At 39.5% G+C, this 144,179-nt stretch overlaps 5 long non-coding RNA genes across 6 annotated transcripts; 4 read left to right on the forward strand and 1 right to left on the reverse strand.

Annotated features, from left to right (window-relative positions):
• The first annotated feature begins 380 nt into the window (after nucleotides 1-380).
• On the forward strand, nucleotides 381-3,259 carry LOC116708496 (uncharacterized). The gene is made up of 2 exons (XR_004336695.1): nucleotides 381-2,636; nucleotides 2,846-3,259. It is a non-coding gene; the product is annotated as an uncharacterized LOC116708496 (long non-coding RNA).
• Nucleotides 3,260-6,896: 3,637 nt separating this feature from the next.
• Nucleotides 6,897-16,971, forward strand: LOC116708495 (uncharacterized). Its single transcript, XR_004336694.1, has 2 exons — nucleotides 6,897-12,202; nucleotides 13,094-16,971. It is a non-coding gene; the product is annotated as an uncharacterized LOC116708495 (long non-coding RNA).
• Nucleotides 16,972-22,679: 5,708 nt separating this feature from the next.
• On the forward strand, nucleotides 22,680-35,301 carry LOC116708583 (uncharacterized). Its single transcript, XR_004336717.1, has 2 exons — nucleotides 22,680-23,835; nucleotides 31,474-35,301. It is a non-coding gene; the product is annotated as an uncharacterized LOC116708583 (long non-coding RNA).
• Nucleotides 35,302-64,196: 28,895 nt separating this feature from the next.
• LOC116709360 (uncharacterized) lies at nucleotides 64,197-66,255 on the forward strand. The gene is made up of 2 exons (XR_004336854.1): nucleotides 64,197-64,469; nucleotides 65,667-66,255. It is a non-coding gene; the product is annotated as an uncharacterized LOC116709360 (long non-coding RNA).
• A 6,734-nt stretch (nucleotides 66,256-72,989) lies between these two features.
• On the reverse strand, nucleotides 72,990-115,905 carry LOC116708421 (uncharacterized). 2 transcript variants are annotated; one of them, XR_004336684.1, is made up of 4 exons: nucleotides 115,594-115,903; nucleotides 115,382-115,500; nucleotides 76,999-77,179; nucleotides 72,990-76,526 (listed from the first exon to the last, which is right to left on the reverse strand). It is a non-coding gene; the product is annotated as an uncharacterized LOC116708421 (long non-coding RNA). The 2 variants fall into 2 exon arrangements; XR_004336683.1 differs by lacking the exons at nucleotides 72,990-76,526; nucleotides 76,999-77,179 and having other exon boundaries at nucleotides 114,876-115,500; nucleotides 115,594-115,905.
• Nucleotides 115,906-144,179: the final 28,274 nt, after the last annotated feature.

A 144,179-nucleotide genomic window follows, 5' to 3' on the forward strand; every position in this document is an offset into this window, starting at 1 on the left:
TAGCGAGTCCGAGCAATTTACACTACAATTATGTAGTTAAGGACCTTGGCCATGTGGAGAACAGCACTGGGTTTGTTTGTTATACTGGAAACTGAAAATAAATATTTTATTTTCTGTATAAATCTATTAAATAAATAGATTTATAGAGATAAATTTATTTATCTCTATAAATAGAGATACATTTATCTCTATTTATAGAAATAAATGTATCTATTTATCTATTAAATCTATTTAAAATAAATAGATTTTAAATAGATAAAATCTATTTATTCATTAAATAAATAGATTTATACAGCTATTTTATGTATATATTTAGTATTCCCACACTAAATTTAATTTCTTATATCTTCACTTCATTCCATTGGTGGAATTAACAACATGTCGTTGTTAGTTGGTTGAAGCCTGGAAGATTTTGATCAACTGTTTATTTGCTGTGGAACGTGTTTGAGATAATTTTGGAGATTTGAAATATATGGATAAAATGTAGCAATAGCAGTCTGAAAAGTAATTGATGCAAACATTTTACATGTTTTTTGTCTGTTTTCCAAATCCCAGTTATATTTCTGTTATTTGTTCTGACTATTTCAGGTTACCAGCCATTATTCTATTTAGCTCGCAAAACAGCAAGACTGTAAGGAAATTAGAATGTGAAGACTGGTTAGTTTTTATATTTAACAGCCTTCAATTTTCCAATCCAATTTACATTTTTGGATTGTTTCACAAGGTATATTCAGCCTCATAGAGATGATTTACCTCCTAACAGAAAAAAAATATTCTGAGTTACAAATGTCTGAGTTAAATCAAACATTCCTTTAATGCCTTCTAGTCAAGTTGAAACTCAGGGATACTTTTTAGACAATGTTGTTCTTTTTTTGTAGTTTTTTCTTTTTTTTTTTTTTACATTTTCCATTCATTCTGCAGCTCAGAGTGAATAATCTGACACCTTGTTTGCATCAGTGTGAAAGTTCAAGTTACTGTGGTCTAGAGGAGCATGTTAGTTCTCTCAGCAAAATATTATTTTAACAATTGATGTACATTAAATGTAAGTCTTTGCCATACAAAAGTAATCCTCCATTGCAATAGGCTTTGTCAGGAAAAGAGCCCATGATGTAAACACCCAGTTCAAGTTCAGCATGATTAGCTCCAATCCAAGACCCTCACTGAGTAAACTTCTGGTTAAGAGTTCATGTAGATCCTATTCCAAACCTCAAATACTCTTCTGTCTAAATTTGTGACAGAGGATCACTGATGTTCCACAACTATTTAACACCAGATTTGTTGTTGTTTTTACACTCTCACCCAAGTCATATCCTCTATCAGCCCTTTAGGCCCCTTCAGCTCCAGCCTCAGTCCCAGTATCAGCTCCAACACAGGCCACAGCTGCTTTGTATTTGCCCCTCTTTTCTCCTCCGAGCCGAGTTGTTTCAGTTCTGCTGCCAGGGTCATAATTAACATTTCAGCTTGTGATGGAAAAGGCCTGCGAGCCCTCCCTCCGTCCCTTGCTCCGGAATGAGGAAACTCCAACAGTATTCACATGGTTCTAAGAGGGGGTGTTAAACATCTGATTAACACTTTCCCTCCCAGATTTTCCATTTAAACTTTTAATGAGGGGATGCATGTGCAGATGTTTGTGTTTGTAGTCGATCCATATGCTCCTGTTAACCTTTCATCCTTCTCAGTAGTTCAGACAGACTCTCTTAAATAAAAGAAAAACAGACTAATGAAACATCCAACTACGTGAACAGAATCAGACTTCACTTCCATATGAACTGCTGATGGTTTAAATGAATCCAGAGCTGCGTTTTGCTCTCGTTTCGCTCTCAGATTACTGTCAGCGATGCCGTTGCCAGAACCTGTCACAGAGTTTGTCTTCACGCTAATTTGCAATTGTGGATATTATATTTCGACACAGCAATGATGGATGGTGGCGAGCCAAACATTGCAAGTATGAGCTGACTGCTGCCTCAGCTAAAAAGGAAAATTGCATAAATTTTTAAGGTGTTCCTGCAATGTGTTGTGCTACGTACATAAAAGCATTGATGATTACTGCTCGTAAAGAGAAGAATTTGTGTCAAGTACAGTGGAAGGGTTACATTAGCAGATATAACAAATAGGAGTGGCTAAAGCAGGAATATATATATGTATATATAAAAATTTGCCTTTTCATGTTTGCACAGTTCCTACAAGTTCTGCACCTGAATTTATCATGAAGGATGAAATGTGCAGTATGCACATGCTTAAAATGAACTTTTTAAAGTTAATTACAGTTCAAGTTTTTTATATGCAAATACGCCCAAATTATATCATATGATGTATTTTATTTTAAGACACATTCATTGTCACAATCTGTCTTTTGCAATATCAAACTCCTGAAAAACGATTAGAAATTAACATTAATTTAACAGGGAATTAAGGTTGAGCTTCCTAATGTAGACTAATGAGAGTGATGCATTAATTTTACCAGGTCACCCAGTGCTGCCAGAGCCATACTTGCCTTAATTGCATTTTTCTCTTCCGAGGTGATGAAAGAAGCACTGGAGTCAACGGTCAAGCGAACAGCAGAAGAAACAGAGAAAACAGAGCCTTCCTGCAGCTGACACACCAGTATTAAGAAATAATTGAAAATGCAAATGAAGGTGTGAATGAAACATTAGTGCACTAATTAACTTGGACTTTATGTTTGGTAATCAGAACAGGGATTTCTGGAAACTTGTTAATGACAATGTTATCTGGTCAGTTTTGTCTTTTCTTTTGTAAAGAAAAGAGGAACCTATTGTCTCACAGATTCGTCATCTTTCCTTCACCTCATATTTTCTCTGACTCAGTTTTTTTTTTCCGCTGGCAGATGAGGAGTCACCGGCACTGCTCATCTTCCCCCGGCTGGCTTACCTGGAAGGTGGCATGTAAGGTTAATTGGGAAACGAAGTTGAGAGAGTAATTAATGCATTTGTCAGCAGTGTCTTTCTCTGAGCCTGTAGCCGTCACGCAGCAGTCAGGCCGATTCTTCTCGGCCTGTCTCGCCAGGCTGTTCTGGTGCTGCTGGTGAGATGCTGCTCTGATACAGCGAGCGAGTCTCAGATGCACAGCAAGGCCATTGTTTTCAGGAGAGTGGGAGGATGGCAAAGTCAGTCAACTTCACATTAAACAAAGACAAAAGATTCAGGAACCTTCCAAATAAGTATGTAATTATTATTCAAATGTATAACAGTTCTAGAGCAAAGCATGACTAAAAAAAAAAAAAAATTCTTGTGCTTTTGGATCAAAAACAGCATTTTAAAAAATTACCATTAATTTAACAGGGAACTAAGGTTGAGAGTAAAAATATTCTCAACTGGCGAAAAGCGGTGGACACATCAAAGGTATCACAAAATGGGTTTCCTGATTCAACAACACATGTACATGACACCTTTTGTGTTTTTGAGACACTGATTTTGCTGATATTATTGCTGAGATTTGTTGAATTTCTTTGATTATAATGTAGCTGGTTACTTTATTTAACCCTTAACTGTCACCCCCAAAACAACCACATGTAAATCAATGGGTCCATGAAGACATTTAATGGGTTAAAAGAAATAATTACATGTTTCACATGGTGTAGTGAAAAGTTGAAGCAGCAAAGTAACCAAAGTTGCAGATCATGGGAATTCAGTACTTCCCAATACTTCTCAGGGTTTGCATTCTTACAAGAAGTGTGCAGTTTTAATGAAGTTGGATTTGAGATCCTGCAGTGTTTGTGCAAAGTTTTTTTTTGTTTGTTTTTTTTTTTTGAGTAAAGCAAGGTATGCTGTTTGTTGGAGCTTATTAAGAAGTGGATTAATTTATTTTTGCTAATGTATTAAGGTTACAGATCTAAATTTATATAAATAATATATCTATTGTAACTTGTTTATTTATTTGTTTTGTTTAGACCCTCCTTATCAGGTGACCTCCTGCTGTGATTAGGAAGCGGAAGCAGCTGCTGCAGGGCATCTGATTGTTTGGTTAAGGAGCGAGGGGTGAAATAGTTTTTCCACTTGTTACGGCTACTCTTGGATTTTAACAAAAATCAAAAGGTGCCAGAGTAGTTTCTAGGAGGAGGGTTTTCCGACTCATCCAAAACAAAGCACTCGCGGAAAGTTTTCTGGTGGCAAACGGTGACTTTCTCAATGTACAAAAATAACAGAAACACTCTCCGAGTTGACTTTCCAAAAAATGTAAAATTAAACTTTTTTTGGTGCGTCAACTCGGAGAGTGTTTCTGTTATTTTTGTACATTGAGAAAGTCACCGTTTGCCACCAGAAAACTTTCCGCGAGTGCTTTGTTTTGGATGAGTCGGAAAACCCTCCTCCTAGAAACTACTCTGGCACCTTTTGATTTTTGATTTTTGTTAAAATCCAAGAGTAGCCGTAACACTGTTGGTTGTGAAGGAAAAACTTGCACACGAATTCCCTCATGGTTGTACAGATCCTTCCTCAAACTATTCAATAAACCTCTTCATGTCAACTACATATTGAAACCAAAGAAAATTCCTGAACAAAGATTTTATTGGGATGTTGACTCTTTTCAATTTGTCATTTTAGCTTATAACTATTTTGGTCATCAGACCAAAGAACTTTGGCATATTCTAGTTGAGCCTTGACATGAGTTTTCGTCAACAGTGATGTTCTCGTTGTCACTCTCCCATAAAGCTTTGACCAGTGAAGAACCTGGACAGCAATTGTTGAATGAAGAGACTCTCCCTCTCAGCTGCTTAAGCTTCTAACTCTTTCAGTGTAGTCTGGTGGCCTCTCTCACTGGTCTCCTGGCCTGATCTCGGCAGATTTACCGGGGCGATGGGGATTCAGGCGGTAGAAGTTCGTCTTGTAGCGAAGCATGGATTGCTGGTTTGAACCTTTGCTTTGTTTGTCTCATTCATTTTGTCCTTGGGCAACATACTTCAACCACTATCTGTGCATGAATGCTTGTGTGAATGGGTGAAAAACTGAATGAATGAATAGTATGAAGTGGAAGTACAGCCCAATTACCTTCTTCACATGTGCCATATACGTTCATTCCTTGGTGATGGATTTAACTGAACTCAGAAGGATATTCAGGGTCTTATAGATTTGTTTTTTTTTAAAAAATGGGCAAATATTTTTAATTTTAAACAAGCATAAAAAAATGACATGATAAAATTCAAACATAATCAGACGTCTTATTACATCATCTTAGCTATAGTGAGTCTAATTCATGGTGGATTACAGTAATGTTTTAGTAAATTTGTTGCTCTATACCTGATAGCATATCTTGAGAAAAATCTTTAAAAAGGTCAGGAAGTAACAGAAATGAACTGAATTAGGTTGTATAAATGTTGTATTATAGAATATGTGCACAATGTTCACAGAACTGTATCATTCTGTCTCCAGATTCCTGGTTGATCACCTTCATCTGACATTTTTAGAAATATGACAGGTGATAGATAACATTGAATACATGTATGCAATAGTAAATGGGACGCATTTCTTATACTTTACATAATGTCTCAGGGGAAAATGAAGAACAGAAATGATGATTGCAGGATCTACTGTCACTTAGTTTAAAAAAAAATAAAAACAACTGTGTAGTTAGTTCAAGGAAGTAAAAGTTATCATGACATAGATATCCAAACAAAAACTGCTTCAGTATGTCTGCTGTCCCATTTTTTTTTTTTTTTTTGCTGTGTTAATCCATGCGATGAAAGGGACCTCCCGTGTTTGCCGGCTGCAGCTGATCGAGGATTCCTAATTCACCAAGTCCCACTTGGAGCAGATTAATTATAAATGAATGATATGGAGCGAACCCTCACGGCCTGAGGGAGATGCTCCCTATCCTTCCTTCCTTCTTTCCTTCCTTCCTCTTCCTTGAAATATATATGCGGCTTAACTCTGTTATTAATAACATATTTATAAATGGATTATTGATTTTTTTAAATGTACAGACGTTTATCTCTAAACAGAGAATTCAGTTCTAGAGTTGATTAGGCCGTCTTATCAGAATTTTTAACTAATGTGTTGAAAAGCTTTAATTTCTGGGCGTGTATGTCATTGTGACAGAAAATGCAAGAAAAGTCAAAAGTGTGAGGAATAGAGTATAAGTAAACATGTTGTCTGAAACAGATGAATAAAAAGAATTTGTTTGCAATATTAAGCTACTTTAAAATATAAAGAGGAATTATTTGCCTTTTCAGTGAGTGTGTTACACATTTGAAGAAGAATCAGTAATTTATTTATATTTTAAAGACTTTTTTTATGGAAAGACAAGTAACCACCTCGATAAGAAAATATTCATTCAGGGCAAGCAAATATCAAGTTTATTGTTCATTTAACATAAAGTCACTGTTAATCAATTTAAATAAATGAAAATGAAATTATATATAATCTGAGTACAAATAAAAAATAATTCAGGAAAATAACTAATACATTAACTAACGTGATCCAAATCTGACATTTGACAAACACTCAATACTACAGTATTTATCAAGGTGTCTCTCAGAAGACTAAAGGAAAGTATATCATGGTTTTGTTCTAAATTTTAGTGTGTGCTACAGTCTAAAAAGGAAATGCTCATGCTGGAACTTTGCTTTTAGATGCCTTGAGTAAATTAATTGTTCTTTTTTCCCCACAAATGTTACATTTAGATGTTAAAGAGTCCTGTAATTTCTTAAAAATCTCCCAGATCTTTTACTTTGTCCATAATAAGTAACTTATAACTGACATTTTTGTATTGAACCCTGCAACTTTAGTAACGATGAATAAATCCATTCAACAAGAAGTTTACATTTCAAAATGATTAAAAGAAACTATTCTATTTTACGGTTTTAAATGTTCTAAACAAACAAAATAAAATCTAACTTTTAACATTAGTAAAATTTTTAATCAATATCATCTAGACTTTCACATACTTTATGTCTGCATACAATGGCTTCCTAAAAATTGAAGTCAATTCCTTTTTTGCTCACAGTCTTGGGCAATAAAGCTAAATCAGATTCTGATATGTTTCTATACAAGCAAAACAAAAAAAAAAAAGCTTTCGCATTGATTTGAAAAACCGGTAAAACAGAAATGTGGGTTTGTTTAAATTTAAAGCCCAATGAAGCCAGTAAATAGCTATATGGAATAAAAAGAGTTCTTATAGAGGAAGGTTGAAGGTGGATTCCAGATTGAGGCTCTGATTGTAACTTGAAAAAAACATGTACGATCCCAAATCCCAAAGGTTGTTTTTTTTACTCATGCTGCATGTTTCCTGCTCTGCGGTGTCTCCTGGAGAGATGTTTCTAATCTCAATGTGGCTTCCTGATTAAATAAAGATTAAATTTAACCTTTTTTTTACAGTTCCACAGTGACTCACTAAGGAGGAACTGGTCAAAGGCAAACTGAGGACAGAAGTAATCAGATCAAACCATCACTAATCAAGTCCAAACCAACAGCTGAAAAAGTTTTTTTTAATTCTGGAAACATTTTGTGCGTACTCACACATCACTGAGAATTGTTGTTTAGGTATAAACCTGGATGTTTCAGTGCTTCCTTCCAATTTAACACAACATTGTAATATCACAGTAAATGGGAATTTTAAACACCAGCTGCACAGTCATTCACACACCGGAACGACTGTTTAAGGGATGTGATGACATCTATATTATCCGGGAACCACATTTAAATTTATTGGACTGATTTAAACAAGGAAACAAAGGCAGTCAATTGCTCTTTTTCTTCACCGAGTATTTTCATTACAGTCACTCACTGCTGACAAAGCACTCAAACGCCTCTACGAGCCGAGAGTACAGGAATCCACCTACACAGATCAACATCTTCATTTAATCCAAAATAAGGCAGTGGTCTGCAGAGCTGTGCGAAAATTAAAACAGGTTAATCAACATTTTGACCTTAAATGTTGCCTGGATCAATGTACATAGTCATTTGGATGATCTTTAGTCATGCAGGTCCTGTCACACCGTTACTTGTTTTACCATGTATTCAACCACACCCAGTAGGGGCCTACAAAACCTTGTTTTGGGAAAAGTTACTTGACGTCTTTGACACTATGTTACCATGATGTGGATCAATTTGCATAGTCTGTGTATATTGGAATGAAGGATATACAATTAATAGTGCTCTAAGAAAAACACCCAGGACAGGCTGGAATTCTGCAGTAAGAGACATTGGACAATGGAACCAATCCATCTTTATTTACAGAGATTGATCATGTCTAATGATCAGTGTCAGACAGAAAAACCCAACAAAAAACTAACAAAGACTATAATTTAATTATATTAAGATGATAAATAATGATGGAGAGCATTAAATTAATCACCTATGTGAAGAAGAAACACATGTAGAAAGATATTTTCTTTTATGAATAATCCTTCTCATTGATTGTGTGGCACCCAGAAATAAAAATGTGTCCGATTTTATGAGTTGTGTTCTGTCATCAATGACAAAACCCAAGTGTGGGGTTTCTTCCACCCAATTCGGTCTAAAAATACAGCCAAAAGTGAGATCAGTGTCAGAGTAATTTCCTCTAACAATCGAGCAACAATTTGATGATGATCTGTGAATTTTTCCGCCTGACAGTGCACAGTGACTAAATGGCTAAGTGACTAAATCAGAACACTAAAAGGAACAAATGCTCAGTGAACCCTATGGGTCTTATCTCCTCAGAGACCCTGTGGTCAGTTCTTAAATGACAGCAGACGTTTAAACAAACAGTTTACTTTCGGTGTTTACGTCATGAAAGTATTAGAGAATTTTCAGGTAGAAAATAAAATGACTTAGTTTCCAAGCTTCTGCAGCAGAGTGTCAGCCTTTGGGGATTTTCTGCCTCTAAATGTGCGTTGCATATTTACATGCCAGTGTTTGTTGTCTTTGGCATGTGTATCAGTGTAGAAATGTTTGGGGTGACATGACTCTGTCACTTCTGTCACTTGTGACAGACGTGTGCAGCAGCAAACATACTTCTCACTCGGTGTTGTAAATCCATTCCTGCCGTCACACTGTGGGGGAACCGACTGTATTTTAGGAAGAAAAATGTTGATTATGTTGCATACATTAGGATTTTCTTGTTAAGTGAGCAGTAGTCACAGTTAAGGCTGATGTTGGTGATGGAAAAAAAATGGCTGTTAAGTCAGTGTAAAGTTCTTTAAAGTGATGGAAATTTAACTGAATTTATCTGGTCCTTGTGTGTTCGGAGACTCAGAGCAGCTCTTAGCTCATTAATGTAAACACTCTACTAAGCACAGGTTCTGCAGAGCTGCACCGCTGACTCCACCAAATCCACCGGGACACCGACCGACATCTCTGCCTTGTTACGCAGCTCTTTATCCTCCTCTGTCTCTCCTCCTCTTCATGTGTCCCCTCAGGCTTTGCCTCCCCTCAGGCTTCACCTCCTCCATCATCACTTTTGCCCCTTTTCCCCCCCTTCCTCATCCTCCACCTCTCACCATCTCCGTCATCTTTTTTTTTTTTTTAATTCTTCAACATCTGCCAACACTTTCTCGGCTGCACACGAGTGAGCCCTCAGAAGTTTACACTGCGGCGCTAAATAATAACCACCATATGCCATTTAGTCTTTACAACCATCGAACTTTCATCCAGAGTGATTTAAAGCCAACAGGCCTGCTGTTGAGAGCATTTCATTGTGCCATATAGTTCATGAGTTTAATGAGCTGTATTAGGAATTGTCTGTCAGGATTGAATTCACATGTTGGAGTTGTTATGTTCAGAAATGGAAATAAGTCCATTCAATCCCCCTTTCTGAGGTCAAAGAAAAATGGATAAAATAACTACATAAACAAGGTTCATTAATGTAACCCCACACATTCAAAGTTCAGTGCAGTTTCTTGGTAGATTTGTGTTTTTTTGTTAATAAGCTAATGATTTTACTTCATCAGGATTGGGTGACTCAGTGCTTTGATTCTCTCTGAAGCCGTTAAGTAGCGTTTTTGCTTCAGGTCAACTTCTGTTTTTCTCCAAAAACCCAGTGTTGCTTTCATGAGGTGTTTTAAAGTGTGTTATCAAATTTCTTAGTATAATGCTTTCAAAAGACAGGTTACTTTTTTAGTTTATCATTTTTTGCGGCAAGGTGTTAATCCTAATCTTTCTACTCTCTTTTAGCCTTTTTTTGTCCTCGACTCTCAATGGATTCCCATTAAAAGTAGCAATGTACTATCATTAGTCTAACAGGTCCTGTACCTCATTTAACGGCACTAAATCCAACTAACTACTGCATTTTTGACATTTTGAGCACATGACTCACAGATTTCATAGTACATGTTAGTATATAGTATGAAGTGCTGCTAATTGTGACTAATCCACTCAAAGTATGGTGTTTTATCAAGTCAAGAGCACACCATAGCACTTCACACTACATTCAGTTACTCACCCCCGCCCCCGCACGCTTTCACACACTGATGGTGGTAAGCTACTACATTGTAGCCACAGCTACCCTGAGGCAGCCATCCACCGGGTCTTCTGGGGCCTCATGCATAAAAGAATGCGCAGTTTTCACGCCAAATCACACCGAATCTGATGTAGTCCGTGACTGCATCACGGACTACATCAGATTCTGTGAGGACACTGTCATGCCAGCCCGGACCGTGCGCTGCTTCTCCAACAACAAACCCTGGATTACCAGTGACCTGAAGGCACTTCTAAACAAAAAGAAGATGGCTTTCAGGTCTGGAGATAAGGAGGAGCAGAGGAGAGTCCAGTGTGAACTCAGAGAGTCACTGAGGACATGCAAGGACAACTACAGGAGGAAGCTTGAGTCCAAACTCGAGCAGAACAGTGTGAAAGATGTGTGGAAAGGATTGAAGCAAATCGCTGGGTTGAAGGGGAAGGACACACAGACATCTGGGAGCCTGGATAGAGCAAACCAGTTTAACCAGTTTTTCAACAGGTTTAGCTCACCTACTGCTACTCCCCTACCACCATCATCCCCCCACACATCCACACTGCCCCAAGTTGTTCAAACCACCTACCGACATTCTCCTGCACACCACCTCTCCTTCCTCCTCTCCTATTTAGGTGAGTTTTGGCGCTTTGTAGTTTGATATTGTCCACAGAAAAAGTTTGCGTGGCTGCCACACATTTTCACGCCAGCGAAAAAGTGTGCGTATATTTACTCAAACTTTGACGCAAAGTTAATTTTTATACATGCCGACTTGTGCATAAAATATGGCGCCGCACATTTTTTGTGCGCACGCTTTATGCATGAGACCCCTGATCACCACAAGCAGAACAGGCAGAGGATATACAGTATCTTATCCAAGGACACAATGATAGGGAAGGATGAAGATAGGGCTCAAATCGACAACCTACTGGTCACGGAACCAGTAGGTTGTGGTAGCATCAACTATCTTTGGTGATACCATTAAAAATTCATATGTGGCCCTCAGAGTGAAACTTTACTTGCATTTTGTATGGCTATACAAAAAACAAAAAAGTGAACTGTTTGAAGTTATGCAGTTACAAAAATATTTTTTATGCAGCTAATATAAAGTCACAACGCCATTAAAATAAAATGACTAAATTATCTTAAGTGTGAGTTCAATGTTTATCTGAAGCTTTGTAGCAGCACTGGTCTTAAATAACTGAGGAACACATTTCCAAGAGCCAAACTGAAATAGGAATCATTGAAATGTATCTCGATGTGGCAGAAATCTTTTTAGAAACGATGACAAAGTAAACAAAAATTATTTCCATTTTATAAGTGGAGTGTCGCATGTCAAATTGTTTTTCATCAATGAAAGATAGACATTTTTAGGTTTGAAATTGTCCTATTCATTCATGGAATACCAGTAAAAACAAGACCCATAGGAGAGTCCAGAGAGTTTCTAAGTTTCTGGTCTTCTGTTTGTTTGTTGTGGAGGACTATAAGCCGATCAAAGGAAGGTGGGTGTAGGCTGTAGTCGCTGGTTCTTGACAGCAAGTGATCGTCTCAGCTTTGCTCTAAAGAAAGCAAGGGCTTTAATTTATTCCCTCTCAACTCACGCTCTCTGTGTCGGCCTGAGTGTTGTGGAAAGTGCTCAGATCATATGTAAAGCTGTTTTATGCTAATGTGTGTCTGTGAGTGTGTACGCACGTTGTTATAGACTTGTCACACCAGCGTACACAAACTGCATCAGAGCCTCTCCACCTGGCTGACACCTTGTGTTGCTGCTGCTTCTTTTCCTTCCACCGATCCAGACAAGGTTTAGGACAAATGGAAGGTAAGAGGAAAATTAACCTCCTGTTGGTGACTTAGATAAATGAAGATGTTTGTAAAGTCAAGAGACTGAGAAACTAAAGCTATATGTTCAGACACAGTGATTCTGGTTTTGCTCTCCATGAAACCAGATTAAAACTGGTCTATGCATGTTTGAGCTGTAAAAATGTGATTGGACACTTTTGATATATAGCAGAGTCTTGTATTTTCATAAAGTCAGGTTCTCTCTTTTTAATGAACTTTAAAACAAATTTCTATGGTTCATTGCCTTTATGCTTGCTCCATATCACTGTGTCTTTGCTTTCTTCCATTGTTAGTCTTTTTCCCTCTTCTCCCACACATGGACTTAGTATCATTGCACCTTGTTTCAGTTTACTCCTTCAGTATATGTCTTGGTCTCTTTTCATCTTGATGCACTCTCCATATTATCCAGGATCAAGTCTTTTGTTTTTCTGCCATCATTTTTTTCAAACTCATTTACCACCTCCACCCACTTCGCTAATTTAATTTTGATTGCAGCTAGTTTTAACTTCCCCCTGTCTATCTCTGAAAATATGTTTTCATATCCTTCATTTTATGACTCCTCATGACCAACATACAGCTGAATCACTTCAGCGTCTTTTCTTTCCTTCCACCCTTCCTATACCTTTTCATTTCCTTTCTTTTCTTTTCTGTTCTTTTCTTTTCCTTCTTTCTAACTTGAAATTGTTCCTGAAGAACAATTTCAAGTTCCATCACAACTCTGGCACAAAAGATTACAGCACTACAATCAAACAAGAGACCAAGATAGTTGAACTTCTCTATTGGAACAAATATTTACCCTAAACCTCATAGGAGCATTATTTTTTTAGTAGAGAGGAAGAGCTGATTCTCCTTCCTGTCTCTTATGTTGTAGACCTCTTCATAGCACTCTGAATATCATGACCCAAAAATGCCAACCAGAGTACATCATCACCATGAGCAAAGACAAGACCCCAAGGTTTCCAGACCAGACATCAGTGTCCACCATAAACAGTGTCCAAGACAAGATGCAACTCTGGTATACACAATGGTTTCAACCATGTTCCATTAAAGATAAGATTTTTCAGAAACACTCATATAAGAGCCTGTGATACTTTTTACAGAGTGACAAATTAATCATCTCTATACATTTTATGAAAGGAAACTATAGAGTTTTTGCTTTAAGTGTGTCAACTGCTAGTTATGTGCTTCAACACTAAGTATGGCAAAGTTTGGACCTATTACCATAGGAAACTCAACAGCTTCCTGAATCCTAACCCAGTTAAGCTAAATAAAAAAAAATGCCACAGAGAGCATTTTCTGAAAGTGCCAGCTTTCTTCACAAGCCAAATCACAAATGTGTGTTTTGATTCACTTGGAGATGGCTGAAGTGACCAGGCGTCTGGCGGCTGTGAGGTAGTGTTAAACACCATGTGAGGGAAACATCAAGGCCTTTAGCACTCCGTCTGTTGACCACTTGGCCAAAAAAATGCATCTTTTTGCACTCTGTCTTTCTCACACCTCTCGGCAATGTGATACAATCGTTTTATTTATTTTTTTTTTTTTGGAACTGATCCTTTTATTAAACTACATAGAGGATTTGGAATATTGCAAAATACACCATTAAAAAATTATTCATATAGGACTAAGTATCTCCAGAGCTCTCTTAAGCAAAGTATACAGAGCCTGAGAAGTTTTCCCAAGCTCATTTTCACAGTTTGCCAAATCAACAAAAGTGGTTGGAAGGAGAATTCCTGATTTGCAGCATTTATTTGAAGAAGCTTTGTGAATGGTGGGCAGATGGAGAACTCGCCGCGATTGCCATTACAAAACATTTAGAGGCCAGCTCGCCAAGTTAGCGCCTGGTCTCAGACATTTGTTTACTGAGGAATGGTCCGATGTAACTGTACTTTTTCCTCAATGCATCTTGGCACCACTTTGCTTTGGAAAATCCTGATTTACACTCAACACACTGGTCCTTTTGTGCCCTGGTTTTTACACTTTTTTGTCCAATCCAAGGGCTTTTCACAGGAATGCTGAGCTGTTTTACTTTAGTTGTCTCTTATCTTTCCCTTTGAATTTAATTTCCAGTTTAAGGAGGTTAAGGCATAGAATATTTTACAACAAACGATAAAATCAGGGTCTGCCAATTGTTCTGAGAGACATGCAACTCATTCCTAATGATCACTGAGTAATTTTTCTTGCTCTTTCTGACCTCCCACTAATCAGACAATTTATTTTGACTGAATTTGAGCTTATTTTGATTCACCAGCGCTAAAATATTTTACGAAATATGTAGAATAAAATATATTCTATAATTGGTTGGATTTAATTTTAAAGAGAAAATCTTAATGATGACTCTTGCACTGCTTTTCAAATATGTTATGATCCAGTCATATCCAGTCATATTTTGGTTAAGTAAATCATGGTGAGTGTGGCAGGTTTTTCACTCCCTCTAAAATGGAAGTGAGAAATGTGGGTATAATGCAAAACATAAAGTGTTGGCATCATAAAGATGTCTGTTGATGTCTAACTTTTAAAAAAAATAAAAGTTCTAATTCATCCATTGTGCCTACCAAACCTGATTCTTTGTTAGGTTAGTTTAAGTTTGGATGGGAAATGTAATCTAAATTGTCAATTTAAATTGTAAACTTGGATTCCTACTTGCATTCAGTAGGAAGAATATATTTCAGTGTTGAAATCCAGGTTCCAACTTTTCATCCGCAAAGAATTATTGGCTCTTTAATTTACACAACTTTCAGTGCATCTTTTGAAAAGGCAATTGAACCTCAAATTATCTACAAAGACCTGCAAAATAGGAGAAAAAAAAATCTAAAAAACGTTATCAGGTAACCGTTTTCAATATCTAGGAACATTATAAGAGTTATTTTCATACCAACTTAAAAGAAACTCATAGGAAATAATGCCTTAATCATATCAGTAATGTTTTAGAGAAAATATCTGTCTTTCATTTTCAATTTAAATTTGGTGATTGTGTGCAGTCCATCTTTCATGTTTTTTCTGAACCAGGAATCCTGACCAGACTCCAGCTCCCCAGTACTGGAACTGGATGATGTGCCAATTATGCCTGAGGTGTGTGCAGGGTTTTGGTCTCAGAGGTCCATGCACCACATCCTGCCGGGCTTCATGCATCATTGTGAGAGGTTGGCCATCGGGTGATGAAGCATCCATTCAGCCCTTCCTGGGGCCTTCCTTTGGCCCCTCCCTTCTTCCTAGTGACATGCTCACACAGTTGGACATGAGAGATTGTCGCAGAAGCTGCAGGGTGCTGGAGAAACACTCCACTTTAATGCATTTGTGAAATACACAAACACTCTGAGAACAAGTCAAAGCAAAGCATAAAAGGTCTTTGTGTCTATCCTGCTTACTTTGTCTGTCTTTTTAGGTCACTCACCCAACAAAAATCGGTATTCGGGGCTTGCATGCTTTCTTATTCTATCTGATGTTAAATGTGATAAAACAAAACAAGAATTTTACTAATAGAGGAAGAAAATGCTTAATGACATACATCTTTTTGGAGTCTATGACACCTCCATCTTTCTGTCCTACATCCTAGGCTCCACCTCCACAGCATCCTCAAATGATGGTCAGGAGGGGTGGGGTGAGGGTGGCTGACATTTTGTCATCTGCTGAATGCTGAGGTCCCATTGGGGGGCTAATGAGTGCCATCATTTTTTAGTAATCAATAAATCATGCCTTATTGATTTCTTCTTCCTCTCTCTCCCTCTCTGAGCCAGCTTCTGTTCTCTGAATGCCAGAGAACAGGAAGGGGAGAGGGGTGGAGCAGTGGAGGGGCAAACAGGTGGGAATAAGGGATGGAGCTGAGAAGAGGGGGGGATTAGTTGGATGAAAGAGATGGATGGAGAGATTAATAGAGACAGGATAAGGGACACAAGGTTGGAAAAGAAAGTACACAGTGGTAGTTACATTGCCGTTGACCTATAATGATTGATTTTTGCCCTTTGATTTAAAGAACCATAATAAAAAATTAGCTGCACATAGGACCCATTGGTTGACTATAAGATCTGTTTCCCTACATAATAGCTTATTTCTCAAATTGTCCTGGATATTACTTTATCCAACCAGAACATTGGATTAGTTTGACTAAAGTTTTCACTAAAACTCAAATTAGGGCTCACAGACGTTAACAGATCATTGTCCCACACACTTTATGCTGCTGTCACACAATTTGTAGATTTTTGCATGCTCTCAGTGACACACAAAACCTTTGGCACTGTGATTGGACTGTGTCTAGAAGCAGTTGATAGCACTAGAGCATACCCATGCATGCCAAACATTTTATATTTTATTCGTAAAATTGTTAAAATAGTGTATAACTTCCCTTCACTTTCACCATTGTGACGGCCCTGCTGTGCGGTCCTGTGTGTGTGCTATGTGGCCGGTAGATTGTTTGTCAATTAAGGTCCTCAATTGTGGGAGGTGCTTCTGATTACGTGGCCACCTGGGTTACATATAAGGAGCGCCGTTCCACTCATGTCAGGCTGGCCGACGCAAGAATCAGGCGCAGACGACCCGGAGATCCAGGCCCAGCCGAGATCCGGATTCGGAGGCGGCGCCGGCAGATTGCTTGATACCTTGTGGGAGCTGAGACCTGTGGGGGCCAACCGGGTCCATGACTGGTAAAGGACCAGGCTGAGGGAACGCTGGATTATCACGTCTTGGGCTGGCGCCCATTGCACCCCTAGACAATCGGTTGTTTTTAATAAATGCCTCTGAAGGGCTAAAAATGTTTCTGGTTTCCGTGTCCTCCCTATTTTTTGTTGTGGCTATCCGAGCCGGGCCGTAACACCATTATGCGATACTTCATGTTAGTCTACTGTTTATAATCCTATTTAGGATTGGCCTTCCATGTGTCAGAGGGCAGCTGTGCACCAGAAGGTTATTCCACTGTACTGTGACTGCCACAGGTATCGTGTAGCTAATACACACGATGAGACTTGCTTCATATTCTCAACCTGTAGTGGTGTATAGGTTTTTCACCAAATATTAAACCACCATGATCTCATTACGAGCATTTTGTTGTAACTGTCTATGCCACATAATGGCAACCCCTCTGACGAGATCTTCATGGGTGAAGACCCCTGCTGAGACCATCCACCTCCTGGCTGATTTTATTTATTTTTTACAACATAGTTGCAGGTTTTTTCACTTTAACATTTTAGCCTATTGCTTCATACTCTACTGCTTCAGCAGCCAGATGCCCCCACCACAGACCAACATGCAGATGGTGTTCTGATAACACTCCAGCCACCAGGTTACAGAGAAGCTTTCAAGCAGTGTTGCAGATACTTATCACAGTGGGAGATTCATAGCTGCTGCTGCGGCTGGAGTTGTGTTTGGTCAGTTAAGCCTTCACCACTCATGACAGATATGTATCTTCTTACATAACAGCTATTTCAGCTCTTTACATGCAGGGTGGTAAATTGTACATGTGCATAATCAAACCAAATTAAGCCAGAACACTGCATGATCACCCATAAAAGCTCACTGAAATAGTCAAAGTGGCCCTGAGCTCTAACAAGTGGAGGAAAATTTTCAACCTCTGAGGCTCACTTAGTGCTAATGTGAGCATGAGTACAAGAAAATAATGAGGTATTACTTTAGAAAATGAACCATACATACCAAGAGAGCACACTCCGACCTGGGTCATCCCACTGGGTCTTAAAATAAATGGAAATGGGGTGCTATTTTGGATGAAATGGGAGGGTGAAATCATCTGGATCCACAATGGGTTTGATCCTTTGAAAGAATCAAATAACTCGTTGGCTCCTTACAATAATGTGAGAATCATTTTCTTTCTTTAATTGAAAGTGTTGCCTTAATGGATGTGTAATATGTTTTGAAGAGCTGGAAAAATAACAGCTATACATTGACATTGCAATAATATTCAATATTCATTGAAATGTTACTTTATTTCAGTAATAAATTCAAATCACGAAATGCATATTTTATGAAGATTCATCACACACAAAGATATACATTACAAGCTTTAATTTTTGCTCATTATTATCGTCTTTATAGACTCATTACTCACAGATGTATTAAGGACACACATTGATTGATGTTATATCAGAGGAAAGAGTGGAGAGGCAACAAATCCAAGTTTCTTTAGATTTCCACAGTCAGTAATGATTTGAAGAGCCGTGATATCTGATCATGTTGGTTCACAGGAGTCTCTTTCTGATAATCCTTTCATTCTGTTATCTACATGTGTTTTCCAAGCCATGCCAAACGTGGAATCAGAGGTTGAAGTTATCCGATCAATATCACGCACCTGATGCATCTCACAAGGTACTAATAAACCCATAGCCATTTTGAGCTGTAAGGGGTTAATATGGGACTGCAGAACGAGTGTGACATAGCAATATGAAACAAAGCAGAGACGTCTGCAGAAGCAGCAGGAGTTCACGGTGTGCAGTGAGAGCAGATGCAGTGAAGGATCTTCCAGTCTGTCAGATCTGAGAAATATGTTGCTCAGCAGAATTTGATGTAGAATATAATATTATGAGAATGTTGTGCACCATTTAAGTATGGAATGATCATGAACTCTCCATCTGGACATTGCCCCTCTGGAAATCTCCCACAGGTCTCATGCTTTGCTCAGGTGAATGATGTGAGCTGTAAATCTCACCCCTTTGTGCATGCAATCTCAGTTCATGCTTTCTGTATATATGGCCAGTGACCTTGACAGATTAATTTGTAGGATATGAAAGGACAAAATAAGTTGCAATCAGGTTTTTTTTTTTGTATGATTATATCAGGACTATGTTCCGAAGAAGCTTGTTTTGGAGACACAAAGTCTTCCATAGTTGAAAATAGTTTTTCACTGATCTCTTGCAATATTCAAATCTTTATAGCAACATAGTTCATTAAAATGAACAGAAATAATTATATAAAGTAGCACTGCGTGTGTAATAAATCTATGTGTATTAACATTTTTATTGATATTCTGATACAGTTGTATGTATAAGAGTGCACGTGGACAAAATTGTCAAGTTGTTTGTTTTATTTAAAGTTTTCAGTGATTGTACTGATTTTATTATTATTGTTTGCTTAACAGTAAAGGTTATTTTTTTTATTCAGAAGAAATCCCCAGCAGTCATTGGGCCAATTGGGGAAGAGGCCCATGACACTGCAAAGATAAATGGATATGGATGGATGAATCTGCAAGTTAGATTAAAAATATATAGAGCTATTGAATGATTGCCTGACTAAACAAGGGAGAGAAGATGCAGAAAAACGTCATTCTGCAGGACTTGTAGGAGCATTGCTTCAAAGATGAAGTGTGCAAGTTGTGCTGGTCAGCCTGATGCTTAGATCTCTAGATGATGGAGAGGAGCATCAGACAGCAATCCCATACAGTTTAGCATTTTAAATCATGAAAACGGGAGGAATGGACTTTAAAAAGGTCCAGCAGCTGCTATCTTCATTACAAAATGTCAATTAAAGTAACATGACAAAGTACAATAAGAAAATTGACTTTTTTTTGTCTTTATTAAGTTCTTGTTGTAACATTTATTTTAAAACTGCCAACACTCAGATACACGGACACGCACATCTAAGCATTTAGAGAGAGGATGAAAAGTGAGCTGTCTCATAATACAGCAGCAAGTCTTAATGTAGGCAGACAGTGGAGCTGACCTTGAAGAAACAGATGCCATGCCGTTATAAAAGGCTGTTTGCTTCATTTATAGCCAGTCCAGGAGCCATCCCGGTTATCCTTGCTGTCAGACAGTTTACCTTACAGTAGCGGAATGAAACACTGATGCTGTGGCACATCGCAATAACCGGCCTGCTGTGCTGTGTTCTAATGACACAATGTAAAATCCAATTGTGTGCAGCTCATTTTATCATCTGAAAGCCTTCAGATGACTTTGGAACAGAACCAGAATACTTTCAGCAGCTCTCTGCTTTGTTCTACCTTCTGCACAAATGAATGCAACGCTGAATGGATATCAATTAATAAGTAATATTTCAGCCGCTTTGCTTGGATACAGACAGGAGAATTTATCTAATGGAGTTCTTCAACTTTTAATTGGTTGTAAAAACAAAAACCTGCTTTTTCCCGCCACACGTTTCCGGTAGAGCGATGGTACATCACAAACACGGGACCTGCCAATTAAAAACTTTATTTGTGGTTTAGAATTATCAATTAAATGAGGCCATCCAAAACAGAAATAATGGAAAATATGAACTGCAAAGTTCTTTGTTGTTCTACACCCAAACTATTCTGTTGTTTATTACAAAACAACAGTATTTTAAAAATGTTCAAAGCATGTTTATTTGTCCGGATTCTAATGCAGTCTGTATCTTTTCCAAATTTCATGTTCAAAAACATGAACCTATTATAAGAATATGTGTCCTAAATTTAGTCTGAACTTTTCTATTTATGCGTTAAAGATTACATAAAAATTCAAATTATGTAATTTTAAGACATGAAACATAGGAACCTTGATTTGTAAAACCCCTGTCCTCATAGCATTTCAGAGTTGTGATACCAATAATATTAATGTGACACTATGATTCCCCACATACCTCTATTCCATTAGGAAACCATAACAAACTCTGTTTCTCCATCAACCATCAAAAAGTCCTTTTTCCCTTCTTGCAACAACATTAGCTCACATGGGTTCACACAATGCTCTGCTTTAATTAAACAATGGAGCATAACATTGGCCTCCATCTAATTACCAGCACGTATATTGGTAGCAGGGCTCCGTCAGAACTGTATCTAAATTAATTAGGCTCTGATTTAGGATATTAAACTCACATTAATCATGGGAAAATGGAAATGATCTATGACGCTGTTCCAACTGTGAGGCCAATTTTGTTGCTTTGTGCCACGTGGAGAAGTTCTGTTGTGGGCCTGGTCTATCAGACACATCCATGAAAAAGCTTTCAGGTCCCAACAGCAAAAAAATTGTGATCAGAGTTAGAGAACTTTTGTTCTGGCAGTGGAATATTCTCATCAGCAGCTCTTAAGTGCTCTTCAGGGGAGCTGTGCATCGCTGTTATGATCTTCCACTTGTCCTTGGCTGTACAATCTTTCATCCTATTGTTAGTGGAGCTAAATTCTCATGTAGTGGTACTTGAAAAGCAGAAACGGTAGCTAGTACACGGCTCTGTGTGCAGGAACACTACAGGTTTCTAAAGAGCTTGAGATGTGCACCTTCTTGTCTCCCTTTTTTTATTCTTTTTTTTATTTGTGAACAATGGCTTTAACTGGAAGACATCAAATGAGTTTGATTTGATTGCAGCTATTCAAAATCTTCTACCTCTGTTAAACCTTAATATCAGCTTCGCAAACTAAACTCTGAGACGATTGCGTCCACCGCTACACTCTGAAGTCATTTCTTGAAGTTTTTCTTGTTTGTTTTCACTAATGCGAGCTAATTAGCACTCTGAAGATAGCTATCTTTACTTGTCATAACAATGAAATAGTATGGCGAGCAGCAAAAAAGCCCATGATTACATGGTTTATTTTTCTTAGTCAGGCACTGTGTCTGCAGACGGCTTCATAACGGCAATCAGAGCCTGTCGTGCAGCAGACAATCAGTCAAAACAGAACGCAGCAGCTCAGAACCTTCAGAGCTGCTCTCACTGTCAGCACTGCAGGAAAACACGAGCGATTAAAGAGCGAAACGCTCAACTAAATTAACAATCAGGTAAATATCCAAGATCTTAAGGATGTGTTGTATGAAGAGGAGGCTGTGCTAGTACATGATTTTCATAAAACTTTATTTCTTTGCCTAACATAGTTATTTGTGCCACTTGCGGTCAAAGAGACAGAGATTGTGCATTCTGTTCCAATATGCTCTTCCTTCCTCAACTTGCTTTATCATTTATCTTATACAAGCAACACATATATGTATTTTATTTTTTTGCTCTGAATCAGAACTTACATTTAAAAGTCCATCATTGTAAAATTTTTATTGAACGCAGTGCACAATGTGTTCATTTTTTCTGAGCCAGATGGGAAGACTGTCTGCAATGACCAGCATTTTTCACATTACCAATGATGTGAGCATCCAACTTAATACTTGCATTCACAGGGAACATTGAGTACAGAGATTATGAATTATTCACATCGATCACATCTTAAAAAAGACAACTTGATTTGTGACTTTGCAAGCTCAAGTCAGAAGTGCAGAGCATACTGTATTTATTTTTTTTAATAAAACCATTACCAAATACTGAAATTAACTTTTCAGATATATTTGACTTAGGTTTATATGTAAGTTTGTAGAAAGGATATTGTTTAGTGGATTTGCGAGATTGTGTTTGTATTTCCTTTTTTTTTTTTACCCCTCCAGGGGGTCTTTTTTGTGGGCTCTAGAGTCCCTTTTTACGAAGTAGGCTGACAGGAAAGGGGGAAGGAGAGGAGGGAAGACATGCGGTAAACGTCGCCGGGTCCGGGAGTCGAACCCACGACAGCCGCGTCAAGGACTTGAGGCCTCCAAATGTGGGTCGCGCTAACCCCTACGCCACCACGGCACGCCCTGTATTTCCTTTTAACCTCAGTCCAGTTTCAGAAGGGAAGGAGTTTAGTTTGATATTTCAGTAATGTGACAACTCTTTACTCTAGAAGTTGCACTGTCTCACCTCCGTTTGATGCTCTGCAGAATGAAGTGTGAGTTAAAGGGCTCCGCTACAGCACCTGAATAATGAAGGTTAATGTCACGGCATCATTGAATCACCTTTGAAGTGATGCTAAATGCGATTAGAAGAGATCACAAGTGCACTTTGGGTTCATAGAAAGAGACTCATACTGTTGGGGAGTGTTCTCCTTCTCCATGACTTCTCTAACTGACTACTGGTCCCTGTGCGATGATTAGCCGCCTCCCCGGGGGAAGGGAGAGTTAGCAGAAGCAAACTCACTCTAATGAGCTGAGCTCTTCTCCTCTCTTTCTCCACTACAACCCCATCCCTCCTTCTCCTCCCCCGCCGAGGACTAGGGGGTCGTCGGGTGGTCCCGGGAGGGGGTCCGCAGCACACCTGTTCTCTTTCCACCCCACCCTCCTGTAATCAGTGCATTTCTGTACTTTTTCAGTGATGAAGGAGATGTTGTTCCTCTACCCACTGGGACCACAGACATTGTTTTTGCGTAATTTTTATGCTTACAGCTCTCTGTCTCTGATATGGACTCTGTATTTACTCTTCTTTTAGATTTTATAGCATACTTATAACAACAAAGCAGTTAAAATTGTTTGAGCTGAGTAGGGACAAGACAAGTCACAAAAGGCCACCTGGCTTCAGGCAGCCCTACCCATTTGGTTCCCAGGACAACACTTTCCTTCTGTTAATGAGAGCACATTTTTTGTTTACATACGGACCTTAGGTCACTGACGACAAGCAGCGTCTTGGGACAAGGATGAAGAGGTGGGTGGAAGAGAGCTGGGGCAGATGGGTGCATGTGTGTAGTGCCAAGATGTGGCTGAACAAAACATCATACCTGCCGCCCCACAGCGTCGAGTCCCCAGAAGCCGGAGGGAGGACACGTGTTTTGGTGTGGGCTGGGAGGCGGGGAGGCCTGCCAGGCTGTAAGCGGAGCTTGTCCTGCTGCCCCTGGGGCAGGAATCTGGCTCAAGACCAAAGGTAAGGCCTGTCTAATTATTCCAGTGAAGGCTGTGATAACAAATAAACACAGAGCAGGTTTGGTTAGCTCTCCTGGGTGATGATCAGCCTCTGGTGCTTGTCGAGTCCTAATGGTGCTGTGAGTCATAGAGACCTAGAACAGCACCTCCAGGCCTCGCCTTGGGGTTCATCATCACCTCCATCTGTTCATTGCACCTCCTCTACTCAGTTTATCACATATAGACTTTAGCAGGAAGAGGTACGAATAAAACCAGACATCGATCTGGTAGCCTGAATCTGAAAATCAGTGTGAACAGCGACAAACAGCTATTGGTGATATAGTGCCTAGCAAACGTGTTCATTGCCTTTAATTTTTCCACAGTCAGGTGCATAATCATCACAAACTTCACTGAATTTCACTGGAATTTTGAGACAAATAAACAAAAAGTAGTGTATGATTTTGAAGTATGAGTATAATAGTACTTGTTCAAGTCAATGCTTTATGTAGAAGGACTGTGAGTATTTATGTTTCTCTAATGCTTTGCACATTTAGAGAGTGACGTTTTACATCATTCATCTTTGAAATGATGAATGGTAATATCCAGGTAATTCAGCTCAGCCAAACTGTATGAATGTCACTATTCCAGTTTTGCCACAGATTATCAGTCTGATTTGAGTACAAACTTTGACTGGGCCATTTTTTGTAAAGTTTTATTTGCTCTAATGGCCTTTATTTGATAGTGAATTGACAAGAAAATGGGTAGCGAGAGAGGGGGAAGACATGTGGCAAAGGTTATCAGGCCGGGACTTGAACCTGTGACATCCGCATCGAGGACTAAGGCCTCCATATGTGGGTTGTGCTTTACCCTGTGCCACCACAGCATCTGACTAGGCCATTCTAAATTATTAAAGCATTGAAAATTACTATTTTTTATTCTGGGAAGTGAACCTCCTCCCCTGACTTATACAGGTTTACTTCCAGGATCACACTGTGTTCAGCTCCATCCAGATTCCTATTAACTTTGGCTCTTGTGGCACCCTGAAGTCCCTGCTCTTTTTGCTACCAACTGGCAGTTAATTTACTGTCATCTGCCGCCCCATATTTTAGCTTAACTTGAAAAATATGAATACTTTCAATGTAAATATGTTTCTCTGCATTCAGTGTGTTTATGAGAAGCCTTATACTTGCCCAGTTTTATGTATTTTTTCTGTTACAAAAGAAGGCATTATTGCTTTAGTGGAATATTTTAATCACATTTTAACTTTTATTGAACATAAAACAACTTAACTAAACAGTGCAAACAGGTGATTATTGGACAATCATACAGAAACATTAAAAGGCTGCGTGTTTGTGTTTTTAAACTTGCAAACTTTAGCATGTACCTATATGTTACATAACAGGTAGCTTGCACATTTCATCATCACCTTTATCACAAAATTGTTCATATTCAAAACAAAAATTATGAACAGTCTTTGTAGCAAGACAGTCTCAATGCACACCACCTCTCTTTTGGCATTAAAATCTCTTGATCACAATGTTTTTATAGATTCAGATGGGTCTTAGTTTAACAGTATTGTGTCATCTATTTTTATCCTGTTTTGAGTAAAATGTTTTCTAATTGCAAGCAGAAATGGAAAATTCTTATTTATGAATTTGACTACTACAATGTATAAACAGAAACAGAAAAAAGTTTTGTCGGCATGCCTAATTTACTTTTAAATGCACAAATAGACACAAATTACAGTAAAATTGGCTCAGAAAATACAAGAGCAAAAGAGACTTAAAGAAAAGTTCATTATGTTGTGTAAAATAATGTCTTATACTTTTGCTCAAGCTAGATTTAAGGTGACAATTTTATTGAATCAGGTCCCTAATAAAACAAAACCACATCACTATTTTTACATAAGAGGATACTGCTGACCTCTTTCAGCTCTCGGCCTTCATGCTGTTGAGGGGGTCTGATTCAAACTTCACATCTCAGAAAAGGGCAAGTGCATGCCAGGCAGACGTCCATCAAGGCTGCGCCCCAGTGGGCCAGCATGAGGCCATAATCCCTGGAAGTGCTCCTACAGTTCCTGCCCTATCTCCCTTATCTTCTCCATCCTCTCCTTCATGCCTCCCTTCCCTCCATGCTGTTGTTTTCCTCCTCTTCTCCCCTGATAGGGGGTGTTTGGACCACGCAGCGTGACCTGACTGCCAGGGGAGGGATCCAGGGAGGGGCACCGGGGCCACAGGTGAGGCCTGAGCTCAATCTACCCCCCACATCCACCCCGCCTCTCCCTCCAACTCTCCTGGGTGCCAACTTCAGCAAGCCCCTGTCTCCTCCCTGTGCCCAGCAGGCCAATCAAGCCATATCTGTGTGCCATGCGACCTGGGGGCCGAGGGGACATAGGAAGGGAGGAGGCTAATATCAGATCAGGCAGGCCAAGGCCCCATGTGAACCTCCTGTCCCTCTGAAAACCTCCCAGGATCTGTGTCGCCATCACCATGACGTTTAATTACCTCGCTCATCTTCATTAATTCATGGGGCTTCTTTATTCCTTTGAGACTGGAGATAGAGATGGATGAAGTAAGGGAGGGGGCGGGAGGAATGGATGGAGGAGATGCCACTCCACTTAACAACAACAACAATGGCATCAGGCGTAAGCAGAGCAGCTGGAGCTCAGTGCGGAAAACAGCAGCTTGGTGACCTGGGCGTCCCTGAAGGCTCCCATTCAGGACCATCAGCACTGGGCTCCAGGGTCAGTTTGGCCAGAGCTGGCCGCCTCAGCCCACGAGACACTATAAAAGAAAATCTCCACAGTGTGGCCGGAAAACACCTCAGAGACCGAATAATAAACAGGTTCTATTGATTTGAGCCTCTCCAGGCCATTCCTTGGAAAAAGTGACCATAATGACATTAGAGATTAGATGCTCAGATGATGCTCACAGGAGACTGGGATTAGGCCAGAGGGTAATAAATACCCATCTCATGAACAGAGGATCATCTCTGGCATTAACTAGATGTAGCTAAAGGAGTATTTCAGAGCTTCCAGTGGGAATAGAATTAGTGGACATTTAATCAATCTATTACTTATGTCAATGATTGAATTATTTTTGTTTCATAAATCTTATGGCAATTTTAGAAACTGATAAAGTCTAACTAATGGTTAATCAATAAATGTAGCAGTTGAGAAGAGATAAACTGGGTAGAAAAAAATAAAATGACCATGAAATCTTAGTACTTGGAGGGAAATTACAAAGAAATCTGAGCGGATTTTCAGATTATTATTATTATTTGATAAAAAGTATGACTTTTTCACAAGTTCTACACATTTCTCTTTCTAAAACGTAGGTAAACCTGTTTACCTTCTTAACCGTGGTGATGCTGCACCAAGAACTACTGAAGGAAATGACAACAAAACCTTCTAAAAAGACATGAGCACATCTTTCTTCTTCATAAAATATAAACAAAAATGAAGGAGCATCAGATAGGATTTCTCTTTTGTCTTTGGTAAAAGACCACAACCCATTTTTCCTTCTAGACTCTCACATTTGTTTTGGTTTTATTGACTCGGAATGCTCTGTGCTGTTGTTTGTTTCCTGCTTTTGGTGCGGTCTCTTGACCATTTGCCTATCTGCATTTGAAGTGTGCTTTTTTGGTCTGCTGCAGAGTTTGATGGATCAATCACACCTCTCCAAATGAACCAGATATTGTAGACAAAATGACTCGATTTCAATTAAAGCCGGCTAAACAGGGCTGCTGTGAATGCTCCCTTAAACTCAAGGTTTCAGATGTAATTTTGACTTCTTTTACCTGCAGTGGCATCAGGTTTCAGCTTTTGTAGAATTTATCTCTTGTCTTTGGCAAATGTACCAAACACTCTTCAACAATGGATTGAACACCAGCAATTTCTTCCACTAATGATATACTGTACTTGCACGTTTGTTTTTGGTGCATTTACCCAGAATGATCTGCACTGTTGTCCATTTCTTGTTATTGGAGCGGTCTCTGCTCTGCTAGGCATTCACCTATGCATATTTGAATCACACAGAGTTCATTTCAACAGAACCGAGAGCTAGGTTTGTAGGCGGACCAGATTTTGTGTTTTTGATCTGCATTAGTGTTTGATTGTCTATTCACACCTCGCTAAACAAACTGGACTTTCTAGACAAACAAACCAGAGTTCAGTTGAAGTGAATTAAACAGGCTAGTATAAATGCCCTTATCCTCAAAGTTTTTTTGTTGTTTAGGCTGTGCATCCTTAAGGGTCCTATGTTTTGGGAGACCAGAAAAAATAATCTTTGAAAACTGGGCTCAAATATAAAATTCCAAAACATTGGTTTCATGCTCTCTCTGTAACCTGCATTTGTCTTACTCTCTCAAGTTAAAAAATGCGGCGTTTGGTGTTTTTCTGTTTTTTGGGGGTTTTTTTTGCATTGTCCCCAGCAATTTTATAGTGCCAATGATTTACCAACTACTGACTTTTCTGTATAGTGCTTTGTCCTGTAATGCGACATTTGAATGTTGTTACTTGCTCTCTTTGGTGGGAGAATAACAGATCTGATCAGATAAATATCTGCCCTTTCTGTAATATATGTAGCCAAAAAGAAACACCAGTGTCAACCTTATTAACTTCATCCTGAAGATGTGTTAAAAATGAGAACATCTTTCATAACTGCTTTAGACTGAGAAAAAAGAAAACATGTACAAATCAATGGGAGGAAACAAATTAGAAATAAAACTGATCAACTTCCTGTTTCACTTTGGAGGACTTCATATTGCTGAACAAAGCAAGAAATAACAAATCTTAGTCTCCATCTGCTGCAGCTTGGAGGAAATATCAGAGCTAAAGTTGGATTGAAATAGAGAGGCCTTCCATTGCTCTCAGAAATTTGATGGAACATTAATATAAAAATCAGGAGGAAGAAATATAGAAGGCGTGAACTGTATGATGTTTATTTTCATTCACAAGTACAACAAAAAAATGTGGTTAAATTAGTCAAAGATTCTTTATGATCATCAGGGTAATGGGATCTAAAGTCTATTCTACTTCTGTTATTTCTTGTCCAAAGTGGTGGTTCCAAGCTAGATCCAACAATTTCCTTTAACAAGAGTTGTAGGCCTCCTTGGAAACAGTAAAGTTTATCATAGGTTGGGCTAACATCAAGATGATTTTAGCCGAGTGATGATGTACACAAAAGGAGTTTTATAGATGTGGTGAAATAGGACATGAAATTAGTTGACATGAGAGTAGAGGATACTCCCTCTCTCTCTGGGGTTGACTGGAGACAGATGATTTGCTGTGGTAACCCCTGAAGGGATAAACCAAAAGACAAGAAGATTGATCTACACCAACTCTTACCTGTTTTTTCTGGTATTCGTAGGTATTTTGTATAGTAAAAGGTGCAATGCAACAGGAAACATGTTCCTTTTTAAAATTTAGCGGGAAACCTGTGAACTTTGTACTGAAATTAAAGTCAAGGTTAAATTTTGGTAACTGAGCAGAGCCATTAATTAAGATATTACAAAATTGCAATTCCTTATAGATGATTCCAATGGTAGTTGCTGAAACAGCTACTAAATTAGTCTCTTAATCCATATTTTTCTTTAAGAAATTTGAATTATGAATCAAAAACAGAGTAACTGGGAATTAGGTCTGAAGTATTTGGAGAGGTAGAACTATCTTCATCATCTCTCAGTGCTGAAGCTAAATCTGGGCTCCATGTAGGGATGTTTTCCGTCTTACATCAGAGCTCCAGCCGGCTACATTTAGGCCCCAGCGGCCAGCGTTGACACCGAGGTCCTTCCGAGCAGAAAGTTAATACTGCGGCAGATGTGTCGCCTTCGTGCAGCCTCCTGGCCTTGCAGACCTTTTTCCCCTGTTCTTCCCCTCTCCTAATATCTATGTGATTCCTCTGGCAGTGATGGAGCTGAGGATACTTTTCAAACCTGAAGAATGTCTTCTTACCATCAAAGAGAGGAGGTTATGTTAGGTGTTACAGCCCGGCTCGGATGGCCGCAACAAAAAATAGGGAGGACACGGCAAACCCAACGGTTTTTAACCCCTTCAGAGGCATTTATTAAAAACACAAGGTGTCAGCTGTGCCAGCGCCGCCTCCGAGTCCGGATCTCGTCTGCTTCTGGTTCTGTTGTCAGCCAGCCACACATCCTGATTAATGGAACGGCGCTCCTTATATACCATCCCGGTATGGGAGGCACCTCCCACAATCAAGGACCTAATGGAAAAACAGCCTGCACTATACAGCACACAAAGGACAGCACCGTAGGGCCGTCACATTAGGAAAATAAATCTGGTGGTTAATTCTCAGTACCTAAAGCTTTTGGAAGTTAACTTTCATATTAAAACTGAAAATCAAGGATTTAAAATGCTCTTTATCATAATGTGAACATCCATCAGCTTCCAATGGTGTTTGACAGAACTGAGATATGTCCTTCTATGAGAAACAAGTCAGATTCATAGAAGTCCAACCTTACAACTTAGAAGACTTCATCTGGAAATTAAGTGATACTCTTGTTGGTAGCATTGTTTTGTGGTGTAAGTTCTAGCAGATTTCTGGATCCTGATCTGATATGTGGAAATCCTGAATGTCCATGATCAGACTACAATGTAATGTGGTTGTGAACATACACACTACACCACGCCATATCATACCATAACACCCAATCCAACCCAAACCACATCACACAACACAAAGCTAATCTCACCAAACCAAAGGGCAAGGACTAACCCAAAATTAGAATCTAAATGGAGTCACAAGGAACCAATCATACAAAGCCAAAAACATACCAATTATGAAAATGATCCAAATGCAAAACCAAGTGACAACCAAAGCTAAAACCCTCTTTTCCAGATTATTTTCTTTACATTCAAGAGATGGTTATGCATAAAAGTCAAAGCAGATTAAGTTTTTCAAAGAATAAAGGTGTAAGAAAGCAATGGAATAAAAACTGGGATTGAAATAACAATGCTTTCCTCTGCTTATTTTTTTTAGACAGAACTATTTTGTGTGTGACTATTTGTCTCCCTGTTAGCTCAATTTAAATAGCAAATTTATGTCATAGTTCACAGGTTTTAAGTTAATAACTGAGTCACATAACAATGTTACATTAAATGTGGAGTTCTTAAAGCATTTTTTTGTTGGAACCTAAACTTTCCAGTTTTATTTATCATTGGCATTTATAAATGGTTAAGAAATGTACAATTAAGTGTATTGATGTTACAATTACTTAGTTTACAGTCTGCGACTAAAAAATCCATAGGCTTTGAATAAGATTAAATAATTTGTTTAATAACAGAATTAAAAATAAAGCGGTTTTGTCTCTGCTACCTTACTTGACCCTGTTCTGATCAACTGTAGGATACTCTGGTAACTGCCTGATACCGCTCCTTATGCCCTCTGGTGGCTGTTTTATATTTACCCTTTTGTTTGAAAAATTAGAGCATTCCCATCCACTGGACAAAACTGCATGTGAACCAAATTATAGAAAACATGAGACAAATCATTTTTGGTTATTGCAAGTGTATTAGCACTTAAATTTCAACAATCTTTTATGTTTTATGGATCAGATTCTTTACTTATGTCTCTTAGATATGACATATTTTATATTTCAAAATATGAAAGACATAATTAAAGACATAACATTTTTTTCTCAGGTTTCACCATGTCTCAAAAGACCAATGAATACTTCCAAATGGACTAAAGAAGCTGCAGCAGTGAGTCGTCTTCTCTATTTCTCACTTTCTATTTTCCTTTGTCTCTTTACTGCAATCCCTCTTCGCCCCCCTTAATTCACCCTCCATTCGCATCACATGATTCTGGGAGATTGACAGCCTCCCCAAAGAGTGAGAGCTGGAACAGATGGAATATGAATGGTTCAGTCGTGTATGAAAAAGGTGCCTGGCTGAAGGAAGCCATGTAAGGGGACTCTCAATTGCAAGTTAAGTATGACTAAATCCTATACCCCCCACCCTTCTCCCTTTCACACACACACACACATCCACCCACACGCCTTCATACCCCATTGGTTTGCCAATACCTCCAGTACATTTTTTATCAAATGAAAAGTATACCTTTCAAGAGACAATGACAACTGTCTTATTGCAAAACATTAGCCTCCTTTACGTTTTAGCGTTACTTAGATTACAACATGATGCTAAAAAGAATTTTGAATTCCAAAATATTTCTGGACTTGCATTTTGAGATGAGCTTTTATCTAAATTCTTTTATCTAATATAAAGCTGAAAGACAAATGTGTGTAGCTTAATCACGCATGTAGATTCAGTGTTTTATCTGCTTCTTTTCTTATGTTCTTCAGAAAAGATGTGGATGAGTTCGTCACACCTTCAATGGCAATCGAACATACAGAACTTAAAAGTGACACAGGATAGAAAATGAGTAACACTGCTGCATGATGAACGGTGTCATTGTCATCAAGCTGTCTGTTTATTGCCATAAAAATATAACCACTTCCTGAGAGCGATTTATTTTTTTTTAGAAACATTCAAAATGAATAAGAGAAATCCAAGTCCAGATTTTTGTTTAAATTACACAATTCTTTGGGCTAAAGTGTGACAAATTCATTTGATCTGTTTTCAAACATAAATTTAACAATATTGCATCTGTTTGTTGAGGTTTGTAACCTTCATGAGGAGAAGAGGAGATTTTTGAGAAAGTTTGCCATGATATATCCTAAGCTTTCACTGTTAATCATGTTGGTCTCAAAAAAATTTGACATTAACATCTTTTCTCTTTTTTATTTTGTCAAGACTTTATGATTAACTACTGAGGCTTAAAGTCCTGCTGTGCAGCTATCCAACAATTGTTACTGCCATTTTTGTTTATCTACAGCTTGACACCTTAATAGTCTTCTTATTGTCACTCACCACCGAACGTCTTCAGGATTTATAATACTTTGCACTGGACAACTTTTATTCTGAGTCTCTCCACTCTTCCTCCAGATCTTGCAATGGATCTGGATTTAATAAAACGCAGAGGTTACTTTAATCTGTCCGCAGATTAAAGTCCCCACAATGAAAAACTGTTTTACACCCCTACACTAAAGAATTGATTCCATCTGCACTCCACGCATTGTGAAGGTCCTCCAAACTCTTTGCTCCATAGTTTTCTCACTGCTGGATTCCCTGTTGCTTTTTCTAACACAATTCTGCCTTCCGCTAAACTTTATATTTATATGCTTGGTTGGAGCACTCTGCAAACAACCAGCTTCCTTAGTAAAAACCTTTTGTGATTTTTTCCCCTTTTGGAGGCTGCTAGTAGACATCTGATGGACAGCTGTCAAGTCAGCATTCTTCCCCATGATTTTATAGACTTTAACACGGCAACATTTTAACATTTCCATGTTCATTTTTTAAATTGTTCATCTGTTATATTTTCATTTCTAAAGAGCTGAACTTTGGGTTTCTACTAGTTGTAAGCCAGGTCATGAAAACTAAACAAATTGCTAATTTGAATTAACTTTGATAATATTCAAATGTACAGCTGTTAACCTGTTAGGCTGAACGGTTTGTTTATTTTAACGCCACATTCACTGTTGTTTTTATTCAATTTTGTTCGCAATTTTTCTGCATGTGTTTTATGTACGAGCCGTAATGTTATGTCAACAAGTGAATGCAGATTCTTTTTGGCACAGCACATTGAAATATTTTAATAAATGTGCATAAAGCATAAGGAACCCTAAGAAACTAGCAATTGCTACACAACTTTTACTCACCCCTTTAATTTATAGGGGTCAAAATGAGAGCTCCATAATGTAAAAGTCTAATTTGTTATTTTACTGTTGAATAATCAAAATGTGCTTGCAAAATAAGTTGCCCCTTCTGAAAGACAGCTAACCTCACTTCTCTGTCTGTTCCATGCAAAAATGTGTCTCCTGTTTGTTTTAAGATATCAAACAGAAGCTGCTCCATGACTCTGTTTCAAAGTTGCGCCATCTCCTAATCTCCCTGATACGGATCCAGGACCATTTTCTCCTCTGTGCTGCCGTGGTCTGCAGCCTCTCTCCGCCGGCCTGAAAACAAACGGCCTAAGAAAATATCCGGGATGAGAAGAAGGCAGAAGGAGGAAGATGAGAGCCGTCTGTCGGCCACGCAGGGCCTGTTTTTGAATTTCTGATCAAAAGTTGCGGCGGAGACCACCGCCGAATCCCGGCCTCCCAAACATCTGCTGTCATATCATTCTGAATTATTTATTTGTTGATCCTTCTGAATGCATGTATCCGTCCTTTTTCCCCCCTCTTGAGTCCATTTGAAAGAGTTTGCATGTGTGCATGCGGGCCGTCATATTCTTAGAAAAATGAAACTCTTCAATCAACAACAACAAAATGATCTGCTGGTTTGTGGATTCCCCGCGAGCTCCAAATGGATTCAGATGGAAAACACACACACCCAACTGCCAGCTGCACTTATTCTAACAGCGGGCAGCGATATTTCTGCCATAGACGTGGCAGAAACGCAGCTCTTATTTTAGCTCCAACACAATCACTAAGTGGCACATCTCATTAGAATGATTTAGGCAAAGTAAAAATGATATTACGATAATTCCACAAATGCTATCAGCGGGTTCATCCTCCCAAATGATCATTTAAGTCCTGCTTGTAATAGCAATGAGACTGTTACTGGGGTTATTCATTTCAGACTGTGTTAAGCACAGCACGCGCTGCCATTAGAGCGCAGTACCCGTACGTTTATGTTCACTGAAATGAGATTCTGGGAGGAAATAGATGCACTGATGAGCCTCTGTAGCTGCAGCTCTAAATGAAAGAGACTCAAAAGTTTGATGAGGACAAAGTTACAGCCAGTGTGTTGCTGTGGAGGTTTCCCACACAGACAGCAGCCAGCATTGTGTGATTGTGCTAATTGGATCAGACCTATTGTTGCTTGTGGGCCAACACCTCTTTCTTTACCTTCTTTACAGCTGACTAACAGCAGCTTCTTTACAGAGGTGTTAAAACCTTTAACAAGTACTCTTTTTCTGACTCAGCTAGGTATATAGAGCAGAGGATTTCAGATAGCACACCCTAATAATTTATGCAATTCATTTGATTATTTTTTTATTATTTGCCTTATGTCAAGTAAAGGATCGAATGGGAATATAGCAAGTAAAACATATTGTTGAAACATGAAATTTGCATATGCTTTAGTAGAAATCAAAACATTATTTTTAACTGGTTGACATTACATGGTCTGGTCTGTTCAGGTTAGTTTAGGATTACACCAGAACAGATTTAACCCAGTCAGGTTTGCAGACTGCCTTTCACATATGTATCTGACTGAACATTTCTCTGGGATTTAAAATATGGTTTTCTGACGAAGATTCCAGCATATTGACTTTATTGTCTGTAAACCACTCTATAACTTCTTTGGTTATATGCTTAGTGTCACTGTCTCATTGTAAGAATCATTTATGCCCAAGCTTTAACTTCCTGGCTGAAATCCAATAATAAAACATAATGATTTTCTCCATGATTTCTTTTGGTTCTTAAAGAGTTAAAGCAACAGAGGTCTAATTTCAAGGTGTTAAATTACAAAGTCAAGTTTCTTTTAAGTCATATTTGACATTTACAACATTACTATAACATTACATTACAACATTACGTAATTGTGCCATAAAATGGCTCGATGTGGCTGGAAAACCCATAATACTGTCCCTTTAAACAGCTTTTTATTTCTGACCTACTAAAGCAAAATTACTGATAGAAAAGTAACAATGAACACTTCAGGATCTCCATAACAATAATATTTTTAAGATTTTTGATATGACATAATAGGTTATTCGGCATGACCCTTTAAATTATGCTGTCCAAACTGAGATAAGGTGCACAGAAAAACATCTTTATAACGTTTATAACATCTCAAGCTTTGAAGGTTAAGTATACCAACTCTTTTCATCTTAAAGTACCCAATTACTTTAAATGTCTTTAAGGTTACAGTTTCATCTAGCCCCCAAATAAAGTGCCAATTAATGACTCTAGGAAGAACTGTGCTTAATTCAAGTTTATCACTTACACAGGCCCAGCGTTGCTAGGTTCAACTTTCCCAACAGAAGTCACTCATCATCCTCATCATTTGAACTCATTAGTGCACCGCTCTGTAAATCACCAGTTGATCCAGCAACTTTCTACAATAATGTGCGCTTTTCTTAGACAAAACCGCATCACAGAATCAGGTGAGGAGAGAATGAAGTAAGACTTTTTAAAGTTAAATTTTTTTTCCAGTGGTATAAACATTGTGTTAAATAAAAGTAATGGAGGATACAGATAAAAATACAACATAAAATCTAAAATCTTTTAACAATAAAAAATATTTATTTAGTAAATGTCAACGCACTGAATAGCAAACAAGATAAAAGTGAAAGTTTGGTTTCCATTCATGCATTATTACTATATATATAAACCTTGTTGTTTCAAGTAATTTCACATAAATTTCATGAGGCTCATTGCTCACCTGATGATATATGTAACATTGTTTGTAAGACAGGCTGCACAGTGGTGCAGTTGGTAGCACTGTTGCCTTGCAGCAAGAACGGCCTGGGTTTGATTCCCAACCTGGGGTTTTTCTGCATGGAGTTTGCATGTTCTCCCTGTGCATGCGTGGGATCTCTCCGGCTACTCCGGCTTCCTCCCACAGTCCAAAAACATGACTGTTAGGTTAATTGGTCTTTCTAAATTCTCCCTAGGTGTGTGTGTGTGTGTGCATGGTTGTGTGTCCTGTCTGTTTCTGTGTTGCCCTGTGACAGACTGGCAACCTGTCCAGGGTGAACCCTGCCTCTCGCCCGGAGCGTTAGCTGGAGATAGGCACCAGCACCCCTCTAAGGGACAAGGGTGTACAGAAAATGGATGGATGGATGTTTGTAAGACCCCACTAGGTTTTGTGACCCATTTGGCTTTCCATGTTTCCACAACATTTTTTCCTCTGGTAATTAAAAAACAAGCAGTATGTCATTATTAGCAACCATTCTGGCAATGCTTTGATTGAATCTCCAATGGATTTTCTGTCATATCACTCACTTTTCGAATAACATATTTATTGTCTGATTGCATTAATCAGACTGTGACATCTATACCATGATGGTCTTCAACAAAGGTGGAATGGACAAATCGTGGGATAGGTGGAATGTTGGGAAGGCCAACAGATGATCTGCTTTAGAGATGACAGAACTGAGTGAGTTGGGTCATTGGGGAAGTAGGAAATCTTCGTGCTCACAGAACAGAAAATGTATTTAATTTGCATACTCAATTAGAAGATTTGAAGCGTGTCAACAGGTTCCAATTCTCTGATAGGAAACGGAAAAGAGAAGAAAAAAAGATGGTGAAACTCCTGCAGCCTGACCCGAAGTAAATGATCTTCACTTTTCCAGTTTTTCAAAGAGGTTTTGTGAAATTCATGGCCAGTCTTTGCGAAAATAAAACAACTTTAACTCCCTTCATTCAAGAGGAAATTAAAAGACCAGCTGCCAGAGAATCCTATTCCTAATGAGCAGCATGGAGAGAGTAAACTTCTGCATGTGCTGCAGCCCAGGAGAGTTGGACTCAGTGTACACGCATGAAGTGTGATTACATTAAGGCTTTGCAAACAAATAGATTTCCTCTGCTGCTCTCTGCCGCTCTGTCAGCTGCACAAAAAATATAAGAACATCTCTGATGGCACAAAGTAAAAGCTGTGCGGCTGGAGGAGGCGGAGGAGGCGGGGAGTTAAGGCATCTCTAACAACTTCCTGTAATTGCAATTTATTGAGAAGGAAGCGGAGGGTAAAGATTTTGAAATTATAAGCTATTATGTGCCAGAGAGAGTAAGCGAGGTGGGGGGGCTGGTGACATAAAATACAGCTGACAAGCCAAGGCAAATTAGCCCAGGACTATTACAAAAATCACTTAATTGCTGGCAATTCTGTCAGGTCAATTGACTCTAATTGGAAAAAAAAGAGATGGAATAACAAAAAAAGGATATTATGGCAGAAAGAGGCGAGTGCATTGAATGAGGTGAGTGTTCAGGAAGCGGGCTGTGATTGGAGATTACGTTGATGCAGCTCCTCCTCTCCTCGCCTCTGCATCTGAAGTGATGTAACTCACTGACACCATCGAGCCTGGAGCCGAAGGAGGTGAAAATATAATTTCACCTGCTGAACTGCCGCAGCAGGCCATCATCACTGCCCTAAAACTGCAGTCATTCAAAAGAAGGAGAAAAATAACAACTTTTTTCAAGGTTTCACACATCTGGAGTTAGTAAGAAAATGAAATGCTTCTTACCAGATAAATATTACATTAAAAGTCCATGTCTGATGTCGTGTCTCTCAACTGAAAAAAATGTGAAATGCTCCCTTAGAAATGTAGGTGAGTCTCTGCCACAAGCAGAGTTCAAGAGTTTTTGGCGTTCTGTTCAAGGACGAATGAAGTAGAAGATTTATAGACAGATAAAAGGTTCAGAATTTAGGACTTTGTTCTGGTCTGTTGTGGTGAAGGAGTCAAACAGATAGAAAAAAATTATGCCTATCCAACTACAGACACCTGACATATTGACAAAGATATCTGAAGACATTTTTATTTTATTCTAGATACTTAATTTGAGATATCAGAAGGCAGGATCTATGTGAGCAGTAGCTCTCAGTTAGTTCAAGGCTCAATGTGTGGTGCATTTAGAGATGGATTTTGCTCGTGACAAGTGGATACTTGAGATACTGGTGCCCTTCTTTAATCTCGAACCAGTTTGCACAATCTCAACCAAGTTCTTCGTTTTGGGCCTACTCTCTGTCAACCCAAAAAATGGTTGTGTGTGAAAATCCAAAAGGGTTAGCAGTTAAATAGACAAGCCCTGACTGGCAGAAGTAATTCGGCAAAGTCATAAAAATACTATTTTGTCTTTGTGATGCTCAGTTTGAATTACAACAAGTAATCTCTGCTATACCTGGATGCTTTAGGACATCCAAATATAGCTGTAGTTATCTAAGTGATACCTAGTGCATCACTTAGAGATGCAGTAGGTAACATTTATAAAGGCATGGGTTCTATTTTATGTACATAATTGCTAAAACTGAAAATATATCCTGACTGTACAATGGAAGACAAATAATCTGTGAAAAAAATCTAGCTCCTCTGCCTCCTCCCTCTGGTCCTACTGTCCTCTGCAGAAATACACCAATCCCAGTCAGAAACAAACAATCAGAACCATGAGGAAGGCCTTAGCAGTGTCAATCAGCTTGTGCACATGCTGCTCACACCCTCCCCAGCACAGCATGTAAAATCTCAAGAGTTCCAGTTTGTTGCAACTGTGCTAATATGGCAGAAAAACAATCTAACATTACAAGAAAACTGTTTATTCGATGTCATTCATGTCCATGCTTACCAATCACAGCTGAACACCTGGGCAAACACTGGCCCCTGAGAAAGCCACCACTCAGCAATGCTGTCTGGTCTTAATATCACGAGCTGGTGCTTTTCGCCAGATATACCTATTGAAGTGTTTCAGCAAATTGTCTCTTTGCCATCTACGGAAACACATAATCCAACATAGAGAGGATTTACAGGTTCCCAGCTGGTTCCATGCTGCACCTCTGGCTGTGGAAAAACCAAACTGGTTCTTTGGGCTCATTAATATATTTTAACTTATTTGTATTGGTTTATGAAACTATTAATGACTGCATTAAACAGATTAGCTTTATTTCTTCATACCTTCCTCATCTCTCAATTACTCCAGACAGGGTCTTCTTCAGAAAACGAAGGGATCATTTGGCAACAAGGGCTTAATAATTTGAACAGTCTAACTGAAGATAACAAAATGTTTCTTTTTTCCAAGCAAACCAATTACTTAGATGTTTTCATTGACTTATGGATACCGTTATGTATTTTTCAATTATCTAGTTGATTGAAAAAATTAGGCATTTTATCAGATATTTTTAAAATAAAGATGTGTTACGTGTTATAGGGTGTGTGTCTATTTTATATAGTAATATTTGTTTATTATGACAAGAACTCCACAAACATAGTTTGATTGATTGATTGATGCTAGAAGCATATCTGTGGGATCTGATCACCCTGAAGTCTTCCAGTATCTGTTGGCATTTTCCCCCTTTCACAGTTGTGTGTATGGACATCATCTGATCACCACAGATAGAGTAGTGATTAATAGTAAGGCAGCACAGGGGTTTAATCAGTTAATTGATCATTGAGAGGAGTCATCTGGGATTCTGTCTCTGTATTGAAAAAGGGAAGCTGTGATTTGTCTGTTGAAGAGTTGGACTAAAACAAGAGTGCAGAACAATATAGAAGCAAAACAGCAAAGACCTCTCTCATGCAAAACAGCTATTTTGCATTCTGAATAATGACGAGGCAAATTTTAATTTCAGCTTCCCACAGTGAACTCCAGCAGCACCAACACTATGGAAATCAAATATGAACAAAGCAGAGTGGCTGAGGGACTCAGAGGCATATAGAGGGACAGCATCAGAGGAAAGAAGAAGACGGGCCAACGGAGTCACTGACATCTTCAGTTCAAAGTGGAACTGAAGGTCCACACACACAAACACTGTCTGTTTTGGTCACTTCATCATTACGGGTACTGTGAGTTGCCTGTGACTGACAGTGTGTGACAGTATTTGGGTGTGTGTGTATATATATGTCCACCAGTCTTTTAACCTTTTTTCATCCAGTGTAGGTTGACAGAGTTCCATGAATGTGTGTAGAAAATGATCTTGCATTCACAGAGAGAGCTGCCCACCAAAACAATACTGAGCTGCCGTTGATCACTGGACAGCAGTGGGGCAAAAAAAGTTTTGGAAAGTACATCTTCCAAAAAATGCTACACATTTTCTAGGAGATTTTACACACTTTCCATTAAGTTCTCTTTGCTCTTATTGTGGCGACATTCAACATTGTTTTATGTTTTGGAGAACTGGTGCTGTAATATTTAGCAGCTTAGAGAAATTGTAGAGTCATACTTTTTTCTCAGTCAGGGCAAAATTTGGTTGTGTGTTAAACACACATGCACACACACATATTTCTTTTTACATTGTTCAAAATATTTTGTTTCGGATTCCATTCATATTTCATTCATTCTCAAAGACTAATTCTGACTTTTACCCTAAACCTAACTATTATCAGGGCATGCCTAACCCTACACCTGACCTAGTCTCAATTCACACCTTAGTCCTAATCCTAACTCCTAACCCCAAAACAATATTTATTATGGGGCCTGAATAATGGGTCCCATAAGGAGCAGAGAGACCTCACAATGTGCCATTTGTTGGAAAAAATTGCCTTACAAGGTGTGAAATGCCAAACCACACACCCCCACACACACCCCTACATGCCCACACGCCCACACACACATTGCTATACTGATAATCTCTGCCACTCAACTTGTTCTTTACTTAGCAAATATATTGCATCGGAAAATCTTTAACACCAACATTAAACTTCTTACTTCATAAGTACGATTATTTATTGCACTATTTCATTATTTAATCTTTAATTATTTTACTATTTTCTTTAGGCTCACTTTAAGACTTTTTCTTCTTTTCTTACTTTTGTAATATATTTTATTCTTTGTTAATGTTTATTATTTGTATATGTTGTGTTTTTAAATATTTATATTTTATTTCCCTTTTAATTTTTTTAATCCATGTTCCTTTTTATTTCATTCCAATGCTTAATTTAGGTTTAGGTATATATCAACTCCAAATGTTGTAATTTCCTATTTGCTAAACTATTATATTAATTTATTTTAAAAAAAGATTTTTTAAATTTTATTTAATAATTGTATTTTTCTTTAATTTTCTTGTAATCAAGCTATTTTTAAATTTGTTTACACTTTAGTTTTAAATTTGCTGATTCTTACATTAATCATGTTAATTATTTTCCTTTTCATTTCTTAATTTCCACCTAATATTATGTTTTATTGCTCTCAAATATATATATTTTTTTCTGCCAGTCAGTTAAATATTAACCCCAGATCGGATTCTTCAAAAATAAACACATTATGGTTTATTTAAAGGCTTTGACATGAGAGTTTGATACCTTTTAATAAACTTAAATATATGTCTATGTTGAAGCCAGACACTTCATAATAAAAAATGCTGATTCTGTGTGCTTATAAAAGGAATGTCTCAACTGAGTACTTAGATTTATAGAATGTATGCTCGCTGTGAACCTCAAGAGAAATATATTTATTTCAAATCTTGATCATCAGTAAATTTCTCTGCAGTTCATCTTTGACCAGGAAAATATACACAACTGCAGCTTGTCTAGTTTGAGTTTATGGTATTGATCAACAACATTATCAGCTCTCCATGGTCATTTTGAGGACAACAGGGGGAAAAGGTGTGTGTGTGTGTGTGTCCTGTGTGTGGCTCTCTGCTGGCATGAATGCATCCATAAAGTGTTACAACCATCACCTCAGTGCTTTACCTCTTCTTCCCCGTCGCTCTGCGGCCGTGAAACTCTGGCTGTTAACATTTGCAGCAGGAGCAGAAAAAAGCCCCTAATTGGTGCGGCGGAGACACCACAGGCCTGGTATTCTGTAGAAAGCAGGACTTCGGAGGGCCATTAATTAACCTTAGTGCTATGATTACCACTTACATTAGAGGGGAATACATTAGAGGTGGCAGCGGGCCCCATTTTTTTTTCTGCCCTGTACTTCAGAGGGGACCCGGTGGAGCTCTCTATGTCCCCGCGAGCAACGATATGTTAACGGGGAAGCAACTAATTAGATGTCAAAAATTCATAAGGCCTCTCTTTAATATTGCATATCTATCCCCGGCCTGTCACTTCAAAACAAGGGGGATTGCATAAACAGGATGAGTGCAGCCCCCCGATCTCCATCACTAGGGCTGAATGGGTGGGGTGAGGTGAGCTGAGCTGATGAGGTGCGAGAGGGAGGGATGACAGTGTGCTTGAAGGTGAAGGCGAGGAAAGAAGAGAAGAAGAAGACAAAGAAGAAAGCAGAGACAATCAAAGGAAGTTCTTTGACAAATCCCACAGAGGACAGCTGTGCCACATTTTCATGTCCTCCTCCCGTCGACAGCATGCAGCATACTGAACATCAGGGAAGAAGACTCAACCAGCAAATTCTCAGCCACATTTCCTCCACAGGACCTGAACTTCCTCCTGTAAATATCTGCAAATGTGTGTTAATGTCACGTTTAATAACGCCACCAGAAATCTGACAGCTATAACTGGTAGAACTGTTCCACATAACAGTTCGACCAGTTTTCGACTTTAAATGGACTTCATCCTAGAAAGTTGCAACAGGACCAAAAATTACTTGGTTTCCAGACACAATATTGAAGCTTTACACAGCTGAGATGCAACAAAAGTTAATATTGTGACATAAAAAGTGAATCATGTTACAGTAAGTTCAAGCAGAACATTTCAAAGTATTTTAAATTAAATGGAAGGCTGGAGAAACAAGTTAGGCATACTTCTAGAAAAGAATAATCAGGAGTTTCATCAGATTCCAGCTAAGTTAGAACTGATACCAAACAGAACTAATGGGAAAACCTAGGACAGCATGGGCTAAGGCTGCGATTAAACGAGAAACAGATAAGTGGCAGGTGTTAACCAAGCTCAGGTGTGCAACAAGGGCAGGGAGAAAAAAGTGAACACAAAGAACAAAGTTTGAACAGGCTTTTGGAATCCAACAGGAATCCCCCCAAAAATAAAAACTCATCTTAACTATGGAGCTTTATTTAGCAATTTACATCAAATATAGTAAAAATTGACCTGTTCTGAATACTATTTAAGGATGTATTCGAAAATACTGAAACTGCATCTTTCCAGGGTCTTCTGGTCACTCAGATCAAATCACCTCGATGCAATGAACAATTTAATACCAAGATGAGGAGTGCAAGGATAAGCACCAACTTACACATCTCATCTTAAAGCAATTTACAAGGCAAACAGATACAATTCATATCCAGAATTATATAGTAACAATCCAGTTGAATAGACAAATCGAAATATAATGTTTTATACTCTAATTTGATTCTGAAACAGTCCAGTCAAATTAAGTTCATTAATTAGCAAATGTTCTTGATTTTAAAAAGCTGCTGCAGCTGCTGAACTGCTGCATGCTCAGGCCTTCATACTGAGCATGAAAAGATAATAGAAAAAAACACAGTTTAAAATGAATGAAACCTCCAGCAGATTCGGGCTTAGTGTTGGCAGAAAAGGACAGAAATTACAGAAAAAGCACAGTCACACTGGCCAAGGGCCATTGATGTTAAAGAAAATGCAAAGAGTTACTGGCAGCAATAAGTCTTTTTGTGGCTTCATTGAGGACAGAAACACAGCCAAACAGCTCTGAGCCAGTACTAAAATATATTGGTTGTAAAACACATGCATGGAGTTTAGTCACAGCTGTAGCTCCTGCAGTGGCTTTGACTAGACGAGCGACAAGAATAAACACAAAAATATTGGCCAGTGTGTGTCATCTATGGAGACAGCATGAAGTAATTTGCAGCAATAGCTCAGCTGATGACCCTTCCAGGAAGGTGTCACATTTAAACACAGAAACCCCTGACCAGGAGGAGAGTCTAGGCTAAGAGAAACCAGAGACAGAACACGAGGTTCGTTGCAAGAATAATTGCAAACAATGCATGAAAGGAAGAGGAGAAAGAAAGCTAGGGAAGGTGTTCAGCATGTTCTTCAGCAATGGAAGTCTACACCACCAAAGCTACAATGAGAGAATTTGTCGTTACCAAAAATAGACAACTGCATAATGAAAGATATGCAAAATAATCTGATAATTGGGGTAAATTATTTCATGTGGCAGGGATTTTAGACTTACTGGAGCTTGGGTTATTTCATTCTAAGTAAACAGGAAGAGATGGAAACTTAATGACCAACACCAGTTTGTAACAACATGTTTTTACTGAAAGGGTTTCTTTTTATTTAAACAGACTTTTTAAATTAGGTGTTTACAGCCAATGAAAGACAAATTAAACTTTCTAGAACCATCTGCAATCGCCAGTGAAAGAAACCTTTTCTAAGATCTTGGGCTTTCTTAAATGCAACCAGTAAACTCAGGCCACACAGAGATTAAAGTTTGTGGGGGAGCTGCATTGCTTCAGATTTAAAGCAGAAGCAATATTATCCCACTTTAATGGTCATGTTGAAAGAGCTAAAGCCTGCCTATAACTCGGTTGTGAAGTTTGATGAAAAAAAAAAGAGGTGGATGTGAAGAATTAAACCTTCAGTCTTTTCAACTGGGTGGAACTCCTTTGATAAAAACAGACAATGAAATTTTGATCTGAACATAGTTGTAAAACATAGTTATACAACTAGAATTACATGTATATATATATATAAATATATATTGTTCCTATTTAAACAGAATTGTGCTTAAAGTACGCACAACGTGCACCTAAGTGCACCTTGCTAGTAGAGGTTGTGTCACTAGTCAACTTAGACTAGTAGCTTATGTGCTCTTTAGTGACTTTTTGCATTTCACTTTGACTAGTCTGTTCTTTTTATTATGTATAGTAGACATTTTTCTTAGCTGTCACTTGTCATTGTTTGCTGTGAATATAGCTAAACAAAACCTGTAAGTTGCTGTGAAGTATTCTCTCAGGCATTTCTAAGATATCTCAGCAACTCATCGCAGCCGTCTAGACTCTTATGTTGACCTTGACGATAAAACATGAAATCTTGAAACAGAGTTGGATCCCCTTTTGCCTTCAGAACTGCCTGAAGTCGAACAGCATTAACTGGTTATTGGAGCTACTGCTGTATTTCTATTGCTTTAAACCATTTGCCACTTCCCTCAATTCTGAGATGAGCAGATTTACTCTGTGTATTAAATAGCAATTAAACATATATACATAATAAAGTAGATGGCGGCTGTGTTTCATGGTACTAAAAAACATAGCTACACATGGTAAAAAAAATCCTTTACTTAACATTACAAAATGTTATTCTGTTAACCAGCCATTACATTGATCTGGTCTCAGAAAAATCTTATAAAGCAGACCAGTTTCTAGTTGTTTTGTGTCATGCCAATCTACAGCTGGTAGATTGATGTTCAGACCAGATATAATTCTGGTTTTGCTGGAAGTTTATTTCTGTTAAACTTAGTGATTCCTGTTCTTTGTTGTCACATGCCTTCTCAGGATGAGGACTACTGCAAACCCTGTGATCCCATGCTAGTTTCTTAACATGTATCAAATCCAGCAGAACACTAATTTTACAACCAGGAAGATGTTATTCTACAACAACAAAGTGTCTTATAGAGATTGACTCTAGTGATTTAAATAGTTGAAGTGCATCAGTTGAGTTAAATCAACCCAGATAAAAGTAACCAGAGAAAGATCATTGATGTATTTTACCATGGCAAGACTTTATCAAACATGAAAAATCCAGAAAAAAAAAATCTGAAAATGAAATTTAACTTCACTGAGCTCCTTCTTCCATTGTTGAAGGCTCTGTAAAGATTTTAATCAATACAGAAACATTACAAGGATAAAATAATTGTATCTAACACAATGCATCCTTGATGCTTGACCCATTACACACAACTTCACTGTTTTTTTTCTTCTTTTTTTAATAAAGTACCTTCATGTTCTTACAGCTAATTGTGTGATGTCTTCTAAAATTACACCAGACCTTCTATTTCTTCACATATTCTCTTCAGATCTACCAGAGAGAGGTTCAATTCAACCTCAAGTGTCATGCAAACCTGTATCTATCCTCGGGTGAATTAAGTGACATGTCTTGACTGCTGGCCATTGAAGCAAAAAATTAGCCCACCGGTCCAATGAAAGGTCAGGCAAGAGGGAATGGAAACGGAGGGTCACGTTCCTCTGAAAGTCAGTAAAGCTGTCAGTGGCATTGACAGCAGTCAGAGAAGAAAGGTACAAGCTGGTGGGAGCAGTTTCGTCTGACAGACAAGTTGTCCTTTAGCTCCTCTGCTGGATGATGCATGAAAAAGTTCAATGTGTTCTATGAATATGTTTTGTTTGATTTGTTGTGTTACCTGAGTGAACAGCAGCAAACAGATGGTATCAGACTCCGTGTCATTAGGTTAATTGAAAATCAGCCAGCTTCTCAGAAACTTGCACTTTTGTTCAACCAGGTTATCTAATTTTCTCTACTAAGTTATCACGATAAATAAAAAGCAAACAGGTTCTAACTTTATGTTGTGTTCAGTAATTACTTGGGAAATTACTTGTTTTCCTGTGCAACTTGGTCAGTTACTGCAATCCTAAACGTAGTCTCTGTTTTTCTCATTACTGTGAATTTAATTATTCTATAATTGGATTCCCTGAGGAATCAAAGGTAAATGAGAATAATCTCACTTTGGAGTAAAATAAGTTGCTGATGACCCTATGATCTGTTTCATGTTTATAAGATAAGATGATGCAATTTGCTTTTGTAATACAGCTGGAAAAAAAAATCAACATACTAGATATCCATGCATTTGTCTTTGATATCTTAGACCAATTTTATCTTGTAGAGAATCAAGGAGGGAGTGTTTCCAAGCCAGATACCTGTTGGGAATTTTCAATCATCATTTAATCAAACAGTGATGCTTTGGGGCTTTGTGCCTGCATAGAATCCACATGGGGAGCAGAAGAACATGCAAACTTCACCTAGTATTACTCTGGGAGATTACATCGGGGAGATTATAAAAACTGGGCTTCTTAATTTAGGGAAGTGTCACAGAAGCATGTGACAACATGCCACATTCTCAGATTACACTATTCTTAGGCTCTTTCCAGTTCATGAAATCATAAATATACATTCTGTCACATCCTAGCCTCTAACAGTAATGCTAACCACTAATGTATAAACATATAGTACATTTAGAAGATATTAAATAATTTTATGTTCCTTGCACATGCATGTGTAGCTTGTCGTATTTTGTGTTGGGGATCACAATTTGCATCAATGTTTTTCTTAACAATCTGTTACTGATGAAATTATTAATAAAGTGCCCTGATTCAACTAAAGATTCAACTTGTCAGACCCTTGCAAATAAATTGATTCAAACTACTGAAAAGATAAAACTGTCCACACAGCAATGAATGATTACTGACATTCTGTCAGGATCTGTGTTTTTCCGTGTTTAGTTAGAGTTTTTTGTGTCCTTGAGTCTCTTCGTTGTCCTGTCCTCCCCTTGATTGTTCCCAGGTGTGTCTCGTTCTGTGATTACCCTCCCGTGTATTTAACTCCACCTGTGTTCCTTGTTCCTCGTCGGGTCCTCGTCTATGTTTTGTCAACGTCAATTATTCGTCAATGTTAGCTTATTTGTCGTCAGTGTTTCCTTGTGCCTGCTGTTCGTTGTTGGACTGAGTTTATCCATTAAATTCATCATTTTTCATCATACCTGGGTCCGCTGCATCTGCCTCACCACTCCACCACCCGCACTTCATGACAGAAGGACCCGACCAGACTGAACGGTGAGGCTGCTAAAAGAAATGGACCCAGCTGGAGCGAGGTTCCCTCCAAAAAGGCAGAGCGGAGGGCGGCGGAGATCTGGCAGGGAGGAGAGGGAGCTAGCTGAAGCCCTCGCCGACCTGCAGCGGGAGCTATTCCGGGGGACAAGACTGGTGTTGGCACCCCCCGGATATGGCCCCCGTCGATACCTCCGTCCGGGAAGCCAGCGACCTGAGCCGCCGGTGGAGCCGGCCCCTCGTCGCTTTCCGGAGCCGCCACCTCCGCTGCCCGCTCGGAGACAGCGACGTGAGCCGCCGGCAGACCCGGTCCCTCGTCGCTTTCCGGAGCCGCCACCTCCACGGTCAGCCCGGAGACAGCGACGTGAGCCGCCGGTGGACCCGGCCCCTCGTCGCCTTCCGGATCCGTCACCTCCGCTGCCATATCGGAGACAGCGACGTGAGCCGCCGGTGCACCCGGCCCCTCGTCGCTTTCCGGAGCCGCCACCTCCGCTGCCCGCTCGGAGACAACGACGTGAGCCGCCGGTGCACCCGGCCCCTCGTCGCTTTCCGGACCCGCAGCCGTTTCCCAGGCTTCGCTCCGGCTCACCTCCGCAGCCGTTTCCAAGGCTTCGCTGCGGCTCGCCCCCGCGGCCGGTTCCAAGGCTTCGCTGCGGCTCGCCTCCGCGGCCGGTTCCAAGGCTTCGCTGCGGCGCACCCGAGGCCGAGTCAGCCGGCGTTCCAGCCGGCGCACCCGAGGCCGAGTCAGCCGGCGTTCCAGCCGGCGCACCCGAGGCCGAGTCAGCCGGCGTTCCAGCCGGCGTTCCTTCCGAGACTCCCAGTGTTCCTTCCGAGACTCTCAGTGTTCCTTCCGAGACCCAGACCCCCAGCGCTCCGACTCAGACTCCCTGTGTTCCTCCAGAGACTCCCAGTGTTCCTTCCGAGACCCAGACCCCCAGCGTTCCTTCCGAGACTCCCTGCGTTCCTCCAGAGACTCCCTGCGTTCCGACTTTGACTCCCTGCGTTCCGACTTTGACTCCCTGCGTTCCGACTCTGACTCCCTGCGTTCCTCCAGAGACCCTGACCTCCAGCGTTCCTCCAGAGACCCTGACCTCCAGCGTTCCTCCTGAGACCCTGACCTCCAGCGTTCCTCCTGAGACCCTGACTCCCAGTGTTCCTTCCGAGACTCCCTGCGTTCCGACCCTGACCTTCTGCGTTCCTCCTGAGACCGAGACCCCCAGTGTTCCTCCTGAGACCGAGACCCCCAGCGTTCCTCCTGAGACCCTGACCCTCTGCGTTCCTTCCGAGACCCCGACTCCTGAGACCCTCTACGTTCCTTCCGAGACCCCGATGACCAAGACCCCCTGCGTTCCTCATAAGACTCCCAGTGTTCCGACTCAGACTCCCGGCGTTCCCACTGAGACCCCCTGTGCTCCACCAGAGACCCTGCCTCGGGGGGCTCGTCGTCGCCGTCTGTGGGCGGCCCCCGGGACTCATCATCGCCGCCTCCAGCGCCGCGGACGGCCGCTGGACCGCCTCCGTGGTTCCCGCCGCCACAGACGGCCGCCGGACCGCCTCCGTGGTTCCCGCCTCCAGCGCCGCGGACGGCCGCCGGACCGCCTCCGTGGTTCCCGCCTCCAGCGCCGCGGACGGCCGCCGGACCGCCTCCGTGGTTCCCGCCTCCAGCGCCGCGGACGGCCGCCGGACCGCCTCCGTGGTTCCCGCCGCCGCGGACGACCGCCGGACCACCTCCGTGGTTCCTGCCTCCTTTGCCTCCGCCCACCCTGTGGGTAGTTTTTTGTTTGTTTTTGGACTCTTGGCCCTTCTTGTGTTTCCGCCCACGATGGTGGGTTGTTTTTTGTTTTTCTGGACTCTGGCCCCCCGTCCAGCGCCCCTCCGCCCACCCTTGTTGTGTTTTTGTTTTTTCTGGACTCTGGCCCCCCATCCGGCGCCCCTCCGCCCACCCTTGTTGTGGTGTTTTTTTTTTTTGGGCGTCTGGTAGCCGCCCTTGAGGGGGGGGTACTGTCAGGATCTGTGTTTTTCCGTGTTTAGTTAGAGTTTTTTGTGTCCTTGAGTCTCTTCGTTGTCCTGTCCTCCCCTTGATTGTTCCCAGGTGTGTCTCGTTCTGTGATTACCCTCCCGTGTATTTAACTCCACCTGTGTTCCTTGTTCCTCGTCGGGTCCTCGTCTATGTTTTGTCAACGTCAATTATTCGTCAATGTTAGCTTATTTGTCGTCAGTGTTTCCTTGTGCCTGCTGTTCGTTGTTGGACTGAGTTTATCCATTAAATTCATCATTTTTCATCATACCTGGGTCCGCTGCATCTGCCTCACCACTCCACCACCCGCACTTCATGACACATTCATTGTTGGCAATCACTTTTTTTTAAAAAAATTACTAAACTTTAAAGTTGAAATATTCCTGTAAATAAATCTGAAATATCGCACAGCTTACCCAGTACAGAAAGAATGGAGTCCGCCTTCAAAGTTCCAGTGAAATCTGCTGATGATGTATGGATGACATAAATCATATCACTCAAGCTTTGCAATCAAGCAGATGGTCAAGATGATTTCCAACTGAGGCAGAAAGGTATGAAATCCAACTTATTGTTGAGGGGCTGCACTGATAGAAGTTCTATAGTAAATGTCTCCCTTCGCAAAGAAACTGTAATTTATGTTTGTTACTGTTGGTTTTCTGTGTTGTCCAGTTCAAAACTCACCCATCCCTAAGCTGTTAGTTTTGATTTACACATAAAGTACATCGAAACAACACCCAGTAGTTGTGTTGTGAAACTTTGGGTGAAACTTGCCAAACTCCTCAGGCAATACCTCAAGATAAAGTGCCTGATGTTATTACAGTCACCCCTGACTTCTTCTAAAGAGAGATGATAAAAAATAAACTCTAGATGCCTTGACAGACATGGCTGTTCATGTTTTTTTAATATTATGAGATAATCAGCCCTTCGTAGCATGAGTCATTATCTCTTTCCGTGGAGGAAAACAGACCTGCAGATAGCAAAAAGATGCAAAATTTTGCATGCAGTTTAAAATCTGCATCACTGTCAGGAAGGTTTTGTAGTAACATGTGACCATTTTTTTTTATCAGCCCCTGTGTCATGGGTCATAAGATAACCAAATGACTGCATGAGTGGCTTCTTCAGTTCGTCAGCAGAAGGATTCAGATTCTCCCATAAACAAGTCCCACTGCCTCACCTAGAAAAAAAAGCAATTACAGGAAAGTTTTTCAGCTGACAGGCTGCCAATCACAACTTCTCCATGTGTGCAGATTCCTCCCACTTTGTGCAATTACTTCACTCCCTTATTTTGTTGACACTTGCCTTTCAAAGATTTCCACTCCACAATTTAGAAGTAAAGCATGAAGAGTTTCTTCAAAGCAAATTTATTCTCAGGGATTTTTCTCAGGTTATTGATAGCAACACAGCTCAAAGAAATCATTTACATAAAGGGGCACGTAATGAACTAACAGACACTAAATATTCACTGTCTCCTGATTTAACCGTTAGCGGTACGTTTACTCCCCAAAAAAGAGCCACATCACTTAAAATCTCAGCCGTCCACCACACCACCGCCGCTTATTTCAAAAAGGAACGCCTGGACTTTGGTCTCATCCTTCTCATTACCTCAGAAAAGATCAGAAACGTTCCGTCTTCTTCAGGAGGCCATCTCTGCAACCAGCTCAGTGCCTTAGATGATTCACCCCATTATGGAGCCAATCAGGTATAATGAAGCACTGGGCAAACCCGCTGGCTGAGCCAGATAAATAATTTAATGGGACTTGTCATCCCTCTCCCATCCAGCCGCTGCCTTCACTGAGGAGTAGCGAGACACATGAAGGCTTTCCAGGGTGGAGGGACTTCGCCAAACAGGTGACACTCCCCCACATCACTGAGGTCCACCTCCCACATCCTTCCTCCTCAGTCACCTCCTCATCCTCAAATCAAACAACCTTCCTACCCCACCCTTCGCTCTCCCCACTTGTCAGACGCCAGGAGACGGAGGGATGGAGATAGTACCACTTCGTTACCAACCTCTCACTCGGAGGCTTCAAACAGATTTCAGCTAATGAGGGAGCATTTAGAAACTCAGGGAAGCCGACATCCAGAGGTAGAAGGAGATGAATGGGTGGAGGTGAGGAGTGGTGTGCAGCGGTGGGCTGCACACACATCCACGTACACACAGGAACATCCAAACCCACCTTCCTTTGTCTGACCCACACACAGATAGCACACATTCACCTGTGCACACACACTTTCTCACACACGGCTCAGGGTTGTCAGTGCAGGTGAACAAAGTGAATAGGATATGTGACTGACAATAAAGATTTCTTTTAACATCAGTGAGGTGGAGGCGGGCAGGCCGGGTGGGAGACGCATGAGTCTGTGGAGACAGGCTGCAGAAGTTCGCATTACTCTGAGGGACCCGTCGACTGCATATGCCATCTTTAATGACGAGACCTCGCCAAACTGGCACCCAGTCCGCCAACCAGGAGGGAGAGAGAGCAAAGAAACAGGCAAACCCTCATTCTAAATCTTCTTTTTCTTCTTTACACCCCCATCTCCTTTAAATGTGAGTTTTAATAGACACTGCTAAATTTCCACGGCTGTCTCCTTAAAGTTTAATTCACCCACTTTTCTCCCACCCCCCATTAAAAAGCTGCGACAGCAGCTGCAAACAGGACATTATTATTTCATATTATGAAAACAGGGTTTTTAGATGAAGGGAAAGAGAAAAAATGCTGTAGAAATATTTCTATGGCACATTGTGGCAGGATGGGAACTGCTGTTTTCAACACCGTATCTTCAACATTATCTGGGTTATACTATATTTTATTTAGAAGTCTTCAGATTCAGAGGTAAACTAAAGGTTACAGATGAAAATTTGTAGTTTCAAACAAATGTGGTGTGTATCCATCTCATGTTGATTTTTGTGGTTTTGAAGTAAATCTTTGAAAAGTGAGTTAAAGTGACCCAGTTTGAAATAACAAAGTAGGGTTTCCCAGTTTTGGTCCAAGAGAGTTTCTATTCCACAACTTTTAGATGGATCTGTCCTAGGGAACACTTTTTAACATCCCAATAATTTCAGGACCTAGATTAAAGTTTTAAAGTCTCTTTTGTGTACCGTCACACCACTTATTTATGTCTCACACAAAGTTCTAACATGGTAGACTTTTAAGGACACTTTGACATTTAAGCATAGAAGAATAATTGCACTACTTTATCCATCTTCTGAACTGGTGGATCTTGACCACTTAGTCAGAGCAATGAGGTCAGACACACCAGTGAGTGTTATACATTCCTAGAACAGAGGAAGCAGAACATTGTCAGTGGTGAGTTCTGATCTACAGAACAGTGTTTTAGAAAAATAACTTGAAAAGCACAAATGATACACAGTTTAACAGTACAGTAGATAAAAAACTTGACTTAAATTTAAAAACTTAACCAAAAATGCATCACTCAAAGTCAGAGTTCAAGTCCAGGTCTTGAGATCTGCTATTCTGAAACTTTTGAATCCAATTGGCTCATCAGTATCTTTTTAACTCTACAGAGCTGGTAACTAGCAATTAATCTAATTCAGGTGTGTGTATGCAGGTACACATCTAAATATTGCAAGACCGTATAAGTTAAAGATTAGCATTGCTTTTTAACAATGATACTTATTTTACAATGGATAATAACATTTTAAGAAATAACTAATTTCCTATCATAAAGAATCTTCTTGGCTGACTTAAAGTCATTTTAAAAAGAAATACAACAGTAAATTTTTGGTTACTGTTCTCCTGACTTTGTTTGACTTTAGAAATTGTCTCATTGCACTGTGACGTTGTGTCAGTGATGCCCTCACTGTCCCAACGAATGAAAGAGTTCTGCCCTGGTGGCACCATCAGTGTGAAGCTCAGAATAGAAAGCATTATGATCACCCACCCACCCACCTCCGCACACACAAAGAAAACACATATAAACGCCATGTAGCCATCCAGAAACCCCTCAGTTGGTCCCTTTCTCTCTAATTAGTAATTAGCACATTCTTTCGTGCAGGCCTCTCTTTATTTATAGGCCGCTTCCTGCCAAACAGCCGATCCCAGTGCCAGGATCAGATGGATGCAGAGTGCGAGGTGTGCAGGGAGTCCCGGTCAGTCAAGAAATACTGGTTCAATGTTTTGGGACCAGTCAACTGCCTGGCCAAACAGCTTGTAACAGCTTTTTCAAATGAGTGGGTCAGATCGCAGTAAAGGGGATTCTTTAAAGCTCTGTTGATGAGGTTCAGTAGCTTTAAAATGGTCATCATTTGGCAGCAATAGAGTTTGAGAATTTGTATAAGAAGTGAGTAGAGTAGCCAAAAAATTTTACATAAGTATAAGTAGTGATACATCAAAATGATTTTACTCAAGTAGAAATAAACAGTATCATATGTCTATAAGTTGTTTTTGTTTTTTTTTAATTACTCAAGCAAATGTAATTGAGTAAATATAGCCAATTTACTATCCACCTTTGATTTCCCAACATACCTTGTGTCTTTTGAACAAGGAGTTGCTCAGGTCATGTGCTAAACTTCCAGAAATAAAGCTGATCTGATAAAAGGTATCAGATCTCATCACTTTAGAGGATGCCCTTACTCTTTAGAGCATGAGTGTCCAGCTTCAGTCCTCTAAGGTCAATGTCCTGCCAATGTTTGATGTCTCTGCTCCAAAACAACCTATTTCAATTCTCCAAGTTCCTCCTCAGTGTGTCATGAAGTTCTGCAAAGGCCTGCTAATTAATCATCATTTGATTCAGGTGTGTTGAACTAGTGAAAGAACTAAAACACGGGACACGCTTCCTTCTGAACAAGTTTTGGACACCACTGCTTTAGAGCTTTAGCAAGTGAAAAGAAGCACAAAAGAGAGCTTTGCCATTAGTCATGGTTAGAGAGCAAACTGATTTTAACTTTTAGAAGACTTTTGTTTAATTCACAGATAAGGTCTCATTTTGGTCTTTAAACTTTTTCTAAATTAGCTACAGCAGCGTAACTGTTCAAACTGATCTGACCTGCAGGATGTCAGTAACATGAATCTGTCTCTCACTTGTTTTTTTTTTTTCTTTCCAAACCTCCTCCTCAGTGAGAGTGGAAATAAGACTGGATGGTTGACTCTTTTCATAAATTTTAGTATCTTCTTATTTCAGGCTTTGCTGCCTCTTGGCTGCCATTTGTCCCCCGCAGGCGGCGGAGCCCATCTCTCCTCACACGGCGCTCCTTTTATGAGCTTTGCCTTCACTCTCTTCATTACAGCCTGCCAGGCGTCCTAGGTGGGACTTTCACACTCATCCCTCTGTCTGGATGCCTCCCTTCTGGCATTTATTATTTATTCTCTAACAGATATACTGTAATGTCCTCTTTAAACAGGCTCTGCTGAGCTGATTTAAGGCTGTAACGAGATGTACTGAAAACTGCCCTTAGAAAACACACACTTGTATATTGCATGGGAGGGTGTCTTAAAGTTTATGAAGCCTGTTTGTGGGCATTTGAGTCGAGGAAATCGTGTTGTGAGTGATGGACTGTTGTGGGGATAAACTCTAGACAGTCATATTGGTAAAAAAAAGTTATACATTAGCAGAATGACTTTTACTCACAAGCTGCCAGTCTTTATTTTGGAGTTTTTGCTGGTGATAGAGAGGGTCATCTATTTGTGACCTCAGTTTGGAAGAGGGAAGGTTCTGGCTGTTGATTATGTTTATGAACTAAACAGTTCAGATCACCTGGCCTTCTTGGACTCGCTACATGTTGTTCTGGAAGGGATGACATCTGGTGAATCATTGCTGGATTTATGGGACTTTAATGCCTGCTTGGGCATTGGTGCCGTTACCCTGATCTGAACCTGAGCAGAGTTTTGTTAACAGACTTCTATAAAAGGCACAGAATGTCCTAAACAAATGCCATGTTTGGGTAAAAGGTGGTTTATAAGAGTACTGGTCCCTGGCCACCTTTGGCAAAAGGCCAATGATCGAGCATGTTGAATAATTCCACATGTTGAATTATCATCCAACATGTGGAATTATACTTGGGTGAAAAGAGGAGCAGAGCTGTCAAGCAATCACCACTTTGTGAACACTTGACAGCTATGAGTTGGATCTGGTGGCAGGCAAACCTGGTAAACCCAAACAGGTGTCTAGGGTAAACTAGGAACATCTGGTGGAGGAACCTCTTATCTTCACTTCACGCTTCAGAGAGACCAGATCATATTCAGGACCTCCATAGCAGATAGGGCTTCCTGGAGCTGTGGTCTGAAGACTATTGGTGTCTGTCTCATTGTCACTTTTTGCAGATTATATTATTCTGTTGGCTCCTTTAGGCTATGACACCCAGCATGCACTGGAGCAAATTGTTGCTAAGTGTGAAGCGACTGGTGGAAATAGGATCCTTCAATCATACACCCCAGGAAACTTGCACTTTTTTTGCACTGCTTTTTCTACACATTTTGTAGAAGATTAAACCTGTATTTTAAAAATACTGTGATTTAATTTTTGATCATTAAATTATGATTGAACCATTGCTAAGGCCTTGTTTAACTGCTGACCAACACCACTAAAGAAAAACTACTTCTGTGGCTCTCTTTTAGGGTTTCTATCCACCCTAGATATTTGGTGAAAAGAGGATGCAGATATATCCACGGGTATATCTGCATCAAAGGTCACCAAGCGGACTGGGATGCCCAGCAAGACCAACTTCATGATTAAGAACAAGAACATGGAGATAAGTTACCAAGAGCCTGAAGCCTTCTCTGTATTTTCATGCTGCTCCTCTGAGCGGCACCTTCACAGCTCTCTATGACCTTTCCATTAATTAACAAGGATCTAACAGGCTGCAGAAAATGTAATCATATCACACTACGGAGACAAAGATTGGCCTCTTTGTCACTGAGAGTAATTAACCTGAGTGGACTCTATATTTCTGAACACCTCAAGAGACAAAGTTGAACTTCAAACCATGCTTAAAGAAATCTCTGCTCAAATTGTTTGGCATGGTTCATTTCTACTAAAACTACTCATATTTTAGTTTGCTGAAGAGTAGAAAAACCACTGAGAGCTTAAAAGTGGTTGAAAAAGTACATGCTGGTAAAATTTTGAACATTTCCTAGTCTGGTTTGACAATTCTGTTTTTGCTAATTTCTTTTCTTTTTTAAACTCTAACTAAATCTTGTTTGCATGATGTCATTGTGTATTGTCCTGCTGAAAAGGGCCAAAGTGATCAGGGAATCAAGTTGCAACAAAGCTTATGTAAGAGGTATTCAAGTAACATCCACTCTCACACAATCTACTTCTGTTGGCTTGTCTTCTTAGTTTAATGAGTCCAGCCACGTGTTCCTGCCTGCACAACAACATGATGCAAGAACGTATGATTCATCAAAGCATGCCATCTTCTTTAAATGGCTTGAAGAAAATGTAATTTTCAGTATCTCTCTGCTAATCACATTTAGCACTTTGAGTCTCAGGGTGTTGAAGAACAACCACTAATAGTATTACTAATATATATTATAGATACTCTGAACTTTGCTTTCATTAAAATGTGACCCAACACAGTTTTCCTCCATTTAGTATTGCACCAAACCAGTGAGCTAAAACATCCATCTCTCCGTCCGTCCAGCTATCTATCCATGTAACCTTTTTCTCTGTACATTCAGTCATTCTGGTTGGAAAATTTAAAGCAGTGCCCTTTTCACTTTTACTTAACATTTGATGGCAAAATGCCCTTTCACCCTTTTAGTATATTTATAAAAGATGTGATGAAATCCTGAATTGACCAATCTGGGGAGAAATCACAGCCATTTGTCACTAAACTACATTAGTTACAAACAGCAGACTTTGCAACCCATCACCAACCTGAAACATGACTGACTCCCGGTACTCTAAGTTAAGCTGTTAGAACAGTTGTTTTAGTTTTTTCCAAAGACTGTCATTCCAATGTGTTTTATGTCAATTGTGACAAGTTAGGGAAACTAACTATTTTCTACAGTGTAAAATCAGTGATTTTATGGCTCTGAACTGGAATCCTACACATTACATAGAGAAATGACTTCTGAAATGCATGACGATGGTTTATGGTCAGAGCTAGGGTCTCAAAATGTTATTCTCGCCTTTGTTCCTTCGTCATGGGAAGAGTGATAATTTATCCATGCATTACTATAACTGTGATTCAGGAAGAGTTTTTCTTCCTCTTGAGCAGTCGAGGAAGCTTCATCTGCCACACTGAGACCACAGAGTCATTAGCATACTTATGAACTTTCACACTGTCTTAATTCTCAAATTAAACACCTGCCTCATTCCGCTGCACCTCTCTCCATTTCTCCCACATTAAGGTCTCATAATTTTCCCTCTTTTTCTGTGTTTGTACTCAGCAGTGCCATAGAAGACATGTAATTATGACACAAAATTTTGTCTAAAGGAAGTGAAATATCTCATCTTTAAATATAAAGGTACATATTATTTCCCTTAACACAACGGAAATGTCAAAACCTTAACCTAATTCAAAAGGCATTAAGAGTAAACATTTCCACTGTGAGCAGAATCTCCAGGGTCCTTAATTGTCTGGTAATAAATTAATTTTAGGTCTAACTTCACTTTATCACCATCATTTTGGGAGACCAAGACCCTGATGGCTTATTAAAACATGGTCCGGATTGAGTCATGAGCCTTTGTAATTAAGGCATGCAGAACTCCATTCAAACGAGTTCATTCATGTGCACTTTGAACTTAAAACCCAGTATTTTATTTGTGGATTGTTAACTGAGTGTTATTCAATGTGGCACAATTAAACAATGTTTGTTTAAGTTTTGAATGACCTGTATACTCACAGATGTCTAAGCCAACTTTTAATCTCTGTGCAGAAGAGTGCAGAATATTGACCCTCAAGGACAGAATCTGGTAATCTGCTGAATCTGCACTTTATGACCAGGTTGCTGTAATCCGTCTCTTCTATCAACAGTAAACCTTGCCACTGACAGGAGGGGTACTTTTTTTCTTCAAACTGGATAGAAGTACGAAATGGGAGATCGTTAGGCTTTGTTTGAATTTGACAAGGCCCAAATTGAGATGACTAGACAACCGAGTCATCTCTAAAGCAAACAATTGTGTGATTTTCTAAGTCTCTGGAGACATCGGTATCAACAAAAAGAGGTCCAAGGAAAAGAACAGTGGTTAACTCTCCCCACAAGGCTGTCCCTTGTGGTCATATCAAAACGATGAGCCATTGTAGTTGAAATTGCTCTAGACTAGAGCAATCACTAAGACAAGCAAGAGTGTCCCTGCTTACCCGTGTCCACTACAAAAAAAAAAAAAGAATGTGCAAATCAACAGCAAAACTGGAGTGGACTATAGCATATTTAAGCATCCTGCAATTATGCAAGCTAGCATGTGTGTCCATTTTGATAGCTGAAAAATGCAGTTTCTTCTGTCAAAACTGGCACTTTGTACTGTAAGGAAGTGTGGAAGGCTAAGAATGCTTACTGTCTGGAGGACCCCTGGGTGTGGCCCTGTCCTCAGCAATACAGATTTATGATACTCCAAGAGCATCTCAGCAATTGCAGCCAAGACTGGAGCCAGCAGCTAATTAAAACCTTTCACTGGAATCCCTGTAAAGTCACTGATCCACCAGCAGTCACCAAGTCAGCAGAATCAGCAGCAGAGCTGTATATGAGGACCATGCCTTAAATGGCTTTGGTAAATGGTAAATGGCTTGTATAGCACTTTATCAAGTCCAGAGGACCCCAAAGCGCTTCACACTACAGTCATTCACCCCTACATGCTGATGGTGGCAAGCTACGGGATTGTAGCCACAGCTGCCTTGGAGCAGTCTGACAGAAGTGAGGCTGCCCTGCACTGGTGCCACAAGGCCTTCTGACCACCACCAGCAGAGGCAGGTGGAACAGGGATCGAACCAGCAAACCGCCAATTGCGAGGCAAACTCCTACCGCTGTCGCTGCTATCACCCTATATATATGCATATACAGTGAAATAGATTCCAAAATTTACTATGCTAAAAATTATAATGGATCTAAATGAGGTCATATGGTATTAAGAAGTACCAGTCAGCAAAGGCTCCATTACCCTTTGATGTGAGGGCTATTAGAAGAAAGAAATGCCATTGGCAGCACAATGACAGTAAACAGGTAAAAAAATAGATTACCTCTTACCATGAAAAACACTATTTCTTTGTTGGATACATTTTTCCCTCAAGTAATTTTTGCCAAATTAAATCTTTTAAGGGCAAGAACAACTAAATACCAAGGGATGTGACACTGTACATGCCACTGCTGCCACAGACAGCTAAATCATGGAGTCAGCAGTCAAACCAGAAAGATGTCGCATTTTTCTGGCTGCTGACCAATGAGTCAAAAATTTTGTTGGAAGTCATTCACCAATCCCGTTCAAAGCTTTTCGCAGCTAAGCCTGCACTTTTAAATACCTCCTATGGTGCCTGTTTGTTAGATCTCTAAACTGCTAGCTTTCTTCTTCTATTCTTTATTACATATATTGGACATGAACCTGTTTAAGGCTGCAATGATTTTCAGACCTGTTCCACCACTTTATAGGAAAAACTGCAGAAGTGATTGTATGTGCACTATAAAATGAATTACATGTGAAAAAATGTAAGAAATTATAGAACCCTTCAAATTGGATATCAAATTTAGAAGTTTTTATGGAAACTTAGAGTGAGAACAGAGGATTGTAGTTATATGTGATGAATAGCATTTTGTCAGCATGTAGAACAACAGACGTTTGATTAATAACAACTAAAAGATATGTGTTCTGTCTTAAAGGTGAAAACCTGACATTTTCAGTTGAGCTCTACAGATAAAGCAACTTTTATTTTTTCCAACAAATCTCTTTGAACCCAATGATAAAACCTGGCTCACATCTGATTTCCTGACTCCTTAAGACAGGGGAATATAATAAGGAAGATACACTTTCCTTATTTTATCCCGTCTGACATCACTGAGTTAAAAAAAAAAAAAAAAGAAAGAAGAAAAAAACAAGCATTAATGAGGAGTGGATAAAGTTTGACAAAAGGGGTTCATGCATCATAGCTGGATGTCAGACAGGAATGTCAAGGTTTTGTTTTGGTGTATCAAATTATTAAACTGATCTAAGGGCTCCTGATGGAAGTATGAAAGAGTTAAAACAAGGGTGAATCTTCTTTTTTTGTGTTTTTTAAAGTCAAGTTAAAAGGGGGTTTCAATGTCTTCACCATCATTTTCATGTCATTGTCCATTTGTGGACACCATGTCTCTAATTCATTGCTACACAGGAACACACCCACTCCAAAATCCAGATAATCCCAATGATTACTTATAAGTTTTAATGAAACACAGTAGAATGAATAAAAAGCTAGTCAGTCATTTCGTTTCACTCGAGTCTCCAGTCTGTTCTGTAAATTAAATCACATTTTCTTAAAACAGAACTTAGTTTTTTTCTGCAGTGCTATCTTAATGAATCCATGATACCTCTGTATATTACAAGAAAAAGAGATTTATTCCACAGATTGCATTTTCCTGCTAAAGTCACTCATAAACACAACAAGTCAGAACAAAACCTGATAAAACTGTCTTCCTTTCATTTAAAATCTCCTCGATTTGTTTCTCCCATGCAGCTCTCTCCGCTCTCACAGCTTGCCGGGTGGGATTGAGGTTAAATTTTTTGTCTCTACAAAGTCATTTAGCCAAGAGGCACATGCTCAAAGATTTATGAGGAGAAGCAGAGCCAGGGGTGAGCTTCTCAATTTCCTCCAAACAGCATCTTTGTGGAGTGAAAAACCTGTCTCTCACTGCAGCGTGTTTACATACAAACAGTGTCAGGGAGCTCGCAAATGTTCACTAGAGCAAAGCCTAACGTTTACATGGAGGGTGACACCAAGTCTGAAGCTACATGCTCTGGCTTGACTGGCTGCTGTGCTATAGCTTATCTGCAACTATATACTCCGCCTAAACAATGCTAAAGTGCTGCAATACCTTCTGAAATAACTTTTGAAATAATGAGCCTCCTTTCACAAAATGAGATTGCATTATGATTTTTTTTTTTCCAAATCACTCTGAATTGATTTGTTGGATTTTAATATTAGTGAAAACAAACTCTTATTCCCAACATAAAAGAAACAGTTTTCCAAAACAGCAAATAACATTTGTTTGACTTTGCTTAACATCTTCTTATGTCTTTATATGAAAGCTTTCAAAAGATTTCTCAGTTTTTCCCTATAATGAGACAAATCAAAGGTTAAATTAAGGATTTAATTTAATTTAAAAGTCCAGAAAGCTCTAAAATAGTCATTAGAAAAATCTATGATTGGTAATGTGTCGACCTTTGAATGTGAATCTTTCTTTTACTTAGTCAAGTTAATTTGTGTTTGAAAATGCATTATGAAAAACAAATCTAGTCATGATAAACTTTATAAGGCTATAGGGATTCACACACGGCTCAAAAAATGAGTCAAGGATAGGTTGTTTTTTTTAACTAAAATTATCAGTGAATCATTCATAATTTTTCTATGTTTGTGGCAAAAATATTTATGCATTTAGACATGATGACTTGTTGATATTCTACCTCAAGCTTTGCGCTGAGGTAGAAAGTGAATTGAAGTGATATGAAACATTGTACATTAAAGCAACCAGGCAGGTCAAAGTGTATTAGTCGTTAAAAAAAAATAGAACAACAAATTATAAACAAGCAACAAAAATTACCTTTTGTCAAATGTCATCATGCAAATCATTAAGAGTAATCACCATCAGATATACAGTATATCAAATCCATGAATCAATGTTCCAGTTGTTTTTAATGAAAGCTGTGAAGAAGTTTCAGCAGTTTTCTGGGAGTTTGTTCCCGATTTGTGGAGAGATGGATACACATTTGGGCTGAATGTCTGAGAAACACCATACTGTTGTTCTCGCAAATGTCTGTGACAAGATAAGGGAGCATCACAGCTGACCTACAGAAGAGGAAAGGGAGAATTTTGGAAATTTGAAGTAAAATACTCCTGCAAAAGTATAGCCTAGCCAAGAAATCTCTGGTTCTTTAACACCTCAATCTGCTAATGTCTGTTTTCTACAGTATGGATTTGCATACACAAAGAACTTAACCTTAGGTGATGAACTGCCAATGATTCCTCAGAAGAACTGCAAAAACATTAATCTTCTTCTGGAGTTTGCTAAAAAGTGCCACTAAAATAAGTTCCTTTACACAGCCTGTATGTGTTGCTTCAACTTGAAGTTTTTTTTTTTAAAGCTAAACTCCAATTTTGTTAAAACAATGAAGTAAAGTGCTAAACTCAGTGCTGAAATAATTTATTTTGCAATGACAATGGAATATTTTGAACTGTGAACTATGCAAAGCTCCTCCCCTCTCATACAATCTTGTTTTCATGATCATCACTGAAGTGAGTAAAAGAACAGAAGTGTGAGAGATGCAGGTCGCATCTCATCAAACTTAGTGTGCGTTTGTTCCTGCGTGCTGTTTTTCCTCTGACATGTTGTTTATCACAATGCAGAACTCTTATTATATATTTAAAGGACCTTTGAAATGATTATGAGGTTTTGGCCCATGAGCCTCGGCGTGGAGGAAAACAAAAAGAAGAGAGCGTGAGAGCATAAGGCAGAACAGGGAGAGGGGGAAGGAGAACAGGAGGAGGGAGGCACAGAAAGCGTCTCCAGAGCAAAACAAAAGAAGAACAAACAAATGCCTCCTTTTTACAGAAACAAGATAATAGAAGAGGAGGAGGAAGACAGAGGAATCCGAGGTGTGTGTGTGTGTGTGTGTGTATTTTAGCATTTCTCACCTAGTATGGACCATTTTTCCAACAAATGCTATATTGTGAGGCCCACTGATGCTTATGAGGCCCATAAGACCCCATAAGAAGAAGTGATGTTTTTGGGTGAGGTTTAGGACAAGGTACGACGAGTTTAAGTTAGATATGGTCAGCATATGATATGCTGGTAATAGTTAGGCTTTGGATAAGTGTCTGGGATAAGCTATACAAATAAATAAAAAATTAATGGAAGTCAATGCAAAGTCTTTCTATCTGCACAAAGTCCTTGTGCAGATAGAAAGATATGTTTGCGTGTGGGGGTGGGTGTGTGTGTGTCAGTGAGAGAGAGAGAAGAAGAAAGAAGGAGAATTGTTGTTGTCGCTGGCTGTTGTCGGCACACATCGTCACTTCTTCTCTTTCAAACAGCATTTGAAGATGCAGGAATAACACACCCAGCGAAAGTTTAAGGAGGGAGACCAATGGAAAGTAGGGGGAGGGCTTGAAGTGCCTGGTCTGGGTGACACATCCTAGTGCTATATGTTTAAGAAAAATGATTAATTATAGAGAAACAACAGACAGAGGGGACGTGGTGATCAGAGAGGAGGAAACCTAGTGAGCCAAAGGTGTTTAGAGGCCAAGAATCTCTCACTTTCACCTCCCATTCACTGTCTCTGCTATTCAGTTCCAGGAATAGTTTAGAAAAGATACATTTTGTGTAAATTCAGGCAGAGTTGTGTTGCCCCCATCATGACTGTCATTTTTTTTTCTGAATTATTTTTACTGTATAGTGGATCAGCTTCAAGTGAGATCAATAAAATTACTTGATTAAAAAAATCACTTGGACATTTATTCAGTTGATTTTGAATATTGTATATTAAAATACAATATACTCTCTTTTTGAATTTTGTATGTTGTCGCTGTGCATATATAGGTTCTCGGTGAGTAACTTTCTTCGACTTTAAAATATACTTTAGGATAACTGAACTGCTGAATTGACCTCAGGACGTTGTGACTGAGTGTGTGTGCATGATTAATAGGTGTGTGTGTGTGTCTGTGTTACCATGTGATAGAGCCAATGTTACCATCTTATTTCACTAGAGCCAGCATTAACCATTTTCGCGACCATGTGTGAGCTTTCATCGACATTCACTTTAAAGAACTGCTGTTTTTTTTTAGGAGCTTTGAAGCGTCTAGAAAGTTTAAGTTTCTCTTTTGTGTTTCTATATTTCATTTTTCCATCTGTGGATGAGTGTTCTAGCTCTCAGCCTTGCCCTGACAAACCAACTATGCCTGGCGGTAGCTCTGGCTATAATTCAGGGCAGGACTTAACAGCTGGCTGCCTGACAGGAGAGCTGCCAAACGCTGGCACTGAGCGGCAGGCTGCTAAACCCTTGCACATTTTTAATTAGACCCTCACAGCCATGTCTTTGAGCCATCATAAACATACAGACGACACGCAAAGCATCATTTGTTCTCTCATATTTGCTTACAAAATACTTTGTCACCTAAAAGTTTTTTAGTGTGTCAAGCCTGATGGGCATTTCTTTCTATTTTTGTATTATTAAGATAACAAAAATAAAAAAATTGAAAAATACAACCGTATGCAATAAAAAATCAATACGAAGTTACTATAATAATCTCTAAATGAACTAACAGTTTTCCTCTCCTGCTTTGTGTGTGCAGCAGAATGTACGCCTCCCACTTCTCAGGAGATAAAACAGCAGGCTGTAAATCATCTCATCATTGTCCTGACCTGCAGTGAGGAGCTTTCACAGACTCACACGTCCAGCATGAGGCCTGTCCAGCTCCACACGCTGAAACCTTAGGGCCGCCATGAGGGCCGGGAATGTGAAGGAAGCCCAGGAAACAATAGGAAGAGTGTTTATCGGAGCGAGGGCACCATGTGCAGGAGGGATTACCACAGAATTATGACTGCAAGACGCCTCGCCATCTGGGCACACAGTGCAGTAAAGGCACAACGTAATGAGTCTGCAGGAAAATAACGGCCGATGAAAAGGACAAATGTGAGCTGGGAGCTTTTATCCATGTCAGATAAAACTGGTGGGGTATATTTAGGCTTGGCATGTTAATGGGACCTTCAGGAGTTGCATTTAAATGTAGAGTAACAGGGATCGGTCTATTCAGTCTAAAACTGTGATATAATTCTGAGTAAGTTTAACACCTGTATTTTCTGCATAAATTAAAAAAAAAATGTAACAGTAGGAAAATGTTTTGTTTTCCAGCAGATTAAAATGAACTATTTTTAATATTAGTTGCAAGTTATATTCTTAGAATAACTGCATCAATTATGGGATCATGACCTGACATGGTCTATAACTATAACTATAAGCTTGTTTGTTTGGGATTATCTGAAGACCCTTTCTTTCTCCAAACTTTGGTCAATTTCCTTTTGGTTGCACTCCCATACTCCCAGTGGTATCGGAGAAAGATCCATTTATTTCTAATGTCCCTGTTGTCCCATATTTCATCCGTTGCAGTTGAAGCCTTGTCTGTTTTTTTTTTGTTGTTGTTTTTGTAATGTATCTTGTAAAGATACATTCCTGAGTGAGTTTTTTATTCTAACTGATACCTTTGTACAATGGAATTTTTTTTAAATTGATTACCCTTATGGCAAACTACGACTTTAGCTGAAGATGCAGATGAACAAATCCTTCCTGGACAATTGGAACTTCATAACAGATCATCCATGTTTCATATAGCTGATGGCAGGTGTGGAATAGAAAGAAACTGAATGTTTAAAAAGATTTAAAATAAATCTTCTTTTAGCTTAAAATTTATTCATGAAACAACAGCATTTTATTTTTTGCACAAAAACTAGGCTTTTGATGGCATTGATATTTAGATTGATACTCTCAATACTGTCAAATATGGAAAACCCTAGCTCTTGTTCTTACTGTATATTTCTGTTCAACTTGATATGGTACTATTTCCTTTAGTGTAAAATAAGACTTCATACAAAACACCCACTTCACCATCAACACACACATATAAGTGCACGCCCATTGCCTTGGTTCCTGCTAGCTTGAGTATGCCGTTGGCCTTGGATCAAAAAAAGACTGCAATTCTGGATGACATATAACCCATCTGGTTCCTGAGTGGAGTAGAGAGGAGGTGACCCCTGGACCACAGTGCAAGAGCTTCAAGAAAGGGCTAAGGGTCTTGGCATCCCACTGCACTGTATGTCAAACTGTTTGTGCCGCTGCCATCAGGCAAGCGGTACAGGAATATACGGACTACAACAAATAGACTGAGAAACAGCTTCTTCCCCACAGCCGTCAGAGCCATTACTCCCTGCCGCCCCCCCCTCCCACACATATCATAACCTTGCAGTCACACATACATATCCCCCACCCCCCACAGCCATATTGTTCTGCACTTTGCACTGTCACATCATCTGTACTTTGCCATAATTGGACCTGCTGCTACTTCTTTGGTGTGGTTGAGTGCCTTTAGTTAATTTAGTTGTATATATTGTTATTATTATTATTGTGTGTTTGCTTATTTATACTGTATATATTTGACCTTTTGCACGGGAGCTGCAATGGAAATTTCGTTGAATTCTGTTCAATGACAATAAATGCTATCTATCTATCTATCTATCTATCTATCTATCTATCTATCTATCTATCTATCTATCTATCTATCTATCTATCTATCTATCTATCTATCTATCTATCTATCTATCTATCTATCTATCTATCTATCTATCTATCTATCTATCTATCTATCTATCTATCTATCTAAACAGAAGTAGTTACTGGCTGGTGGATGGTCACGTCTGGCTGTGATCACATCTGGACACCAGAGAAAGGGACAAAGGCTGAACAAAGAAGACTTCTGGCCAGCTAAACAGACAGGACTTAAAGTCAAAAATAAATTCCTGAGTGAGTTTAAGAAGGAGATTTCCAACCATGTGCCATCCAGACTCAAGGGTCAGTGGGTTTTTATTCCAGGATAAGACCACATCAGCTTCTATCCCTTCCTTACAGTCTCAGACAATTAAATTGATTTGTTGTCAGAAATCAAACATAATAATTATTTTGAATACATTTTATTTTCAGAGCAAATCATCCCTCTGCACTATTGCTCTACTATCTTCTATCACTGTGCATCATAGAGATTATAGATCATATAGAAACAATGCAGTTTCAATTAGAAATAAAGTCTTACATGAAAAAATTCTCCCTTGATACTTTTTTGGTCTAAGACATGTCAGACAAAGTGAACAGAGCAGAAGCGCTAAAGTCAAACTATGAACTTAGCCTTAGAGGTTCAAGCAACTTTTTTAGATCCAAACTGAGAGTAAGTACAAATGGGTTTGACTGACACTTCCTTATACATTGCTAAGGTGGTCTTTAATGTCAGTGACAACTGCACCTTGGAGGTCCTTTTGCGTGCAGTTAGGGTTCTTTGCCCCTTCCGCTGCTATTTCAAGACAGTTATCCTTGCAGATCTAAAGCAGATAAGAAGGGGATAGTTGCAGGCTTGCCACGGCCAGACTCAGTTAGACTTGAGAGGCATTTGGCATCAAGCCCAGATGGAGACTGTAATCACTGCAGGCCTTCAAAAAGGAGTGTATAGGAAGGGGGAATGGATAAAGAGATGGATAGATGATTGAGTCTGGGATCACATCAGCCTGAAGCAGGAACTGAAATACTCTGCCTGCCTCTTTTTATGGTGACAACAAAAGCACAGATGTCAGTTTTCAGCCTGTTGGTGGTGCAGTTAACCCAAATGACACTACACAACGCACACAAGCACAGAGATTTCCAACACACATTTATTTGTCTAAAATTGATTTAGACTCTTATTATTAATATCGTCATACCAATTAAGCATATATGATACGTTTTAGTCCAAGTCATATTATCTAACTTGAAATGTTGAAGCCTTTTCTCCTTTATTGACCAGCTGTTATTAGTCAGTGTCCCAGCAAAGAGGAAATATTTTAACTGAAGACAAGATTTTCAGTCTTGTGTGGGCAAGTTTGTAACTATATTTACAAAATGCAGCCATGCATGTGCTGCACAATTTAGTAGTGTGTGGAGGGGAGGCAGGTGTAAGTCCGTAAGGCCAGAGCTCAGGTTGGCAGACAGCTAACACAGAGAGAAAGAGTCTGCGGGGCAGAGTGCAGATGATAATCAGATCGAGAAAGGATCTTAAGCAATCACACTCACACACACAGTTTTTAGTATGATCTGTGTGTACACCTGGTCACTCTGTCGCTCTGTTCCTTTGTCTCCCCTTCAACATAATTTCCATCCTCATTTCCTCACCATGTTAAGATGCTTATTTTCTATCTTTGGATCTGCAAGTCATCCTTAAACCTTTTACCACGGCTCTCACCCCATGGACTAATCATATTCCATAAATATTTAAAAAGTGAAGAAATCTGCTGGAGGTTACCTTATCTGGAGCTCCGATGATAATCATCTTAACCAGGGCCATTATGATTTTAATTACCTGTCTTTGATTTCCTAACTCAGCAGACTTGTTATTCCTGGCCCTGAGGTATACGGCAGGTTAAAAGGGTCTCTGGGATTAGCTCCCCTTGGATAATTGAGTCCATGTCAAAATGTATATTTATCCTCGGAGAAGTGCTTAAACTTTAAATCTCCAGATCCCTTTTCTTCAACCACTCAGAGTGACGTTTCAGACCCAACTCTGGAAGATGCCACCAACTGCTGGCTTCTTTTGTCAAGCGGTGGATAGAAATAACATCAAGCATGCTTTTTTCAACTTTTAAAGGTTGGACAAGATATCGCTTCACTTTGAAATAAAAATATTATTTTTAATTTGTGATAGTGGACATTTGGTTCTATTGTGTTAATGTGACAAATTACATTAATCAAATGGACTTGATTATTGATAATTATTAGTGTGACCAGTTCAATAAAAGAAAGGATTTTTGTTGATTTGCAATTTTTGGGTTATACAAGTGAGTGTTTACGCAATTCCAGTGTCTGACAGCTGAAACTTTACCCAAAATGGGTCATCAACAAAAACACAAACAAAGCAACAAATCTACCAAAATATGTCTGGAAAAAAAGTAAAAATGTATGTTGCAATGGCCTAGTCAAAGTTCAAACTTCGACATGACTAAAATGCCAGAAAAAAGTTGTGCAGAAATAAATGGAAAACTCAATGAACTGAATCAACATTAGGAAGAAGATTAGATTAAAGTTTCTCCCCAATGATGTGAGAGAGGAATAAAGTCAGGAAACAACAAGGTAGAAAACTGATTTGCAGATTTCTGCATTATTCAACCATTTCTCGTAAATTTGTAGCTGTGTTTACTTGAAACTACGTGTACTTGAAAGCCTATTCAATCATCTTATCAGCAAGGTCATTCAATCAGTTTTGTTTGTTTTGAAACTAATGGCATGTGGGCTTCTCTAGAAACTATTGTAATGATGTACAACTGATAGTTTGACATTTTGCTAAGTGATTTGATTAGATTTTTCAATCCTTTAGGTTGTACTTAGCAGATTATTGCATTTACACACAGACACATTATCCACCTGGTGGCTGTGTGCATGTTTACAGTGATGTTGGAGGCAGGCAACATATTTCTGTTTGCTGCAGGCCATCAGTGCTGCTGCTGTTGCTGCCAAAGCATGCAGCCCTGCAGACAGCCAAACCTCATTGTGAATAAAGAGGAACATGTTGTCTGGAAAGTGCTGATCTGGCTGTGTCTGAAACCTTCCCAACACCCACCCTTCTCCAAACCCCTCACACCCCACCTTTAAATCTGCTTTAAAATGGCAAGGAAGTGACAAACTGACTGGTGCTAACAAGAGGCCATAATTAACTGCAATGGAGAAAGCACAACACACACTCATAAATACATGCAGTGGACACACACGTGCACACACCCACAAATGTTCAGATATGAGAGGGTAATACACAAACTGTCTATGGTCACATGGGAGTTCTAACAGGGGCCCATCCAAGGCCTCATATGGGCACACACATGCAAACAGACTGGCACAGGGTTTTAATAATCATGTCTGGAAAAATTAACTTTGAATCCAGAGCTTTTCATGTTTGCCCACATGCTCAACAGGCCCCTTCCATCTTTACTGCCAGCTTTTTAAGTGTCTTCTGGCAGCCCAGCACTCGCCAGCTACTTACGCACAAACCAGTTCATGACTCACAGCACCCGCAAAATTAACATACTTACTCTGAACTAAAACGATGCAACACTAAACACCAAAATATGTTCAAACATTTTGGACATATGGGCACAATTCGTCATGAAGACGATGGAAATGCATGGTTCAAGTCTACTCTACATCCCCTGAACCAGAACCAAGCATTGCGAAGCAGCATTCAGGTTTAATGCTCTAACAATCTGGAACAAATGTCCAAAAAACTGCAAAAAAGCCAAAGCGATAAGTTCCTTTACATCAAGGCTAAAATCCCACCTGCTAAGAGCTGCCTTTGTTTCATAATAATAGAAATATTGATCAGTACTTTTGTGATGTATCTTTGATGATGGTAATTCTTGATGATTTTGATGATTTGATTAGCTTCATTATTAGATTTTCAGAAGTACACTTCTATTTGAAAGTGTTTGGAACTACATAATGGGTAACTTTAGTACTCCTACACCAAAGGGTTGTGGGGTTTGGCTTAGTGATGTTGCCAACAGTAGAAATGTGGGTCATTTATTGCATTCCAGAAGGTTGTGTGAGGTCTGGTCAGAACGTGGATTATACTCCCAACAGTGGATTGCGGCTGAGGGTCCCCATGCTTCCACTCCGAGGTGTTAAGTTAATGTTGCTCACAGTTTCATGGATTGGGCAAATAAAATCCCAGATTGGTGAATTCATTGTTGTAAAACGTATGTTAGTTGGTGTTGTGAATGCAAAAGGTTTCTATTCTATGCGAACTGAAAAACATAATGTGAAGTGTAAGGCTTCCATTCATGAGCTGTCACATGTGCTAGTTCAAGTAAAGTCAGACAGTAAGCTGCAGACTGAGTTGCACCTCATATATATTCTCTAAGCAGAAGATATGCTATACACACAAAACAATTTCTCATTATCTATGTGCACAGGTAGCTGTGAACCTGTTAAATATTCCATGTTTTCTTTCCATCTTACACTTTGGACCTCACATGGCACACCTCCCTGAAGACCACTCAAATTTCACCTAATGGCTTGCGCACACACACACACCCACACGCCCAGACACACACAATACATTTGCCAAACAAACACACACAGCTGTCACTCTAAGACCCCATCCAAACTAGCACCTCTTCTTCCTTGTGATTATGGAGAGTGTTTTGGCAGAAGGCGCCGGCCTAATCGCCATTTAGCTGATTCCAGTGAGGGGATATTTGGGGAAAAGTTGGTGGCGAAGTGCTTTCATGCAGGCTGCCAGTGATGGAGAGCCCCGGCTGCCTTCCATCTCCTGAATGAGGAGCAAATTATTCCAAATCATTTGGGAGCAAGAGGAAGAAGCAACCCCTTTTATTTTTTGGATGCATTAACAATGTTTTCACTGGCTTTGTTGGTGGCATCAGAAAGGTGGGCCCTGCCAGAGATTAGCTGGATAAATTGCCTAATTGATCCATTCACTTTTTAACTGATGCTTTATTAAGAGGCTCTGGAGTAACAATAGGAGGTGGGAAAAGTCTCTCTAAAGCTGCTTTGGCTGCACATGCAAGCACACAGAAACAAACAAATCATTTGTTTCTTCCATGAAAGAGCAGGGCAAAGAAATTGAAGCATCATCTGAGGTATCCCTGTCTGCATAGATCCACAGGATTCATGAAATAAAAAATGAAAGGAACAGGGGGGTTATCCAAACCATACCATCGTATAAGATCAAGCATAATTATGAAGTGGAAATCGTTTCTTTTAACAAACAAAAATCTGAAAAGTGTGGGATATATTTGTATTAACCCTATTTCAATATGATACCTCTAAATGAAATCCATTGAAACCAGTTTTCAGAAACTAGTTCTGAAAATACTTGATAGGTAATTATTTTATTGCTTCAATTATATGAAACTCAGTGTAAATACAACCTCTTAGTGATTACATCAGTGGTCAGCTAGAGAACATGAATGAAAAGAAAACCTTACAAAGAAAATGAAAACAGAACAGAAAGGTCAGAGGTAAAGCAGTGGCAGAGTTAGAAGACAATAACTTAATGGTGTGAATGTCTCACAAAAGTCTTACCCACTGTATGAGAAAGGTAAGAGCATGTTACAACTGCAAACCTTAAGATTTTCCTAAACTGTCAGAGAGACTCATTGTAACTTCAGAGAACCAACAGAGATCTACAGATCAGATAGGAAAATTTGTCAACAGGACACATTTTTGTTCTTTAAGGAATCTTCATCCAGAAGAAAGTCCTTGGGAAACTGTAAAAAGTTGCACTTAGCCACAATCTATATAGGAAACACAACATCTTGGATAAACCAAATTGAAACTCTTTTTTACTTTTACAAACAAAATATTTTGTGTGGCTGAAAGATGTCTTTGTATCACTCTAAACACAGTCTCCCTGTGGTGTTACATAGTGTTGGCAGCATGATGCTATATAGATGGTTCTATCCAGAACCAAGGATATGGAAGATGGATGAAGTTAAATCGAAGAAAACCATTGTAGAAAACCTTGACTGCAAAGGACTTGAAGCTGAGATGTCAATTCACCTCCCAGCAATGCAAAAACAGTGAAAACACATTCTGAGATAAATTTTGTTTAAATCAAAGAATATTCATGCTCTAGAATGGTCTAGTCAAATTTCATACTAAAATGCAATTGAGAATCTTTGGAAAATCTTTATTATGACAGTTCACAGACCTTCTGCATCCAATCTGACTGAGTTATTTTCCCGAGAAGAATATTTTAAGTCAAATTAGCTTAAGAATGAAAGCAATGGTGACTACAAATGTCAACTAAAGAAGTGAATACTTTTCCAAGGGACTATATTTGGTATCTTATTTCTGAGTGATAGTGATAGAGTGATAGATCTGATATGGTGGCAAAGTAGCTGAACTGACAGTTCTCCATTTATGATTCCATCTACAATCACACCATCACCTGTGGACCTCAACTATGAATTATAAACAAAATCCTGGAAGCAAGAAGCTGAAAAAGGCTTTAGCTTTTGGGTGGATGGCAATGTCATAGAAATGAGGTTAAAAACTGAAAGCAGGGGTACTTCTCCACATGAAGCAGAAGAATGGATGCATCATTAATTTGTTAGCTTTTATTCTGTGGTAATGTTGCTTTCAGCTGACAGCATGACAGTAGACATTGTCAGTGTGGCTGTAGAGCATAGCAGGAAGAGTTCTGGGGGTTTTATTCTCATGCCTGACACTCTTACATTTACTCTGTCCTGTTAAACCTCAGACAAAGACTTGTTTCATGTCTTCTGAATGTCCCTTGCCTTGTCGTTGTCCTCCTCCCTTCACTTCTAGCTCATCTTGATGGAAGAAGCACTTTCAGCTCTGTCATTATTGAACAAAAATCTATGTCTGCAACACTGTCAATTAAGAATCAGTTCTTATGTACATGACAGAGTGTTCAAGATGGCAAAAAAGCAATTAGTCATGTGTTTTTGAAAAAAAAAAGTTACCTGCTGTCATATTAAAGTTGTGGTATTCTTCTCAATTCTTTGCCACAAAAAAAATGAAGTCCCCCTTAATTAATATGACCCTTTGACAGATAAAAAGTTCTGATTTAACTTCCTGTGACTTTCCAGGAGAGATATTATTTGAAATTGACTTTGAGCTTTATACAATATTTTAATGTCATTCCCTCATCAAAAATCATGCACTTTTGATTCTTTCAGGCATGTTTTAGAAATTATTGAATCTCCCAAGGCCGCCATTCAGAGATGCTTGGAGCTTGAGTTCCCAGTCGAACTTCTGCCTCATTAAGCACCTCACCAACACAGCTCCACCAAACTAGTGGCAGCAGCAATTAGCAAAATAGCTAGTGCTCAGTCCAACACTCCTAGAACTAGCTGTAAGTGGCATAATGGAGGAGCACTGTTGTCATGATCTGATAAAGGGGAAGTGTTGGAAAGAATGGGAACTTATTAAGGAGACAGGCCTTTTTTGAGGTGTCAAATTAGACAGTCAGTTTTCTTTTACGCAATCTTTTGATGTGTACAGCATTTTTATAACAACTTAAGATGACATAGATACTTGATTGTGCTACAAAATGGCGCCACGTATCTGGAAAACACAAAATACCACCACCTTTGTTCCACTAATATCTGTGTAAAACCTTCATAAAACTGTTGCTTAGAATCAGTACTTTCCATGTGCACACAGAAACAGAAATTATATTAAAAGTTGCAGAAAAAAATCGTTAGAATACCAGACAGAAAGAATTAAGTATGAAAAAAATGTGTCCCCACACAACCTTCTTAGTTCATCTCTGTTATTGTCCTCTTCCATCTTCACTTTTTGCTATGATTCACGTTTAAAAGCTTTTGCATGTTGATGCTGAATAGTGTGTGGGTGGGTATTAAAACAGCTGAACTGGAACTCCTTTAACAAATTCCAAGTTGAAATGCAATTCCTAACTCTCCTAAACCAGTGGTGGGGTTGGATCAGGTTATGGTATCTGAAGAGCTCTGCTGAGTTGGTGCAGTTTGGCTGCCCAATTTGGCAGAAGAAGAACCCAGGATTCTTGGTTTCCTAACTTTATGGAATCTGATGGTGACACCCACTTCAATCTGGATCCTATTAAAGGACTGAGCTCACGAGGATTCTCAAATAAAAGACCAAAATCTGAGTGTGTGAAAATCCCAGTAAATCAGTAGTTTCTGAAATACTCAGACCAGCACCAACAACCACACAATGTTCAAAGTAAATCTCCTGTCTCCAAAATTATGAAGCTCAGTTTAAACTTCAGAATTGTCAAGTCGTTTTGAAAGGCAGCAACTCAATGTTTGGATATATTGCAATCACAACAATGCATCCAATTACATGGTCGCAACTCAAATAAGCAATTAGGTTTATCTATCTAACAGAATGGCCAACAAGTGTATTTTTATTTAAGGTAATGCAAACATTTCAACACCAATAAAACAGTGACTGCACTTTATTTTGCAAGAAAAACAAAATCTTTCTTTTTTTATTTAACCACCATTTTTCTTTATTAAGTGTGTGATACAGATACAACCCTTTAGATCGTTGTGTCAAAATAGCTATTTTATAGTTTTATTTATCTGCGCTCATCTGCTCACTTAACTAATTTTTCAGTTTTATTTCTCTCTGACAAAGACCACAGCTTGATTCCCTGATTTGGCCACCATATCCTCCATGTGTAGTGTTTAGGGCATAAACCTCTGGTGAATCACCAATCACTTTGTGCTGGTTTTGTGAAACTATTCAGGGGGAATTGAACGGATAGGGGGAAGGTCAGAGTCCATCCTTTCATCTGTCTTTCTGTCCCTCCAAGCTGTTCTCCGCTGCCGTCAGTGTCCACTGACTGACGTCTTCACTCAGCGGTCAGATCCTGGGAGCCATGCCGCAACAACACCACCTGATACACAACCAATACAACAACAGTAACTAAATAAACATTGGGGCAGAGTGATGGCCAAACCTGAAGCTCCCCTATCAGCCATTCATTCCTCCATCTATCCCTACATCCAGCCCGACCTCCTTCAGCATTGACTTTGGTCTGGTCACTCTTTCCCGGCAGTCAAACTGACAGCTGCCCCTCTTTGTTTGGAAGGAAAGTCAGGCTAATCTGCAGGCTAAAGTCATCAACAGTCCGATTGATTGTGAGCTGCCTCTGTGACGAGTTGACTGCACAGTGGAGCAGTTAAGATGCAGAACAGGGAGCACTTTGCTGGAGAAATGCCTCTAAACCTTTTTGTCTATGGATTTTTATCTGATGGACATCTAAATAGAAGTGACAGAGGCCAAATGTTCAGCCACTTCTCTGCACTATTTCATACTTATTTCTTCTTTACAATGTATTTTTGGCTTTTTCAGAATGCTTAACTCACCATTTCTTTAAAATCTTCACTCATTTAGTCTTAATCTCTCCTGGTAGGTTGAAAGAAACTCCTTTTGACCCCAACTTCCAGTGGTTTAATTTTGCAGCCCAACAGGATGTCTCCGAAATGTTGAGATCAGAGGTTCCACTGTGCGTTCAGTCTCAGAAGTCGTCACCCTGAGACAGCCTTTCTGTGGAGGGAAAGTGTTTGCTAATTAGTGCATAGGTCAGCATGCAACAGAATATTTTTGGCCAGTGGAATATGCCTGTACTTTGATCAAGGGAGACTATTCTGATTGAACGAATCATTTGGCTCCAGGCAGCAGAACTTCCTGGGGACACAGGAGCTTCGAACGGGCAGCTGCAGGGTTAATATTATGATGTTAAAGGGAATTAGCTGATGCCTCAGACCAAGACGGCTTAAACTCTTTCACATAACATACTCTCAGACCTTCAGTTCCTTTGATTTATTCCCACAGATGCAGATAAGAACACTGCTAATGGCAAAATCAGTGTTGAGGAGCTGACTTCATGACTTTATGGACTCAAAGAGTCAATCAAATTGCACTGAGGAAAGCTTGAAATATGTTCTGGTGATTCAGATAAATATTATACACAATAGGGTACCACATGGTTGCAAAAATCAAATATTTTACCTTTGGGGAATTTCTGTCTCTGACTTATTTTAAGCACTTAAATAAACATTTCAGCCCTTGTTTCTTGTAATTCAGTAAGAACATTACATCCCTATCTGGTGTAGAAAACCTGCTTTTAGTGAGTAATGTTTCAGCAGCACCTTCCTGTCATGTTTTTAGATATATTTTAGCAGTTTTTGATACTCTGTGTGGACATACCTCAATACTGCTGTTACACCTGAATTTCCCTAGTGTGAGAAGCTATTTCTATTCTATTCTATTCTATTCTATTCTATTCTTATACAGTTAGCATTGTAAGCACATACAATTTGATCAACTTTTTAAGTGGGCATGTTAAAAAATTGCCACAACTGAAAAGTATAAATCAAGAATGAACACTTTTTAGAGAGTTGAGTTTAATTTCATTGCTCATACTCAGGCCTGACTATTGCCTATTTAAATACACATAGGACCTGATCTGGATGGCTTTCTTTCCTTTTATTGAAAGAATGAATAATTTTAAAACTTATTTTTATTATTTACACTGCTTATTTTTGTTTGTACCTTAAAAAAATTCAGTGAAAAAGAAAAGAAAAATAGAATAATTGTGGAAGATTTTTTTTTTTTTACAGCCTAATTTTCCAGGTAATATAACTCTTACAACAAAGTACTGGACATATTAGACTTTATTATTTGGTAGTTGTGTACTCCATTTTACTACAATTTGATCAACTCAGTGTCCCTCATCTCGCACAAAATCTTGTTAGGGAACATTATGTGAACTTGCACCTTCCTAAATGAATAAGATAGTTTTTTTTAAGTTCTTGTAACACTTTGAGTTTTTATTTGGTGGTCAAGTTCTCCAAAATATTTTCCTTAATGGGTGACTTAGGATGAAATCAATAGATCATTTCCATTTGTTTGTGGTTAAAATACAAAGAATGTAAATATTTAGATATCTGATTCAATCAGTTTGGTGTGTGGGCTTGTCTGAGCTCTGAGGTTGGCCATTGTGAAGTCTCTAATCGGGTAAAAACCTGGTTATCAAGGAGATTTCATCCTAATTTTTAAGTGATTGTGTCTGAGAAAACAGAGTCAGTTTGTAGCTGGTCTAATTCCCGCAATAGTCTGTCATTCTTTGACTTTTCGATCCTCCTCCCTTTGCACTGGCCTGTGGGAGCAATCGGCTGTGTGATAGCATTTGGAGGCATGGCGGAATCAGGCAGCAGGCTGCTCGAGTTACCCTGCAGCTGTCTGCACGATGGAGGGAAAGGCCCCGAAAGCAGGAACAAGCTGAACGCTTTGTGCTGACATTTCTGATGCTGGAGGGAGGCCGAGGCGGTTTGACAGAGGCCCACTGGGCTGATGAGCTGCTCCTGCTAATGCAAAAGACCCTCCACTGCCATTTTCACTTTTCTGTATGGAGTTTGACACTGAAGCACCGCTTCTGATGGTGATAAAATACTGTCCATGCTGTTACCAGTGACTCATAACATAATGGTCCTATGTATGAAGTTTTATGGGCATGATTCACAGCCTGTGGCAGGAAAGGGTTGCTTTAGTACAAGAAAGCAACTGATGATGTTGCTTCAAAGAGCAACACTGATACAGAAATCAGGTGAAGGTTGAGTCATCCATTTAACCTTACAAACAAAAAGATTTTTGATTAAATTACTGTGCTCTAGCATACATAGGCATTGTGAAAACCGATTTATGTTATATAAGTACAATTTCACTATATTTTTTTTTCCAGAGGTCACGAGTTTAGTGTTGCATAGGCAGACATCTATGACAGGTTGTAAATGGTAAATGATTCCTCTTAGACTGAACCTACCAAGATTCAGAGCATTAAAAAACACAAAAGGTTTAAAGAGTTAGCAAAGAGGATTTCCACTGTAGGAATCAAAAGCAATGCTTTTTTAAGCTCAGCCATGCATGCCAGCTTTATTGAGCAGGACAATGAAGGTATGATGCAACATGATACATGAGTAGAGATGACACTGATTATGAGGGAAAATAAGAATCAGAAACAGAACATGTTTCCAATTATTTCACAGTGGATGTTTTTTGAAGGTTATCCCAGAAGAGTTTAATCTCAACCCAAGACTTTGGGAAGATGCTACATCACTGACCAGTGTCTCTACTTTCTGTGCTGAAGCTTGGTGGTGCCATATATTTAGTCTATAAACGTAGACTTAAAGACAGACATTTAAAAGGCCTGGACTCCTAAAGCTTAACAAAAACTCATCCTGCAGATAGTAAGAGAACCCAAACAAAATCTGAAGTTCTCGGGGGTGGATTGTTGATTGTTTAAAATTATAACTGATTGTTGCATCACTTTTAGGGATGTAAAGATGTGAAAATGTAGTATACATGATTACCATAAAAGAGATTTATTCCAAAGATTGTTATTTGAGTCTAAAACTCTGTATTTAATCATATTCAATTTTTTTTCTTATGATGCCAACTATTTTGTTAAGTGCACCAGTCCCTGCAGCAAAACATTTTTGAAACATGATGCTGCCACCCCCGTAAAATACATCTGCGAGTTTTGCTCTTAGTGTATCAATGTTCCTCCATTTTCCAAATGTCATCATTGATAAACACTTCTTTCGTGTCTTCATCAGATCGTTTTAGCTGGTATTAGAAGTTGGTAAATAGTCCCAACATTAGATTTGTTAAAATGTTGAAGAGACAGCCTGGACATTGTGTTTATCTGACAATTGTGAGGTGTTTTTTTTTTGCAGGGCACAAGTTATGTAACCAGTGCCTTTCATTTGTAGTAAGCACACATGTTTCATTGGCCAATGCAATGGCTAAATGGCTGTTTGGTGAACAATGTTTTGGATTTTCCCAGTTTTCTGAGCTGAGGTTGTCCAAGAGCTGCTTCTGCCTGCAGCTCTGCTACTATTATCATCTAAAAATGCTGCACCTCTCAGCCAAAGATTAGTGGCTCTCCTCCAGGTATTCATGCTTTTCATTACCATATGGAAACACTTCTCTTCATCCCACGACCTCCTTATTCCTCCAGCAGCTCCCCTACCCCCCGTCATACACACGTCCCCTCCTTCCTTCTCCTTCCCTGCTCCTCTTTATAGATTACTGGCATGAAGAGTTGAAGCTGGCTTCAGATCTGTGCAGCTAACCCACAGTGGCTCTGTTTTGCCTGTCTTATTGCCTGCCCGTCTGCCTGCTCTGCGCTCAGCAGGAGGCCCCGCAGTCTTTAATGAAAGTCATGAGGGAGGAAGAGACAGAAGAGGAGGAGGATGAGGAGGGAATGGAAATTTGGCAAGCAAGTGCATGCTAAATGCTAGGAGTGCACAGGTTTGTCTCAGTGCTAAAAAGATTCAACTTTATAAAAAAGGATGTATGTGAGAATCAGTTTCATCATACAGCAACATATAGGTAAGGAGATTTATTTGATTGTGAAACTGTGGAAATACACATCTTTTTTTATTATTACACTGCAGCCATGTTTAGTTTTTGGCAGTTTACACCGAGTAAAGTTTCATTACTGATGACTTCAGCTTTTCTTTCTGTTTGATGATTTATTTTTATGTACTTCCTCCACAATCACACAGTCAGCAACACAATCAATATAACTAAAAGGAGGAGAGTTGTTCATATTTTGAAAGGTAAAATTAAATTCTGTCGCCATGTTCTCCTGCCACACAGGAACAAGCGTGGAGGAGTGGACAGGGACATTGATTTTTTCCTCCGAGCAAAAGAAAATTGATAGAAACAAAAGGAGGAAAATGCCTTTATTCCAGAGTAAGAAAAAAATGTTTGGCAATTACAGAAGGCTTGCAGATCAACCTGCTGTCATCACAATAAGGTTTAGAAAACAAAGACCTCCAGTTACCTAAACTTGTTTTAAAATTCCAGAATTATGTCAGAAGGATAATCTGTAAACAGAATTAAACACTTTTAGCCCAAAAATGTATGTACATAATTTGGTAGAATTTAGAAAACCATGTATGTTCACATTTGTGATGATGGAATAAAAATGTTTTTTCATCTTATGCCTCCCAAATAACCACCTGACTGGTAGATAGTGTTTACCAGGTAGTATTTGATATTTGAACCTCCAAAATGACAGTCTTGGCTCAATTTCTCCAACAGAAGGCCTGGGGCCTTTTATTTACCCTTTCGTATATAAACTTGTGGTTTAACCTAGTTTGTCTCAGTTCCAGAGGTTTTTAAGATGTTAATTACTGTTTGAAATTTATATGAACACACATTTCCTTTGTATGAATTACATTTTCTTTACCATTTTAATGAGAGGCTAAAATAAATGGGTTTCTATGTCACATATTTCACCTCAGGGAAACATAGTGTTGGACTCTTATTGTCATCTTCAAGGACTGTTATTAAAACGAAAGACCTAAACATAACAGTACAAAGGTTGACACATGCAGGTGATATGGTTTTAGAATTAATAAATTGAGGAACTTATAGACTTACATAACAGGATAAATAGCAAGTAAACAGTGGAACCCAGCAGTAAATGTGAGAAAACAGAGCGCTTAAATACAAAGGAGGAAGACTTCTTGAACAATAAGTCAATGGGTCTTAATTAGCAGAATGTGAAACACAAGTGGCGCAAGAGATTTTTGCCTTTAATTTATTATTATTTTTTATTTTTTTTATTTATCTCATTGCTTTTTTTACTTGTTATATTTTATATTTGGTGCAGCATCTTGGTCAATATTTTTTGTTGAGGAAATTATTAATTTTTGTCATCATCATCATACTGATAATCAAACAAAGAGGTGGTGGAGTAACAGTATTGGGCTGTTTTGATTTCACAGGACCTGGACAACCAGCTGTACTTTAACCGAACCATAAATTCAGTCAAAATATTGTGAATGAAAATGTCCGGCAAACATTTTATGACCTTATGCTAGTTATGCAGTAGGATATCAACTAGTGAACCTCTGAATGGAGCAAATGCAATATGGTTTTGAAGTAATCTAGTCAGAGTGTAACTTGAATCCATTTGAGAAACAGTTGAATGACCTGAAACAAGCTATTCATGCTTGAAACCCTCCAATGTGACTGAATTAAAACAATTCTGCAAAAGAACAGAGGGACAAAATTCCTTCTCACTTTCAAAAGCAAAAAGAGTTGGAGCTTACTGATCAGTTCTCAGCTTTGTTTTAAAAATATTTATGGACTTCAATGTGACTCTGTGTCTTCAGAGACAAAAGTGAACACAACACCGTAGTGAACAACAAACACAGCCGAGTCATGTTTCAAGCCTCTTGGTCAGGCTGAACGGGCTAAGATGTCATCCAAGTGTTCACCACCTACATCTCAAATAATTTTACACAGTTAAAAAAAATGAGCATGACACATCAAACCACCAACAGAAGATAAAATAACAATGAAGAACAAAAAAAATATATTGACTTGTGAATATATGGAGCATATACTGTATATCTCAAACTAAGTTCCATGAGGGCTGGTTTCCACCAACTACTTCAGGACATCTGACTCAAATAATTAGCTCATTAGCAGAACACAGTATACCTTGACTGCATGCTAAAGAGGTGATTTAGCCCTTTGATTTGGGTATGTATGATGAAGGAGACATATAGAAGTTGAAGCACATCAGCCCTTGTCAGGTTGACAGATATCTAGCAACAGCCACTTGGAGGAAATATGGCTTTTTGTTTTGTGTTATATCATGATAAAGACATAAAAATATTAGTCTCCAAGAAGCTCACACAATAAAGCTGAATATGGATCAGTGGGCTCTAATTTTTTTTTGGCCCTTGATGTGGAAATATGTTTAATCTAAAACGAAGAAATCTGTAATGGAGTATACATTGAACACACTATGTGCAAATAAAAGCAGAAATCATTTACCTAAAGTAAATTTCACACCTAAAAAGGAGACACTAGCTGCTGTAAATCCATCCTCATTTTTGAAAGATATGTCAATGAAGCAGAGCGATTCAGATTATAATAAAGAATTCCACTATAAGATAAAAAAAACAACAACTTTCAGAATCTTTACATTTGAGCACTTCTGTTTCTTCTTAAAGCTCCATTCATAATAACACTCCATAAGTACAGGCTGTTTAACAAACTGTAAACGTCTCTCCTCCTGCAGCGCTTGAGCCCAGCTTTAATAAAGGTGAGATAAAAACTCTGCCATACACTCCTGCTCTTCATAAAATGTCTGGAGGGCAGAGAGCGATAAAGTGGCGGGGTGGGCTTGTACCTCCGGCCTTATTAATTGGCTGGGCCACTGGGGCCCCCGGGGCCGAGGCTGTTACCTGTGTGAAGAGAGGCGATTAATGCCTCCCCTTTGACCGAGCCCGGCACTCAGCCCGGCTCTGCTGAGACGCTCTCTAATTAATCCACTCTTACTGTTGTAATAGGCTCCTCCTCAGGGGAGCGCTCGGCCTTGACTATAAGCTCCCCCCTTCTCCCCCCCATTCAAATATGATTTCTCCTTTTCATGGTAAACAACAGGCTCCCTCATGGGACGGACAGAGATGAAGGAGGACGGATTTAAAAGATGCAAGTACCGGCGAGTAGCAGGATGGGGAAGAATATTCTGTAAGGGATCTGCTGACTGATACTCGCTGATGCTGATTACAGCAACACTTTCATACTCTAAGACGTGGACTAAAGTGACTTTACACATCACAGCTCTGTCTCTGTTCGCATAAAGGTTAAGATGTTGTACGAAAGGACAAACTCTCCAGGGATGATGACATGCTGCCTTCAACTACTCTGACATTTTTACCATAATGCCTCACAACTCAACAGAAAATACAGAGTGCAATTATCTTGACAGTGGCCATTGGTTTTGCTAGAGTGCGTGCATATGTCTCTGTAGGCTTTTGCAATTCACACAAGAAGTTATAATGGTGGCAAATATTACAGAACGTCTCAGGTAAACTGTGATGTCAGCAGCTCCGAAGTAAAAATTGTTAAAGAGTGGGATTTTTCTGAAGACAAATTTGTCCCAAGAGGAAGTGTATTCTGTTCCAGTATTCTTGAAATTCATTGTACAAAAACCCAGAAAAAAAGTTCAACAATTTGGTTAGAAAAGTTTTATGGTTTTTAGTCAACAATTATTTTGCATTTCAGGCTGCAATGCTTTCAATTAAGTGGAGCTCCAGTTTAACTTTGCTCACATTAATTATCTCAACAAGTAGAGGGCTCTTTAAAATAATTAATACAAACTAAACTTTACAACAACATACCACAATACCACCACAAACATTAATGTATTATATTAAGTATTATGTAATACACCAACACAAAGCAGGGTATATTGAAATGAGAAGAAATATGTGGTTTTGAAACTTTAAAAAATTGTATTTGAAGGCATTTGTGTTTACACTCATTTACTCTGATACTCCTAAATAAATTCCATTGTAACCTCCTCCAATCAGATGTTTTCTAATTGATAGAGTCCAACTATGTGCCAATATAAATTCAGCTTTTCTGTGAAGAATTCGGGAGAACCCCAAAGAAAGGATTCATCTGAGTAGCTCCCAATGGTTGTCCAAAAACCTTTTTATTTTAAGCACAAAATTAATTCAGACATTTTCTCCACTTGATCAGAGCTGGATTATGCGAGCAGTATTATCTACACGTGAACAAAATGATAGCATGTTCCTTGTTTTATCCTACAATGATAAAGATTTAATTATCTCTTTATTGTGACATTTGTCATAATAAACTGTCTTGAAAATGAAACTAAATATACCTGCAGAGCTGCTCATGTTGTGAATGAAATTAAGAAACATCATAAGATGCCTACTGACCTCCAATCTCAGTGTTCTAGGAACCAAGTGTGCACTCCATGCACATGTGAATACTGGATTTATGTTTGATTTCACAACTTTGCAGAATGAGGTTGCCTGTTGAACTCTTTCACAAATGATAACAATAAAACTAGAAAAGTGTGATATTCATTTCATGCATATTCAAAACTTACCTGCTAGGTGTCATTGCAATAATAAGCACTAAGCTGCTCGTCTCTATAGGCCTTGCATACTGATGGCGCGCGCCTTGCTCAGAAACAGCTTGAATCCAGAGTCACATATACAGCTCACTAATGAGAAAACAATAGGGGAGCCTCGGCTCAGTCTCGCGCCTTTTTCCTCACACATTTCCATATACTTTCTCTAGTCTCTTCCCCTTTTTCTCCTGCAAATGTTCTTGTTACTCTCTTCACACTCTGTCCTCCTGTACAGTGCAGTGTGAGCATGTCTCTCTATGTGGGAGGTTGGGTGAGAATTCCCCTGAGCTCTGGTCTGGAGATGGAGACGCTGACGGTCTCACCTATCAAAGCCTCAGGCAGGGGTTCCACACACCCATGTAACTGATATTATTTCTATTTGATGATTAAGCCACAAGACCAACTGTGGCTGCTGCAGCATTTTTCGTTCAGGGAGGAAGGTTTTCTTGGGCTGCCGTGGAGACGGTAAAGCAAGTTGCTGGTCTTTATAATGTGTTACCCAAAGGGAAAATCAAGCAATGATACGCACTCAGTGGTCTTTTGGAAATAAGTACAGCCCTAACTGCTCCTCAATTTTTCCATCTATAGCAAAGAGCATGTAACAAATTTGTCAGACCAATGTGTGCTGCATTTGCAAACAGTGTTCATATCTGGGTCAGTTTCTCCTGTTTAACCACATGGTGCAGCTGCATTACCAACATTCAGATGGAGAAAAAGATTAAATGTATTCTTCCAGTTTGCAGAGGTGCATAGTTTCAAGGCCTGATTTTAAGTACAAAATCCACCATAAGAGTTTTTTGCACATGCAGAGGGTGAATAGAATTTACCTTAAAATAACTTTAAAATATATGTTATGTAATTTAATTGCTCTTTAAATGTTTCAGAAATGCTTTCTGAACTGATCATCTATCACAACTGCAAGTTAAAAAACATTGATTGAGAGTATAACTTGTTTTCAGAATTAGATTTTATTTAATGGACAGCAAATATGGCAGGACAGTGACAGTTGGGTGCATGGACTGTGCATGTTCTCCCTGTGGATGAGTGGGTTCTCTCTTTTTACTCTGGTTTCCACCCAGACTCACGACTCTTATGTCAACTGACTACTCTAATACTGCCCCTAGGTATGACTTTGTGTAAAACAGACATAGGGCTCAATCCTGCCCAAAACCTTTAAACGTCAGCAAAATATTTACAGGACAAACTTTTTTTTTTTTTTTGCTAAAATCTCATAGAACACCGAATTAAAGGGATTGACTCTCATTCTAGATTTCAATTGATGTTCTAGGCTTGAAGACACCAAGGTTGGGACCCTTAAGTTTCCAAACGTGACACTTTTCTTTCCATGACTACACCTTAGGATCCTGTCAGTGAATGCTGCAAACAGGCTGTGGAGAATTAATCCATTCTCCATGCTAAGTTCTTGATGTATGAGACTGAAGAAGAATCAGTGAATTGAATTCACGAATTCCATTTATTAATACCAAAATTGGTCCATTTCGCATGCCAGGAGTTAGCAGGACAAAATGGCAACAAGCAACACTTGGTAACTTCCTTTGTTAGCTTCTGTTTAAGTGGTGCCCTAAAGAGGGTTTTCCTGAAAAACTCTGGTTACAGATTTTCAAGTAAAATGTCTGTGAAGGGTTTCCCTTCTAGACTCATGACCTCTCTGACCCCTTTTCAGTTACATGAATATGGATCAGCATCATCGTGTAGTTAGATACAAAGTAGCATCTAACATATCATAAAATGTAAACCTTCCGAACCAGTGCAACTATTACAACTTAATGATGGAGTTCAAGATGTGGAAGGTTATGGTCAGTTGAGGAGGTGCTCATAACTCATTTCAGTCTCTATCCAACAAAGATCACTCCATTATCAAACAGTGTGTGTTACAACCTGCAAGGTCACACAAGAGTCCATTTTTTGGCAACTAAAGAGTAGTTGTGTCCAGGGATGCAAAGATAAAGTAACGAGACCATGAAGGTTTGTTTTTCAACTTTAAGATTTGACTATCATCTTTAGCATTGTATGGCCAGTAGTATATTAAACATATTTCTCATTCTGATAGCTTCTGATATTTTTTCAAAATTATGTGCAGGACTGATCAGGACTTATCTGATATATTTTGTGCAGCACAAACTGTTTTAATCAGAGAACTAAGGTGCTTTAGGAGCTCCGCGTCCCTGCGCTCTGCTCCCCCAGCCGCGGCCAGCTGCCACTGTGACGAGGATGAGGCCAGTTGCACAGTCACCTGGGTCTGGGCCTGGAGGACAACAGCTGATGATGAATTGTTCATTTGTTCTGGCTGTACCCAGGGAGCAGGACTCAGTGAGAGACAGAGCCTGGGGCCATTACCCTGCCACAGCATATGCACTGCAATTTTAACCTTCTGATTTCGTCCAGAAATCCCTCCTAAACACTCACACAAACGTTGTCTTTACACACATCCTCTGGCTGACGACACGACCCTCCCGCCCCTCTCTGACCCAATTTTGACGTGCAGTGAGAGGGTCACCAAAGGTCACGTCTGCATGGAAATTCAGGGTTAGAAGGAGGAGGAGGGAGCATTTATGGGACTAATAGCCGGAGGGTGCATCTTATGCACACGCCTACACACAAACGCAAAACGATGCAAACATTCATGCCATCTCTGCAGGGGGCCAAGAATGTTTTGACACTTTCACTTATACATGGAGAAACATCAGTGTTAGGAATGCACTGAAACTGAACACATGTAATGCAGACAGTGAGATATGAGCATGAACAGGCTGAGAATGGAGTGCAGGTGCAACACAAGAAGCATGTGGTCAAAAAAGGTGAATGTTATTGATTTTTTCAACACACATTTTTAATCTCTAATCTATAAAACAAACCTACTAAGGTTGTTCATCTGAATAATCTAAATTATAACAAAAACCAGAAGAAAGAACAATAATTTAATACATATTCTTAAGAATGAAATTACATTATTTATTGGAAGCATTGGAAGGAATTGGTAAAAAAATAAAATAAATAAATAAATAAAAAATCTCCTGCACAAAGCCACACAAGATGAAACAGCAATGCATCTGTGTGCATGATTCACCTTGGCTCAGAAATGATCAACGATTAAATTCACCTTCGTATCACAAACTATTGACTGATATATCTGATTGTCTGCAGTCTACCATCTTAACAAAGAAAGCCCCCAAATTATTATAGAAGTAAAAAGTAAATTATGTTGAGCAAGGACATTTCAAAAGGAACGTGATTCACCTGGAGCAGAGTGAAGGCGGACAGACATTAGAAATATTAGTATGTATGAAGAGAGAGAGGCCTGCGGATTTATAAAGTGCTATTTATTAACACAGATTGATCCATGTGTCTTTGAACATGACATTCCCCCACAGGGTGCTCCAGACAGACGTTAATCCCTGTTCTGTGCAGAGAAATCACAGCGATCGGTTCTTCCTCAGCGAGGGTCATTTTCCCTGGAATATTCTACTAAATTCGGGTCTAAGACAATGAACAAATCGACTTCAGCGATTATGATGACCCCATGCTATTTTTTTTAAATGTACTGTCACCATCTTCAACACTTTCTCTGTCGTCTGTATAAAGTCCAGACCTTTGTCAAACATCTCTCCTGCGGACTGATTGGTTGATTCCAACCTTCAAAACTTTGCAAGCAGATGCTGCAGCTTAGCACCATCCCAGAGAAAACAGGGAAACCAATAAATAATAAAAACAATTAAAAGTCCACTATTAATGCATAAGTAGAAGCAATCAGTAAAGCAAGCAACTAGTTAATTCTTATCTTCAGAGAAGGAAGACAGACATAAAATTAACCTGCAGTCCTTTGACTCTAAAATTAGAGAACATTGTGTAATAATTATTAAACTTATCAATCCTTGCTTTGTACAGAAATAAAGCAGTACTATTTTAAATGCCCCGCTTGTGTGTCCAGTGACAGAGAATTTGAAATGACAGCAGCAGGCTGGAGCTGTGATCAGAAAATAAACGTAGCAGTTGGCACCTTTGGTTTTTAATATAAAGAGCATAAAATTGTGAAAGTCAGAACATGTCTGCAAACAAAGGAGATAATTAACTGCTTTTAGCCTAATTTATGGTTCACGTTTTTCTTTGACGTCCCAGTTGTGATTTAAATGACGATCAATATGTAAGTATGACAGGAGACGGCTTTGTTGGCTCTACCATCGCTCCTTGTCCTAATTAGAAAACGTGGGAAAAACTAAGGTCAGACTGATGACAGATAACCAGGAAGTTGCTCTAATGGCTGCTTACTTGACCTCTGACCGCTCAATTTAGGGCCAATGGGTCATGTTCAAGTTTCATGAGGTGTGCACTGGCTGTTATGGAGATGAGTCTCTAACAAGGAAGGGTCGAGGTTATGACCTGCCGTCCACTAATGATGACCTGAGATGGCTGCAGCATTTATCAGCTGGAAACAATAGACATGCCCCGGTGGGTTCATATGAATATTTCAGGATCGTCTCAGAGAAGCAGATAACTGATTATCCTGTCAGAGCTCCACAAAGACTGTAGATGAGGAAAAAAAATCAGCCTCTCATTCAGTCACAAATCAATTATTATTTAAAGTCAGTGTCAAGGATAAATAATTTAATGCATTAGTCCATCTGTTGTCTGTATGCTGCTCAAAATCTTTACCTTTTCTCCATTCTTTGAAAATTATCTAATGTTAAACTGCAATAATAATAATAGATATTGCTGGAATTGATGTCTGGGTCCATGCCAGCTCCCAAGATTCCCAGAGTCATTACAGAGAAGATTAATTCCCTCCATATTTGTACATCCAATTTGGCCATTGCAGTCCATTGACCCCAGCATACCTTGTGGTACTCCAGCCTGACCCCCAGCATCTGTCTGAGACCACCCAATGCACAGAGCAGCACAGAAGGAGTATACATGAGACAGTGACCAGTCTGTACTGTATGATATTCGGGTTTTAAAGAAGCACATGATTTTCCTGGTTATTAATGCGTGTTTAGATTTTTAAGATTTAAGTTGTATAAATACAGAACTGGCTTGCCATCAAGTTAAAGAATTGAATCATGAAAAGATTAGAGTCATCAGACCACGTGACCTTCGCCATTGTTCCTGAATCCAATTGTTATGCTCACTTGCAAACTGAAGCCTGTTTCTCTAGTTAGCCTCACTGATTAGTGGTTTTCTTAAAGCTACACAGCTGTACAGTCCCAATCTCTTGAGTTCCCCTTTCACAGTTCCAGGGAGAAATGCTCTTACTTTCACTATTAAACATAACCCTGACTTTTACTGTTGTCTTTCTGTGATTTCCTTTCAAGTGATTGTCAGTAACAATTGTTAAGGATTTTATTTCTGAACATATTTCTTCCTCCAGGATGATGGTTTCTCACTTTCCATCAAGATTTTAGCAATATGTTAGACGACTTTTAATCCAATCCAGTTTTAAAAGTTTCTGGAATCTCCTCATTGATGCCAATGACTTACCCCTTCCTTAAAAGACTAACATCTTTTCCATGACCATTGGATGTGTCTTTCAACATGGTCACAAATCCATGTTGTTTTAGAAATGAGAAGACACTCATTGGATCAGTTTGGGTCAAGCAACTTGCTGCCAGTTTTCACATTACCAGAAAGTAGTGCCTGGAAATATAAAATGTTTATGGGCTTTTATGGGTAAATGAGCTGCAAAAGTACTGAAATTCCTACTGTAGAAACACTGTGTTACTGTTGCTTCCTTTAGGAGGTAAAAGAAATAAGCAAATCAACTCACAACCTAAGTACTTTCAGATCAGGTTAGGGTTGCCAATCAACTCACTTTGTTTACTGTCAGTATGTTAACAACCTAACAGCATGAAGTCTGAATATTGATTATTAAACATTCTCACAGCTGAATTATTTTTCAGCCTAAGCACATTCATGTGTCACCAGCTCACCTGTTCCCAGAAGTTTCATCTCGACTTCAGATATGAGAAAAGAAGAACTTTTTATTCTGGAACATGATGAAAACTAGGATCAGGTATTAATTCACCTCTCACTCCTAATTCGGATGGGAACGCAGGGCAGGTCTGCTAATAACCGCCGACCGGTGGAAACAGAAAACGGTAGGGAAGGAGAGGGGAGGGTGGAGGAAAGCAGATTGTGAGAAGAATAAAATTTCCACGGCTGATCTGCAGGAGCAGTTGTTGGGAGGTTAAGGTGAAGGCCAATCCAGCTGTAAGAGAGGCCAGGATTAAAGTCTTTGAGATATGGATCCACGGGCTCTCCAGCTCTCAGTACCAGGGCTTAAGTATCATATCCGTGGACAGACGATCAATACCCTGCCTTTCTTTTTCCTCCGTCTTCAAGGGGATTTTTTTGGCAGTGCTTTCATGGGGTCCTCTCCTTATGCCCCTAATGACACTGTGGGAGCTGCGCTTCAGGCCGCAGGGCTTCAATCCCAGCCGCTGTCGAGTCAAGGGAGGATTTCATCCAGAGCATGTTCCCTGTACATATCTGTAAGAAAACATTCTTATTTCACATGTCATACATCGTACAGTATAAGCTCTCCATGGGTGATATGTAGCTGAGAGACAAACCATCACATCTGTGCTAAGAGCAGATGATATGTCCAATGGACATTTTTTTTTGTCATTTACCTGCAAATTAACACACATCTAAATTATTTCCTTACATTATATTGAAATATTTCTGTTGGTTCAGTGACATCCTATTATGTTGCTCCTCTTTAGTGTCCAGTTAAATGAGAACAAACACAACGCTTGTGCTTGTCAGATTATGGATGTTGATAAAATTATTAGCTTTGATGTAGGGAATTGTAAAAAATTGGCTGATTGTAAAGATATTGTCCAGTAAATTACTAGACATTACACATTTATAAGCAGTTGTTGCCTGCCTCTTACTATGCGGATGTTGTATAATTTCTAGGTCTGTTCTATAATTTGGGTCACCATAACACTCCAGCCTGGAAGTTCAAGTTCAAGTTTATTTTTTAAAATGAGAGAATAAATATAAACATGTATATATAAATACATGACACTATAGTATTAAAAAAGAGGATCATTTAATGCTAGCTTTGGACAAAACGTTTGGCTCCTGCTTCCTCTTTTAATTTTGCCCGGGATCTTCGACGAGTGACGTTCTCAGTGGGCGACGTGGAGCGACGGCGTGCTGCTAAAACGAAACAACAACAAAACGTGTTGACGTCACAAATCACAGAGTTTAATCTCATACAAAGCAATCGACAACAAAGCTGCAGAGGAACAGAGATATACATGTTATACAGACAAGGGGAAACAGACAACACGAAACACAGAGACATACAAAGGCGCCCACGTGGAGTAAAAAGATGGAAAAAAACTCTCTGCCTCTCGGGTACGGACCTGGAATTATAAACTAAAAGGTGTTTCCCTATTTAATATATGCAGTCAAGGCGTTCCGTTCTTTGACCACTCAGAGACCTGCCCCGGCCCCCAAAGAGACCCGGAAACTCCCCTCACCACAGCTCAGCTTCCAAGGTGATCTGCTTTTTGTCCAAGCGAAAGGGGGGCCGCTCCGTGTCCCTCTCCGCCTGATACGGGAGAGGCGCCAAAGAGTCTGTAACTCCTATCGGAATGTAAATTTTATTGCTGTGTCTGTCAAAGGGGGAGGAAAACAGGCCCTGCTTTGTCTGCTTTCCGCATCTCAGACGAGACCTGTTCCAAATAGAAGTATTGTATATAACTGTTACACATGTCGTATATTGGCTATATTAAACACCAAAAAATAATCATTTTTCTTAACAATAGCTAGGTGTATAATTTCCATTTTTAGTTCCATTGGCAACTTGATGTTAATGAAGAATAATAAATACATGGATAAAAAACACAAAATACCTCTATGGAATAAGAAGTAGAAAAAAAACAAAGAATATAAAAAATAGAAGGCAGTTGAATTATATTGATGTCTTTATGACAGCATGGAGCAAGAGAGGGATAGATGTGTTAAAGCTTCATCTGCAGCAATGAGAAATTTGGTTTGTGGTGGTAAAGAAGGTGGGGAGCTGAGAGATTAATCTAGATGTTACTGCAGACAGAAGCCAGCAGGAAAGTTCATGTGGAAGAACACTGAAAATGCAATAGAATAAGAAGAAATCCTTAAATCTACCATTCTTAGATGGCCTTCTGTAAACGGAGAACTGAGACAGGACACAATAATTCATCTAGATTATAGGATTCCTGTATTTTTATTAAGTCTTATTTTAAATATGGATGGTAACTTCTGTATTTCAAAAGTTTCTATGGAATTAAACAAAAAGGAGGAATCGTATCTAAGTAGTTAAAAACTTAGTGTAAGAAAATATGAAAGTATGTGTTTAAAAAACCCACTGCATTGCCAAGGTATCCATAAAGTGATCTACATGGACAAAGAAAAAGAATATAGTTTTATTTATTTGGTTTTCAGGTACCTGAAGAAAAAGAGTTCAGATAAATCTCTGACTTTCTGTTTTAAATTCTAACACAACAGTGTGTTGAGAAACAGAGAAAGAAAACCCAGCAAAACAACCAGACCCTGTTTTCTTTTTCTATTTTTTTTTTTTTTTGATGGGACATAATAAAAAAAATTCAATGGGAAACTTTTGGTTTGACTTGAAATGACAAAAACTTTGACATGAAACAAAACTGGGATGAGTTCCAGCCACAACCTTTGGTAATGCCACGGGCCACCTCTGATCTGGGATTGGCAGCCAACATGAATCAAAACGATCGATTGACCCTCGACTGCACAAGAAACACATGACCTGGAAACAACAAGGCTTGCGACTCCAGTGTTGTGCCGTGAGGCAGGTCCAAATCATAGGTGAGGATTTGATGAGGTTCTGAGGTAACAACTGCTTCAAAGACTTTCCAAGTCAGGGGTGGTGGGAGGGAATAACGAATTGAAAACTTTTTCTCTTTACATTTCTAAAACCCTTTACAAAAGATGGAAAATAGGACAATTTCAAGCTTTGGAGTTCAGAGGAAAACCCCTCATGCAGAGACCAGGGACCTTCTCATGTTCTCCACAACACCGTAGTCATCAGTATAAAAAGGCAGAGTTTGGCGCCTGTACAGAGGTGGATTACAGCTAACCATGCGGTAAAGCCGGAGCATGTTGTTCCGTGCACGCATCCCCAGCAGCCAACGCTGAAAGCATGACGCCCCCTCTTTAAAGCTACCATTATGCCCTCCATTTCACGAGTTCCCGTTTTCCAGAGGGTCAGTGTTCAAATTTGATTTCACGCACTACACTGGCAATGCTGGCTGGCAGCGGCTGTGAAAAGACTGAGGGATGAGGGAGAGATTAGCCAAGTTACGCTCACCTAATTGAAACCAAATGACCTCTCTGGGCAGCTCTCAGAGCATGATTAAAGCCTGGTCTTGGGCACCTCTGTTTACTTTAAAAAATGGTTTTTCCAATAAATCGACACCCAGCACGGCCGATGAAGTCAGGAGGGAAGATTTGAGGCCGCAGCCGAGTCACAGAGCCGCGAAAACAGCTGCTTTAAATAGATTCAATTAGAGCTGGCTCTTTTCTCCTCAGAGCATCACAGCGCTTTCATGTCTGCGTCGGGCTGAATTTCCAAAGATGGCCGCCAAGAGATTACTGCTGACACATTCCTGTAAACTGTAAGAGATGTATCAGGCCCCAGCTTTTAGGGTTCTGCCAGTGCTGGCCTGGCAGCCAGCGCTGAGGACAGCGGTGCCAGGAAAGCAATCCGGCTGTCCCGGAGCGAGGGCCTCCAGCCAGGACGGCCCAAGTGGAAAGTGAACCTGCAGCGAGAGTTAGAATGAGCTCCAAGAAATAAATATGTGTGGAAATGACGGAGAGTGATCAAACTTCAGCGTGTGTTTGATATGGCTGTGATCATGCTCACCTCCCACTGTGCAAACTCCCTTCTGTGTTTAAATCACTCTCATCGTATATTTTCATCCCTTCTAATGTGGAGTGATTCAACACTTCATCGCTGTTTCATCCTTCTCAATTCTTGACTCACATTCTCTTAAACTGCTGAAAATAAATCACATTCGATAAGAGGACCAGTTTATTTCTCCCAGATGAGAACAGAGCATTGGTGCTGTTTGGTCTGGAAAAAAAAACCAAAAAACTGTTTTAATGAGGTTTGGAAAAGACTGAGGAATATACAATAAAAGACAGAGGGCACAGATGAAACCCTTTGTGGTCCAATTGACACACCTGTTAGGTGATGTACTCGGGTGGAAGTTAAGACTTGTAACTCCTGTTTTGGGTGTTTGGTGAGACCCTGATGTGGTTAATAAAAAGACTAGAGAAGCGATGTTAAAACAAATCCCCCAATGACTGTAACCTACACCAGACTTGGTGGTTTGTTCTTTAACATCAGAGGCATGCAGACTGAGCCAAGCCTGCTTTAGTGGAAATTACAACAAAATACAAGAGTGTTAAATTTCCTGTTTGGTCTGATCCACATTTTTCTTTTTTTTTTTCCTCTAGGAAGTTTGAAAAATGTTTCAAGAGCACATTCAGGGAATCAATTAGAATTTTCACATTCCATTCATTCTAATTTAAAATTAACCTGCATTATTCTTTCATTAATAATTTATTAAGGCATAGTTGGCGTGAAAGCAGATAGCAGTTTGTGGTGGTTGTTCCTGAATCAACTCAGAACTTCAGTACTTCAGAGAAATGAGCATCCTATCTCACAGGTTTTAGGGACGTGTTTAAGATTAGTTTTGCCATCTCAGATATTGACAAAGAATAAAAAGGTAAAGCAAAGCTTTCTGCTGGTGCTGATGGAGACGTTGTTCTAGTGGACTAATGCAGGAAAAACAAAGTCAGCAGCATTGGTGTATGGTAGCCATTATCTACCTCCTCTTTCAGTGATTAAAAGCAATCGGCTGTCCTCTTGCCTCAAACCCCGGCCTTTGGCCAAACCACCGACCACAGTTATTTCTCCTGGTCCCAGAGCACCATTTAATCATGTACGCACGCTTCACTATTGTGGTAGGACCTGTTTGTATATTCTGGGGATAGCTAAAGGGGAGGGGAGGAGAGAGTAATGGAAATAGAAAGGGATGAAAGGCAAGTGATAGAGAACAAAATAACATAAAATGTTAGCTTTAATACCTTACTTCTCACGTTGTGGGTTTTTTTTTCTTAGAACAACGGCATGGCATTGGTTTATTTTAATTACCTATTAGTTTAAAGGGGAATGTGAAATAGACCAGCTTTTCTTGTAAAGTAGCATAAAATGACATTTGTTGGTGCTAGATAAATAAATTGAATTAAATTGTTGAATTCAGAGAAATTACACACCTCCCAAGAGTGCCCCCCAAGAGCACCATCTCAAACTCTACAGGCCTCAGCTAACGTTTTAAAACCTACATTTCCTTACAGAATAAACAAGACCTATCCTAACTTGTTCAAAAGAAAGCATAGCAGTTCTTCACAGTTTCACTTTCATTCATTCTGCTTGTATAAGTAGTCTGAACAAGTGAAAGACAAAAACTTTTGTTATAATTTTACAAGATGACTAAACTCGACTTTGTAATTCAAAACATATTGCTAATATCAAAATCTAAGGATCTAGCTTTCTCTTTCATTTCTCTGAATGTTAATCATTCCCATTTAGCACATGTTGATATAAGCACTGATGCTTTATGAACTGGACTGACCCTTCAGCCCATCATCGGACCAGATCTGAGAGACGGCATCATTCAGACCTCACAATGCTCAAGATGTGGAAAAAAAAGTAATGTTTTAAATTCTACACATGCAGATTCACAACACAATCAATGAAATATGTTCACATATGCTCTTCAAAACCTCTCCTGTGTATTGTGCAACAAAATACAGTAAAGATGTTTGCATGCTCTACTTTCAGCCTCTCTGCAATGTGAAATTGAGATTTTTAACTTTTCATTTGTTTGAAATGAATCCACAGCCTGTCAAAGCACGCACAGATGCAGACCACTGCCAGTTTAACTTGTGGCCTGAGGCCTTGAGGTAACTGTGCTCTCATTGCTACAAAGTCTGATGCTACTCCAAGTGTTTGTCTGAACTCGTAAAATAGCTTGTGCATAGTTTTTTTTTCTGTATTTTACTGTTAATTTTCATAAGCTGTACTATTTTATTCAGAAATATTTCAACTATTTCGACCCCGCCTGCCAAATTACTCTTCTTTTTTTTTAAAAAAGCATCACAATTCTGACCATTGGATGTAGTTGTGCAGATCAACTCTTTCTACATTCTAGCAGACTGATTTTCTGTTACTTGCACTTCAGATTGGTTTCTAGCAGACACCTGATGAGAAATATTAATGTGAGGTTTATGTCCTAAAACCTCCTGGGGTGGAAATGGTTCGATCTAGATCAATGATTTTTTAATTCAATACAAAGACATGATTATTTCAGTATAATGAAGCACAGTCATGTGCAGTATTTGCCTGCTTTCACATTCTGAAAAATACTCAACCACATCAGCTGTCTTACTATAATTCATCCATTGAAAGACAGAAGCACAGAGATGTGAAACAGCATGACCTTCGACACATACACATCAGAAAACCAGATCATCTCAAGGTGGGGTTAGGGTATATTACTCTTTCCTGTATAGAATTCTAGTAAATTCAATGCATTTTAATAAAATATGTTCTGTAAACTTCCTAGAAAATATTACCATCCCCTATCCAAATGCTTCTTTAAAGAACAGGTTGATGAAAGGCAATTTCTCCTTTGTTAATAAATAAGAAATTACACACAGATTTGTGAGAAATTCTGTCAGAAAAGGCAAAAGTTTTAAAAACGCTGCTTTCTCCCGATGAATGAATAACTGTTAAGTCACTTTAGCAAACACACCAACTGGCAAAACTTCAGACAGCTGAAAATTAAGTCCTCACCCAAAACAGAAAACCAACAGTCTGATTGTTATTGACCTGTCAATCAAAGCACAGTGGGAATAAAAATGTGAGCTCATGATCTGTAAAAATTATCTAAAATAACTTGTTTCTGCTGCTAATGCTGACACAGAATTGCATTTAAACAAAACATAAATAATTTTTCAGCCCTGCTATGAATTACTGTTCTCCACGTTTTGCCTAAGACTGAGAATATGGAGAGGGATCTATAGATCTTGGCTTGCCTTCTAATTGCTGAATCCTTTTGATTGAGAAAATGCCATATGAGGGAAAACATCAGCGCCTTGTATCCACTGAAATAATAAGCTGACCCAACCACCCCTTTTCTCTGCGCCTTTGAGCATTGGCCAACCATCTGAATCCACTCAGTCCCAAATGAGCAGCTTATTTTTCAAAGTGTCTCTCATTTGTGCTCACTCTGCACCCTGACTTGGAATGGAAGGTGGGGAGGGGAAGAGGACGAGGTGGAGCAGCAGTGTCATCTTAGAGCGTGCCAGATTATCCTGTCTGGTGCAGAAATCCACAATGGGTCAGATTTTCCCTGGTGGATGGGTAATGTGGTGGGAAAAAAGGACTTCTGAATCCACACTCTGTCTCATGGAGAGATATATATATATATATATAAAATGCTAACACAGAATATATATAGACCCAGAAAATATTCTGCTTGAATATTTTCCTGCTAACAATTTTAATTACATCCTTTAAAGAACACAATTAAATTAAAACTGATTATAAAATGTAATAATTTATAATGGTGAATAGCCTGTACTTTTATAGTGCTTTATCTAGTCCAGAGGAGCCTAAGACATCATTCACACACATCCAACCATGCTACAACCCAGCTGGATATCTTCCAGTTTTTTGGTATAGAAGTGTCATCTTTTTTATCTCTCAAGCTACACACCAGCCAACTTTTCTGCATTTGCAAACTTTCTCTTTTGAATTTGCCTTGATGCTTTAGCTAGTTTTTTAAATCAGGTCAGTGAAGTTGGTTGATCATTTTACGGAAAATGCACCTCGTCTTCTGAACAGAATATATTTGCATCTGTAAATGTACCTCTTTACCGAGACAAAAAACCCTTTTTACCCCATTGCCCTCTTAGAAACCTCTGATATTCTCATGAAGTTCCTTAATGCCCTAAAGTATGGGACGGAGTTTGATGTGTGAAAATATCCTTCATTTGCACAAGCTACTTGACATTTCTTAAAGGTTGGTGCACAGCCAGGTTGGCAAGATAAACTGGCCCCATTGAGGACAACCTATTTTAGTGCCTCTTTAATGCTCTTAATACAGTTTTCATCATATCGTTGCATGCAAGTGTTAACCTTTTAGATCTCACTAAGCTTGTTCTATGCTAAGGAGGTTTCAAGGGTGAAAAGAATATCCCCAGGCACTGGTGACCACGCCAACAAGAAAGGTTAAATGATCTCCTGTACATGCATATTACTTTGCATGAATCTTACAAAACCTTATAAAAAATGAAGTTACAACAACTACAAAAATACCAAACATGGTAGCTGTGCATAAAATTTTCTTCAGTCAAATTCCAGGGTTTTCGTCTTTAACTGTAGGGCGTCATCCTTCAAACTTAATTACTTGACTTATAGACTAAAAAAAGGTTTTACAGCTTTAACATAAAATTTTTTGTTTTGTTTTTATTTGTGTTGATATGTTCCAATAATTGACTTAATTACATGTCGTAATTACGTAAAATTACAACACGTAATCTTACGTAATCACTACCCAGTCACTAATCTTACTCAGTGACTGTTTTTGATATGTATGAGATGTATTACTAGCCAGGGTATCATGGCACAAATGCCAAAAAACTGTTTTTAAAAAGTTCTCCTGCAACAATCTAAGTTTTTTCATTCTTTTCTTTCATGGTCAGTCATTGTGGCTGTTGCCCCTTTGTGTTGTCCACATTATAAACACTGTCAATATTTTAGTTCTTTGTGATTCTTAAAGTCTAAAATAATGCAAACTTCCTATTTTTTCAGCCTGGGTCTCATTGGGAAATATGGTGCATGTCTGGTTGTGTGTGAATCTGTAGAAATAGGGCCTCGCCCTTGTTCTAATTGATTGGCCCCGTTAGATTAAATATGGAGGAGAACATTCAATTTTTAACGTTCACATGTCATTGGATTCCCATGCCTCTCCCAAATGACTTCAATTTATTTCCCAGAGTCCTGCTAAAACAACCACAGTCATAGTAACAATAAGGAAGGGCATAAATTGTCTCTCGTTGCAGAGCTTTTGCCAGAATTGCCCAAGACCTGCTTACATTTTTGCAAATCAAGTGCATGTGATGACCTCGCTGAGCTTTGGAGCTGTGATTGACAGCAGCATGATAAACAGTGAACCATTATGAAACACTGTGGATCCAAGTTGAACCTGATTGGATCAGCATGTTTGGGATAAATAACTTGGCACGCTCTGCCTGTCACCCACCAAACACATGATGATGAAGAGCAGCATGGAGGCTCTCTGGCGTGGTTGTTTTTTAGAAGTTCACTTTGGAGCAGCAGCCCGTAAAGTTCCTCCCTCGTAACTCTTGTTGCAAAAAGTTCAGAAAGCCGTTGGACTGTGGCTTCACCGCAAGTTCTGCTGCAGTTGACGCAATATTCACACATGGGTTAGCCTTTATGAGCTCCATGTGCAGTGCTTTGTTTCCGTGGAAGATTTGTTGTCAGCTCCTCTGAGAGAAAGATGGGCCAAGCCAAACTTTTTTTTCTCCGCCGGGAGGGTCACCATGCTGCTCCTCCACACCCAGCAGGTGCTTATCCCGCCACTGAGGTGAGGAGTCAAGCAGCTGACATTAGAATAACAAAGGCAGGATTGGAGATGGCCAGGTTTCATAGGTGCTGCCACGGCTAAATCCCACCGATACAGCGGGGAGATTATCAGAGTCAAAAGTGATCATGGGTAATTGGTTATCTCACCTCGAGCACCTCGACGGGTCTTATCCCCTAGTAAGCCTCCTTATACTCTTAAGTGGACGGTTGCTTTGGTGAGGACGGACGAGGGGAGCGAGCGGGGGGCTGAAAGTTTGGCAGCCTTTGAAAGGTTCATTGGAGAAAGTGTGAGGAGTTTGGGCTTCTGACGAGCGCATGATGAAAGAGGAGGGATACAGCTGTGCCAGCTCGTGCACACAGACACACATCCGCACGTCTTCATCCACTCTGGGGCTTCGTGTTAGTTTTCATTATCAGCTCTTCCTCTTCACATAATTGAGCACAATACATGTAGAGGGTGAATACATCATTAAGCGCGGCTTCCTACACAAACACGGCCTTCGGTAAACAGAGCGGAGGGAAACGGCTGCGAGCTCCCACTCTAACAAACTATAGACGGAATTTTATTGGAGAAACTTCCACAAAGCCTTTTTAATTGGTAATCCCCCCCAAAAACAGAGAAGATGATCAGAAGTAGGCCATATCATGGTGCCCTAATGAAAGGAGTGTTTTCCATCTAATTTAATCAATATTAGAATATCTTCCAATTAGCTGCATTATTTTCCTTTGCCGATGAAATTCTGGTTTATCGAGGCCTCATCTCTCACACTGGTCGCATTACAAATGTGATAACAATGGCTGATTCCTGATTCTGCAGCTGAGAATTAAGAAGAGAGGGCGGCGTCCTAATTACGCTCCATTCAAAGTGTTGATGAGGTTTAACTGGCAAAATTAATTAAAACTTACCCCCCAACCCCCTCTTCATTCCCGGTCAAGATTAGAATCATGACGTTTGGAGTATTTAATCAAAAATACGTTTCGCAATTAATTAAGATCTCATTTGCATATATGTACGTTAATTTGAAAGACAGGATTTCAATCAAACCTCATCATGGAGGTGTTTGTTTTCATTTTGCCTCAGATGGTTCACGGGACAGTCTGTGAAGCAGGAAAGATACAGCCATGTGGGATTAAATCAAAATCTCAATTCTCTCCCCTTCACCTCTTTTTACAGCCACAGATTAGCTCTGCATATCTCTCTTTCTCTTGAATTTCCTCATTAGCATACTTATCTGGCAGCAGGGCTGTTTTAATTGCAGATACACAGGACCCAAAGTTTGTGAATAGGTTTCCGCTACTCTCGACTTGAGAGGGATTAAGCGACATATCTGCAATCCAGACAGTTTGAACGCAATGAGAGACAAAAACGTGCCTCATCTGCAAGTTTCCTCCTCATCCCCTTCTCTTCCCCCTCTTCGGCCCGCAGAGAGAAAAGGAGAATCAATTAAAGGAACACGTAACAGAAAGAGACAGCGAGCCTTTTAGTGCTGAGGTTAATGGTGAGTTATTGTATGAGAATGACTCTGTGAACATTGCTTAATTTGCCCTCCCTCCCTTCCTCTCTCTGTGTCCCTCCTCACTGTGCTTAATAGCTATTTTAAGAGCAATATGATGTATTACTCCAGGCTTTCTCCAGGGGAAACCCGGGGCCTCCAGTACTGAATCCATTTAAGACACCGTGGCGATCTTACAGTCACTCTCTGCCCTGTTCAAACCATGCTAAAACCTCCCTCCCCCCTCAACCTTAATGGGAAATTAACTGTTCTGAATCAAATTAAAATCCTGCCTGTAATCCTGGTCAGATCACTGGGAGAACAAGCAGGAATGCACCAGTGACTTTGTGAGAACCAGGTCTTAGGTGAATGATAATTCAGTGGCTAGCTGTCCGTCTATTGTGAGCAGATTAAACTTAGGCATTATATTACAGCAATATGACCAAATGTCTGCCTGAAAGGTTTCTGTTATTTTTCTTTTTTTTTTATTAGAGAATTGCAACCACACCTATTTCGTGTCACATATCACATCATAAATACGTTTTATATAACTTTTTTGCTGCCCTTTTCACCCCAATATTAAGAACATTGGGTATTTTTTAAGGTTGTGTAGTGACTCTAAGACAGCAGGTTGTGAGAGAAATGTGAGAGAGGGGGAAGACATCCGGAAAAGGTTATCAGGCTGGGACTCAAACCTGTACTGGCCAGGTCGAGGCCCTGCCCATGAAGAACATTGCCTTGATGAAAGACAGTAATTTTTTTTAACCTGGCTTCCTTGTTAGTAACAATCCGTCCAAAGATGATAATCTCATTTCTCTTTTACAACAGTAGAAATGGCATATCATTCTTCTTTCTGCTAAAAGCTAAAAGGTTCAGACTTTAAGGTTTAGCTTAAAACTGACCTATTGTGCAATTTATCTGTCACATACGTATTTATTTCTGCATATTCAGGCATAATCGCTTTTAATAATGATGTGAACATTCATGGATCTGATTCTTTTCAACGGGTCTTTACTCTGAAAGATAAAACCCAAGATTTTCTTTAGGACTTTCCTTGCTTATAATTCTCTACACAAACTACAATAGTTGTTTTTTTTATTATTATTATTATTCAAAATTAGATTCATTTAATCAGCCTACAACAGAAGAAAGGGGCTGTATAAGCTCACGGAGCGCATGCCTTTTGCTCACTGTTTGTTTTCATCATGTGTCATGGCGGCAGACGATCTGGGTGAGCTGACAGAGGCTTCATGCAGAGGGAGAGAGGATGAAGGTAGTCATGGTGCGCTCCTTTCTTAGTTTCTTTTTCCTTTTTGCTCTTTTGTTAATGGCTACAGTTAAGTGTTGTTTACCTTTACTCTGTTGCCTTAATTGTTACATTTATATTTTGAAATTTTATATTTTGTTACCTGTTTTTCTGAAAGAATGTGTCGTGGATCTGTTTTGCGGCCTTAGAACAAATATAAATGTTATGTAATCAGGTGATTTTATTCTTTGCGAATTTCACTCATAAAAACAGATTACTCTAAATATCAAATTATATTAGGGATAAAATGGCTTGTTCTTTTAAGAAATGGATCATTTGAATGGCATGGTTGAACAGCTCTTTGAAGTGAACACGTCATGGCGATTTGGTTTCCTTTCAAAGAGCTATTAAGTTCCACCACTACTTTTTAGTGCTGCTTCTTTTATAAGTCTAACTTTTTTTTTTGTTTCGTTGTTCTGTGAGAAACGTGCCATAACTTTAAAAGCACATTTAAAAGCATAATATCAATACATTTGGATTGATTTTAAACTGCTGCATTACAGCTCATGTCCTTGCAGTAGCAGTAGTTCTCAGTTTTGTCTGACTTCTGGTAGTGTTAAAGTATTCACTTTTGAAATGAAAACGCCTGCAGCATCAAGCTCTGAAACATGAGTCAACAAGGAAAACTGCTTCAGCTGGACAAACATTAGGAATTAATTAAAATGAGCAGAGGTGTATTAAGCTTTTTGCTACATGCTAACAAAATGTTTGAGGCTCCAAACTGGCAGTCTGAGCCAACAATAGTGGAGATATGTGAATTGTAGTCCACCCTTGCCCGTGCATGCACCTCACATAAACACAATCCTTCTATGCACGCACAGACTCACATTCTCAAACAATAACAGGGGAGGCCCAGCTGTTTGGGCCTCCACACATGGCCAGTAGAAAGGCAGGGGAGTCGAGGTGGCCCCCAGCAAGTGTGCTTAGTCGAGGGTGAAGAGATCCAGAGGGTCCCTGAGGCTTGGGGGAGGTTTTAGCAAATTATAAGTTAAAGCCCCGTATTGGGGTGTGTTTGCGTGGAGTGCGTGTGTGTGTGTGTTTTATCTGATCAGGGTTTAATGACGGCTGCAGCCTTGGTAATGAATGAGCTATTACCCAATGAAATCTGAAGAATGCTTGGCAGCGGCTGGCCGAGTTGGCTCTGAGGATCAGGAGCTGGTTCCAACATGCAGCACCGATGCCATCGTATTTAGGACCAGGGCCTGTCATTATAAGAGATGGGGGGCTAATATGCTCTGGTCCTGATTGTTTGATCATTAGTGCGCTGGCTTTCACTCAGACAACTGTTAGCTGAAAACTGAGTGAACCACGTCATAGCCTCTCAAGTCAAAATACACAAGTCAAAATGTCTAACTTTTACATGGATGATCAGAAATCAGTTTGTGTCGTTTTCTAGCCTTTTGCATCTTTTAAACTGAATGAAAACATTTCTTCTCTGCTGAACAGAAAGGCCCTGATTTTTTTTCACAAACGTGGGTGTGTATTTGCTGGAAAAGGGGGCGTGTATGGGTGTGCACGTGAACTCATTCACACACATCCACATGAATGAGTGTACTCTGAGAATACTGGCAAACCCAAGCTGCACAAACACACACGATGAACACAGTGTCTCTGAGCATAAAGTTTGCTTACTTTGACAATGTCATCATACTGCCCTCTTTTGTCAGTAAAAGTCAGAGAGCAACAAGAGCGTTTCTTTCCTCTGTCACTCCTCCACATGATGGAGGGAATTTTTTATAATCTGCAACTTCTACAGTATAAAAACTGGGGACAAATGAGAGAATATTCCACAACTTGAATTAAAATACATCTGTTGATTGCTCTGATTTGAATAAAGGCCTGGCTGTGTTTCAGCTTGCTGTAATTGTTAATCAATATCTTATTGAGTTTTACATCCAGACACTAACCCTGTGGCTTTACTGATCAATCCGAAGCCATTCTGTGTCAATCATGCTCCTTCATGATCATTTACTATCAATTGTCTACTGGAGCAGCCAAACTGTTTATTTGTAAGTGCTTTGAGTTTGTTAAAAAAAAAAGAAAAAAAAAGAAGAAAAGAAAAACATGTATTAGGCGATTAAACAGCCACAAACTGCTTCTGATTTACACCTAAGATCAGTTTGTGTAGGTCATTAATTCTGATGTCAATTCCAGAATTTACATCTTTATATTCATCTAACTAGAGATTTAATAGTCTCAATAAAGCTGTTCATAATTTACTGGAATGAAAATCTTTTTGTCTTTTAAAGGCACTTTTGTCCAGTAGAAATAAATCTAGATTCATCCAGTCGCATAAAAAGAATGTGTTTAACAGAGATGCCAGCAACTTGAAATGTTTGGTCATTTTCCAGACAAATTATCCGGCTATCCAAAAAACATTTTGTGTATGTTTTGCTAATTAGGAGGCTAATAGAGATAATTTTAGCTGTAAAAAAACAACAATGTTGAGCTGACAGATCAGTCTGAACATAATGTCTGTACAAAGAATTAATGAATAATAAAGATAAAATCAAGCTTTCTGCTGTAGCCATTTGCTGTCTGCTACCATTCAGTCATTTTCATTTACACACTTTAGTCGCTGGGATATCTAATAAAAGCAAAATGCATTCAAATAATTATGACAAATTTTAATCATTTGTGCAAAAGCAGGTTATTTTTCTTCCATACAGCCAGAGCAAACCAAACATGTGATTTTTAAGAAAGTTACATTTATAACTAATAAACAAATAAAAGAAATATAGTTAAATAACTGTCACAAAGGAAGAGTTGTTTTAAGGTGGTGTCATTAAAATAAGAAAGAAATTTGAAAATTATAAGAACTAATACAAATATTGAGGAAAATGAGAAATAATGTTGCACTGAAGTGGATTACTGTTTTCTGAAGGCAAATGCTTTGATAAAGTTTTTGTTTCTATTCCCAAAACTGTTAACAGCGTTAGAGATCAGCACCCAAACACACTCAGTGAGGCTAAGAACTGCAGTTCATTTCAGAAACATACTCTACATTTACTCATGAATCCACAGCTAAAGATAAAATGTTATCAAATGAACAAGCCATTCTAAAAACTCTATTTAAAGTGTTTCTGCTAAACAAGGATGCATGTTTTACTTTCTTCAGGTCAGATCCTTTTACCATATGTACAGAAATCCAACTCCCTGAAAAACTGAGACATACAGAAAGTGTTGAATTCTTGCAATTAGGAAGTAATTTTCTGCAGCCTTTAGCTTGATTTCTGTTGAATCAATTCAATGTTATATTGTGCATTTGCTGCCTGAGTATCATAGACGTTTCTCTGCTGGTTTTACAGAGAATAGCTCCCCTGCTGGACTCCTGTGGTACTCCGTCTCAGCTCAGTCAGGCAGTGTCAGCGCTGCTGTGAGTAATTTCCACATGTATTATTCTGAACTGAAGCAGAGAGGAGTAGAGCTGGATTAGAGGCTCTTATCCAGCTAAACTGTGGCGTCAATCAGCCGAACCTTTAAACCAGTCGGAGGCAGGATCGCATCCTGCTCTGACGGACGGCTCCTGGAGAGGAAGGGAGGCCGAGTGGTGGCGGCTGCGGGGTCAGACTGCTCAAACCGAGGTGCTCCAGTCCCACCTCATAGATCCAGTTCACAATCTTCTTATTGGTCACTGCTAATACCATCAAAAATCCAGTCCATCCTGCATTATCCACTTACAGGGCCAACTGAGCTGGCTGCTGGGATTAAAGCAAGTAAATCCCAAGGGGAAAAGGAGTGAGAGAACCACTGACATGAATGTGTTTTAGGCTTCTCAGGATCTCATCTCTCATTCTGATTTGGAAGAAAAGCTTGAAAGGTATAAAATCTTATGTGCATGTTTCCTGTCTTGCTCCCTTCTTGTTTGCGAGTGTTACTGTTAATGGAGAGATGAACCAAACTCGCCCTCCTCCACTTCCTCCTCTTCACAAACACAAAAGAGATGGAAATCACTCAGAATGAAGGCAGAAAAAGTAAAAACTCACATCATAAAAAAAAATAGAAGTGGTTCCAAGAAAAAAAAAAGACCACAACCCTGAACTCACTTCACTGAGGAACAATTTAACCTGTAAAGACGTCGTTAATTTCTATTTTTACACGCTGCACACAATCGCAGCATCTGAGCCTTTTATCTTTGTCTCGCTTTATTATCTTTCTGTGCCTGAGTTGGTTTCCTTCCTGCACACATTTCTTTGTATTCCCTGCATGCAGAACACGAGCAGCGAATGGGGACCAATTCATCCAGTTAATATATCATTTAGTTTTTTCGGAGACAAATCCTTAATAATGTCTACAATTTGATTTTATTCTTTAACTTAAAAAATATTTTGTTTTTTTAACTCTTTCATTCAGTTATTTTCATAATTTAGTATTAAACCACTGATTCAAACATCAGATATTTATAAACACCTCACAATTAGAAAGACATGTCTGAACTATTATAAATCCTTATTTTAAAGAGTAATTTCATTCTCAGATGATACAAATTTTACACCAGTTTTGTCTCTTCTTACAATTAATTCACATCCACCTTCGTCTCAGTTGAGCTGTCAAAATAAATTTCTTCCAGATTAATGAAAACATGTAATTTAGAGATCAAACTGAGAGGGAGAAGCTGATTGTAATGTTTATATTACAATCAGCTAAATCTGCAGCAAACAGATTTAGAAAAGTGTTTTTAAAAATTGCGGGCTATCTCACTCTGAGCACAATAGTTGCATTTATTCGCATAAAATTAAATAACTAATCAATTAATGCATGTAGTAACAGTTGTCTATGAACAATTTTTAAGTTCTCTTGTCTTTTTAACTAAAATGTAAACAAAAATAAATCTGCATAATGTCACATATTTATTTTTTTTATTTACATTTCAAACTGTCCAGGTTTTCTGCACACTGAGGAAAAAAAATTGAGAACTTGTCCTATTACATACATTTTCTCTGTGTCTTGTTGCATGTGTAATATTACCCTCTTTCTAAACCAACTAAACCCCTTTTGTGTTAAGGGACACACGTTGTACTTCTGTTGACTCTCACCACCTATATGCCTGAAGTGTTCTTCAATGACCTAACTACCAGCAGGTACTTGATGGAGATAAATGCTGCCATCCTTAAGTCATTCTGTAGTACTAAAAAAATAGATAAGCATATGAGTATGACTGAATTTTGGAATAATTTGTCTTAGTTTCCAGAAACAAATTGGTTTTGAGTATCAAACATTACATGTAAAAATACCATTTGTATATTTTTTTATTGCTTGTTTGAAAACATTAATATTTTACATTTCCTGCAACAATTTCTTAAAAAAAACAACATGCTTGGCAATAGTTTACAATTTCACCTTCTGCTGTGACACCAGCCATTTGGAAACAGATTTACATGAGCTGTTAATTTACTTCAACTCCAACTCCATAAGCAAATTGCAGCAGGTCTTGATTTCTTCTTGTTTGCTTACCCTGTTGAGCCAACAGGAGTCTTTCCAGGACCTTCATGATGTGGGATATAGTTGTTAATGGCTGATGTGTATTTTCTTTGCCACCTGAATTAGGCAGGGTGTGTTCCATAACACTGAAACCTCATCTTGGGTCAAGCTAAAGTTGAAGAGGTGCTGCAAATTTCCACTGAGCTGATCAGCACAAACCTTCAGGACTCTGTTATGGCATCCACAGCATTCTTAGGAGTGCTGCATTGAGAAGTAGTTTGTATGATGAGCTCAGCAGATACGCAGTCCCACCAGGTGTTTGCTAATTGCTGCTGCCGCTAGTCTGAAGGAGCCGAGTAGGGAAGTTGTGAGGGAAAGGTGCTTGGTGAGTCGAAGGTTGACTCAGAGACTCAAACCGAAATGGTTGCCAGGGGAGATTAAATGATTTCTCAAACATGCATGAAAGAATCAAAGCAACAGCCTAGGTATGTTTTTGATGAGGGGATAAAATTATAACATAAATTAAACCTCAAAAAAGTGAGTTTTACACAATGTTGCCCCTTTAATCGTGACCCCAATGTAGCACTGTAGCAGAGTAATATTAAGTGCCATCTATTTATTAGAGGTTTAGTTTTGTTTTCTTAAATCTAGTTTTGGTTTCATTGCTTTTATTTTATTGGAATGTACAACAGGAACCTTAAAGTCTGTTGACTACAGTAGACATGAATGTTTAAAGGGGCTTGTTATGCATTTTCCGGGCACATAGAGCCAATTTATATCACATTTGTGTAACTATGTTATGAAAATGCGGTATATATTAAAAACAACTTAAATGAAATCCAATGACTTGGAATTGACCTCTGTCGCTTTAAGAACCTTCTACCAGTTCCGACACGCCCCCTTCATCATGTTAACACAACAATTTTTCTACATCCATTCACTGATGCCATTTACAGCCTGTTTTAGGAGTGTTGTAGTTATGATAAGCAGACATTCAGATCCACCAGGTGTTGCTAATTGCTGCTGCTAGTCTTTGTTTGGTGGGCAGGCGTGATCTACGGACTGAAGCAGAGGCGCAGCTTTGGGTAAATGGGTAGCTGGCAAACATGTATGAGTCAAAGCCACAGTCTGGATATGCATTTGATATTGATATATTATAACATAAATGTCAAAAAACAATCACAAAGAGTAAATACCACAACAGCACTTGATCTTATTTGTCAAACATGAAAAATTTGCATTGCTAATGTTCCAGTCAGCTGCATCACACCTAACTAGAGAATATCAACAGTCATCAATAAAAACATTCAGAAAGAAATAATTTCACAACATAACTATGATAACCAGTTAACCAATGCTTTAACTGAGCAGAAACAAGTCTGTAAAAGTTGGATGACCTTAACAAATCAAAGAAGCAGCCGTCTGTAACAAGCCGCCTGTTCACACATGAACAGATTCCTTTTCTTCCCTCTGAGTGCAGCTAAGCTGTCTCTCTATTATCCCAAGGCCCTGGTTATTGTTGGGAAACATGATGGAGGTCGATACCAGAAGGACTCTGGTGGTAAGAAGAACTCCAACAAGAGACTTCAAGAATCAGCTGCTTCCCTCCGCATCTTTGTTCTGCTATTACCAGCTCGTGACTTCTAAGGGTGAAATGTCATGTTGGGTACCCTCTGTGGTGATCTCCTGCACTTGGACACCAACCTCTTCGCCCAAGAAGCTCGTCACAGACAAAAGAGGCCTCCTCTGCTGTCAAGATAACGCCACAGCAGCTATTGTAAAGTCATATGACCATTGTGCGGTGAATTTCTCTGCAGGTTTGCAGAGGCCCACATACAGAGACACACTCTGGCACAAAGACACACAAAGACGACAGAGAACGATGACAGAATTGGACGCCTCTGAAGACGCTACTCGTAGGAGAAAAGACGGGACTGAGGCGGGGTGGAGACAAAAGAAGAGCGTTTCAAAAACACTTCTGAACACCAAGATCAAAGAGCAGAGAAAAGCGTGTGTGTAGAGAGGGAAAAAATAAATCATAAATACTGAGTAAACAATGCGAAATGGAGTGAGTGGTGGAGCACAGCAGGGAAACGGAGGTGTCATAGCATCTTAACCACGACCACAAGGTGTCTTTTTCCCGCCGCACACACTCCAGGTCGGGTTATCTGCTGCCAGAATTGACTTTTCTCTTGGTGTCGCCGAAGGCCGGCAGGTGTTTGTGCAACGCGGCGAGGCAGCTGCAGCAGAGTGAGGAGATAACAACCAGAAAAACAAGCCCTACTCCTCCACCTCCTTGTCTTCTTTTCTTCACTTTCTGTGACTGGGGGTTTTCTGAGGATGCCACAATCAGACAGACTTTTTTTCCCCCTTTTTTAAACCCCCACAGTGGTAGAAAAACAGCATTTTAAAAACGGGTAGACACAAACCTCGGCCTGAAAGTAGTCAAAGAGGAAAGGGGTTCGTGACCTTCTGTGGGATGAGTACACCCCGAGGACCAGTAGCGATTTGAGTGTTGCACCTTGTTTGTTCCACTGTGCTGACATTTCATCACCTTTTATTAAGGTGGGAAGCTGTTATCACGGCTGTTTCTGTCTGTGTAAGTAAATGTGTGGGTGGGAAAGAGCACTGCACGTCTTTTTTGGTCTTTTTGTCAAGCAATTTGAGACATTTAAATTTGTGAAAGTTGAACACCATCATTCATAAGTTCTCTTACACTTAGTGCAGGTGGCTGTAAAAGCTTTTCTCCACAAACTTTTGGGTTCTAGCACACAAAGAAAAGGATAAGCTAGGTTTTAGAGACAAGTTTGATTCTTTGCGAAATGACTAAGTTGTTTTTTTCTGCTGCAAGTTTGGGCCAAGTTGGTCCACTTTGCAAGATATTTTTCCCTTAACAATAATTAAAGTACAGTAGACTCAGTTTTGGCTGGTTGGAGCTTGAATATCATTTAGACAACTGTTATAGAGATTAAGATGCAAAAGCTTTAAAGTACAGTAAACTATTGTGAGGGGTGGTCAAACTGTCTGCCATTCACAATGCTCTCACTTAGACAATGTGGTCTCTGTACCCACAGATTCATTTGCTTCGTCTCTTCTCACTTTCTCTCTCTGTCCAGGAGAGAGAGGCCATACACAGCCAACATCAGTAAGAACTAAGTGAATAATGAAATTATGAAGAACGCATTTAAACACTAAAATACTTTTCAAACCATTATGTTGCACTCTGAACCTGTAACATGATTATCTGCGGCTGAATCCAACTTGTCAACCCGCTCCATCATATTTCATTCACAATTACTGTCTTTGTCATTGTTAAGTTTTTAAAAAAAATCACATACAAAAAAACAAAGAAACAACCAATGTCAGAATGTGGATGTCTGCAGTGATAAGTTGAGATCTTTAGGGAGTTATTAAGAACCAACCTGATGCTCTCACCATGAACATTTTGGGAGATTTCCGAACATTAAATATTTGATATGCCTAAATAAAATACAGGTCAACCAATTGATTTTCAAAGTGTCTTAAGTAAATTGAGTCCATGTGGGACTCAATATCAGTACAAATCCAGCTGTTCTAAGAAGACCTCAGGGGTTTGTTAGAAAAATCAGAAAACAAATTGAATCAACATAAAAACCAAGGAGCACAGCAGACAGGTCAGGGGTGAAGTTGTGCAGACAATTAACGCAGGGTTAGGTTGCAAAATAAAAGTTTTGTTCAATCCATCATCAGAAAATGGAAAGAATATGGTACAGCTGCAAACCTACTGCCCAGACAACCAGAGCAGCCTGGAGGCTCATAGTTGGTCAAGCAGCTGCAGAGATCCACAAGTTAGGTTGAACAATCCATTGAAAAAAGCTTCTTTTTTTTTCAAAATCTGGAGTTTATACGAGAGTGATAAGAAGAAAGCCTTTGCAAACACGACTTCCTTTGGCCTTCTTTTTTACAATTTGATGTAACATGTTTCAAGAAGTTTTAGAAACTCTTGAGGGGTCTTCAACAATGCACAACTTATTTGACTGTCAGTTTTGTGATGGAACAGAGAAATCTCCCATTAAAGTGTTACATCCTGTGCAGTTTATGCTTGCTATAACCCAGGGAAATCTTTCCCCAAGATAAAAAAATATATATACTTCTATATTTTACACCTAAACTTTGCCGATTACTCTATTACTTTATTTTTGTGGATCATATTACTTTTATAATTATTACTCTTATCACTCATTGAGTCGTTTTTCCACAGTGCCAGTTTTATCTCCTTGCTAAAACACACTTCTCTCTCCTGTTTCCAGGACAATCCTTGCTCTGAACTCGCTCCACGTTTGTTGAATTCCTCCTAGATTCCACTTCTGATAGCAGAGCGAAAGGCAACAACACACCCTCGCACTGTTTAGCCATTTCCACAATCAAATGAAAGAGTCTTGGGGGCAAATTCTACAAACAGTGCTGTAATATAAATTGACCATGTTAAAGGAATGGTGACAACATGCACTCCCCTGTGAGCGCTTAGTTTTCCAGGAAGAAAATGGGATAAAATGCAGAGGCTGCAGTTTTTGTTTTCTCCATCCACAAACTCCACACTACATGTCAGCAGCTGCGGCTCTCTGGAAGTTTGTATTGTTTTAGCACATGATGTAAGGCTAATAAATCCACTCCTCCTGAATTTTTTCTTTACCCATGAATTCCATTATCTGCTTGACAATGCAGGATAATTGATATATCTTTCTCTCATTTTCGCTCTCCTCCTCAGAGCAAAAGCACTTCAATTATTCATTGTCTTCACTTTACACAGAGACAGAGAGAGATCTATTATACGCCACAAAGGCTTAACGCACGTTGTCACAGTTAATGGAAGGAGCAATCAAATATTTTAGGGAAAACCAAATATGCGGATGTGTCAGCTGCAATTTAGTGAAACATATTTTAACAGTGCGGATCTGAAGAAGGGAGAGAGCCAAAATGATTCAGGGAGAAATCGAATGAGACGTTTGATGAATTTTCACCTCTTGTTGCAGAGATTGTAAGTCGCCACCTACCTCTTAGGACAGGAGAGAAAAAAAATAAAGTTGAGCTACTGAGAGTGCTGGGTGTGGCGCAGTGGCATTAAGTGGCGTAATTAATAGCATTCTCACAAATCGGTGGAAGTTATTAGGGTTGCATGGGAGAGAAAGTCGCGCCTTAAGAGGCTCTCAAATTGCACTCCAAGATTTGTCACTTCCAGCAGTCGTTTAAAAGCTCATTTGAAACTGTTGACCCCAGTTAACAGAACAAGCCTATTTAAGCTTTCAGTGAATGACTTCATATTTAAAAGAGCTAAATGAAGACAGAGATATTTGAAAAGCACCAATTTATTACCTGATAGAGACAGCAGAACTTCATTATCCTACACTCTTCCTTTATCTGCAGACAGGTTTAATGTAAAGATGAAAATAAAAGATTATCTCTGAAAAACATCCATCACTGAAAATATCAGAAAATGTCACATGTGAGGGGGGGGGAGAAAAAAAAGCAACACGCTATAATACACTTGAGGAAATATTTGCCAATCTAAAAATTTCACACGGTAAATGTTAGCAGAGAAACAGTGAAGCTGCCAGTGGAATCCAATTAAAGCAATCCTCACAATGTTTTTTTTTTTGTTTTTTTTGAGGATTTTCACAGGAATGCCGGCAACTGGAGATATCGGTGCATAAATTAACCGGAGCGGACTTAATTGCATACAAGCAAAGCAAAAGGTAGATGGAAGAAAAGAAGGAAAGAAAGGTAAACAGGAAGGAATGGAGGAGCTGAGATTTTTTTTTTCTTTTACACCAATAAGAAAGTCTGAGATGCTCACCGTGCTGCGGGCTCCTCCATCTGTCTCTGACACACACACATACACACTGAGCAGAAGACACACTCCTTAGTCCTCCGCGGTCCAGCAGGAGCAGGTTAAAGGTGCCTCCTCTCCTGGCTCTGCTTGTGAAATACACACACATCAATACTTCTCACCTAAAAGAAACTGAAGTTTTACATTAATACAAAAAAAAAAGAAAGAAATAACCCTACATTCTTTCCCCTACCCCAAAAAATTAGTTTCTTCCTTTTCTTTGCTTCTGTTTTTGGAGATGTGAGTATTTTATGCTTTGCACATAAATGTGATGCATAGACTCGGCTTGCTCATATCTGCCTGCTCTGCACGTGGGCGGGTGTAAATCCTCATCCTGCTGTATATCCATTAGTAATGCAACACTCTAAAAATAAAGTGTGCCCCGGCGTATCAGTGCCTATGAACATGTTGCCTGTGTAATCACATTTTATATACTTCTTTTTTATCTGTTGTTGGAAGAGAGAGATGGAGGGGATTCTTTTTTTTTCTCCATCCTCGCTGGTGCAGCAGCTATAGATGCAACGGATAGGCCAGTTGTTCCAACCAGGTGTTGGGTTTGCTTGGTGAAAGGTGAGATAAGTCCTGATTCTTTAACCCCATTCTTCCTCCTCCTCTTTGCTGCACCGACACAAATCAGCATGCTTAGAATACACTGCATAAGTTATCAGCTCCTTGGATAGCGACACGTGAGGGGGAAGAGCGGCGGCAGAAAAAGAAGAGGAGACTTCTATCACTTAATGAAAAATAGCTTCTCTTTTGGACAGAACTTCACAGGGCTGCAATCAAGCCCGGGCCCCCAGTTCTTGACGTGCAATCGAGGCAAATCAAGTCAGCATCTATTAATAATATTTCCCTGGCTCCTTTCATTCCAGCGCATGTCCTACCACTGTCAACGCTGTGATGGAGCACTGCCTTTATCTCCACCCTGGCCTGCTCTGTCACAGTGATAAACAATTCTAACAAGAATCAGAATAAAGATCTCCCCAGTAGACTTTCAGAGATAGAGGGGGCCCTTTTTTTCTCATTTTCTAGACGGCAAAATTTAATCTAGTCCCCTCCCCAACAACCCCAACACAACCCCCCCATCCCTCTTTCTGCCTGCTTCCTCTTCTGCTCCCCTACTCATCTTCTTTTTTTCCCCTCTGCTTCCTTCTTCCCTGTTACTTTTTTTTTTTTTCAAACCATCACATTCAAAGAGATGCAAATTTCCTTAGAGCTGGGACCTGATGGAGTTGGAGTGAATGCGAAAGGGTTTGGAGAAAGTCTATGCACGAAGGCCTGGTGAAGCCATTTCTCCTCTCCTCGGTCAGTCTAACCACATCACCAGTTAAACTGTGAGCGGCTTGTGTCTGAACATCCCCTGCGTCTTCTGGATGAGCAGCATGATAGAAAGTTTCATGTTTCCAATGCCCTGAGTTTTGTTTTAATGTTGTAAAATAGTTTTTAACTTTCAGAGTTTCTCTTCCTCAAGGAGGGTCAATAGCAATAGAGGTTTTTGTGTCTGATGCTGTTATTTTTAAAGTTTGAAGATGGTCTACAGCTTTCCAAGGCTTTTTTGAGGCTGGTATTAACTTTGAGTTAAAAACATTATTTTTATTTCCCTCAGAATTTTGCATTGTCAGAAAATCACTGTGTTGGGTGGCAACATACCAAAGGTCAGATCCCATTTAAGAGCATCATTAATTAAATCAAAGATGGATGCTACATTGAGATTATGGTAAAAAAAAACAACAAAAAAAACAACAACAGTACTTTGTTGTCCTAGAGTCTGAGAGAAGAGCACATAAAAAGCACCAAAAGCAGATGAGACTTTACAGTCTTAGTTTTCTAGAGCCAGACTTGGATGCTGGGAATAAACATGCACAGCCAGTTCTCCTCAAGGTAGCGGGAGAGCGATTTGAAGGTCTAACAAAACAACATGTGTGCGAGCTTGAATATTGGAGCTAACCCAGTAAAAAAGGGTTTAGTTGATGTCTTAGACTCTCAGGTTGGCAGAATTTCCTATCGAAGCTACATGTTTTTTTTAACTACCTGGAATTGGCAGTACAGCAGTCATGAATTGAAGTTTTATAGCTTGCTAATGCACTTATTTTTCATGAGCAAAGTGAATGGGCGTAAGGGGTGTGATCCAAACCCAGCTAAATCAGGAGAGAGCTAACTGAGTTTTCTGGTGTAGAAGCTTTTGTAAGGTAATGTACTGTAGAGAGTTGACTGTATCTTCACTGGACCTTTAAAAATACAGGCTGGTGGTGTTTAAAGATGCCACTGCTCTCCCTGATTCTTGGGCGGCCATTTCTCTAAATGGCATGGTTAATTCTATGGCTTGAAGTACAACAGTCGGTGCAAGTGACAGTCACAAAGCAGAAGATTAGTGTCTAGCCATTTCTACCGATTTAATTTTTAGGTTTCCATGTCTACCAGAAGGAATCAGGACGTGATCTGATGATGCTTCATCCTGCCCAACAGCTCAGCATGAGGCGACACTTCCAAGCACAGCAAAGAGAGGACTAGTAAAGATGGATTACATGCGAACAGATCTTTGACAAGCCGAGCGACAGCCATGCAGGCAACAGCAGACAGTGAGAGACAAAGAAGTGAGGGGCCCAGTGGGACATCTACGTAGGACGAAGGAGGGAACAGGAGCTGGCATACAGGTGAGGGAGGAGTCATGTGACTGGGAGTGTTCTTTGGGTGGGGGAGGGGCCTGAAGAGGCAAAGGGAAGAATTTGGGAAGGGGCATACAAACCTATGCATTTTTCCTCCCTTCATTCCAGTCTGGTTTTCCACACAGACCCAGACCACTCACAGTGACAGCATCAGACTCTGGATCAATAGAGCCAGGAATATTGTATCTAATCCTCTAGCTGATGCATTTTTAATTGTGCGAGAGAGAAGAGGAGGGAGAGATGGGTGGTGCGTGTCACAGCAGGGAGGATGGGCGCACCTTCTCAAAGTCTACTGTGTCACTGAAGTTAGATGGGTGACAAATCAGCTAACACAGATGAGGAGCTCAGAGTGCAAAAGATGGATCACAGAGGAATACCTGCTCTTCACGCTACAGAGAATGAAGAGTTAAAATGAGAGTTCTGGTTTTCCAACAAGGTCTCTGGAAATTGTTCTTAATGCTGATGTTGAGAAAATTGCCACACTCCTCTTAACAAAGTTGCTGCATTTGTTTGTTCACAAGTTCCCACCACAGCATTTCGATCAATATGAAGTCTGGACTTAGAATGTGTTTTTGCAAAACCTTGATTTTTTTTCCATGTCTTCTGTCATGCTGTTTTGCTTGTAGCCACTGTGTTGCAAATGTCTCAGTTTTGAGTCAAACTTCAGCTGTTGGAAAAATGGTCCCACATTTGTCTTTAGAATACTTTGGCCTACAGAGTTGATGGTCAAATGAATGACTGCCAGGGACAGAGGTCCTGCATCTAGAAAACAAGCCCACATAAACAGTCTCCCACCCCCATACTTGAGGTGCCATATGAGGTGCTAGGGCTGAATGTTGCATTTGGTTTTCTCTAAAAGCGGTGCTGTGGTCAGGGGTCATGCTAGGGGTTAGGACATGACCCTTCGCATGCGTCTACAAAGTGTAGACACATGCAGGAAGTGGTTGAAACCTGAAAGTTGTGCAAACAAAAAGTGGAACAGGCAGTATGTACATCCCTTATCAATGACTATAACAGTTAAAATTTCCAATTGTTTCCCAACTCCAAACAAGAGGGTATTGGGGACATCAATTTGATTTGCTAGAGAAAAGTATAATGCAGCCTAACTCTCTTGGACATCAAAGCACAAATGCAATTCTTAAAGGGCTGGCCTCGTTGCTTTGAAAAACAAGACTGACCTAATTTAGATAGAAAGGACTTTGGTTTATTTTTATTTTTTTTTACATTTGCATAAACAAATAAAAGAACATGTAAACTGTCTGTCTTTGAAAAGACAAAGGAGACAATCCAGACAAAAAATGGAAGAAAAACATGGTAATTAAGAATTTTATTCCTGTTTAAATTCTTATTTTCTTAGCTCAATGGTACATTCTTGACGAAATTTAAAATTTCTGATTTAGACAGAGTTAACATTCATTTGCCTTATTCCTACTGGTGGCTTCTATATACATTAAGGACATGTTTTAACTTGTGTTGATTTTTTTGTTTTTTTTCTTCTTGCAAGTCATCCGGTATCACTCCAAATCAACTATTTTAATTCGCTTCATGAGGTTTAACTCAAACCCACTGCACCTGTTTTCTTATGTTGATGATTTCGGGGGTCTAATCTCATCATCTACCTCCTTTACTTTCCATAAGCATGCATTCATGCATTGCTTTTTTTCTCTTTGGTTTGAGATTGCATTACAGGATCATATAAAATAATTCTGCAAGCATAACCCTCTTTGCCATATAGAGCAAGGGTGTTTTTAAAGACAAAATATCCTTGCAGGTTTGACCCATATCATTAGTTCACTTAAGTTTTCAGGATGCAAATTAAAGTTAAACTACTGATCAACTTTGTAAACTTTAAGCCTGATCTGCAATGAGGCGATTTAGAGAAAGTATCCATAAATGGAGCCAAAGCGGATTTGCAAAAGATACGTGCTCCATTCGACAATGCCAAGAAACCAAATTGGTAAACAGGTGTGTGAGTGTGTGTCACTATTAACACCTTGGGAATGGTCCGTGGTTCAGTGTTTCCTCATGAAATGTGATTTTATAAATCCCTCCAAAAAAATTAGAATAACCTAGATAAGCTCGGGGCTTAAGTGATCCGCAGAATCAGTGGTTTGGGAGTTTAACATCAGTACCTCTGAAGGTAATTCTGATGCAAATGTGCATGAAGACTCCTAGATAAATGCCTGTGGCTGGTGAATGAGGTCCAGGTGGGAATGTGCTTTATATGTTTCAAGAAATCAAAGGAAGGGGAAAATATTCAGAGTGAGGGAGAAAAAAAAACTACAAATCCTAAACAAAATGCAGATGGCAGCTGTGCTGACTCGCCTCTTAGTGCTTTGTGACGGGCTTTGCTTTATTTCACAGGGTATCATCCCTCTCTCCCCTCTTACCTCTCTATCTCACCTTCACTTTCCTCCTCAGTTGGCTGACACCTCAGCCACCCTTCCAAGCATTGATAGACCTGCTGCTCATGATCGCTCACTTCCTACTTTTTCTTTTGTTGACCATTTTCAGCTGGTATAGCAGAACAGATACTATACCAGCTCCCCTTGTAGAAATTAGAATCAAGGATGTGAGTCAAATTTGTAGCATTTAGTCTTAAAAGAACTTTAGATGGATTGCTAACGTTTGAACCAACTAACTGTCTTTAACAGCTTTTTAATTCTACAAGATCACATTAAATTAAAATGATCACCACATAAATCTGTAATCCCTAATTTTATTTGATTAAAATCATGTTAAAATACTGTACACTTGTCTAATTCAGAAATACAATTATTGTATCACTCTAAAAAGGAGAATGAATCTTTCTAGCTCCAATATTCTCCTTTACAGTGGTCCTTTGTATCAGTACAACCCTCTGAGCTAATGGTTTCATCATTATGTGTACTATAAATGTTAAACCTTGAAAAAGTTACATTTAACATCAATAAACGTTGCATTTAACTTAAAAAAATAGCACAAAAAGAAATCAATTGCTTCCTTATACTACTGTGAATTTAAATCATGTTGGATAAAACAATGTCTTAACAGAAATAATATTTCCAGGGCTTTTAAACAGAAGTAAATCCAATTTATCATTAGCACAATTCTAGTTCTAGATTCTAGAATGACGCTAGCATATTTTTTCCTGCAAGCACAGAGTCTTAACTAACCTTGACGAGGTATCAAAATGCACAACTCAAGGGACAGAGACACCATTTCTCTACCTCCCATCAGCTTAACATAACATATATTCAAAATTAGCTTCTGGAAAGTGCGGTTACTTGTTTAAAATACTTTTCAGCATTAAAACTCACCATGATGACTCACAAAGTTTAGCATGATTTGTCTACGGTCTGCCTCTTCCATCAAAATGGGCGTTAGAAACGGTCGCGTTTCCTTTTCAAACAGTAAATAAATGCAGAGAAGATCACATTTCTTTTTTCAAAATAAAAGTTTGTTTTATTTTAATTTTAAAAAAGCGCAACCACATTGATTTGAATAAAAGTATAGAAAAAAGGAAATTTTAGTCTCCATAACTATTTCACAATAGTCCTGAAAACTGATGGGCTTATTTAACCTTCTGACAGCCATTAGTCACAACAGTCAAAATAGGTCATAACAGATATATTTTGAACTTATAATGATATTTTTTACATAGTGTAGTCCTTTCTATAGTTATTTAAACATGTCCTTTTTTTTATTTTATTTTACAACCCCCCTAAATATGAACCCTCTGTGGTAGAATAACGGGAAAACATAAAATGTTCTTAGCATGCGCAGCCACTCAGCTCTAACGCTGTGTATTAGATTTATCATGCAGAGTTAAAAGACCTCATGTTCAGAATCTAAATTTAACGCAATTACTGAAAAGAGAAATTATGACTGCGGTTAAATTTACAAGGCATTTATTTAGCCTTTTATGGTCTGGAGCGAATGAACGCTAATAAGAGACCATTTCAGTCATGCTCAGTAAAATGTAGCACTTCAGTAAAGCAGAGCTGGAGTTGAGATGCCACTGATGCTGAGATATGATTCACAGTTGTGTGTATTTGTTCTATTAATTACCAGTACATACTCAAATCCTTATACCACTTAAATCAACTCCTTTCAAACCTACAACTCTAATGAATGGTGAATTAAAAAATCTTCATTTTGATGTTCTCTATTGCCAATATAACACACTGAGATTCTTTCCTCCTATTATTAACAGCTCTGTGCCTTTAAAAGTGAAGTACACCCCTGCTGTTTCAGCTTCCCTCAAAGGCCATCACTTAGCTGCTTTAAGTGCAGAATAATACTTGCCTTGACAAAAGTCTGGCCTTCATATCAGTTGGCACCTGAATGGGTCTGTGACTGCTTTTAATAGGAAGTGAAGTGATGCTTTTATATCGCCCCCTGTTATATACTTCCAAGTTATTTATGAATGCACAAAGAAAATTTTAAAATGAAGCGAGAGGCAAATTTTACATCTAACGTAGATCCATCTGAAGCTTGCCCTCTAATGAGCCATTATGGTTAAGCCCTGAACTTATGACAGTATTTTGAAAAATTGACATCAACACTGTCTAGTAATTTGGTGCAAAGTCTATATCATTGAAATGTCTAAACTATGAAGCAACAAGGTTTAAGGATCTTAGGTTTAAAAACAAAATAAGAATTTAAAACATTTCAGGGAGCAACCCTATAGATAAACAACCATGATCTCCCATCTCTCAGAGAGTGCTGCATCAAAAGATAGCATTTTTCCATACATCAATTCATCAAGAAACACTTACAAATTACTACTTTGGACAAATCTTTGTCCAGTACTTTCAACATTCCCCAGGGATGGCATCCATTTGTTCCACCTCCAATTTGTGCCTACTGTCTTGATGATTGTTGTCCTGGCCTCGCTAAGCACTGTGACTTTTAGCAGTAACTCAGCTATACAGGTAGCTAAACACTTTCCCATCCGTCCACAAAGAAGCACTCCATTTGGTTCTTTAGCAGGGTTTAATGAGAATCGTGTAAAACTGTAACACACAAAGGTACAGAAAATGAATGCCAGCTAGGCTAACACATTGGGCTGACACAAGTAAAAATGTCTATCTTCACATAAACATGTCAACGGGTTACAAATTATGATTTATATGACAAGCAAATTAGAACAGTACTTACAGACGATGCTGTTTTCCCCTTTTCGTACTTAGACTAACGAAAACACAACAAAAAGCGCTTCTTTCGGAGCACATGGATCAACAGGCCTTCTTCCTTTCTGGTAAACAAGTTGTAGTAATAAAAGTGACCACAAGACGGCGTCAGTGAACCAGCAATAGACAAAATTATAACATTTGCCACTAGGTGGCCTCAGCAGATGAACTTAACATTGAATAACATTAAATTAAACAGGTTTCACTACAATTGTGTATATGAAAAGGCTGAATTTCACTGGAAAGAGAAGCTCTATGATAAGGTGTCCTTACATTTGTGAACAGGACCATAACAAACGAGGCACATACTTGCATCTTTTGGGTGTAAGATTTAAGGACAAAGTTAGACTTAGTCTCCTGTAGTATCATCAAAACATGGATAAGCCAATGAGGAGAAGGATAGAGAACAACAATGACATAGAGCAATGTGATCAACATTCATCAAGAACTTTGGGAAATTTGGCAGGGGGAACATTCACAAGGTTTAATAAGTCAGCATCTGGTAAACCTGAAGCAACCCGGGCAAGTGTTGCCTTACTCCAAAAATGTTTGATAACAAAACACTTTTCAGTTTCGTAATGCTATAATACACTGCTTGGCCAAAAAAGTCACAATCTGGATTTTACTAAGTTAACACTTCATTTGGATCATATCTGCATGAACCCAATACATTTCAGCTGCCAACAACTTATTTAATCTCAACTGATGCAATGAATAGCTTCATATTCTTTAAACAGCCATGTCGAAATGTGAATTCTGTGGTTGTGGGAAAGTTATTGCCTTATTTAAGAAGGGTCAAACCATTGGCATCAAACAGAGAAAACATCTAGGGAGATTGCAGAAACTACTTAAATTAGGCTAATGCTTCCATTTCTTTCCAGCTTTATTAAGAACTATAAGAAAAGTGGGGAACCATCATCTTCTGCAAAGAAATGTGGTCAGAAAAAAGTCCTGGGTGATCATGGTTTGCCAATAACTGAAATGTTTAGTGAAATAAACCCACAGAAAAACAACAGTAGAAATCATGCCTTTGTTTAATAGTGAAAGTAAAAACATTTCACATGAACAGTAAGTATAATGGCAATTCAAGGGATTGCGACTGAACAGCTGTGTAGCCATAAGAAACTAACTAATCGGTGAGGATAACTGGAGAAAAAAAAATAAATTGTCAAACAAGTCAAACACGTTGAACTGGATAAAAACCAGCATGGTCAGTTTACCCTTAAAATTGTCTCCTCAGACAATTTTACTGCATTGGTGGTCGTTTGCTGGGTATGCTACAGTACTTATTCTGAGAAGCAAGCATGGTGAGAAATCATTTATAATAAATATGCTGGAAAATGTTGAATTTAGCTGGCGTAACGCAATCTTTCCCTCTATGCCATTTCTGCCAAATCCACTTGGAGCAATATTTTTATACAAACTGGAATAGAAACCCACAAAGTCGTCGTGGATTTTCCTTCTTTCTTTTGAAAGAGTAAGCTTTCTTGTATGTTGCTATATTATTAGATGCATCTAAAATGAAAGAAATTATTTAGGTGTTTATATAAGAAATGGCATCATTATAAGAACGTAAAAGTTTAATGAAACAACAGTTTTGAAATTTTTTGCAGCATGAAATTGATGGATATTAACAGATTAAATAACGCTGATGAGAATAGCCATTAAATCCTAACATTCAAAAATATTACTCAGTGAAAGAAAAGTAAAAGAAAGAAAAAAAAAAAACTAATTTTGCTTTTTCCATCCTTCTGGTTTGAGGTTATAGGACAAGATTAATACATGTCCAGAAACAGAACTTAAAAGGGAAATAATCTAGAAGTCTGGAATATGTGTGTAAAAGCTCAGCATGTGTTCCCATTCCATGTTCTCCTTCCTGGACTGGTTACAGTTATTAGGGCAACAAATGTATGAGACGTTCCTCGGCAGCAGTGGCATCTCTCTCCAGCCTTCAGCCGAGCGTTCCGTGGGGATCGCATCCCAGCGACGAGGGATGAGGAATGGCCTTAATGAAGTCAGACAAGCCAGAATACATGCATAAGAAAGATTTTAAATATTGATATGATGTCAGTGTGCAGCTGCATAAACGGGTTACAGTGGATCGGTTAGCTCTCAATGACCCTCGTCTAATACAGCAGCACAAGGGGGATGATTAGGCTCATCAGAGGTGATTGTGTATTCTGTAGGAGGCGCAAACACAGCACACACACCACTTAAATCAAAGCCTCCTCCTGTCTTCCTCTGCAGCACTTCCAGTTTCAATTCACACTTTAAATTATTCACAGGCACATGTAATTAATGGCTAGTGAATTTATATCATATGGCTAAGCAAAGTATTAATGGGTTTTTATTACAGGGCTTCATCAAGGTGCAGCAGGCCTTTCAGGGGCCCAGAATAAATGTTACTGTAATTACTCAAGGAGGAAATGGATAGAAACAATCTGAAAGCAAATTCTCGTAATACGACGCTCATTGCACAACAAGGAATAAAAGCAGAAACTCAACACAGATTAGATGTGTGAAAAATGTCAGTTGTCCGGCAGTGGAGATGTGAGACTGTGGGGTGGAATTAAAAAGTGATGATAAGGAGGTTATGTCCAACGTCATACAAACATAAGGGACACTTGAGTTTCCCGATTGTTATTCCCTACGAGCAGTCACAGTTGAAAACAAAACTTCAGGTCAAACTTCAGGCCCGTCCGCTCAGACACGGGTCAGCCTTAAATTATTCAGCCAAAGAGGGATGCAGAGACTGGCAAGATCAAGGAAGTCGAGCGAAGCTAGTTATACGCCAGAGAGCCGGTGGTGCCCACTTCTTACGCTGTAAACACCAACCATTTCCCAGCAACAGACACTTGTTTACTTAATTCCCCACAACCGGCACAGATGTTTTGAAAAACAGAAAATATTTCTTGTGCTTCATGTTGACACATGGGTGAAGTGTCTGTGCTTGACTTTGATCTCACTGATCAGTCAGTCGGTTTGATTTGGATGGATTACACTGGTTTGGATGCAGCTCTTTGGAAAACCATGGTAATTCATTCAGCTGCTGAGCCCATAGTACAAACACAAACAAACAGTTCAGATAGGTGGGAAATGGACATTTCCTTTACTTTGAAGTACTGATCAAAAACCTTACAATGTGTTAACTTGTGCTAAAAGGGCACCCTTGTTGTCAATGGTGGCACCAGCACCAGAACTCCCATGCATACTATCACAAAACAAAACCTATAAGTCAGTAGAAAGAGCTTTTTGCATAGTTTTGCCCAAAATGAACAACTAGTTTTCTGAAATCCTTTCAATTGATGCTATAAATCACAGAGCATATTAGAATAGCTATTTAATTTACAAAATGATTGCTCTGTAAGAGGAGCTTGGTATACAATACCATATGTTTTCAAAGGTATGAGAATCCCCCACTCTATATTTCTGAGTTCAGATGATGCAAACCCTTTTATGTTCACAAATTTATGAAAATAAGCATGCAGAAAGCAGACTGCTTCTCCAAATATTAGTGGGACTGATTCAGTAATTCATTCATAAGGTTCTCCAACCAACTATCGGGTGCACAGAAATCAACCCACTTTTCTGTGTGAAATTTAATTTTTTATTAATTTTATGTAATATATAAAATCTGTTTGCTATATAATCAGATCGCCACCAGTGAAAAGCTCACAGCATTGGCAGCATGCACATCCATATGCATACATATTGAGAAGAAGATATTTGAAAATATATTTTGTGAAATAGGCTTTCAGCTACGGTTTGCCCAAGAACACTGCATGTCATTTCAAAGCAATCTCTTCAAATGACACCGGAAAAATTTGGTGACAATCTGTGAATTTCCATGAGGGATCAATTTTGTAGATATTGTATTGTATTAACTGTTTCCTTGAAATACTACATAAATTTCATTTGACATGTCAGAAATATTTGCAACATTTGTGTCACTGTTATAAACTTTTGCACTTCCTCTGAAATCTTTCACTCCTCAAACTTTATTCATGATGATGAGGGATCCTGAGATCTTCACATGGCTGTAGAAAAGATGAGTATTAACATACCTAAAGGACACATGTATGCTCAGTTCTTGTGTGATATTACATGTTTCCTTTGTCCAATTCCAGGCTACTGTAGCTGTATGCCTCCTTGTTCCAGTCCGCCTCATTAATTCCAACTGGAGTCCATTTCAATAGTACATCTCCCTCTCCTTTTCCATTACGGTGCAGCTGTCCCTCCCTCTCTTTCCCCAGTCATAGCTAGGGTTAACATGCTAATTCCGTTTTATGAGCTCTGACTGAGCCCACTCTGCTCCACTTACACGTGTACAACAATTATTACATCGCTTCTTTTTTTTTTCACTATAAAAAATTCAGCACCCCGAGTGTCATGTCGGCGAAACCTGAAAATTTATTCAGTGAATAGAATGGTTAATTTCTCAAAGGAAAAAAAGGAATGACCTAAAAATAGAGATTTACTGTGAGATTCTGCATTTAAATGAGCCATACCTGTGTGATGGCCTGGCTGAGAAATCCATTTGTGTATGAAAAGAGGTAAAATACCCTACTGACACTAAAGATTATATTAAAATACAATGTGGGACATTGTTATACATATCTTCAAAAAAGCTATTTATCTATTTGAAAAGACCCCTCTCTTTTGAATTTTCTTTTTGACTCAAATTATGAGCTTGAGTCACAATGTATCAAAAGATTCATGTCATTAATTAACATCTGTATGATTGATTAATCATTTCCAGTTTGTGCAAAGATAAAGACTGTTGATGCTGTTGTTTCTTACCTACTTGAACAAAAGGTAAAATAACTCTGAATAGTATTATGAAAGAAAATCTTTATTGTACTTTTAAAAATATCAAACAGAGTAAGACAACATATGAACTCAATAAAGGCCATCCCTGCCAATGTGCAGATTATGGTTATTTTTTTCTTAGAACCAGTGTGGTTAGTCTTTGTTCTGGAATGAACTGCAACTGTTTGCTGCTGGACATAGATGGGTGCATTCCTATTCCTCTTACTATCAATGTCTTTTGTAGACAATATATTCTCCTAAGTTTATAATAATGTGAGTCCAGAATTATATCTAAAAACTGGCCACTCTTTTTTGGGTACTTGCTATCAATTACAAATTTATTGATGGAACTTGACTTAATGTTGTGCTTTGATTGTTGATTCTATGTTGCATTGTGTTTCTGTGTTTGTAATGATGTAAAGCACTTTGAAATGCCTTGCTGCTGAAATGTGCTATACAAATAAAATTTGATTGATTGATTTATTGATTGATTGCTGTTTTTTTCTCAGCCAGGGCATATGCAAATTTGCTTTTATTTTGTCAGTGGATTGCTGTGTACATAACATGGAATTCCTCTTGTGTTTTAGCTACAGCACTATTTCTTTCCTATGAATTGTAGTTTTTGTAATTGTGAAATGGCATGTTAAACCATAAGCTACAGTACTAAGTGAATTTCAGGACTTGTTGAGATGAAAAAAGAAAACTTTTGTAGGAGCTGCTTTATAGAGCACCCCTCTCTTTGGTCCAGGTTACAGTAGGTGTTCCTCCCATTTATGAAACTCTCCGTTGTGTTTTCATAATTTCAAAATATTCCTAGGCCTGAATGAATATGTAATTACACCAACATTTTTTCCTGCCTGGGAGTACTTGGAAAATCTTTAAAGGGGATGCTATAACCATCTCAGCCGACTTTTTGATGTGGATTATCAGTGGTTCTGTTCACATTGTTTGCAGATTATGGTGCTCTAAGATCTAACAGATAAGGTTATTGGTCTACCTTTTTCGAAGAAGCTTATTTAATTCACTTGCTTCCTTTCCACTAGTATCCATGTTTGTCCTACATCTCATGATCACAGGAGAGCGCTGAAATGTAAACTCAGAACTTCATCTTTCCGTTCAGCTCTTTCTTCACCTCATCCTATTGATGTAGATAAGTTTCTGATTCACTTATCAGTCTCCCGTTCCATCTTGTCTTCATTCAGGAACGGGACACCAACGTACTAGAAATCCTCATCTTAATGCAGAGACTCATTTCCAACCACCTCTGGTTGAAGAGAGTCAGCTTTCTTTCTCTTTCTAATCACTTAAACTATGCTAAAAACCTCTATAGGGAATGTGAAAAGACATGGCTTAAAAAGACTTGTATTGCATCCCTGGGTCACTTTAGGCTTTCTGGTCATTATTTCACCCAAAAGAGAGGATTTATTTTCATTCTAAGCACAAAGCTTGTTTTTACTGCATGTTTGGTAGGGTTGTCTTTGGTCTCAGGTCTAGTTTGTGGTCTGCATGGACAGAATTTCAAGACATAGTCACAAAGAAAGGGGTATCTGGTTTGGAAACCAGGGCTCCACTGTGGGACAGTTGGTAGCACTGTTACCTTCCAGTAAGAAAATTTTGGATTCAAATTAAGCCTTGTAATCTTTCTGAATAGAATTTGCATGCCCTAAGATACTCCTGGAACACAACTATTAGATGAACTGATCTCTCCAAATTACCTTGAGGTATGATTGTGTGTGTGAATGGTTTCTTCTCCTGTGTATCTCTGCATTCCCTTATGACAGACTGTCAACCTGTCCAAGGTATACCCCGCGTCTCGCCCAATGACCAGTGGAGATCAAACTAGCCACCCCCCTTACCTCTCTAAGTCCACAGACACAGTGCAAGGATAAATGTCTGCAGACCATGTACTGCGTCAAGGTTTGGTAACCTCAAGGGTTTGACTTTATTTTGCAGATAATGTGGTTATGATACTATTTTTACTACCACTAGATATATACACACACACATTAATTTTAAACAGGTCATATATTATGTATGCGTAAAAGTGCAAACACTGAAAACTGGTTCTGCAAGGAGAATCAGGTGAGCTTTATAATTCTGCTCATCTATGACGATGATGAAACACAGTAACTATGCAGCAAAACTTGATTAAAAATTGGTACTCAAGTGTTATCTTGATTTTTTTTGTGTTAAAGTCTGAGCTGATAGTTGGTAGAGCTTCATTTTTTTCTACTACAGTACATGTCTTTCCTAATATCAAAGCACATATCAGAATGTGCAGGTGGATTTATTGGGGGCAGTCAATCGTAGCCCACTCATGTAATGAAGAGAATGCACCAGACGAGTGGTCAGAGAGGCCCCGGCAACTTAATGACAGCCAATATCTCCAAACCCGGCTTGAAGGAAGGCTGGAAACATTTGCTCAGGAGACTCATTGGGTGTTTCAATCTCACCACAAATCCATTTTTATGTTTTCCTTCTGATTTATGGCCTTATTTTAACTGTCTCCCACATGCAAATGCCTGGCGACCGCTCTAGAAATATACATAATGTGATTCTCAGGGTCATCCCTCCAGCCTGTCAAGTTGAGGAGGTGCATTAAGAGTTTGGGGGAGGTGCAGGGAGAGATTGGAGGGGGATCAGAGGGACTCTGATTATTTTCTTCCAGCGGTCCTAGGTGAATGGAGAAGGTGGCTCTCATTAGGTTCTGGTCATACATTCATGACTCTTTTATGACTATTATAGTTATCCACACATACAAATCCCTCCAGGCAAGATGTGAGTTAACGTATCAATAAGATAGCCATATATTAAAATCTAGGATCTTTATGGCTAACTCTCTGTTTGCTGTAGCTGAGAGTCTATTTGGCCTGAATTAAATTGGATTAATTTTATATTCTGTAAAACCTGTGTCCATCCTGGAAGTCTCCTCTCGATTCACCCAGAAAATACTGATTTGAAAATGATTCCTGGGCAGGTAATTATGATCATATATCCTGACACGTGTAGAGGAACTTTATTAAAGATATCTGTCACGCTGGCTTCTCTGCCCGTCTCTCTGCATGGACATGACAAAGTAGATCCATCAATTAAGCCCCAGCAATTGTATTTGGTGGGATATTAGCCAGCCTTTATATTTTCTTTCACATTATTTCACACATTTTTCACACATTGGAATATGTTAATGAGGAGGTCCAGACAGTTCCACCGATGCGCCCATTTCCAAGAAATTTTCACACACTTGGAGACAGACAGTTACTTTCATGCAATGTCAATGCCCACATGTCTAAAATCTTTACCTGACTGACTGATTCATTTTGCCTTCACAAGCTTTTCATTCCAATTTGAAATATAGAGCTAAAGCTTCTTAAATAAAAAAAATTAACCCCTAAATGTCACAGACCCATCAAACTCTCCGCTTGCCTTGCTTCATGCTCTCCCAAAGCCCTGTCTTTGTCCATGTGGTGAAACAATGTCTTTGTTCATTGTTTCACCTCATGAACTCTGCGGTATTCACCAACAAATCCTCTTCCACCAGAACACTGTTTGCACATCAAACTGTTCTGTCTTTAATAGGTCACTGTTAATCTCAGAATCATTTTTAAAAAGCAGAAAGATGAGAAAGACTTCAGAATCCTGGCAACTGATGTCCAGCTTATTTGTATAACCTAAAAAGAAAATTGTGTTTCCTGTTTCCAGGTCACCTTTAATTAGTCTCTCATAGAGCAAATATAGTTTATAGTTTATAAAGGAAAAAAGTAACCTTTATACAATATAATCAGAGTTCAATCTTTATCTTTCAAACAGTATGAGGTTAGTATGAGTATAGTTCCATGCATTAGGATCCTATTCCTGTAGAGGCTTAGATCCTATGTTTCTTTGACCAAGAGGCATTTAGCTTTTATTTTTAGTCTAGAAAATAATGGACTGTACAGTGGTACATTTAGTAGCACTGTTTCCTTCAAGGCAAGAAGGTCCTGGGTTTGAGTCCCAGTCTGGAGTCTTTCTGCATTGAGTTTGCATGTTCTCTCTGTGCATCTGTGGGTACTTTGGCTTCCTCACACAGTCCAAATATATAATTGTTAGGTTAATTTCCTAAATTTTCCTCAGGTTTTCTGGTTTTATGCCTCTTGTGATGGACCAAGGTATCCAGGGTGTACCTACCTCTCGCCCATTGACTGCTGGAGGCAGGTACCATCACCCCTCATGATCCTGCAAGGAAAAGCATGTTAGATGATGCATGGATGTAGAAAATAATGCAAAGATCAAACATCTTCTCTTGGCCGTCATTTTGGTGAATTTTGTCATGTAATTTCCCCCTTATATCAGCTCTACTATGGATTTGTAGTAGAAACTGGAAAAGCAATGCCATTTTTTATCTAAATGATAATCATAAGCAGAGTTTGAGGATATGTTATATTCTTCTTTGAAGCATTATGCTCTCTTAGTCACTAATAGTTATTTTGAAGACGTGTGGAAATTCTATCTGCCAAATTCAATTATTGTTACAGTTTTTCCCATCATTATGCTTGTAGATAAGAACATCTCTATTGGGAAACAGTCCTGAGCAGCTGCAGTTTAAAAGTCTTCATGGCAACCCCAATCAGAATCCGTGTCAGCCGAGCCCATGTAGGAACTTTAACAGAGCTTGTTGTTCTCGCCGTCTCACAGATGCCTTGTTGTCATCCAGCAGCCACCCAACATGTCACGGCGGTCCGGCGCAGCATACTCAAGTCACTTCAGAGCATCAACCACCGAGGCCCAGATGTTCCCCAGCAGCTGACTGAGGGAAAGCGTGACATGTCCAGTCAAAGATGCAGCATCTTCCATGTTGGCCAACACCTGCCTTTACAGCTGCTCCGCCTCGGGTTCCGACTCACTGCATCCACACAACTTTGGGAAGGAGGTGTTTGAAAGCTCCATCCAACAGTGAAGTTGTCAGTCTCACATATGGCTGTGGGATTAGATGAGATGAACAATTTCATGTGGTGGAGATGAACAGATAAACAGTCCAATGTTTCTGTCCACAAAAGATATTTGATACTCAAAGTGCTTTCCTGTGTTTTCAATCTGTTTGGGCAATATTTAAATGCTTAGTTACTTCAGGACATGCCTGATTCAGCTTAAGTAATCCACATTTGCTCATGCATTTCTGGGCTACCAAACATTAATGTGTTTATACACATTTCATAAATCTCACTCTGCTAAAAAAAAAAACAATCAGATAAAGAAATAACAACAAAAAATACCTATGTTTATATAAGTTTCATTTTAAAATGTCCAAATTTTGTAACTTGAATGACTTCAGATATTGACAATGCTCCAAACTAGGGGTCCAGTTCTTGTGAGCTACTATCCTGCACATTTTAGATGTATTCCTTTTTTCAATATAACTAAATCAAGTGAATGGCCCGTTAGCAGGCCTCGGTAGGGCTGAGTAACATGCTGACGAGGGAATTCAGCCATTTTATTTAGGTGTGCTGAAGAAGCAATGTATCTAAAAGTTGAAGGATAATAACTCTCCAGGAGAAAATTTGGGCACCCCTGGTCCAAACCATGTTGCTTAAGATGCAATTATATCTGGATGTTTGGATTTATTTTTTAGCTCCTGAAAAAAATTGTTGATTATAGGTATATTTTTTACACAAAGAAGCACATTTGAAAAAAAGCACATTTGAAAGAAGCACATTTGAAAAAAAGTAGTCTACCTTTCAAGCAATGACTGTCCATCAAAGCTCTAAAACACTGAACATGATGCACTCCTTCGCAAGTAATAATTATTTTATTTGGAAAAGTTTTCTAATAAGGTTTGTTTCTTCACAAGGCTTTTAAGGAGGATTTTCAAACCGGTTGAGATTTTGGAAATACCACTCCAGAAGTGTAATGGTAACCTGCTTTATCCATTCTAAAGTTTGTATTTTAGTGGACATTGTCTGACCTAAATGTTGGTGGACTGTGTCAAAACTAATCTGTAGATTGGCGGAGGAAACCTTCAAATATGTAACCTAAAGGAACCTAATTAGAACAAAGGAAAATAACTAGAAACAAGAAATAAACATAATTAGAAACACCAATGAAGAATGTGGAAAACAAGGTAAATGAAATGGAAACAACTAAGGAACACCAAAAGAATCTGAGGAGGACGGCGGCGGAACAGCAGGCTTGGTGGACGCTGGCGACAGAGCAGAAACCTAGGAGGATGTCGGCAGCAGAGTAGAAACCTTGGTGGACGCTGGCGGCAGAACGGAAACCTTGGTGATGCTGGGGATGTGTCCAATCCTGGCTGACCTCCTAAGCCTTGTCGCAGGTCCTGTTGACCTTCCAGCCAACCTCCTGAGCCTCGCCAGGAGGTCGATGGGACCTGTGACAAGGGCAGCGGAGCAAGTACCTGCCCGCGGCAGAGCAGGAACCAGGAGGGTAATAGGACCCGCAACAAAGGCCTGGAGGTCGGCCCGGAGACCAACAGGACTCGCTATGAAGCCCTGGAGGTCCGAGAGGAGACCAACGGGACTTGCTACGAAGTCCTGGAAGTCAGCCCAGAGACCAACAAGACTCGCTACAAAGGCCTGAAGGTAGGCCCGGAGACCAACGGGACTTGCTACGAAGCCCTGGGGCAGGCCGGGAGACTTACACGACTCGCTACAAAGCCCTGGAGGTCAGCCCGAAGACCAACGGGACTTGCTACGAAGCCCTGGAGGTCAGCCCGGGAGACTGACACGACTCTCTACAAAGCCCTGGAGGTCAGCCCGGGAGACCAACAGGACTCAATACAAAGCCCTGGAGGTCTGCCAGGAGACCAACGGGACTTGCTACGAAGCCCTGGAAGTCAGCCCGGATACAAACAAGACTCACTACAAAGGCCAGAAGGTCAGCCCGGAGACCAACAGGACTCGCTACAAAGCCATGGAGGCCAGCACGGAGACCAACGGGACTTGCTACGAAGCCCTGGAGGTCAGCCCGGGAGACTGACATGACTCTCTACAAAGCCCTGGAGGTCAGCCCGGGAGACCAACAGGACTCAATACAAAGCCCTGGAGGTCTGCCAGGAGACCAACGGGACTTGCTACGAAGCCCTGGAAGTCAGCCCGGATACAAACAAGACTCACTACAAAGGCCAGAAGGTCAGCCCGGAGACCAACAGGACTCGCTACAAAGCCATGGAGGCCAGCACGGAGACCAACAGGACTCGCTACAAAGCCATGGAGGCCAGCCCGGAGACCAACGGGACTTGCTACAAAGTCCTGGGGCAGGCCGGGAGACTGTCACGACTCGTTACAAAGCCCTGGAGGTCAGCCCGGAGACCAACGGGACTTGCTATGAAGTCCTGGAAGTCAGCCCGGATACAAACAAGACTCGTTACAAAGCCCTGGAGGTCAGCCCGGGAGACCGACAGGACTCACTACAAAGGCCTGAAGGTCAGCCCGGAGACCAACAGGACTCGCTACAAAGCCCTGGAGGTCAGCCCGGGAGACCAACAGGACTCGTTACAAAGCCCTGGAGGTCAGCCTGGAGACCAACGGGACTTGCTACAAAGCCCTGGAGGCAGCCCGGGAGACCGACAGGACTCAATACGAAGCCCTGGAGGTCTGCCAGGAGACCAACGGGACTTGCTATGAAGTCCTGGAAGTCAGCCCGGATACAAACAAGACTCGCTACAAAGGCCTGAAGGTCAGCCCGGAGACCAACAGGACTCGCTACAAAGCCATGGAGGCCAGCACGGAGACCAACGGGACTCGCTACGAAGCCCTGGATGCAGGCCGGGCGACCGACAGGACTCAATACAAAGCCCTGGAGGTCCACCAGGAGACCAACGGGACTTGCTACGAAGCCCTGGATGTCAGCATGGAGACCACCGATAATCAAGCATGAAGCTTGGAGCCCTCATGACACTTCTTTGTTTAGAAGTACCATCTTTCAATCCAGTACCTGAGAGTGCCTGTTAGGTACATTTTCAGAAGCATATTGGAGATGCCTCTGATCACTCTTCTGAATACAGTTGGCTGATTCTGTGGCTGGTCTGAAAGCACCTGTTCTATTCTGTCCCTCAGCTGTTGCACTTCAAGCTGCAGGTTATTGTTTTCCTGCTCAAAGATGGTGTTCTCCTTCTCCAGAGAGCTCTTCACTTGCTCCTGTGTGGCATTTATCAGCTCCAAGGTCTTGTTTTTCTGCTCCAGGGCAGTGCATTTCACCTCCAGAGCAGTGATAGTTAGCATGAGGGAGGTTTTTTCCTGCTCATGTTGCCTTCTTCTCACATTCAGGTTGTGATGCAGGTCTCTGTTCTCAAGCTGAAAAGCAAACTTTTGCCGTTCCAAACGCCTTGCTCTTTGCTCCAGGTAGCCATTTACCCGCAATGTACGAGATAATCTCACTCTCTGAGAGGTGTTTTCCTGTTCTAATGTGGAAATTCTCTGCTCCAGGGTACTGATTTGAGTGGTGTATTTCTGCACCAAGGCAGTCTTTTCTTTTTCCAGAACCTTATTGTTCTGCTTGAAGAAGGTGTTTTCCTCCTCCAAGGTGGTATTTACCTGTTTTAAGATGATGTTTTCCTGATGTAGGGTATTTTTTTCCTCTACCAAGACGGTGTTTTTTTGCCCCAGTTCAGTGTTTTCCTGCTTCAATGCGGTGTTATCGTCCTGTAAAGTTTTGTTTACATCAAACAACTTTTTAAATTCCTTGTCTTTTGCAAGTGCAGCTTTTTCTGTGTCTATAACTTTATTCTTCAGCTCCTCGTTTGCTTTGATGAGTGACTGTCTCTCAATGGACATCATGTTAACTTCTTCCAAGATGCCATTTAGCTTCTCTGTCTCTCTAGCCAAGATCTGCTGTATTTCTTCTTTCCCAGAATCAGAAGATGAAGCCGTATTGCGCTGACTCACTTTTGATCCTTTTTGTCTGAATAAATTCAAAATCTGCCCCATGTTTTCCTTTATTTGTTTGTGAGAAATTCCTTTTAATCTTGAAAAACTTTCCTTTTCAATCTCTTGTTGGGACACAATCCTTCTTCTTGCTCTCTCTCTCTCTTCTGCAATGCTTATGACTGCAGAATTCAAGTGTGCAGCTTTTTGTGACTAGCTCTTTGTGACATCACTATGCGTGATGTCACAAATGGATGTCACTATCTCAGCAGAACAACTAGAAAACTGCTGAAGTTTGGGAAGATAAGAACAACTGTGGCGAGCGTCGGTTGAGTTTACCCGGAGAGCAGGAGTTAGCTCAGACCTTTTTTGGTCAAAAGCAGCACAACAAAACTTAATACGCCATTATTAAATGGACCCGGGTCGACCCGGGTCCAGCGGTGCAGTGCAAAAGGGGCTTAGTGTCCGTCTCTAGGCAACCGTGACATCATCATTGGTCCGAAGCGTTCTGGGGTTCTTACTAGCTCCCGCCAAAATTTAGCTGACCTTAACAAATCTTGTGTTTGAGTTTCGTAATTATTGTTACACTAAATGTTTATATGTGTGCGATAGGCGTTACTGTCGGACATACAGAAATACGGAACAAATCGTGTCCCGTATACGGGAAAAGGATGGCAATCCTACTGTGCTCTTCTCCCATTAAAATTGTAGAAACTATATCAAACACAAGTAAATCCACAGTTTGGTAGGTAACTGGTATTTTGGATGATGTTGTAATGACAATAAATTTCTTAATTAATTCATAAATGAAGTCACCTGAGCAATACAGTAGCTGAACAGAATGGGATTGTGGTTATAATTAATGTCGGAGGTGTTCACAGCCCCTCTTTGACGCATACAAGGCAGCCATATTAGCTTACTACATTAGCGGTAGCATCTCCTGAAAAATTACGACTTTACTAAGACTGCCTGTCTCAGTCTTACGGAGCCCTTTAGGGGACATGGGGATTTTTTTTCTTTTGCGTTTCCTCGCAAAACTTTTGCGTTCCCTCGCAAAACTTGTTACCTCGCAATACTGTACTGGTCAGTTATGCAGCATAATTGAATACTGCAAGCCTTTCTTACGGTGGGCGCCGTATTTTCTGCTTTAATATAAGGTTATGTGAGGTTTTTCCATGAATGTTAGAATCTTTTTGTGAAATATCTGAAGTTTTATATCTTTCTTTAGGATAGAAAGGCACCACAAACCTACGATATAAACAGAAACCTTCCGTAAGTAGGAAAGAAATAAAAATACATCCTAATTTGGACTATTTCTGAGTTATTATCGCGGGTAATAAGTCATCTGACAGTTTTGATTGTGTCTCTGTTGTGTTCGTAGTCTGAATGGTTTAAAGAGCTGCTTTCAGTGCCGCTCCATCTTCGCCTTAACAGACATAAACATGCAGTAAAAAAATCGATTTTCAATAAGTGTTTTGCACCAAACAGTTTTTACTGTTAACAAGTTGTTATTATTAAAAACACGACAAACTAATGATGGTAAAGGGCCGCACTAGGGTAACTCGGGGAATCTCATCTGTCCGTGTATCAATCAGCTCCAAACCTTTTCTTTGTTCTGTCACAATTATCGATTTATTCCATTTTGATGATCAGGCTCCAAACTTTGCAAGGACTGACTGCCCCGCTCACCTGCTTCCTAAAACACACAAAGCCAGTATCCTTCCCATTCATACCTGGTGACGTCACTCCCACGTCGACACACCTAAGTGTCAAAGCCTCCTGCTCCTGTCATATCAATAATTACTTATTTCATTCATATGGCTCTTAAAGAGACTCAGTGAAAACTTGTTTATTATTATTAACTGTTTGGTGCAAAACACTGATTGAAAATCGATTCATTTTTTCCTGCATGTTTATGTCTGTTAATAAATGAACACACTTGACTGCGCTGCAAGTTTGTAAAGCAAAGCCAAAATGAAGGAAAAGTAAGAAAGAAAAAACATCTAATATGACATTCTGACATTATTCTGGTTGCTTGACTAAGTAACATTTTAACTGTTTCACAGTCTGATTTGTTGCTATGCTGCTCCTGGACATACTTTAAGGTGCAAAATGTAAATGATCTGTTAAGAGTTCAGCCTATTTTGTTTTACTTCTTTCACCCAGACTGTGTCCCCCTGAGCTGCTTACTGATTGCTGCCTCATGATTAGTTTAGAAACAAACATTACATTTTAATTAATATCAAGAAGATCTTAGTAAACAAAAAGATGATGCAGCCTACATCAGTGGACACATCCCCGTCACATTGAATTACAGAAAAGTAAAACGGGTCACAGAGATGTCGGGGTGGGGATATGGGAAAGAACCAACCATGTACAAAAGTGCTGGGATATCGTCTGCTAGAGATGTGCAGGCAAACTTCCTGCTTGACAGCAACAGCCAAAATTATGTGTCCATCCATCCATCGTCATACCTTTTTTTTATGTGCAAGGTAGTGTAGGGGCTACCCATACTGATGCCTATATAATTCAGATTTTACATATTCATTAAACAGAATATTTCAAGTGTTTAGCGGAAGGTAATGAAACCCCAAAATAATGTTCTAAACAAAACGGGAATATTAATAAAGATAAAGGATTTTGAAAACAGAAAAGTCAACCTTTTCTACTTTCAGAAGCCTTTCTACAAGCTCAAAGCTGGGTTTTGTTTCCTTTTCTATGAGTAAATGCACTGATGCATCATGACATAAAGATGATCAGCATGTGACTTTTGGTAATGAGGAATCTCAGGTTGCTGTAAAAGATGCCTTTGCCTTGTCTGCATTGTCTCATATATCATACCACATCAATTCTCTGTGGAGTTTACCTGGAGAGAACCCATGGATGCACATGCAGAACATGGACAAAGACCTCAGGTTGGGATTCAAATTCAGAACTTCCTTGAATAAATACATGATTAAAATATTTCACTCAGCTTGTCATGAATCTGTATCTAAATTAAATTTTTTAAAACAAATCTCTTACGTTTAACTTTTTCAAATTTACAATATAAGTTTGAATTTTATTTTTGCTAAATTAGCTGCTAAAGCATGAGTGCTGTTTTAGTCTTCACCTTCTTAGTTTAGAAAATAAAACAAAATTGTATGTCTTTCCAACATAAAGAATATGAATCATTCTGGTTAAAATTGAACACACAACCACTCCACTATATATAACAGTCATATCTGTAAGTGTGCTCTTTCTCCCTGCAGATGAAGAGTTATTAGAGCACATGAGCACTGTCCGAGACATGCAAATGGAGCCGGTTGCAAATAGAATTTCTACAATATCAAGCCTTGTTAGAGCGGGAGCAGCAAAGCACTAAGGACAATCAAGACACCTTGTCACTTGCTTCTTTTTTTATCTCCTGCCTCCTTGTGAAGAAAAAGCACTTTGAATCTGCTAGTTTTTCTCTTGCATTTACATAACAAAGCCCCCAAGAATAAGGTAGATGTGATGAAGCAGCCTCCTCTGCTGCGTCTGAACACCCATCAACATGCCTCAGACACACACGCTAACAAACACAGAGGGAGGCGTATGCGTGCACACACATATCCTCATGTATTGTCTCCTTCTTTTCTCTCAGTAAAAGTATCTGACAACCAAAACCCCAAAGATCTCCGATGCTTGGCTTCACAGCGTGGATACGCAGTCAGCAAAATAAATTGAAAGCATTAAGAGAAAGTCAAAAAAGTGAGAAACTGGAACAGAAAACAAAATAACCTCTCTGCACCAACAACTCCCTCCACAGCCACCTACATATAACCCCCCACCCACTGCACAACCTTCCTCCACCCCACGCTCAGCCCAGCTCTGCTCCCCACTCAGAAAGAAACAGGATGAAATGACATTATGCATATGAAAATGTCCAGAAAGATGTTTGATTTATGTATGCATTAGATGCAAATTCTATTACGGGACACAAGGCGGGCTGCGAGATTTCCCACTGAACACTTGGCTGCCCTGATCAAACCCCATCTCATTAATTCAGACAAGGGGGGAAAGATAGAAGGAGTGAGAGAGGAAAAAATTGGAAGAAATTTACAACCCAGACACAGATTTAAAAAACTGAAAAAAAGGAAATATAGTGGGTTGGTGTGGGAGAGGGGGAAATTATGTCAATGTTTGGACCAAGAGCCTGACCAGTCAACAAATAAGATGGTGTGCATTTATAAAAAAAAAAACAACAAAACTAGATCAACTTCTATTAAAGCTACATCCATGGAAACCTGGATATCATTTGTAAAAAAAAATTATTAAGAGATGAAAAATAAATTTAAATATCTAAGTCAAACGGAATAAAATAGTGCACCATGTATTTTTTGCAATAAAACTACACGTTAACTCTCCACTGGGGTCATGTCCACAAACTGTCATCAACTATGATTTAAAGACACAGATTTTAAAAGTTAATCATACTTCTCATATCTATAGAGGGCATGTGCTACGTCACAAAGAGTTTTTAGAAAAATGAATAAAACTTTACGAGTAGCTCGTCAGATGAATTGTCTGTTGTAGCTGTTTTAAGAACTTAGAAATCACTCAAGCTGCAAATGCATATCTTCATGGGAGATAATGCCATACAATTTATGTTGCAATTTTCTCTGTATACTAAAGAATTAGATCAATTGAGCTGGTTAAGGCCACCTCTGTAGAAACTTAAATTTAAAAGGAACATACAGTAGCCATTTAACATAAAGTACATACTTTTGGATGATGGGCAGAAGCCTGAAGAAAAGCTATAGAAGCAAGGGGACAACATTTAAACTCCACACAGAAAGGCCTGCCTCGAGTTTGAACCCAGGACCTTCTTGCTGCACAGAAATAGAGTTAACAACTGTAAGCATCAAAGTGGCAATCAGCCAAACATAGATACAATTAAATAGTTATTCTTGATCATATGTGATGAGCTCCAATGTTTTGAGGTTGGAAGGCCTTCTTGGCATCATCCTTGTCTTTAGCTCCTTCTCTGTTAGATCCTTGTTAGGCTTATGGTTGGGTCACTCCAAATCATCAATATTACTTCCACTGAGAAGCTATTATGTTGGTAAAGTTAAAATAATGTCTTCAAACCTAAATCTGACAGGGATATGGATATTTTGGGGGCTCATTTGCAGCTCGCATGATAGAGTCCATTGCAGTTCCTGTCTCAGAGGTGTGGTACTTTTGTGGCTCAACAGGAATCCACAAATGTCTAGGAGATGTACTGTAAATGGCTCAATCTTAAATTCAAATTGGTCAAATTGGTTGATCTACTGGAAGCCTACAGAAATCTCTTGTGACTGTGTTGTCTGACAGATGCCAATAATGTACAGTAAAATTTAAGAATATTTTCTAAAGCTTTAAAAATATTTATCCAGTGTCAAATGATGACAAAAAAATTGCCAAAAATTTACAAATCAAAAGTGTGGCATGTCTTTAAAAAAACTGTATTTAGAAAATCAACTCACCGTTGGTGCCACCTCTGAGTAAGACATGCAGTTTGTACAATCCTCCATACAAACGGAAATCTCTGCCTGCGTTCTTTCTGTGGCAGAACAATCAAACTGTACTAACCACATGACATACTGCGTTAATGTAAAAGCGGCTTCCCAGCAGCGGTTACGCCACTATTTCTAAACTAATGGCCTGCTAATATCAGCTCTGTTCTTGGCATGTATAAGTAGCTGAGATGAAACATGCTCATTTCTCAAAATGTCAACCTATTTCAGATGTTCCACTTACAGGAATCACCAAAGTTTTTTTGAACTTCAGAGAAACTACAGTAAGCAGCAACTGCTGTCCTGATGAGACTAAAAGATAATCTGAGGTTAGCACATATCAATCTGCCAAATTTATGACAGAAAAGTTCGCCAAAGTTGTGCAAAAATCATTACAAACATGTTCTGTTGAGCTTAATATTTCCATCAGTTCATGTTTTCATCCACAATATGTGACATCATATCAACTCTGTTCACCTCTCAGCATGGTCAGGCGATTGAAATGGGAGAAAGGTAAAAATGGGACCTCGCCGCCTCTCTTCCTCCCATCACTTCCTCCCGCAGTCCTCCGTATGATTGAGGTCAGACAGAAAATTCTTCCCTGGCCTAACTAATGTGATTGCATCAGAGCAATCCCCTTAAACCACATCACAGGCCTGATCTGCATACTAATTGGGCCTGCTCCGTCCTTGACACAGACCTTGGGAGGAAGAGGCCTTCAATTCCCCCCCCCTTTAGGGTGGGTGAGGAGGGTGTGTGTATATGAGTGAGGCGGAGCAGAGGGGTTACAGGAGAAAAAAAAAATTCAACGTCCATCCATTGCTTACATTTCCACGCAAAGATGCCCCCGCCCTGCAAAACCTCCTCCCTGCCACATGGTACACCCAGCCCCTCAACCCTCCTTACCCCCCGTCACCCCTATCTTCTTTCTCTATGCATCAATGCAAATTATAACAATGGCCGGGGCTTTATTTGGTGGGGGTAAGCCTGCGTGACCTTCTGTGACAGGGAGCAGCAGAGACAAAAGGCCATTTTTCTCTGAATAAGCACACGGACAGCAGCATCTCCCCATCCAAGGCAGGAGGGTAGGTGGTGGAAAGGGGGGTGGTGGTGACAGATAGGGGCCAAATCCAAAAGAGGCAAATGTGAGGATTTTTTAAAGTAAAAGAGGGCAGAATAGAAATGAATGCAGACCGATGCAGAAGGATGTGTAGGCTGTGGCCCCTTTAGAGGCTGCAGCGCCGGGCCAGACAACAGGAAAGACGGGAGAATTTTACATCTTTTATATTCATGTGCAACCACAAATGTCTGGGACTGTAGGGGAAATGCATGTTTTAAAATATCTTTTACTTTTAGTTGCTGTGGGTTTTTTTTCTCATGTAAACATTTTTATTTAGTAATAAAAACCTATTCCTCCATTCCGGCTATGCAACAGTGAGGAGTAATGACTTAAAACCGACTGCACTGAAATTAGTCATCATGTCATCAACAGCATTTCAGTTTGCATCACATTTGCATCTTTACTTGAACAGAAGAGATTTCTTTGCAGTCAAAAAATGACTGCATTTTAGTTCAAGTCATAATTTTTTCCCAGATCCCAAAACCAAATTATTCAAATCAAATGAAGGCAATAATTTATTAGGAAGATTGGAGATGTTTTTTTTCTTCTTTTTTTTTTTAAAAAAAAGCTTTTTGGCCCAGATCACAAATCAAGAGATTGTTTTGCGCTGGAACTACATCGC

Source organism: Xiphophorus hellerii, chromosome 19 (genome assembly GCF_003331165.1).
Source record: "Xiphophorus hellerii strain 12219 chromosome 19, Xiphophorus_hellerii-4.1, whole genome shotgun sequence".
NCBI classification, from domain to species: Eukaryota; Metazoa; Chordata; class Actinopteri; order Cyprinodontiformes; family Poeciliidae; genus Xiphophorus; species Xiphophorus hellerii.